This window comes from Rhinolophus hipposideros (assembly GCF_964194185.1).
Source record: "Rhinolophus hipposideros genome assembly, chromosome: 9".
In the NCBI taxonomy this organism is placed as follows: Eukaryota; Metazoa; Chordata; class Mammalia; order Chiroptera; family Rhinolophidae; genus Rhinolophus; species Rhinolophus hipposideros.
Window position 1 is genome coordinate 16,915,147 of NC_138055.1, and position 144,179 is coordinate 17,059,325.

At 40.2% G+C, this 144,179-nt stretch overlaps 1 protein-coding gene across 1 annotated transcript; it reads left to right on the forward strand.

The window, feature by feature from the left end:
* The first annotated feature begins 38,459 nt into the window (after positions 1 to 38,459).
* IGF1 (insulin like growth factor 1) lies at positions 38,460 to 108,637 on the forward strand. The gene is made up of 4 exons (XM_081059978.1): positions 38,460 to 38,656; positions 43,314 to 43,470; positions 92,398 to 92,579; positions 108,275 to 108,637. The coding sequence occupies exons 1-4, from the start codon at positions 38,594 to 38,596 to the stop codon at positions 108,332 to 108,334; spliced, it is 462 nt and encodes a 153-aa protein (XP_080916104.1). The 5' UTR covers positions 38,460 to 38,593; the 3' UTR covers positions 108,335 to 108,637.
* Positions 108,638 to 144,179: the final 35,542 nt, after the last annotated feature.

Below are 144,179 nucleotides of genomic sequence, written 5' to 3' on the forward strand. Positions count from 1 at the left end.
GGATAAAAACTGAAACCCTTAACGTGATCTACAAGGTCCTGCCTCTTCTAGTCCCTGCCCTCCTCCCAGCCTCACCTCTAATCCACCCTGCACCTGGCTCTTGGCACTGTGGGTAAAGGTAAGGAATGCAGGTAAGTGTTCTACAATGCATGACAATGCATGCACAATGGATGGCCCTCACAATATGGAATTATCCTGCATATCAATAGAGCCAAGGTTGAAAATCCCTACCTAAGCTAATCATTTTGTCCCCCTGGCTAGTGATTGGTTTATAATTCCTTCAGCATGCGACATCCACTTGGGTCACTATCACAGGTCCAGGTGTGAGTACATATGCTAAACTGGCCCAATCTGACTCTAGAGATGGACTTTTCTTTCCATGGCTGGAGGAGAGTCATGTTCTCTCTCTCTCTCTCTCTCTCTCTCTCTCTCTCTCTCTCTCTCTCTCTCTCTCTCTCTCTCTCTCCCCCCTTCCCTCTCTATTGGTTGGAAACAAGGAAGCATGTTGTCCCCCCGCTGCTGACAAACACCTTATGACCACATGAAGAAAACAGCCCAAGGACACAGCTCTCGCATCAAGGATGGTGGAGGAGAGAGTCAGAGAGAACCTGGACTTCGTGTCGTTGTTGAGCTAGTGGATCGAGCAAATCTGAAGTCCTCCTTACTGCTAAACTTCTTATTACAGAAAAGAAATAAATGTCCGAGCTGCATAAGTTCGTTGGAATCATGTTTTGTGTTACCTGAAACACTGTCAAATTGATCTGTACGGTTCCCTTCAGTCTTTTATGATTTAGTGACTCAGTGATTCTCGATGTAGCTGAGATCCTTCTAGCCCAGGATGTATTTGGTAGAAATATACATAATTTAAAGGGGTGCTGGCAGAAGAGGACAGGGAACACTACATTTTCACCAAATTAAAGAATGCTTCTTTCTCATTCACCACATGGACCACTCCACATTTTCTGTCCCTCTCAGACCTATCTCAGGTCTATTCAGGACATGATGAAAGGCAGACAATTTATTTTACTAAGACGATGACAGGTGTGTTTGCGACCCCATCAACCTTGCCTTCTGCCACTTCTGATGGCTCCAGTCCCAAACATCTGCTCCCTTCCCACTTCTGATGTGCTGGACATTCAGAACCATCTATCCACTACCATCATCATCATTGGCCATCACAGCCCCAGCTGCTGTGGTCACTTGCCATGACCATTAATAACTGTCCTTAGGACAAAGTGGTCTTCATTGCTGGCTTCTGTGTTAGGACAGCATTTGAACACCAGCAGTGATCGCTAGGACGATTCAGTGCTTGTGACAACTGGCGCTTAGCACCTGACACACCTCCTCTCATTGAATCTTCACAGCCACTCGTGATGCAGGCACTATTGTTAACCCTATTTTCCAGATGAGGTCCTGGGGCCAGAAAGGTTAAATCATTGGCCAAGTCCACACAGCTGGTAGATGAAGCCCTTTTTCCTAGGTCATAGAAAATAAAGGTAGAGCGACTAGAGTCCCTATGATTTAGTTTGCTTGAATTACAATGGTCTTTTCTAAAAACTTCAATTAAAAACAGTAGATACACAAGATAATCTAACCGAACAGTTGTGGAGAGTCATTTCAATAAAAGCAGAAGTCTCCCTTGCCTGATTGTCCCTTTCTAAATGGTCTGTCCAACTCTGCAAGGGTAACATCTACTAAATGTTTCTGGAAGACATTTTACAGAAATTCCCTTTGCATATGCAGAGAATCAGTCTTCCCTTTAAATCATCTTTTCCTACCCACCCTCCTTTCAGGGCAGCACTCTCTTCACCCAAACCATCCTTTGCCTTTTCCCTGTGTCTTTTCCACCTCCCTACCCCCCACCCCACAGTCCTCTTTGCTCCTGCCTGGAGGGCAGGAACTACCCTTGCCAACTTCAGCATAGTCATCTCAGCACAATCACAAGATGAGAGGATGAGAATTCAGTCACCAGCATCTTGTGATGAGAGAAAAAGAAAAGGAAAGATTAAAAAAAAAAAAAAGAATCCTAAAAAGCAGAAGTTTCCTGAACAGTCTTCCTGCAGCCCTATTGAGCAGCTCTCCATTCCTCACATCTGCGTTGTCACCTTAAATCCCCAGACTCTGCCTAGTTGCTGAAATGTCAGGGTGAGCCCTCAACTGGACACTTAAATAAACACATGAGGTCACTGGCAAAGAGAGACATTCCCAAGGATCTGTGCTCTCCTGGAGAGCCCCGAGTAATGACAGTCCCAAGTGTTAAGTTGGGGTTCCACCTTTTGTTCTGCTTTCACCGCAAGCTGCTTTTATTTTTGTTGTTGTTGTTGAAGTTAAAGTGCAGCTCTCTCAAAGTCTCTAGAAAATAACCCTGCAAACGGGGTTTTCCAAATGCGTTCTCTTGCAATTGCTTGCTCTGTCTGGAAGTGGCACATATTTCCCAGCCACCGCTCATCCAGGCTTACTCTCTTTCTCTCCATAGCATTTCTCAATAGCATCAGCCTAAGTATTACTGAGTAACAAACACTTACTCCTTAGAAAACCAAAGGGCAATTGGGCATGGGCAGTGGATCTCACTAGGGCCCAATGAATGCTGTTCACGTCTGAGAAAGATGTGTAGCTGTGGCTCTGAGAAATGGACTGAGAGCTCTCAGCCATACCTAGAGGGTTCCAAGACATTGGTGACTTTGAGAGGTGTCCTAGCCCATAAGGAAGAGACTTGACCAGCTGGTGCAAAACAAAAATAAATCAAACTGCTTCATGCTTATATACATGCTATAAGTCTATAATCCATCCTTTTATTTTAGACTAGGTCACTGAGGTCTTTCCTTCCAACATGCAGTATAAAATATAAGGAGGTAATCTTGTTTTAAATGCAGCACTCTCACTCTTTCAATGTCCATCACCTCCTCCGTCATCCTCCATCTGATACTCTCGGTTTGCACACTACTAGAACGCCCAGTTTACTTTGCATTTCAAATAAAAATTGAATATTTGTAGTATAAGTAGATTCTAAGCAATATTTGCAGATACTTTTCTGAAATTCAAATTTAACTGGCGATTTTGCATTTTTATTTGCTAAGTCTGACAACCCCACTCTTCTACTGCTTACTTAGGTTGGCTTCGGAAAAAGGAAAAGATGGCTACCCCCCGCCCCCGACACGTAAAATTTAGGATCACTTATTCTATCACTTCGTGGAAGAGTTATCTGCAATGAAAGCTTAGAGCATTTGTGGGTTTTTTTGACAGTCTGTTTGAAGTGATTGCCCGGTGACTACACTCTCCAAATTCCAAGGCACAGAGATGAGGGAAGAAAGATATGTGGAGTTGTTTACACTCCGCATTCAGTTAACTGAATCAGAGTAAGGACTATATTTCTTTCTCTCTTATGAAAATCTGTCCATTCTCAACACATGAAAGGTGAAGCATAGAGTTAAATACCAGCAGCCACATATTGAGATTGCAAATGGCTGCTTATCATTCTTCAGTTCATAGAAGGACCATATCTTGTATTGTCAATTTGATTAAAGGCTTCAGCTTCAAAATAAAATTCGTGTCCAAGGGGCTTTCATTTTCCCTTTGATAAACGGGCATAATTCACTTTTCTTTAATGTTATTCCAAAGAGCGTTGTGTTACAATGGGGTTTTTGTGATGCCCCAAAAACATTTTTGAAACTGTTCTTATCTTTCCAGGCTCTTGCTAACAGCCACCACAATACTCTCTTGGGCATAAGTGTGCCCGCTCTAGCGAAGGCTGAAGAAATAAGTTTATAGCCTCTGAAAGTTGGATCTCCTTGGTTGGAGGGAGAAAAGGTAGAATATAAATTCTTTTCCATAAAAGGCTTTATCAAATGACTGAAACACGACATCTTAGGTAACTAGTTCCAGATTCATTTTCAATCAGCATTTTGTGAGCACCACCTAGATACCAGGTGGTTCGCAGACCAGTGGCTCTTAACCTTGACTGCACATTAGAATCACATAGGGAGCTTTTTAGAAATACGGCTCCCCGAAGCCCACCCTCAGAGATGCAGACTCAATTGGTTTGGGGTGGAGGCTAAGTATTAGTATTTTTGAAAGCTCGCTAATGATTCTAAGGTGGGGGCGGCAGTAAGGAACACTGATATACACAATTTTGTTTACTCTTCCTAGCAATCTGGCAGGAGGGTCCTTCACATAACATGTGAAGACACTGCTCACTGTGAAGCAGTTTCCATCCCCCTCAAGCTGGGGCCTATTTCATGCTCAATTTCATACCCTGACAGCTCAGGACACCAGAGGGCTGTCAGGGATTTCTTTCTTTTTTTTTTTAAGCTGAGTATAAAAGGAGTATAAATGCTCAGAGCATCTCAAACAATTAAAGTCAACATATCAAAAATGATAGATCTATTTTAAACTTTGTATCATCAAGTATTTAATGTACACAAAGTGAAGGAACAGTATAAAGAACCCCCATTACCCATCACTGAACTTTAACAATTATATGCATTTCCTAGCCCTGTTTCCTTTCTATCCTCCAGGGCGGTTTGTTTTGTTTTTACTAGATCATATTATAGCAAATCCCAGTCATCATATCATTCACCTGTAACTATTCCAGTATGCATCTGAGGTCATTTTGTATTGTGGTAAAATAAAAATAACATCAACTTTACTATTTTAACCGTTTTAAATGTACAGTTTAGTGGCAATAAGTACGTTCACATTGTTGTGCGACCATCATCACCATTCATCTCCAAAACTTTTGTCATCTTCCCAAACTGAAACTCTGATAACTCCTCACTCCCCCTTCTCCCCAACCCTAGGAAATGCCATTCTACTTTCTGTCTCTATGAATTCTACTACTCTGGATACCTTGTATAAGTGGAATCATACAGTACTTGTTCTTTTGTGTGTCTGGCTTATTCCACATAGCATAATGTCTTCCATGTGATAGCAGGAAACACTTGAAGATTTTTTCTGTAGCAAAATCAATGCCATTGTATTAATACCATATGGTATTAATACGTTTCCTTTAATCTGACAATGTCCCCTCATCCAAAACCTAGCACTTTTTTTATCTATGCCATTCATTTGTTAAAGAAACCAGGTCATTTGTCCTATAAATGCGCACATTGGATTTGGCTGGTTGCATTCTCGCTTCCTGGGAAGCATTCGACATGCTCCTCCATCCTGTTACTTCCTGAAAGCTGGTGGTGTGTAGATCTAGAGCTTTAGCCAAACTATCATCCAATTTTTGGCAAGAAGACTTCACCACGAGTATGATGTACATGCCACTGTGCCATTCAGTGGAGGCCAGTCATGTCTGATTATCCTGATGTCGAGATTGCTCATGTGATATCACCCTGCTTCATCCGTCCAACTGCTGCATGATAGAATGTAAATACTGAAAGAAGCCACTCTCAATGTATGAGTCCCTGCCCAGCTTTTCTCATCTATTTAAAGGAAGGAACAGGACCAAAGAAGTTTAATGATTTGTTCAACATCAATTGTTTGTCAACCACCATTTATAAGTTTCCACTCCTGGGAGAACCTGAGGCTGTTTCCATGTAAAGTTTCATCGCTCCTTCCCATGCTTCCATGTGGCTCAGTTCTTAAGAATTTAGTAGGTGCTGAAAACTGCTGAGAGGAGACTGCAAGACTCAGGAGGGCAGAGATCTTATCTACTGACTCTCCATTGAACTCCCAGGACAGAGCACAGTTCCTGGCACAGAGCAGGGGACTGATAAATATTTGTTACATGAATGAATGAATGAATGAATGAATGAATGAATGAATGAATGATATGGTGACCTAATTAACTAAAAGATGCTTGAACTTTTGAGGGTACTTTTCCAAACATGTTTCTCCATCTTCTTTAGATACATATGTCTTCATCAAAAAATGCCCAATGCCCAAATAGCTCTTATTAGATCCTGTCTTGTGATTTCATCTCAATATGAATTTTACATATTTGTAAAGGGAAGTGTGATCCTTTGCCAAGTGCCTTTTCTGGGAGATCTCATAAGGAGTCGAGGACTGACTTTGATTTCTCAGAAAGACTTTGAAGTCTCTTACCTGGATTCTCTGAGAGGCCAGAGTGAAATTTCCCAAGTGCAGTTCTGATCGGGTGGTTACACCACTGAAAACTGTCAATGTCCTTCCATTGTGCTAAGAATAAAACCCAGACTCTTAGCTGGAACCCCCACATTCCTGCCCATCCTACCTGATGTCCATCTCTCCAGCCTTATCTCTTAGCATCTCTTCTCCAACACCGGCCTCCTTCCATTTCCCTGACCCCGGAACCTGTTCCCACCCAAGGTCCTTGCATCTGCGTTTTCCTCTGTCTTGTCTGCTCCTCCTCAGCTCTTCCTAAGAGCGGTTTATCTTCATCCTGCAGGCCTCTGATCAACTACCCAGGGACAACCCTGTTTAAAATGGGCCTCCTCTGGTTACTCTCTATTCCATCACCTGGGCATTTAGTTCATAACATAGCATCATATGTAATTATCTTATTTGTTTGTTTCCTACTTTATTACCGCCCTTCTCTATTAGAATAGAAGCTCCATGAAGACAGAAAATTTATTTATCGTATTCACTGCTCTGTCCTCAATAATTAGCACAGAGCCTGGTACAGAAAGTGAGCTTGATAACTGTTTATTAAGGGAATGGATTCAGGCGAACTTTTAAAAGCATGTGAATTTAGAATGTCTGGATTCTTGCATCAGCCTGCCTGCTCCCCTATCTTGGTCCTCACTCCAGGACACAGCCAAGTCTTTTGACACATGTTAGCTCAGCGTGGCCCCGGACTCTAGGAAAGGCTGAAAGAGCCGAGATTTGCTCATCTCCCATCTTGGGCCCAAGGTCTAACTCCTAAGGTTGTGGCTTATTCCTGGGTCTAAACTGCCACATTATTTCTCCGATCATACATAGACGCTTCCTTGTTCTCCTTGCTTTTCCCTCTGCCTTATTATTATCCACTCTTCTCCCACCCCAGGAGTTAGTATCCCGGTCTTATCTCAGCCCCTGTGCTGAGGTCATCCTGCTGTTGACCCGGTGGGACACTCTGGTTCTCACCCCATATCTCCCTATCCCCCTCCCCCAACCTTTGCCCAAATCAGCCAACGCCCAGAGGGTGGCCCACATTAAATGCTGTTACATCAAAAGCAAGCAAAACTTGACTTGTCCTTCCTCTATGGAAGGAGAAAAGGGTTTCCCCAACATCTTGAAAATGAAGAGGAACTGAATATCTTTCTCTCATAAGCACTAAGAATAAAAAGAAACATAGGCATTTTAGATCTGAACTATTACCTTTAACCACATGAAATCGCTGGTATGCTGTCTACTAAAAACAGAAAGTTCTTACCATTCAGTCTCACACATTTTCCAGCCTGCCTCTTCCATTCAGACATGGCACACAAAGCTATTGTCAGCTGTTTTGGACTAACTAGGACTCGAGAAAATATGGACCATACATAATTAAAAGGGGAACATTGGGACCAAACAACTCTATGGAGGAGAAAGCTTTACCAACTCCCTTGCCATTGCTTAGGATAACTGAAGCCAAGGATAAGAAGGAAATATTGGTCATTCATTCACTCTCTCAGCACAAATGCATTCAAGCCCTACCATATGTTGAGTATTACACTGTTAACCTAATAATATTCTTACACTTTATGTTTAATTCCAGCCTTATTCTTCCTTCCTAGGAAGACCTTTGTATTATAACATAAATAGTACTAGAGTCAGAAAAACCATGGTTCAGTCCCTAGGTCTGTTTTTATTTTTTTATATTTTATTTTTTTAAATTAAATTTATTGGAGTGACATTGGTTAGTAAAATTATGCAGATTTCAAGTGTACAGTTCTATGATACGTCATGTATATATTGCATTGTGTGTTCACCAAAGTCAATTTTCCTTCCATCACCATATATTTGATACCCTTTACCCTCTCCTACCACCCCGCCCCTGCTGCAATTACCCTCTGGTAACCACTAAACTGTTGTCTGTGTCTATGAGTTTTTGTTTGTTTGTCTTCATTTGTTGCTTTCAGTTTTATATTCCACATATGAGTCAAATCATATGGTTCTCAACTTTTTCTGTCTGACTTAATTCCCTTAGCATGGTAAACTACAAAGAGATACTACCTCACATCTTTTAGAATGGCTATTGTCAACAGCACAAGTAATAACAAGTGTTGGAGAGGTTGTGGAGAAAAAGAAACCCTCATATACTGCTGGTAAGAATGTAAACTGCTATAGCCACTTTGGAAAACAATATGGAGGTTTCTCAAAAAATTAGGAATAGAATTACCATGTGACCTAGCAATCCCTCTCCAGTGTATCTACACAAGAAACCTGAAAACATTTATCCGTAAAGATATATGCGCTCCAATGTTCATTGCAGCTTTGTTTACGGTGGCCAAGACATGGAAAAAACCAAAGTGTCCTTCAATAGATGATTGGATAAAGAAGATGTGGCACTAGGTACATATACACAATTGAATATTACTCAACCATAAGGAAAGATGAAATACTGCCATTAGCAACAACATGGATGGACCAAATTAACTGTATAACCATGGGCGGAAGTTTAAGACTCTTTCTCTGTTGTCAGTTTCCACATTGATAAAACGGATATATATTTTTAAAATGTCCACACTGTACTTGCAGAATGAAATAAGGTGATCCACATGACAACTACACTCAGTGTGGGCAAGTTCTCCTTCTTTTTTCATAACTGCGTTATTTATTTTCAAGTTTTTTTCTGACAGCCACGGCTTCTGCTTTAAAGAGGTTTTTTCAAGTTGGAGAAGACACTTATATTGAATGAAATAAAAGTCTGGGGTAAGGTTCATAGACACCAGGTTAAGAATCCCTGATGGATATTTAGATGCTTCAATACTCAGTGGATGACTCTGTCCCCAAATGAACACACCAACATCAAAGAGCAATATCAGAGTTTGGACTTTGTCACCACTCAAAGCCTTTGGCCAATGTGATCACTGATCATGACTAATTGCTGGCAACGCTGCAAAGAAGAGCCACTCTCGTATCCTACTGGAGGAAGTATAAACTGAGAATATCTTTTGGAAGACAATTTGACAGTCCCTATTAAAAACCCAAAAATGTATACTGTGTTTCCCCGAAAATGAGACCTAGCCAGACAATCAGTTCTAATGCGTCTTTTGAAGCAAAAATTAATATAAGACCCGGTTTCATATCATATCATATCATATCATATCATATCATATCATATCATATCATATTATATCATATCAGACCCATTTTCAGGGAAACATGGTAAGTCTATCTTTTGAGAAAGTAATTTATTAGATATTTGCTTATAAAAATTTGAGGCTGGGAACCCCTCCATATCCAATGAGATGCTTGATTAAATTAAGGATGGTTACCCATAAAATGGAATATGATTGAGTCATTACATATCTCATGATGGCATGGGAAAGCCTAATCTATTGTTAATAAAGATGATCATAAAACTGCCTGGTATAACCTTTACCTTTTTTTTAACCAAATATACCAAAGTTTAATGATGGTTATATCTGCATGGAGGCATAATTGGTTTTGTCATTTTCAGTGCATTTCTACATTTTCCAAATTTTCTGCAATCTGTATAAAGTGGTTAGAATACTTTCAAAATTAGTGTGTGTGTGTGTGTGTGTGTGTGTGTGTGTGTGTGTGTGTTGGGGAGGATGCACCTTTTTATTTCTAAGTAGTTAACTCAGAAACAGCTCTTTAAATAGTTCTCCACCATAGGGAAACAGAGCAGAGAGTAGAGACTTCTGAAAATGGGGACATTCTCATTAGTGGGGACACAGACAACCATTGTTATACTATGGTTATGAAAGACTTAAGGCTCAATCTTGTTGCTATTTCTCTGTTCTGTATTGGTGCCTATTTAAAGGGTGTTGTTGTCAGTTTTCTAGGCTACATGTGAAAAAGTGCCTTGGCCAGTCACATTCAACTTAGTGAGTAAAACAATGGAATGTCAGGGCAGGAAGGAAGCTTAGAAATAAATTGTTTTACTATTCTCTTTCTTAGATGAGGCCTCCAACCCCAGAGAAGCTCAGTGACGTGTCTTAGGCAGCAGAGCTAATCGTATCTTTATACGGCATTATATAGTTGGGATTCACAGGATGAATGGGGAAAGATTATTCTAGATTAGAAGGACCCTTCACAAAACTATCCATTTGGAACAAGATGGAGAATAAAAAACAATAACAAGACAAGACGGAAACTGTTCACCAGCATTTCTCTCAAGGATAGCACAGTTTTGTTTCAGGGAATGTTGCGATAAGCTTACTTGGACTAGAAGCCAAAGCCTTGGGGCCATGAAATAATGGGTTCCAAGGCTTCAGGAAGGGGAGCAGGACCCTCTGCACAAGAGAAGAGAATTATATTTGTTCCTTAAAAATGAGAGATGGGGAAAGATGAAAGAGATGAGAAATGTTGATCATGAAATGTTGGTGAATAGGTTGTTTTTTGTGAGGTCTGTGAAATAGCTGAGTTCTGTATTGAAGTTGGGGCAACCAGTAGGCTGACTTGTCCCAACTCATCCCAGTTTGCCCAGGACTTTCCCAGTTTTAGGAGTGATAGTCTCATGTTCCATGAACCCCTCAGTCCTATGCAAACCATGTCAGTTAATCACCTGAGGGTAACATATGCCGTTATGAATGCTGGAGACCCTCTGACAGCTGAGTTACAAAATAAAATTTTTAAAAATCTGAGAAGCTGTCAAATTTTGCAAAACATTGTCACGTTTTGCAGCAGGTTAAGTGAGCCAAATGGAAGAGAAAACATCTCTTCCCACATTCAAAGGATTTTTTCAAAAGCCAGTTCCTAAACCATAACAATGCTTTGAAGTATTTATGAATGTGAGAACCTTCATTAGAAAGGTTCTTTCTTGCCATTCTCTTGCCCTGCCAGCTGTGCAATGCACAAAACCTCTGTGAGATATGTAGAAATCAAATATACTGTAAATAAAACCAAACTTCCATATGTAAAATGGACATAGAATTGTTTCACTACTTCAAAGTACTAAGGTTTAAATGAGCTCATGTGTGTAATTACGACTTAAAAATTGGTAGTTTCTACGGCTCTGACTGGTTAGATCTATTGTTTGTATTTCTATTTCATTTTCAGAAATTCTGCAAATATGCTAATATTCAAGGCAGAAGAAGAGTGAATATAAAAACTCAACAATCATAGTGCTGGTCCAGAAGCTGCCCACAGAAGCTGCTCCTTCGCCCATGGAAGCTGCCATGTTTTCCTCTCTTAGGTTTTCTCACCTTTCCTTGCTAGCCTCTCTAATTCTCTACAGCTTCAAAATTAAGATATGGGTTGCCACTACCTGTGCTCCTTTTGCTTCAGAGGAGAACCTGTACTTGGCAGGAAGAGTCAGGCCAGTTCTTCTAACAGCCTTTCTTACAATATCTTTGTGGCCACAATGGTAAGATGGAGTCATGGGGAGGTGATGGAAAAATGCGAGTCGAACAAGAATATTATCCACTGAACTCCTAAACAGGAGTTAAGAAGACCTTGTTCTAGTGAGTAAAGAGTAATGGTACTTAACCCTGAACACACATCAAAATCACCAAGGACATTTATTAAAAAACAAAGATTAAGACTTCATCAATCTGGCTGTAAAGCAGCTATGGTCTGAATGTTTATGTCCCCTACCCCAATATATACATTGAAATTCTAACCCCTCAGGTGATGGTATAAGGAAATGGGGCTCTTGGGGGTGATTAGGGTCTCTGTTGTAACTATTAAACTCTGTGATTATAATGTGAAAGCATCTATAGTTAATACATAAGTGAACAAGTGTAGCTGTGTTACAATAAAACTTTGTCAACAAAAGCAGAAAATGGGCCAGTTTCAGCCCTTGGCTGTAGTTTGCAGAACCCCGATGTAAAGCATAAAAGGAAGAGGTAAGTTCTGTCAAACCAACTATAGCAGTGTCTTCTCCCACGTACTACACTTTTACAATATACTAAGGTACAGAGAGGTTACATAATATGCATGTGGTAGCTTATATTTTTCAAATATGGCCATACAAAATCTCCCATTACACATGCGTTTCCTACCTTTAACTCTGGGCAAAATTATAACTATGGTACAGGTGGCACTATGTGACTTTTGAGACAAGGTCATAAAAAGTGATATAGTTTCCATCTGGTTCTCTTGGGATCATTGCCTTTGTAACCTAGACATTACTATGTGAGGAAGCCAAAATCACCCTGTGGAGAAAAACTGCCAATCAGCACCAAATTGCTAGTCATATGACTAAGCCATCTTAGAAATGGACCATCCAGTGCTACATGAGCCACCCCAAATGGGAGGAGCAGAGATGAAACATTCCTGTGGATCACTACCCAGGTTGAAGATTTATGAACCAAATAAATAACCAATTTTACTCTAAGCCTTAAGTTTGGAGTGGTATGTTATGGAACAATAGATAAGGTTTGGTACTGAGAATGAGAAAAAATTGAAAATATATGGTGTTGACTTTGGGATTGGACAGTGGGCAGAAAGCTAAAGGATCTTAAAGAGAGGATTGGTGAAGACATAAAGAGCCTCAAGGAGGTAGCCGAAAGAAAAACGAGTAAAATGTTATTTTGAAACTGGAGGCTAGTGTTTCCATATTGTGTAGTAGCAGAAAATTTTGCAAGTCATTCACCTGAGATCACACAGCCAATGGGAAATATATCTAATAAATTGATGATTTAGCTAAGGGGATTTCCGAAAAGAATGTTAGAAAAGGCCTCCTTGTTTCTTCTCACTACCTATGGTAAAATGTGAGCGGAGACAGATGAGCTAAAGAACACATTATTACATACAAATGAGCCAGGGTTTGAAGGGTTTAAAACTAAAACTGTATCTCAATCCCAGGTTCTCCAATGTTGTCAAATCTATAAATTTTCCAAGGCAAAGATTATCAACTACAGGTTGTGACTATAAATCCCCCTTTGTTGAGACATCAGAAATATTTAAGGTGGTTCCTCAGCAACCCTTTCGGACAAAAGGACTTCTAACTATATGAAAAGTATATATTACAGATTCTCTCCATTAAATAATAGGGCTTTCAAGAAACTTAAGGGTGATGTCCTTCAGGAGACTCACAATGGGGCCAAAGACAAACAGCCTATCCCAAAAAAGGTTGTGGGTGTAACTTTTGTCTAATTGGTAAGCATCAATATGATTCATAGAAAACCCACAATGTTTTCAAGATAATTTTTCTGGTGGAAGCACTGCCGATTTGGGCTAAAAGGGACAGAGACGATAAAAAATTAAAAGAGACTTTTGAACTGGGATGTGGACTAGGAAAATCACTCAGCTGCAAACATGGGCTACAGTTTATGGAAGAGAAAAATAATTCAGAGGATTAAACCAAGAGTCGGAGGGTAGAACCAAGAGCTGTGATGAACCATTACCAGGGGGTAGGATGAGCCCTAATCGAGAAACTAACCATGGATTTCAAAATTATTATGGCCCCAATTAGCTGTGTGTTTATTTTTCCTCTCTTTGAAGGGAAATGTCTATGAGATTATTAAATCCCTGTCCCAGATTATATGGTGGGTGAGAGGAGAGCAGATAACTTGCCTCTTTCGTCACAGGTCTTCAGAATGGCACTAAAATGGCTGTACCCAATGCCATAACGGGATGAGACTTGGGGGTCTTGGACAGGGGTATGAGTACATTTTGCACAAAGGAGAAATAGGAATTATTATACCCAGAGGTTAGATTATTGAAGATATTTTCTAAAAATAGCCATAACAATAGTTCTAATCTCTCATTTGGTTCTTACAATGTAGCATTGACACCCCTCTATTAAAATGTGATGCTCTGTGACTTCTGAATCTAGGTTATAAAAGGTGACATAGCTTCTGCCTAGTTATCTTCTAAGGCTTATCGTTGGAATCCAGCCACCACGCTGTGAAGAAGGCCAAGTTCCCTTCTGGAGAGGTCCATGTTCAAATTGCCAGCCATGTGACCCCTCTTGGCTTTAGATCTTCCAACCTTAGAATAGCTACTCCAGCTGACACCATGTAAAGCAGATAGAAGCTGCCTCCACTGAATCCTACCCAAATTACAGGTTTGTACTATAAATAAATGGTGATTGTTGTTTAAATCATTAAGTTTTGGGTGTTTTGTCACATAGCAATAGATAAATGGAACACTTAGGAAATGGTGGAACCACATTTGAGAACAAGCACTCTACCTCCAGAGTCCATATTTGCAGTTGCTATAGAGTGCTATACTGCCCAGACTCCCCTTCAGGACTGGAAGGCATATTCATTCAAATGCTGGGAGTGTTGCCCACCAACAGCTCTCAGCTCTCAGGCCTCTACAGCAGTTGCCCTTGGCTGAAAAGAAGCTCCTTGCCCAAGGTCATGACTCCCTCCAGAGGCACCTGCATCCAACATCTGGCTGATGTAGGGCTATAAAAGTTCAGCCTCCTTACAGCAACTTGAGCCAACTGTGAAGAGTTACCCCTGCTTCAGAATTCTCTGTGGGGTCAGCTAAGGCTGTGTTGCTCGTGCTGCACCACAGCCCAACTTCTCTCTTTTCCTAATCTGCTTCTTTCACTTCCTCCACAGGTGCTAATCCTGAGAGACCTCCCCCCAAAACTTCCTGTATGCAGACAAATCTCCATTTTTAGAATCTTCTTCTTGGGGGATACAACCTGCAACACTATTCTTAACTGTTATTTAAAAAGTAAGCTAGAAAGAGATGTTTACAAAGGTGGTAAACTGGAGGCTTGCAAGCAGAGGCACTGGATGGGAATAGAGGGAAGTTAGCCTATGTAAACAACTTCCATTGAATGTTTACTGCATGGGAATATAAAAGTAGGAGACTGTCTTTATCTAGAAAAGTTTACTATCTAATAAAAGATATAGGCAAGGAAACATGAAATCGCAGTATAGTATATATACTATACTTATAGTATATATATTATACTTATAGTATAATAAGTACTATGAGAGAGAAGGATTCTAACAGGGCCGTAGAAACCCAGAGGGCCAGAAAATGTGTCTCGGAGCTTGGAAATATTGGAGAACAAGAGCAGCATACAGGGATTCACAGGCACTGATGAAAATACAAAAGGCTGGGAAATTGTAAGTGATGTAGCTAGAAAAGTTGGCATGGGCTGGCCCATGAAAGCCTTTGAATACCCTGGTTAGTGGAATATACTTTACTTTATAGGAAAATAGGGTTCCACTAGAGGGGATCCAGAAATAGGGCATCAGAGTTATATTCACGTTATAGAAAGATCACCATAGCCATGCCTTGGAAGATGGTTTTAAAAGTGGCAAGACTGGAGACAGGGAGAGCATTTAGGGATTGCTGTTGCAATGATCCACATGAGAAATCATGATCTTTTTGAAATTATTATTCAGTGGTGCCAACTAAGAGAAATGAGAGTTCTGTATCTTCCTTCACCCCGACTCTCTGCCAAAGATTAAACCATCTACTATGGGCAGTCTATGCTAAATATGACTGCCTGTACTGATTAAATTGAGCAATTAGTTGATAAATCCTCTCTTCCATGGAGACGCTGAGAAAGCAGAAGAAACAGCAATGGTTCACCAGTTTCATAAAGGCAAATTAATTCCTCTCTCCCCCAGAACTCCAGAAAAAGCATCGGTTCCTCAAAATGAAGATCTATGTTAATTAGACACTTCTGTGACATGTCACTGCCCAGCCAGATGTTGAGACATTCTGGGCACTGCTAAGGAGTGTGTGTCTGCCCCAGAGTGTCATGACCACTTGAGGGACTGTCCTCAAGGATGAATACATTTCTATTGGCCATGTAGTATCAAGAACATCTAGTCCAACTTGTGCCAAAATTTATTTTCTCTTTATGCTTGTCTTAAAATATTCATCAGCCACCACTTCTTTGGTTCACAGGAAAGCAGAGGTCTGGGAAAAATGAAACAGGGAAAGAAGCCTGGAAGAGGTCATGTTCATGATGGGCTTGCAATGGAATAATTCCAATATTAGGGCATCTCAGAGCTCCAGAAAAATTGCTGGAATCCCTTTAGATTTAATTCTCTTGGGATTAGAAGGTAGGAATGGAGGTAGGGGAAGAAGTTTCTATTTTGTTTTATTAATTATAGACATGTACACACTACTCCAATTCACCTAAAATTCTAATTTCTTAAAATAGTTTATAAATGAACATACATATTTCAAAGTACCACAGGTTACAGTAAGAGAAAACATGTTTCACTACACTTTGTCTGCCTTTTCTCCCATTGCCAATTTCCACTTTCCATGCCAGAGGAATCACATATACATACACATATATGTATATATATATTTATATGTATATATTTATATATGTAATTTTTTACACATATTGTAGCATACTATTCAAAGCTTTAAGCATCTTGCTTTTGTAAGTTAATAATGTATTTTGGAGATCTTTCTGTATCAGTGCAAATAGAATCTTATTTACTTAGCAGCCACATAGGATTCCAATGTATGGTCACGCCATAAATGATTTAACCAGTCTCCTACTGATAGACATTGAGATTGTGTTGAAAAATTTGGTACTACAAATAATTCTGCAGTAAATACTCTTGTGTGTATGTGTGTGTGTGTTTGTGCAAATGTGTGCATTTATCAAGTGCATAAATTTATAGCAGTGTAATTACTGCACAGAATGGTATGTGCATTTACAGTTTTGAAAGACTGTGCGACATTGGCCCTGGAGCTTTGCTCCTGACGTTCACTATATATATCCCTTCCTCAGTCACTCATGGCTTCCTACTGCAAGCACCTGCACCTCTTTGCCTGAGGGATTTCCCTGGCTGTAACTATGCTTTGTCCACCCACCAGGTAGGCCAGAAATGTTGGGGAGTGACCACATCCAAGAGCAGTCTTCAGTCAATGACAAACAGGAGTTGATGTAAAAATGCCCCACTTTCTTCATTCTTTAGCAGGGGACAACTCTATACAGAGTCTCATAGATCCCCAGTGGAAATGAGCCTCAGCTGTCCACAGTGGTAACCATACCCTTTTATTGGCTTCCTTCTCTCACTTCCCCACTCCCTTACCATACCTCATGGAATCACCTTCCAAATAAACTATTTGCTCTCAAATCTTTGTCTCAGGGCTGACTTTTAAGGAAACTCAATTAAAAGGTACCCTTCCTAAAAGTGGTAATAATTTGCACTTCCATCAACAATGTCTGTTTCCCATCCCTACCTCAATTCCACCTCCACCCCAATTCTCCATCAGCTTTATTGTTTATTTATCCATTTATTCATGTGTTCGTGTATTCAGTACATACTTGTTGAGCATTTTCTATGTCTTAAGCACCTTACTGGCCCCTGTAATACAACACAGAGCCCTGGAGGTCAGACAAACTATCTCCATTACCTGCTGTCCTCCTGCTTTACATTGCACCTAAATTTATTTTAATAAAGAACTCCAATATTATTCCGCAGTTGGAGCAAAAGCATTTAAAATGCATAAACTTGACTAAAGCAACAATGACTGAGAGCTACCACCAATAGACTCAGCCACAACGAGACCAATTTTCAAAACCTTCCCGGGTTTGCTAAGGGATGAGTTCGAAGAGAACAGAGATGTCAGACCTTTGAAGCAGGTCAAGGGGACCTGGGACAGAAGATATTTTTAGAGATTTCTCATGTTGATCCAGACTAGGGTCGGGTCCAGGACTAAAAGCAACTGTGTACTGAACAATTTGTCATACAGCTACAAATGTGCTGCTTTCCTGATTTATGGACATGTTTTTGTTTTTCAGGCTGCTTGTTTTCATAGTAAAGAGCTTTATTCCCAGCGTACTAATTAATGGAGGTATTATTGCTTGAAAAGAACAAGAAGCAAATTCATTCCTTTCCTGGATACATGTCACTGTCTGTGTTCTCTGCTCCTCACCCAGGGCTGCCAAGCTTTGCTGGGAAGAAGACTCTCCATTTTAGAATCGTAGCTAGGTCCTGCGTGCTTCGAACAAAATGTGTACTTGTCCATGGTCAACTTTCACGCGTTCATCTCAGCAGCTATTTCAAACTTCCCCTGTTCTCTTTAAGTGCTTCGCTCCTTTCATGTCTTCCTTGCTCGAGGCACATGAACTTTTCTATTTTAAGGGGAAAAATGTGCAATCCAAACATGGGCTTCTCCATTCATGAATCTCTCCGCATATGCTTTCATCCCCTGCTCTTGGTTGCTCGCCTCTCTCTCTACCTGAGTATTTCACCTATTTCCTCTGGTCCCCTCCAACTCATTACTCTAGGGCTGACCTCCTGCATCTTCAGCTTCTCCAGTCTCCACTACAGCCCTTTGTCTTCAGCAAATAAGCATGCCCAGATCTCCCCATCTTTAAATAAAAAGACTTTCCTTGTCACTCCCTCTAGCTGGCTCCCTCTCTCATTTCTTTGATAATTTAGCTCCTTAAAAGAATCATCTCTGTATCTCTGAGTCTATTTCTGCTTTGTTTGCTGGTTTATTCTGATCTTTAGATTCCAGAGGTAAGTGAGAGCTTACGGTATTTGTCTTTCTCCGTCTGATGTAATTCACTTAGCATAGTGTTCTCTAAGTCCATCCATATTGTTGCAAATGGTAAGATTTCATTCTTCTTTATGGCCGCGTAATACTCCATTGTATAAATGTACCACAGCTTCTTTATCCAATTGTCTGTCAATGGGCATTTCAGTTGTTTCCATAACTTGGTTATTGTGAATAGTGCTTCAATAAACATAGGTGTGCATATATTTTTTTTGAATTAGTGTTTTGAATTCCTTTGGATAGATACCCAGGAGTGGAACTGCTGGGTCATAAGGTAGTTCCATTTTCAATTTTTTTAAGGTACCTCCATATTGTGTTCCATAGTGGCTGCACCAATCTGCAATCCCACCAACAGTGCACAAGAGAGGCAGATGGGCACTGAACTTATCAGGGGGATCACTTCATAGACTGTGTAGATGCCTGACCAATGGCACTATACATCTGAAGTTGAAGTAGAATAATATTGAATGTCAACTATAATTATATATATACATAATTATATATATACACAATTTTATATATATATATACACATAATTATATATATACACATATATATATGTATATATATATATATATATATATATATATATATATATATAGTCACGGGATGTGGAATACAGCATACGGAAAATAGTCAACGGTATTGTAACAGCTGTATACAATGTTAGAGATTGGAGGGGTTATCACTTTGTGAGGGGTATAAATGTCTAACTAGTACATTGTTTTGTATACCTGAAACTAATAATAATAAAAAAGTGTGTGTGTGGGGGGGGAATTATCAATCCTCACTGCCTCCACTTCTTCTCCTCCTAACCGTTCGTAACTTCCTGCATCTTCTTTTTCCCACCACAACAGATGCTGTTTTCCTTTCCACATTTTCAAGTCCAAAAAACCTTTTTCAAATTTCACCTTATTCAAAATCTCTATAGTTATGGTTCTCAAAGGTAGTCCCTAAACCAGCAAAATAATACTAATACTATTCCTAATAATAACAATAACAATAATAATAATAAATTTTTTTAAAGTGTCACCTGGGAACTTGTTAGAACTTAAGTTCTTGGACCCCACCCATGATTTACTGAATTAGAAACTCTGGGTGGGGCCCAGCAATCTATGTTTTAGCAAGCCTTCTATGTGACTCTGATTAGACGCTGAATTTGAGTTCGATACTCCTAACCCTTCCTTTTCCTTTTTGAAATTCTTTCTTCATATGGTTTCTGTGAATTAGATATTGCTAATTCTTCTTTTATATCTTAAACTATTTCTTTTTAGTCTCCCTCTTCCTTTCATGTCTAAATATGGTTATCCCAGGTACTCTATTCTCACACTATCTGTTCTGTCCATGTGATGTCATCTATTTACAAGACTTCAGTTACAACCTGTATTAGTCATGACTCTTGGTTATAAATGGTAGAAAATGCAATTCAACTTAAGCAAAGTTGAACAAAGTTAAACAAAAGATGGAATTTATTGGCTCATGTAACATACTTGCCTTGATTCAAGATCTTAAACAATGTCATCAGAATTTGGCCTCATTCTCTTTCTCTTTCAGCTCTGTTTCCATCCAAGTTGGTTTTGTTTCCAGTCTAGGTTTCCCTACATAGCTTCTTGAAGCTACAAAAGTATATGCTCACAGTTCCAGGACATATTGAGAGCACATTTAAGATGTGCTCATCTTAAAGCAATCACTGTCACCAACAAAGAAGAACATGATGACTTTCTTAAGCCTGAGTTATATCACCAACCCTGGAGGTAGGAGTGAGGTCAACCTTTGCAAACTGACACTAATTTATTTAACATACATTGAGCACATTTTATGTGCCAAATACTGTTCTTCATTCTGGGAATGTCAACAACAGAGTCAAAGTCCCTAGGATCATGGAGCTTGTATTCCAGAAGGAGATATAGACAAGAACCAATAAAACAAACAAAATCATCAGATAAATAAAGTGTAGGAAGATAAAGGAATGGAGAACGAGGCAGCTACTGAGGGGGCATAGGAGTAACTTCCTAGAGGATATCAGGATGTTGTTAACAGAAGGACCAATGAATTCTAGGTGAGTAAAAACAATAGATACAAATCCCAGATCTCCATCTTTAACAATTATATCCAATTGCCTATTGATCCTTTTACTTAATAAGGAAATGAAAAAGTCCCAAACTGAAATTAGCAAATTCCCTACTTTAACTTTCTATTAAGTTTTCTTTGAATTATTTTTCTTTTTAAATAAATTATTTTTAAAATGAATAAGGGTGAATGTATTCTCTCCAACCCCTCATATTATCGATGAGAAATAAGAAGGGGTCGTAGAATGGAAGCCACAAAAATGGGAATGGAGAGAAGCTATAAAGGCTATTTTTGAGAAGTCTAAGGTAGAAAGCTGTTGAAGGATGTTCAGGGTGAAAAGAAAGGGTTTCCCAAAGAAGTCTCCTCCAAATCCTCCAATGAGATACTCTGGGTAAAATCTTAAATTTAGAATGACTTCATTTGTCCATTGTCTCTAGTGTCCACCTGATGGTTCATGACATGAACAAAGGTCATCCAATTGCCCAAGCCCAGTTTCACTCACCAAATCATGTCAATTCTGCTTCCTAAAAGTATTTCTGGAAAGTATTTTCTGACTTACATTCCTGACTGCTTCTCTCGTCCCTGGTCTATCATCTCTTTCCTGAATCTCTCATCCAAATCCTACCCAGTCTTCTTGCTTGTAGTCTTGTCCTCTCCCCCAATATTCTAAACATTATTTCTGGAGAGGTCTTGAATTTCCAGGCAATGCTGAAGGTTGTCTTGAGGTTTGTGGTTACAAAAATCTAGTGTGAGGCTGCTCAGCATGATTACATGTTTTCTTCAGCCACATTCAGCTGCTCTGGTACAGGCATAGAGCTGACAGAAATTCAGAGTTGAGATTTTTGCCTGACAAGTATGAAGGGAGAAGGGATGGACAAGGTTATATACACAAGGGGCTGGATTAAAGTGATGGGTCATGGATTCCAAGTTGGGTAAAAAAGGAAGAAAAGGCATGAGGGGATAATAGGCAAGGAAATATGGTAGGATCAAAGGACTAGAGATCCCATGGGAGCAAAGAATGATTAGAGGAAGAGTACTAAAAGAAATGAGCTGAACAGACAGATGATGGAATGCAGGGAGTAGGATGGTTGAAATGAAGATTTTAGAGGTAGTTATTTCTCTTTTGTCTCTGAGAACATGTTTATCTAGCATATTCTGAAATCAATGAAAAATGAATTGAATTTTATTCAAAGCACAAACACACTTCACACTTCAGCATTGGTATTTTCATGTGATAGGATTTGGTAACATAAGAGCAAAAGCTACAAATGCCTAAACAGGAATTTGAATCCTAGATCCTCGGATTGAAAGTCTGATAGTCTACAAATTGAGCTACCTGGGCTAGAGGTAATTTAACTAACAATGTCTAGAATATAAGCATGGGCGGTGGTAGCTGAGTTAGAGTGAAGGAACACGATTGGATGCAAAGAGGTCAAGGAATTCAGAGGCCAAGTTGTCAGATGGACTGTCCATATAGGTGCTGTAGTCCTCAAGAATGGTGACAAGAACAGTGATGTAAAGAAAGACAATGATCCAGATACCAAATCGTCAGCAAATGAAGGGGAATGACCAGGAAGACAATGGGTAACAGCAAGAAGATGGGAGAGAAGCTGGCATATTCTGATAGCTTGTTGTCTAAAGGAACTGGAAATGGAATAGCTTAGTGAAGAAAGAGCAAAAATCAGAACATAGTCATAAGAGATAAGGAGACCTCCAACTTTAGACCCTGGAGATGTGCATGAAATATAAGAAGAAAAAAGAAAACAGTCCCAATGGAAGGCTGGGAAGAATCACTGTCCTTGAGAGGCAGATGGGTTTCAGTTAAAGCAAAAAGGGGAAGTAAAAGAAGATGAAGAAATGGGGGATTTTGCTGATGGTATGTCCTGAGTTCCAGAGGGCACAGCAGAAGAGTTTAGGATAGGAACATAGAAAATTAAGTCAGATTGAGGGAGGTGCAAGCAAAATAGAGTCTCCACGATAAGATGTGACCTAGAATGTAAAGAGGAATCAAAAGCATGATGGGGTTAGTCCATGTGGTGTTTAGAAGGAAGTTAGTAAACAGCTCTGACTTTAGCCTCCTTTCTAAGACTAGTCTTTGAAGTTATTTTCCTTGATGGGGTGGGAAATATGGAAAGCAACATGGTCTTGCTAAAAAGCATGAGAAGCTCTGTTAGCCTTACATGGAATCCCAAAGCAATTCCTGGTAAGCTCTGGATAAACTGTGACCTTTCCAGGGTCTGTTTGCATTTTTATGGGAGGTGTTTTCCTTAAGTAGTTAAAGGAAAGGGATTTTGAGCCTCTGCATCTTGTCACCTCTGACCCACCTTTATGTATCCTCCCCACTTCACCTCAGCTAATTGTCTAGAGAGTTAATATGACAGAACAAAGATTACAGTTGCAGCTCTCCCATCATCAAATCATTAAAATCAGGTAAATACTAATATTTGATATCATGTCTTTCTAAATAACAGTTAGTAAATATGACAGAAAAATCAATGTATTTGTGGTTTGAAATTGTAGAATCTGAATTTTTTTGAGGTAGTTATTTTATTTAGATTTGGTACCCATTGTGGATTAATGATAAGGATGGTAATTTTTATCATAGGTGAGACTTCCTAAGGTCTTTGCAGTCATTTACATTATCTGGCTAATTTCTCAAGGCTTACATAAATTTGGGAATACCCAAGTCAGTTTGAGACAGGTGACCTAGACCTTGACCCAGTTTTTCAACTAAGGAGAGGCCGTCAGGAAACTCTGTATGCAGATAACACAAGATAGTTTCCAAATTGGAGAACTTTATGGGTTAGTGGTTTATACTAAATATGTGCAAACATCTTCATACTAATAACATCTGCTCCGTTAGCACTTCTTGTGTGTTCAATACGCGAGGTATTGATATTCCAATTTTATAAGTAGTTTCCCAGAGAATGAATAACTTGCCCAAGGTCACACAAGCCATCAGTGGCATTGCTGGGGTTTGAATGCTAGTCTGTCTCAACCCGGGATTGTAGATAGGAAAGCCCAGAGAGAATGAGTAACTCACCTAAGGCCATAAAATTATTTGAATATACTTCAGGGATTTAAACCCACGTCATGTCTCAGCTTCAGTGACTCTTACTTTTGGGGATAGTTATTTACTCTTTCCAACACAATACTTCCATTCTCCCACCTGGACCACCTTGGAGCTTGGCCTATCCACACCAAAATCTATTTCTAAACTTCCTTTTAAAAGTGATGTCTCACTTTTCTGAGGCACACAAATCTAAAAAAATGTTTTTCCCAGAAATGTGCCCATCAATGTGTCCAAAACGCCATCCTATTTATTATTTACCTCTTCTACAAAGTACCACATTTGTGAACATATGTAATAAAAATACACATTTCTTCCTTCTTGTTCTGAAGCCCAGTTGATATCACTGTGCCTCATTATTCTGCACATTATCCCTCATCAGATTTCCCTTTCTCCATTTCAGTGAGATATCAAATGAATAGGCATTTGGACCTGAGATGGCTTCTAAGGTCCCTTCCAATTCTAAAATTCCATGCATCTACCAATGCTGTACTTCTGATTCTTGTCTTGAAACATGGTACATTAAGCACTGGTAGCAGATATGTGCTTTTGTTGTCCCTCCCCTCTCTTACCCTCAGCAAAACTATGCCTAGTAATTCTTTTACATGTTGAATTTGTATTTCTGTAGTTTCTTCTATGATGTCAAGTAACAAGGTTTGCTCATGAAGAGGGAAGATGGTTGTGGTTTTCTATGTTTGCCACCTAAGATTCCAAGTACTCAGTAGTAAGATAAAAAGATGACGATGATTGGCTTGTCTTCGAGGCTAAGGATACGTAGCTATTTATCAAGTGGTTCATGCTCTTTATCTAGATGTCTACAGACTTGCTGTTTTAGAAACTGTCTTGGCAATTTGCTAGTTGAGCTTTGTCTATTGCAGTTTCTGATTTACCTTGACTTTTCTCAAATAGCTATTCACCTACCTCTAACACAATTTTGGTGTAGCTCTGTAAAATAGATTAAATGAGTCCCTGCTGGTAGACTAAAATTATCGTACTTATAACGCAGTTATATAAACAGCAGTACCTAATTTACCAATGATTTGTGTTCTAAATGTTTATCCACTCCAGGAAATCAGAGCTGCACAAAGAAACAGGTCTAGGGGCATTCGTCTACTTTCTAGACTGTTGGCTCTGAAGTTATACTACAATTCACAAGCCTTGTTTTTTATCCCAATTTTCTTTCTACTGTACCTATTTTTAAGAGGTGCTTTCTTTTTTTCCTAAAGAAAATCTTTTTATTCCCATCCAGTTGGAATCAGACCTTTAAAATCCTTAGCACTGATAAACTGTGATTTCCCCTAATCCCCATAACCAAAATAGTTTTAAAATGAAAAAATTAAAACAAAATAATGCTTGTGGTAAAAGGAAGGAGAGAAATGAAGTGGCAGGTCTATGGGCAGTAGAATCAAAATGGAATCAGGGCCAGCATATGTATGTGCTAATGAGAATGATGCAAGAGAGAGAGCTGAGAATATAGAAGAGAGAAGAAAAATTCTGGAATGAGGTCCTTGAATAGGCAAGAGGGGATACAAGTGGAGGTTGGCCTTTTGCATGGACTAGGAACATGGGTCTTTATGTCTACTAACAGGAAAGAAAACAAAATATGTTGTGACAAAAAAATGGGTGAGTAGGTGAGTACTGTGGAAAGAGCTTGCAGAATATCTCCTCTGACTGCTTCTATCTCTTTGCCGAAACAGGAAATAAGGTCTTCAACTAAGAATAAGGATGGTGATGTAGATGGTAGAGAACTTGGGAGAGAAGAGAAGATCTGAAATACCCATTTACAAGAGAAAGTGAATAAATAGACAAGGGAAATGGAATATGATTGCCAGGCAAGGTCAAGGGCCCATTCTCCCTTCTCTGCCAACCATAGCAATAAACATACAATAATCACATAATTTAGAAATTGATCATGTGTTCAATTTAACACTTCATAGTTATAGTTTCTCTATTTTTCTTTCGTTTTTTATATTTAGTATCTCTTAAACAAGATAGCAAGCTCCTCAAGGTCATAGATCATGCTTACCAAAGGAACTGGGCATATAGCAGAGGTTCCATGAATATTCACTACATTCAATTGGGACCATAATTTCTACCTCACTAGAATCAAAAACTAACTTGGAGTGGTAGACCTCACAAACCTGATGCCAATACAGAAAGAGAATGTGATTCAGGATAATTGATTTAGAGCAGTGTCCCAACTGCTCCCCATGGGCCAACTGCGGCCCGCAATCCATTGTTAATTGGCCCTCTGCAAATTCCAAAAATATATTTAGTTTACTTAAATAAACCAGGTGAGGCAATACGTACTTCACCTCGAGTGAGTGGCCTGGCTGTTTGTGTATTTTACCGCATATGGCCGTTGATAAAAAACGTTGAAAAAAGTTTGGACACCCCTGATTTAGAGCTTCCTGGTCTTTTTGTCTTGGAGATTTGGGCTTGGGCATCATGGTTAGGAGTTCACCAACTGAGATACAAACATCCGCACTAAAGGGTTGTCTGTTCCATGTAGACTTCAGACTATAGAGATCTTTTTGGAAGACTTAACTTTCGTTCTTTATGTCTGCAGGCATTCATGACGAAACTTTATCTGGCCCATGGCAAATATAAGAAAATCTTTATCTGTAGTATTTAGATGAGTTCACTGAGATTTATTCTTAATCTATTTGCTTGCTTGTTTTTCAAGAATATTTGGATTTTTTTCCCCTACCTCTATGCTTTTAATCTATAGAAACTGCAATTTCAAACGAGGAGAATTTGATTCAGCTTGTAGTACGAAGAGTCTTCTTTCAGCTAAGAGGTTTGAGGCAACTGGAGATTTTAGCTTTTATTATTGCTTCTTTAAACTATGATTACTGTAACAGGTAATTTTCACATGTTCAATTTTTTAAGAACTACTTCTAGATTCTCCTATTTCTAATCTTATTTCAACTCTAAATTATCTGCCATCTCTCGAGACCAGCCTGTTTTCTGCTGGCATTTAAAAAAAAAATTACTTTGGGTTCATGTTTTTTTAGTTAAAGCCCACTGTTAGTGTTCATAGCACACTTTTCCTTTGTGTTTCAAGGAGGCCTCTTTTCAAAGAGGGTCAGTGCCACAATCAATTAATCTAGGCGCTGGGTAGAAAAATATGTGTAGATGAATACGGGTTGAATTTCTAGCTCTTAGCATGTTGCCTATTATGGCCAATACCTATTTTACGAATGAATAAATAAACGTGAATAAATGTCTATATACATATTAATACATTAATTCATACAAGAGGAGAAAACATGAACAAGTTGACATGGGAATTCAAGAAGATAAGTCGTTCCTTCTAGCTGGTGCAGGGGTGGGGACACGAAAAAGAAGACAGGAGGATTGAGGAAGAACAGATGGAAAATGTGCCAAAATTTGCAGCCAAAAGCAGGGTGGTTGAGGTGGGAGTGAAGATACATAAGCAATAGCTAAAGGTACAAACAAGGCAAGCATGTCTAGAGTATAGTCAGTGGTCCAATTTGGCCAGAGGTACAGATGAAGTCGTGTTCTGTGACGTATATTTGTTTGCAAGGATCAGTTCAGGCTGGATTATAAAGGGTTTAGGAGTTGTATTGATTCCACAATAACTTCAACCAAAAAGCTGGTTGAAGCTTTATCTGCTTCACAGGATAAAGAACATTGTGAAGCAAACATCTACAGTCTGAAAGTGTAAATCCTTTTTCAAAGTCTTACTACCTTTCCAATGACAGGACTCCTTGGAGGTTACTTAGAACTAATTCCTTTAGGAGGAGATTTTGCAACGTGACCAGCGTTTAGGAATAAGAGAGCATCTTTTTTCTGATCATGCCGGGCATTGAACCTTCTGATTTTACAAAGGTCAGTTACTCAGTGATACAGTCGACCTGATCTACATTGGCATTCATTTCGCACGCCCCTCGACTGCCAGCGAAGGCTCAGTCTGACAGTAGAAATGAGGCTGAACTGGGAAATATCTCAAATGGAAAGGTCCTTTGGTTGTTCTTTCTTCTCTTTTTGTCTTTCTTTCTTCCCTTTTTTGCATGTTTGTTTTGTTTTGCACACATCCACTTACTTAACTGGAACTATGGGGTTTAGCATGATAATTCCAAACGTATCAGATTTCAAGTGTGTCTCTGCCTCAATGACTAAAATAAGACTTCCTGGGCAAGGAGAAAGGCTCCACTTGGCTCCCAGGGAATAATTGGGACATAATGAACATCTGGAATGTATACTCGGCTTCTTTACATGATTACTGATAGACCCGATCCCATTGCGTTCTTCCAGGACTATAAAAACGTGTTAACATGGTTACATCACACACTTCAGCTGGTTTGTATAAGGCATGATTTTGCCACATGATATTTATTTAAGAAAGTAAATAATAGTCCCATTCAAAGTGATGCTGTAGCTCAGGGCACCCGTGTCAGCCCAGCCCTGGCATTTCCTGCCCATTTTCTGGACTTAACCAAATTGCTTGACACTGAGCTGTGTAAACTTATTCTCCAGGCAGCATAGTTTAGTAGTTCCAGGAGAGAGAAGTTTGCTCTTGTTTGAGAGGACCCCAGCTTCAGTGTGGGTGGCTGCCCCAACTGATGCGATGTATCTTTCAGTCATGTTTCAGGCGTGGCTTTCCCTTTGCAAAGAAAATCCCTCTTGTGTAGAATAAGACAGCCTCTGGTTTAGTATGCTTGAGACATGGTTGTTGCTGAAATTTTTTCAGAGCGCTCCATGAAGATCTTGTGGAATTGTTATTTATAAACTGCAAAAATGCAAATTTATCACCACTGGTGTTAAATGCTGACATTGCTGTTGTCTGGTTATTCCTGACGGCACTTCGTGTTCTGTTCTTGGTTCTCGCACACTGAAAGATTTCATTCCCCAGGAGCTTTAGGGTTTATGTTTTGTCTGTTTTGTATTTGGGTCCTAAGAGTTGGTTGGATTTGGATCATAAGAGTTCTTTGCCCCACTGCGGCTGTCTATAAGGGGCAACACATGGCAAATTGTCTTTGGTTTGATGACACTTGCTTTATCTGCAAAATCCACAAAAATGAGTGGGTTGTAAAAGTCCAGATGTTGGAAGACATGACCTAGATAGCCTCTTGGGAAAAACAGATGCCCTCACTTAGCAGCTCCAGCCTCTCTCCAAACTTTGCAAATGCAACAATTGCCTCTGGAGGTCTATTGCTTTCCAAAGCAATGGAGTGAGTTTAACCTTGGCACCTAGCAGAGAAGCTAGCCAGTCCAGGATGTGGGATTGCTACCTTGATGGGAACCCAAGCTGGGAAGCAGCCTGCCAGTTGGATTGGCAGTGCTCTAGCCCCAGCAAGATCCAAATCTTAAGTCACCATTTTCCTTGTGAAGAATCAGGGATGTAAAGCCAGAGAGCAGTTGATTAAAGGGAACAAGTTCAGCTAGTATTCATTAGCCAGGGAAAGAGGGGAAAAAAGGGGGGCGGGTAAAAAAAGAACACAAAGAATAAGTGGGAGCAAAAGGCCAAAATACCAGTTAGCATGCAATCTGGTCAAGCTATCTTACCTTGAATTTCAGGAAAGTCAGCAAGCCTTTAGGAAGTGTCCCTAATCCATCATGAGCTCCATTTGGGAATTACCAGAAAGCAAAAGCATTAGCTTTCTGAGAAGCCACCATCTGCACTGATTCTAAGGCAGACAGAGAGCGGTTTGCTATGTTATCTATCCCACAACAACCTGTAGCTGTATCCCTGACCTTAGGAAGGATAAACACCAAAGACTGCATTTGCCCGAGCCTCTAAGACTCTAAGTAGAGCACAAATTGTCATTAAGTGGGTCATGCTTAGTCCCTGATGTTTCATCAAAACAAAGTTTATCTAAATCAGAATGGGATTCAGTACATAGATGTTTGGTAGTGTGACTTGCTTTACCGTAGTTGCTCACATCTAAAGCTCCAGTAAGACTACACCCCAGAAAACCTAACCTCAGTTCTTACTGTAATTGGAAGAGTATAAGTGGCTTCCTGTTCTGACGCAGTCTTTGTCTGCGCTTCTGGCTCGGACTCCTGTACCTCCTGCTTCTGGAGAGCAATTGTCTATTTCTGTAGGTTTGGTTGCTTATTTCGTTGTTGTTGTCGTTTTGGTTTAGTTTTTGTTGTTGTTGTTTATCAGAGGCAACACAGTATAATGAAATATCAGTAGGGATTTGTTTTCTTCTCTGTGTATTTTCAGGCAGTAGCTCAGAGTGGAAGTGGTGGGAATGAGGACCGGTAAGCATAAGCTTTCTTTGTTAGTTTCCCCTAAAATGTTCTAAACATGGCTATACCTAGACTCCATCCTAAGTGCTCATCTCTGAACTTTTCAGACTGACTATTTTGAAAATGGCTATTACAATTATTCTAAACTCATTTTAGAATTAATTATCCCTGTATTGAATACCAATGACAGTACAACATTGTACTATGGGGAATGTAGGAGGTATATATTGAAAGAGGTCATCCATCTACTAAAAATGTGTAAACCATGGAGTACTGCGTATTACAGCAACCTGAAATTGAATCCTACCTCTGTCACTTAATGGCCACGGGACATTAGGCAAATCATTTGACTTCTATCTCAATAGTCTTCATTCATTCAACAAATATTTTTGAGATTCTGGTATGTCCCAAGAACTAAACCAGGCACTTAGAAATGAAAGTGGAAGTATTTTATTGAAGTTTGTGAGAATTAGGTGAGATAATTAAAATAATATGAAATAAAGAATATAATTTGATACTCAATTTTATGCTAGTGGTGGTTATCATTATTTTTTTTAATTAAAGTTTATTGGGGTGACAATCATTAGGAAAGTTACATAGGTTTCAGGTGTATAATTCTGTAATGCATCATCTGTCACATTGTGTGTTCACCACCCAGAGTCAGTTCTCCTTCCATCACCCTATGTTTGATCCCTTTTACCCTCATTATTAATTAACAAATATTTATTGATAACCTATTAAAAACCAAGCACTACGCTGGGGCTAGGGATATATAGGGATACACTGGTGAAGAACAAGTTATGAAGAAGCCACGATGGACATTAGCAAGAGAGGTGGCTACCGTGGAAGGGAATGTTCTGGATTTAGATGTGACCGAGGGAATGTGAGGAGGTGTGAAACACATGCACATGGCCTTTGAAGACTGTGGCAGCTAGAATTGATGAGATTGTCAGGAGGAAAGACTGGTAGGAAGCCCATGCAATGATTCAGGAACTTATCAATCTAATCTAGAACAATACTGGGCAAATTGAGAGAAAGAGGCTGAAGTGTAAAGACATTATAAAGCAAAGTGGAAGGACGAGGGTTGGATTTGGTGAGTGAGTGCATGTAGATGTCACCACAGCAATCCAGGACCAAGACAATAATCACAGAGGCTCAAAAACTTGAAAAATAAAGAGGTAACCTGGGTCACTAAATACACATCCACACAAACACTCCCACATATGCTACAGTTTCCGTCAATACTAAGGATGGATAGCACCTATCAGTGTTTTTAATAACTATCTTGTGAGACTTTTCCTGACTACCAAGTAATATCTGCTGATTAAACATATAATAAGAATTAGAAACTGCGGAAAAGCATTAAGAAGAAAGTTAAAATCACTTGTCATCCTGCTACTCAAAATGTAATGGTGAACACACAATGTGGTATAGAGATGATGTAATACAGAATTGTACACCTGAAACCTATGTCACTTTACTAACAATTGTCACCCCAATAAACTTCAATTAAAAAAAAAATGTCATGGCCAGGCACAGAGCCAGTTTGGGGGCAGAAGCATGTGGGAAACCGCTCTCCCCATGTGGCCAAACGGCAGGATATCATCCTACCCCCAACACCATTTTAGGCCTGAAACTTCTCTCCATGGATCTAAACAGCATTTTTTAAAATAAGAGAATGAACACAATTCTTATCATCTAGAGAAACTAAGCACAGATATTTATATCTATGATTCTGTGCATGTGTTTGAGAGGTATGAGTGTGTGTGTGTGTGTGTGTGTGCGCGTGTGTTATATGCACATTTGTTCCCCTTAGTGGTAGTAAAAAACTGAAACTGTTTATTTTCTTGTCACCAATGGGCATCATCTTTTTAAAATATTAATGACATACCAAGGCAAGTTGGCACCGATCAGAGAACAGGAAGCACAGGAGCCAAAGGTGTAAGAAAAATGTATGGGAGGAAAACTTAGAATTGGAAAATGTAATCCGTTAACTTAAGGGTTTTTTGTTTGTTGGTCTGTTTGTTTTTTCTGCAACTAGGAAAAGACTATTATTATTGTTGCATTTTAGTGAGTGCGGATCAGTTAGTGCACCTTCTGAGAACCACTGGTGTGATGGTTAATTATATGTGTCAACTTTGCCAGGCCATAGTACCCATATATTTGGTCAAATGTTCTAGATGTTTCTGTGAAAATATTTTTTAGACAAGATTAATATTTAAATCAGTAGACTTTGAGTAAAGCAGATTACCCTCCGTAAAGTGGGTGGGCCTCATCCATCAGTTGAAGGCCTTAATAGAAAAGGCTGGCCTCCCAAAAGAAGAGGAAATCCTGCCAGCAGATGACCTTTGGACTCAAACTGTAAATCTTTCATGAGTCTCCAGCTTACCTTGCAGGTTTTGAATTTGTTAAGCCTCTATAATCCCATGAGCCAATTCCTTAAAATAAGTTGATAAATAAATAGATAGATAGGTAGATAGATAGACAGATAGACAGACATTAACCTTGTTGGTTCCTTTTCTCTGGAGAACCCTGACTAATACAACAGGATTTAAATACTTATTTTGAGCTCCAAAAGAAGATGAGGCCTTCACCAGGGTATAAAAAAGGAGGAAATTGTGTTGTAGATATACCTACATTTCTGTGATGTGTACATAGCACACCTTTACTAAGGGTCTCTGCTGATTGGAGGATGGGGTACAGTCTCCAAAGGTATATGTTTACCAGGTGGATCATTTTGAGAGCTCCCCTAGATACTGTATTCCTCTTCAACTGATTACTCAAACTTCTGTTTGTATGGATAACCCTACCACGAAGACTGAAATGTTCACAGCAGCCACTTTTAAGTAAAGAACTGAAGCTGGGGGTTGTGTGCCCAGCTCTCAAAGAGTACAATAAAGTTCCTTAATTAACCCACGTGAAGACGGGATGCTATGATGGACCAGGTTTGCGAGGAAATTCAGGGCTCACCAGAAATAAGCCCTTTTTGCCTCAACCCTTACGGCAGATTTAGTTACATACAAATCTGTGTATACATGGGAATCATGAAGGAATTAAGACTGTTTACCAGTCTTACTGATGGGAAGAGGAGAGGAATAAAGGGCTTCCACAGCGCGGGAGTCTGAGAATGTGGATACAGCCTCAGCTTCCACATTACCACAACACTGGGAACCTCCTCATTTCTACATAACTTTGTCCATGCTGTTCCCTCTGCCTGGGACAGCATTTACTGTTTTTTCCATCTTGGATATGAACTCATGCCTCAGGACTTAACTCAAATGTGATTCACTCTACCAAGCTTTTTTAACATCTCCAAACTCTATAAAAGGCTGGAACAAAGAATGAGTGTGAGCCTAAAGGGTCTCTAAATTATCAAGAAACATAATTAATACATTTATATGATGACGTTTTTTATATACAGGGTCTTTGTTCTCTGCTTTTTCATTGTGGTCACATTTCTTTTACCTAACACATGACATGCTCTACTGCACTGATCCCAAACACCAGACATTCAAACACCAAATACACAGTTTTTTGTCACAACTGTCTGCCACTTACAATATTATTTACTTTAAAAATATGTTTTTCTTAAATTCATTTTTTTGAGACTTAGGTACATATATTTTAAAATAAGCTTTAAAATATCTATTTCAAAAACAGCATCACTTGCCCTAAATAGAAGGTATTCTTAAAAACAAATACCATAAAAATGAAACAGTATTATTAAATTCTATATAAAAACCACTGTCTATATAGACTTTGGGCTTCAGTTCTGGTGTTTTTTTGTGTGGTTGGTTGGTTGGTTGGTTGGTTAGTTTGTGTGGTTGGTTGGTTGTTTTGTTGTTGTTGTTGTTGTTGTTGTTAAAAGGGGAGATTAGCAAGTGTCAGGCACTGGAGACAGGCTTTTCCTCAGTAAATTCTGGTAGAAAGAGAATTGAAAATGGGACCCTTTTTACACTTATGTGATGCTTAAATGCCATGTTTTTGACCATCAATGCTCTAGCTCACATTTTCAATACTGATGTGTTAGAAACAGTACAGGACAGGGAAACTAAATTCAATATCCATTCATGCACGCCTACATTTTTCATTAAATTAGCCACTTTTCTATCCACCGCCGCTGCCCCCACCCCCAATTTTTCTTATTTATAAAATGAGGAAGTTGGCCATTTTACTCTCAGAGAATTGATTATCTTTTTATGTGAAATATTTTACCTTTATCATCATTTATTTTCCAGACTTTCACTCAATCAACACAATGTTTTGAGCCCATACCAGGAGTTAAGCATGGGGAATATAGCCATGAAAAGGACGTCTGTGCCCTCATGAAGTCCTTTCGCTCTTTAACACTCCTCCCCTTTTAGAAAACTACAGTGAATCAAATATCTAGCTTATTTATTTCAAAAGGGATTCAAAACGCTAAAGATCAGTGCAGCTTAAACTATATTTCAATCCACAGCTTTTCAAAACGCCCCACTCCTCTCCCAACTCCACACATCAGTGGTTAATTGCGGTGGCAGTTTTCCTGAAGTCCACAAGAGGGCGCGCACATTTTTTTATTCCAAAAGAAAGCGCGTTTGTGGGCACTGCCCCTGAAGTTTGGAGTTGGTGTCTCCTTTCCTCACTTTCTATTCAAGTGGGGGCAATTGTGGTGAGCCCTCAGGTTCTCTCACTCCCCCAAGCCATCCTCGCCACATGCAGTGACTCCTTCTCTGCCATTACGAAGAATTCTTTTTCTCCCCAAACCACAGCAGTTTTGCTTCTGACTGCTTTCAGTATTTGCCCTTTTGACATTTTTTGAAGAAATAAGATCCAAGTTTGATGTTGAAAAAAAGCATTGATTTCTTCAGAGAGAGGATTTCTTCTCCCTGTTACTGTTTCCCCTAGCTGTGGGGAAAATGCTCCTCTAAGGATTTAAAGCAGCTCCTTTGAGCTAAAGAACGTCTTTCTGAGGAATAACAGAGCTCCTTCTGAGCAGATCTTTTGGAGCTGACGTTGGTCCCCTTTTCAGCAGCATGTTGTATTTTTGAGGTCCGGCCTTTTCCTCTGAGTTCTACATTCTAAATTGACAAGCTTTTGATCTCAGACATTGGAGAATACACTCCCAGACCAACCCTCCCCACAAACCATGATCCAAGACACACGTCCAATAGTTTCCCCAAGTTCTTTGCCTGGTGGGTGGCCCTAGAACCTTAGCCCTCACCCTTTATTTGGTTCCAAAGTCCTCCTACTTCCAAATATCCATTCTGAGCTTTTCTTGGGAGTCAGCAAAAACAGTAATAAAATAAATTGTAAATATGCACATGGCTATGAAATTACCTTTTGGATGAGCTCCTCTGCAGTTGGCATGGGAAAGACTGGGGACATGGCTTGAGTAGAAAGAATGGGGAAGGGGCCTTGCCCACCCTTTCTGTGAATCTCAATCAGCTGGCTCTACAAGGAAATAAACAACTGTTTTGTTGCTTTTTATTTTTTTAAGAAAGGTGTCAGAAGTCTTCTGAGGCTGTAGCTTTATGCAAATATGCTACTCAGGAAGAAGGCTTTAGGGTAGAGTTATTTATATCCCACAGGCATTACACATATGAAAGGTGAAACTGTGAATCTGAATTTCCAGGAGTGGATCTTCTCATGATGAGCAGGTCCTTGCAGTTAGCTATTTTGGTGGCACACAATTCCCACATCTAACTGTCCAATCATTCCAGCCAGGAGACTGCATAATCCTTTAATAATTTTAGAATGATCCCATATGTTTCATTCCCTTGGGATTTCATGACCTGAACTTCTGGGGATTAAATTTACGACTACCTTAGATTCTTAGTAAGAGGTGCAGTCATTTCTTTTTCTCCTAAACAGGTACAGCACTCAGTCATTAAAAGGTAATCAGGTGGCACAGTTATTGCCCTTTCTCTTTGATGTTGACTCTGAAATTAGCAAAGAAATTGGCCATTTCTCTAGGAATTATTGCCCTGCTCTGTGGATCACCCTACCCAGAAATACAGACCATTTCCCCTACATTGAAATATACAATAATCACTTCAGGAAATTGCTTTCCCTATTGGAAACGGAGAGCTCACATAGGAATGTTTCCACAGCACAGCTGATGATAATTACGATTCACTGAAATTTCAGTTTTCTTTGATTGTGACATAAAAACTGGGACATAAATTAAAACCCAATTATCCTTTAAGTGTAATTGGGGTTATAAAACCAAGAGACTGTGAGTCAGTGTGTCGTTGTCACAGGAGCACAGTGTCTGATGGAATGTTATGTATGTGTTCTGTCTCCCAAAGCAGCCTTTCACATGAAATGATTGGGGACGAGGGGATCTCTGCCCAGGGCATGTCAAGAGAGTGCACCAGACTTGGAAATTCAGCTTGGAGAAGTGCAGTGAGTGTCCAAGACATTTTGGAACAATTAAAATGTGCTAAAACGACAATAGGAAAATCCTGGTCTTCACCTGGGAAGGTGCCTGGTGATGGAGCAAGGCTCACAACAAGATTCCAGCAGGTACCTAATGCTGTGCGCTTGGAAATGGCAGTTCTGTCTACGTGGGAGATAGCTGCAGCTCTTTGGTTGTATAAGGTATATCATCATAAGAGGAGGGTGGACTTTGCTTTTCAAAAGGGCCTGATCCACAAAAGCAGCAGAAAAAGGAGATCTTTGGTAAATCAAGTCATAAGTTAAGTGCACAAAGCGGGGGTCATTAAGGAAGTCTTGGATTATTCTTTAAGTACATAAATTGCCATCCACCTGCAGCTGCCTACCTGGCCACCTCTTGCTGATGCATTATTTGTGGACTCTTCGGGTCAGATCATACCCACTGAAACTTCCCAACCTTGTACCCGAAGCCTCTCAGGAGCCATCCCTCCTCCCTGTTCTGGAGTTTCAAAAGGGTTTCACTTCCTTGTTTTTCCAGAGAATTTGTTACTCCCTTACAGTGTGCACTGTTCATATTTTTAAAAGAGCACATGCCCACCATGTGACAGTGACGTTTTTCCTCTCTGTCCCTGCCACGCAGCTAAAAGCCCCTGTGGGGCCTTGACCATGATGAAGGTAGTCAGGCACATAGTAGGCACTCACTAAACAACGCTGAATTTGAGCACCATTGAAATGACATAAATCCAAAGTTCCAACTTTTCTTTCTGGAAGGTAAGTCTTGCCTCAAGTTACTAACTACACAGAAGACTTGACCAAACCTAGTGCCCTTCTAAAACCAGCCAGGTTTTCCTTTGAGGGCACTCATCTCTGCAAACAGCTTCCTATCCACAGGACAACATCAAGATCTGGACTAGGGTTTCCAGCAGACCTGTTTTCAGTTGATGCCTCAGTATCATCGTGTCCCCTGAGAATCACGAGAGGAAAAAATGCAAAATCCAGGTTATTTCCTCCATCCCTGAGAAACTATGCCAAGAGAGAAGTCTAGGGAAAGTCTGATCTGGGCTTTTACAATCTTATTTCATAGTCTGTTTTCTTATCTACTACCTCGCAAAAGCAAAGGAAAATTGGTACAAACCGGATCCACAAAAGATCAGAAAGTGGTTCTCAACGGCAAAGACAAGTGTACATTATAAATAGCAAAACAGCTGGCTTGGACCATGTTGTCGGCCACTCATCCAGTTGAGGGATTTGAATGACATCATAACCCTTGAGAGGGTATTGCTAGCCAGCTGGTGTTATTTAGAATATACAAACATTGGAGAAAAACACACACGCACACACACATACACACACAGTTTCAAGTTATGTAGAAAAATACGAACAATGAGAAAATAGTTTGCCCCTCAAGTGCCCTTCCCCTGGAGGGGGTGGGGGGTGATAGGCAGCCTCATAGAGGAAGGAAGAAAAAGATTTTATTTTTTCAGTTGGCTTTACAGCTCAGCACAATCTTTGCCCTGTCATGGGCAAAAAGCGCGAGACGGAGTCCTAAAGGGAGCCAATTGCAATACTGCCTGCCCCTTTTCTAGGTTCTAGGAAATGAGATCATTCCCCTCGCTTGGCAACTAGGACAAGGGGTCACCCCAGCGCTGCCTTCCAATCTAGTTTACCCCAGTCATTTCAGGGTTAAAATCATAGGGTTTGCTTGGGGTGGTCTTGCCTTCATTTCTTTTTTCTTTTTTAATTTTGCAATTGCTCTAGAATATAAAAGCGCTCACCCATCCCCCACGTATCTTCCTTTAATTCTGATAAGGTGTATTAACAGATGTGTATGTCTTCGTGCCCAGGAGAAAGTTCATCAGGGAACAGACCCTCATGTTCTACCACAGCATCAGTATTTTCATGCCTGCTCACCCTGTCACTAACACACATTCTATTAAGGGGGAAAAAAAAAAAAGAAATGCTTCTGTGCTCTAGTTTTAAAATGCAAAGGTATGATGTTATTTGTCACCATGCCCAAAAAAGTCCTTACTCGATAACTTTGCCAGAAGAGGGAGAGAGAGAGAAGGCAAATGTTCCCCCAGCTGTTTCCTGTCTACAGTGTCTGTGTTTTGTAGATAAATGTGAGGATTTTCTCTAAATCCCTCTTCTGTTTGCTAAATCTCACTGTCACTGCTAAATTCAGAGCAGATAGAGCCTGCGCAATGGAATAAAGTCCTCAAAATTGAAATGTGACATTGCTCTCAACATCTCCCATCTCTCTGGATTTCTTTTTGCCTCATTATTCCTGCTAACCAATTCATTTCCAGACTTTGCACTTCAGAAGCAATGGGAAAAATCAGCAGTCTTCCAACCCAATTATTTAAGTGCTGCTTTTGTGATTTCTTGAAGGTAAATATTTCTTACTCTTTGAAGTCATTGGGGAATTTTCTTTAAATTGTGTACTGTTTGCTTCTGCCTAGGAACGTTATTCACTTTAGAATTTTCATTGTTTCGGAACTGGGAGTTATTTATAAATTGCTGAATATGCAATTCTGTGGGATCTGAAAATATAGCTCCGGGAGATGGATGCCTTTGCACAGAGAAATATGTATGAGTAGAAACTATTGCAAGGTACTTATGCTAAACCCTCTACTTCTCCAGGGCTTCAGTCGTGTCATTATAGAAGATTCCTTTAAATCCTGTCTATGGTTAAGGGCTGTAGACAGTGGATGTGAACTTTGGGATTTTTTTTTTTTTTTTGCAGGTGCAGATGTTTAATTTTAAGACCATGTTCGCGTGTATGAGTGAGTGTGTGTGTGTGTGTGTGTGTGTGTGTGTGTGTGTAACTTGTCAGGACTTTTATTACAAGGCACGCCACATACAAAGAGTTACATTTTAGCTGATATAAAAGCTTTTAAATATGATCTTGGGAGCTAAGGTCCCGGAACTCTCTGCACTTATGCCCAGAGAGTCAAAGTTAGAGTGAAGTTTAATTTGCTCTTCCGAAAAAGAACTTGACAACTCTTGCTGACCTTGCATATTTGTATAATTTAAACAAATGCATACTGTATATGGGAAGCGGAAACTTTCTAGCAACTGCTTGTCCAAGTTTTCTCATTTAAAGAGGACTTTCATGGGCAAAGTAAGGACGTGGGGTTCTGTGTTGTAAAACTCTGATTTTATACTTGGTGCTGTAAAGTCTCTTTAGGTGAATTTGGCTGCTGTTGTCTATGTACGACTTCTCATTTCCAATCATTGGCCTTAGTTCAAATTTCCATTCTCAGCAAAATTATATCCTTCAAGACTTGTGTTTTTCCAATTTGCAAGCACTTTTAAGCCGCTGTCACTGGTTCCCTGATGCAATTGCCTGAGGTCTCAATTCATAAAATGTCCCTGCCCCTTAGTACAGCATTCATTTGCTGCTTTCAAATACTCCACCAGGAGGACTTCTCTTAGTCCAGTAAGTGGCTTAGGAGTGAAGGCTCCATCCTCGTCAGGCACCTGATTCTGCTGCACTTGAGATGCCAAGACACATGCTGGCTACCTTGTTTTTAAAAGAAATGGAGTCAATATACATATAGCTTCTGCGGTCTGGCAGCTGGGGGATTTGTCTCCCGAATTAGACGATCATAAAAGGGGCTGTGGCGTGTTCTATCTGCCTTACAAGTTTGGAAAACTATCTCCAAATGAAGATAGTTTCCATGCTGTGTATGCTGAACTTTTCAGAAGTAGAGCTAGCAATACGTTGTTACTTTTTTCCTGTACTTGGAGCAGGAAGTGGTTTGAGGGAGGTGCATGGTCTTCCAAATGTAATTCAGTGAGTAAAGGTGTCCTGCCTAGAGGCAGAACTGACAAGCTGATTGTCCTCTTGAGTCCCCAGATATTTCCAAGTGTTTGAGTCAGAGGGAAGAGGGTACGGGAGAGGACTGGACCGCAGGTCACTGTTCATGGTGGCTACGATAGGCATACATACAATGGAAATTGGTGGCTTGATTGAAGGGAAACGATTGACTCAAATCCCAGCTGTGCAATTTGTTCATTGTTTGAATGGACAAAAGGCAGTTTACCCAGGCTCACAGCATACCTACCTGCCTGAGTGTCCAAATGTAACTAGATGCTTTCACAAACCCCACCCACACAGCAGCACATGTTTTTAAGTCCTCAGTTTTCTATTCACATCAGCCTCATAATACCCACCCTGACCTGCTGTAAAAGATCTGGAACAAACAAAAATGGTTACACCTACAGTGAGTATTTTCTTATGACTATTGCCCTCAAATTTTGCTGGGCATTTTCATTATAGCCCAGACATCTGGAATCAATTGATATTCCATTTATTTAAGATAAAAAGAAAAGTCTTTTAAATTTTGGATTTGTGAATGATTTTTGAGAAAGAGTGCTCCGATTTTTTTTCCTGTTTTCTCTGTTCTTGCTGGTTCTCTCTTCCTTTTTCTCTATCATATCTTTCCTTTCTCTCTCTGTTTCTTTTGTGTTTGGCAAAACAAAAGGCCAAAGAAATGATGAGCATATGAAGCTACTTGTTTCAAACTTTTAACTCCTAAACAAGTTTGTTATTGTTTTCTTTTTGGGAACATAATGTGATAAATTCTCTGTTTCTCTGTGGGTGTACTGGTGGACTGTTCCCTAAAGGAAAATGCACTACAGGCTCTATCTTGTCCTAGAAGTATAAGTGCTGATATTTATCTGACAATATAACTCAGCAAAAGAAAGAAAAGAATAAAAGAAAGGAGGAAGGGAGGGACGGAGGGAGGGAAGGAGGAAAGCAAAGAAGGAAGGAAGGAAGGAAGGAAGGCAGGAAGGATGGAAGGAAGAAAAGAAAGAAAAGAAAGAAAGATCTGTAAAAAAATAAATCTTAAGTTCTTAAATGCTAGAGATTTGTATGTATTGATGGGCTTAAATGTGTTATACTGGAAATAACTATTAAAAATATAGCTTTGACATCTAATGAAGTTCTCAATTCAGTGAGGCGTCAGTAGAGTACCTTTTCCCCTGGATTTCACAAGAACTGAAGAACGTGAAGGCATCAACAATTACAGGTGCTTGGCCTTCAGCATTACTATAAACTCAACAAGGAAGGGAGAAGTGGAGAAATAGGATTCGTAGAATAGCATGCATTCTAGAACTGGCCCATTGCCAGAATGTGGGGTATGTTCTGTAAAGGGCAATTACAATTTTGCTTTTTTGAAAAGAGCAATGAAGTCCAGTTGGGTTAGATTTATTGAGGTTTCCACTGAAAATACTGAAGAAGGAAATCCCCACCAATTATTTTATAACTAAGAAAAATGGGGATTGGGTGATAACTTGTTTCTAGCAGTCTCAGTGGTTTGGCTACATGGGGGTGGAGGGTTTCCGTAGGACTCCAGTAGAGCCCTACTGAGAAAATGGAAGAAATGTTCACTTACATTTTCACCTCATTTTCTATTTTACGTCCATTGCTTATGATGATTTGCAAATAGAAGGCACTTTTTGTGGTCAACTCTTTTACAAGCATCAACTAAATATTTACGTTGTGTTAAAGAGTCAGAGTGTTGGGATTTCTTCCTAATTGCTGAGTGGAAGTTCTGGCCACAAAAATGGAAATTTTAATTAAAATGATGAAGCAAACTTTGCCACTTTGCCACTGGTTGAGAGTTCATGGAAAGCAAGGAGGGTGGTAGAAAAAAAAATGACCGAGTCTGTTTCTCCAAAAGTGGTGGGGTTGAGTGGCCTGCCTCTTCTGGGAGGTTCAGAAAAAGGCTCTTTTTATAATGATAGCTTCCAGTGTAACTCTGTGACCCTATTCATAGGGTCCCTCATTTAAACTCCTGACAAGACTCTTCCAATGCTTCTGAAAGTAGATGCATCTAAGAAAGGTGAAGTTACTCAGGTTGGGAGCCTTTCTGGAAGAAACCACATCTTTGTGCCACACGCAGCAATATGGAAAAACTTCATGATCATCTTAGCCTTGTTTCTACTACTTAGAGTGAGGATGGAGATGGGAACCGCAGCAATTCTGCTTCTGGCAGGGCTGACACTTGGCTCTCTATCATTGGCTAAGTAAGCCAACCAGGGGTCCCTCGGTATATTTTGCTATAAAATGGATACAGTGACACATAAGCCCCTCCAAGAGATGAAGTCAGAATTCCTGTGACTTAAAAAAAAAAAAAAAAAAAGGCTTTTGTAGGTTTTGAGCTCAGTGCCCTGTTCATGGACAGCACTTTCTACATATGTGTTGATTTGATACTGAGATTGACACAAAGGGCTTTAGAATACAGAAAGAGTAGGGTCTACTTAGCATGAGCCAGTTTCATTCCTAAATCCTCAAATTTTTCCTGTTTCTTTTTTAACCCCCTTTTCTTTTTATTTCCATTTGTGGTTGTGTTAACTGCTATCCCCCAGGTAAGATACCTGTCTCCTCTTCTCTCCTCTTCTCTTCTCTATCCCTCTCATTAAGGGGGAGGAGGGGGAGAAAGAAAAGAAAAATCCTATAACTCTATGTAGTAGTTTCACAAGTCATGGTTTTTAGTCACAGTAAATTCTCTTTGATCAGTAATTAGGGAATGATATTCTGGTTAATGTTCTCGTCAATAATGAGTGCATATGCCATCTATGGGTGGTCAATCTTTACAGAATTTAAATTAATAAAACATATTTGGCATCAGATCTGGACTGAGCACAAGTTAACCTTTGATAATTCAAAAGATTGACCAGGATCCCTGAGTGGTATGGGATCCTGCTTCAATCATAGCATCTTTCATGTACATAGTAAATGTTTCAAGATATTTTATCTCATTGATTTAATAATGGGAACCCATAAAGAAGGGGTTCAGGGAGGACTTCTCCAAGATTCCATAGTAGCAAGGGAATTAAACACAGGTTGTTTGATGCCAAGACCTGCTCAGTCCACACGACCTTGTGGTCTCTCAGGCACACTGCTGTCCTTCTGTGCAGAGTAGTTCTGATTCGTGACAGTGATGAATGCAGGGGCTAAGCGTATTCGTGCCCCTTCCCCAGTCCCCTTGCAATACCAAGGAGGAAACATGACCGCCTTCCATTTCTTTGGCAGGTAAAGGTACACATCATGTCCTCCTCGCATCTCTTCTACTTGGCCTTGTGCTTGCTCACCTTCACCAGCTCTGCCACAGCTGGGCCGGAGACACTCTGCGGGGCTGAGCTGGTGGACGCTCTTCAGTTCGTGTGTGGAGACCGGGGCTTTTATTTCAGTAAGTAGCCCTCCCTCTCACTGCTCTGTGGATTTACAACTGCAGGGAGTGTGTGAATATCTGAAAGACTGCCCGTGGCTGGCAGCCATCCTTAGCCTTTGAGATTCCTCACCTTAAAGTAAGCCTAGTGTTTCACTTGGGTCTGTGGCAGGTTTTGTAGATTTAGGATGGAATTTTCCTCCTTAGCAGTTTGTCTTTTAACTACTTCCTGCCAAGCTTTCCGGCAACTATTATGCTCTACCCTGACTATTCCATTCCCTTCGGTGAAAGGATGGGACAACATGACTCTGGGGGGCCGGGGGGAGTTGAGGTTTTTGTTCTTGAGATCCTTGGGTGCAAGTATAAACATATGGAAACATGTAGGCCTGTTTGAAGTGCTAGGAAAGTTGGAGTAAAATTGTAAGGTGGACTCGGAAAAGAATTAAGGGGGCACCTTCCAGATGTCTCCATGCAACATGAAATCACCGGGAACAGACAGAAGGTGAACTTCCTTCAAAGGCCCATTTGCAAATACACCAGCTCTCTCTTCAATGCAAACAGAAATGCCATATTAATTTGATTTTCGGTTATTGTCTTCCTTTGATGTAGCCCTTTTCTGGGGCTCTCCAATGATATCTCCATCTGAAAAGGGGTTTTTGACAAGTGTGGGGTTACATATCCCACAAGGAGTTCCCAGGTGATTAGAAAATCCACAGTCAATAAAAAGCAGGCAGCCAAATCAACACTTGCAAATAATAAACAAAAACAAAAGTCAGTGCGGCCTGAGGGAACTCATCACTTAAATTTACCTCAGAGGCAACTCTCTCATTGTATATTACAGAACAGGGAAGGACAAAGCCAGATGCTCATTCTGCATAATTCTTTGGAATTTTAGAGAGTTCCAGAAAACTGACGTTCAGGTCCTCAGTGAGCATGAATCATTCTTTGAGGTTCATATCGTTCAAGTGTAGACAGCTTACCTCAGTTACCCACTAAGTTTCGAATAGCTCCTGTGACGACTCACACACTTCAAGTCTCTCTCATCTTCTTCCCAGGGAATGTGGTATGCGTGGTGTGTGTGTGTGTGTGTGTGTGTGTGTGTGTGTGTGTGTGTGTGTGAGAGAGAGAAAGAGAGAGAGAGAGAGACAGACAGACAGACAGACAGACAGACAGACAGACATTGGGGTATGTGTACAGCTGTCTGGGATGGGTAGGGGGTGGGAAGGAAGAGGCTGAAAAAGGAGATTGATGTGTACTCATCATAGATTTGGCAACAAATAGCCTTTAAACTAGTGACAGAGAACGAGATGTGCTTTCTACTATTTGAATGGGCAAATTCCCACTTTTTCCAGCCAACGCTTTAATTGAGCGAATTCATTTCTCTTTCTGGCAATAAAGCGATTCTATCCAGTTCTCAGTTGCAGTACAGATAAATGAATTCATTGGGTGCATTCTTCTCAAAGAGCAGACTTGTTTTACCTTTACGATATCCTGCGGAAGGCAAAGGTGTCACATCAACATGACTCAATGACGGGTTGTCATTATTCTTTCCTGTGCTGCTACTGTTTCGCATTAAAAAATGAATAAGTAGCTCTCACTTATTATGCCCAAGAGGATTTTTTTATTGCCTTGATAATCCATTTGTGCAATTTCCTTTGATCCACTTGACTAGCTGATTGCCAAACCCATCGTGTCTTCTGTTATGTGCCAGGTTGGATTGTCTTGTTCAATGTGATATGCTCCAGGATTTCCGTGCACAGTGCATGGAAACTGGATCCTTCCATGACTATGATGTTTGCAGTACATGGTGAAAAGTGAGAATGGAAAGAATTATTTGTTCCCCAGTAACCATATGATATGCATATATGTTCACCACAACACTTAAAATATTGGACAACTATGATGGAAACCAACTTCGAGGGACTAAAATGGTTCTTTTATGATCAAATTAAGCAAATGCTTCTAAATTGAAAAGGGGACAGTTATATATGGCAACTCTTGATGTTTAGAGTGTGACTTTGGATACGAAGGGGTTTTATAAGTTGTGTATTATTATTGTCAGTATTGTCATGGAGAGTCTATGTTTCAAAAGTTTGTCTTGTAGAATTCAGTGACTTGTGTAAATCGTTTCCCTGACATAGACCGCCATGCACAAAAGTATTCTTGTTACCTTTCTAGTCAACTGGACAATCCTTTTGTCCAGGAGAAGTGAGCCCCTTTAAATTCCTTAATTCAAAACACTGATGGGGCATCTGCTATGGATATGACATGATATAATTATGGATGAGAGACTGACTTTGTCTTCAAGGAACTGACAGTCTAGTTGCTCATTGGGAGGTTAAACACAGACACACACACACACACACACACACACACATTAAAAGTTATCAAGTGTCATAAAACAAAAATAATAATCATGGGAGAATAGATTACAGTTTTTATATAGTCTTTATGCTTTTCCTGAATATTTTGTCCCACTTTTGAAATCATCTGACCAGGATCCATCCTCTCAATGGGCTCCTTGATGCGAAGTACCATATTTATTTACCATCACATCCCAGTACCTAGCTCAATGTCTGGGTGCTACAGCAGTAGCTCGTATGTTATTGTTGAACTGACAGGATTGAATTGAATTGAATCCAGTTGAATAAAAATGAATAAAATGAAATTACTTGTTTGGGATCTTAGTCTTCAGAACCAACAAGAATAGGTTTGTCAGCTACTTTGGACAATTCTTCTTACCTCAGATTTACCCAGCTGTTTGATAAAACTGTTTTTCTTTTTCTTTTTTTTAAATGAATATAATATATATTAATAAACTTAGAGGCTGCATTCTGCTTGTCCCCAAGCTACACTGATGGTCTGTTTTGCGTCTGAGCCAATTATTCTTACAGGCATTAACTGTTGTCAACAAATTTTATTGGGATCCCCTGGTGTCCCCAGAGATCTACTGTGTGTGGAGAAGTAAGCTCTAAGCATTTAGAGTCTTTGAAATACTTATTAGAGAAAAGCAGTCTTCTCCACCGCTATTCCCTGTCAATTGACTCTTATTATTATTTTTACCCTTACTTTCAAAGTTTTTTTCTGGCTGTATCTTTTATTTAGGGCTGCTTGAAATCCACTTTGAAAGTATGGATTTTTTTTTTTTTTAATGGTGGAAGGCAATTTCTGATCTTAGTTTGAAATTCAAACATCTAAAAGAAAATTGCCTCTATATCTATCTTTTTTGTTGGGCCAGAATGTTTAACAAGGAAAGTTTTTTTGTTTGTTTGTTTGTTTTAACGTATTAGAGACAGACCGGAATAAAATTTTCTATCATGCTTATTTTGTATAAATTGACCCAGTGTTGTGAATGAGCTCATATTTCTCTATAAGCCCATGTTCCACTAGGACACAGTAGAAGCAACCCTCTAGATAATCTGTTTTGTGAACATTTTCCCAGCATAAGTGAAACATTTCCTCTATAATTAATGCAGCTTCCCTAGACATTTTATGAAATGAATTCCAATGAAGAGCTAATTACTGATTCTTCTCTCTGCATCACAGTAAGAAAACATATCAACCAGTCTTGTGTGCTCATAGTCCTATGAGAAAACATGGTGGCATAATGGAGGTAACACATTGGGAAAGAGCTAGCTATTATCTTACAAGATTGATGGAGCCCTCACAGAGAGTGGCTTCTTATAACCTTGTTTTGTGTGAAACTATAAGAGGACAAGGAATAAACATTTAGTTTATTCCTTCAAGTGAAATAGGAGAAGTTAAGCTTGCTATAGATATAATTTTTGACAGCCATTAACCATTTTAACATGTGCTTTAAGGACTTGTGGAATTTCTCTCCTTGGAGATACTTTAAAAAATTGACGGACAACCAGCCATCTTGGATGGTTTCAATTAAAAGCGACCAAAAGAAAGCAAGTTTCTGGGGTCCTTTTTAGTTTTAAGAGTCTATAAACAATCTCTTAAATAAATTGTATATGCTTTACCTCAGCAGTCTGGGAAAAAGGAAAAGTAAATCAATTAGAAAAGAAAGTTGGATACCCTTTCAGCTATTCCAGATTTATAGCTTTTATAAAACATACTTCCAATGCATAGTTATTAAGAACAGGTCTGAATAAACAAATGGCATTCTTCTTGTGTTAAAACATACTGTTGGTAGAGTTTAAGTGAAACGTTGTAATGAATTTCATTGTTATTGATTGAAACAACCTTTCTAGATCTAGATTAGTATTATTAACTCAGGCTTCTTTCATTTGAAATATAGTGCTCAGAAAACTGCTCCCAGACCTGTCATTCATTAGCTGTATGACTTTGGCAAACATTTAAACTTCCTGGGTTGAAATGTCCTTGTCTATAAAACAAGGAGATTTTGTTAAATTAAATGACCACTTCTAACTTTAACAGACTCATAGTCTAGGTTGTAATTAACAAGGATTTGGTGCTATTCAAGAGAAGAGAACTTTGAGTGGCCGAAGAACATTTCATCTTCTTTGTGTTCTTTACATAGTTTCTGTTTGTCCCCAAAGATGGGAGATTATACCTACTTTAGGAAAGAGGAGTCCATTTGTTTGCTTGTTTTGTTTTGTTTTAAGTTGAGTTTCAACCTCTCAGAGATGGAATAGAAGCTCAGTCGTGACGAAATACACACAGGTCATCTGGCCATAAGAGCACACATCGCGTGAAAACAGATTGCGATTTTCCTTTGCTAGGAAGGACCAACTGAGAGTTCTCATCCTGACATTTTCTCACTCTCTTGGACATGAGGACACATAAGGAGGTCAGTTTTTAGCTGCCTTTTATTAAGTTGGAGGACAAATAAGAATTTATAGACTTCGAAATCTTGACCAAATGTCTTTTCTCAGCCTATTGATATTCCCTTTCCAATTAAAAAAGACTTTGTACAATCTGGGGTATTCAAAGGCAGTCACTCACTTTTATTAGCATTGCTTTGAGTGGGGCTGGATTTGAGTTGTGCCACTGGCATTCCTTGGTTTGGTACCTCTTAGACCGCCGGCATGCATTTGTATGACAGCTGATCGAAGTTAGGGGTACAGTCATCGGCTGTGGAAAAGCTTTTCTCTTTGAAACTAATTGGCACATGTGGGGTTTGACCTGTGGCCCTGACCTTGTTAGTACCACTAAGCTAATAAGCCACAGATAGTCTTAAAGGAAAACAATGAATTTTTATATTGACTTAAGTACTCGCTAGTACTCTAAATATGTCCAAGAGGACCAAGGGTCCACTAAGAAAATGATGGTTTCTATGCAAAATTAGAAAGTAGTTTGCATTTTCTAACATTTTAATGCTTTTAAAATCATCTCCTCTCTGATAGAGAATTATAAGAAGCAGGAAAGTGAAGGGTTTAGGACCAAGAATATGGTCTCTATTGCCAAGAATCCAGGGTTTGAATTCCAGCTCTGCAACTTATTTGGGGGGAGGGGTGCATGGCCTTGAACAAGTTACTTAACCTCTTTGTTCCTCAATTTCTTCATCTGTAAAATGGGACCTGCCTCATAGAATTGGTGTTAGGATTACATGAGTTAATATATTAGGACATATTAACTCAGAATTCTGCCTGGCACATGGTAAGCACCATACACATGTTAGCTATTATACTTATTTATTCTCTTCTGGGATTAGTTTCAGAGTCTATTGCAAAGGTTGAGGTATCTGAACAGCCAATTTATTACACACTCATTTTCTCTCCTTAGGGGCAACTTGTAAAACCTGTTATTAGTAGTAACAGTTATATAGCAGGGCCACTAACAAGAAGAATGTCTTATGTTCAATTAGTATGTTTACTTTTTCAAAATCCAATCAGCTCTCTCACCTTGTCTTTACCCCAGCCTTGGAAGGCAAGAATTATTGCTTCATTGGACAAATGAGAAATGTGAGACACCGAGATTTTGTGATTTGCTTCAGTGCATGGATCCAGAACCAAAGTCAAGGTCTCTTGTCTCCAAGAAACATGTTCATCTGGCCATTCACACTGCTTAGCGGCCCAGAGTGTTGTAGCTTAGGGAGATGCTTCCAAAATCCCAGTCCTCTTTTGAGAAATAAGGAACAAGAACCCCTGGGTGACTCAGTTGATTTTGAACACGTCTTTGAAAGGGGGCACGAGGGAGGGATCCATGTGATTTCACCTTCTAGAAAGACTTAGGAAATACTAATAGAATTTCCTCAGGGTGCACAAGAAAAGTCTTCTTTGATGAAAAGCTGTTGCTGTTTCAAGAGTCTTTCATAGACTGAAATTTTGGACTCCCCTCAGACAGAATCCTACAGTTCACCTAGGAGTCCCAGGATACGCAGTATGATCTGGGGGAGACCCTCCTCAGGCCAACTTCACGTTTTCTTCTTACTCTGCCAGCACACCTCAAGTTTTCATTTCTTACAGCTATTAGTGCTGTTGGTTTTTTTCAATGGCCTATTGAAGAAGGGCTGTTTATTTGGACCAAGGATCTTTCTCTGGGTGCTATGGGAGAGGGCGGAAAGAAGAGGTGACCATCAGGCAACATAATCTAGATAGTGTACCAGGCAGAAAGAGATTTCCCCAGCTTGACCATGAAAGGAGTGTTGGGAGCAGCCAGGGGTTTGGATGAAAGGCTTCTACCTGTGCAGGTATCACTCAACCATTGTTTGAAGACCATTCGTATTAGAACGCCTCATATCTTCAGTGAATGGTAGGTTAGACATTTGGGATCCAAAAGAGAGTTTTGGTGTTCTTCAAATTCTCTGGGCCTCCATACACCTTGTCCAGACATTATTACATACCGTGCCAGCCTTCCTCAGGGTTGCTGGTAAGAGCCAACCCCATTTCTCTAGCAGCCTTCTTTCTGATTTCACAGCCCACACCAAAGAATCAGACTCACTAACACAGGAACAAGATCTCTCCTAAGGAGATTTCTCATGGTTCTCAACAATGGGCTACAAAGCCTTTTCTCTTTTTTACGGCCAGACGTCTTTGACAACCATGGTGGCAAAAAATCGTTTTGCACTGAGCTGCTGCCTTGGCAGAGTTCCATCCTACACCTCTCTGTGAAACACCATCAGGCTCTTACATCACAAAGCATTACTTTTGGTTGCCTGGAAAGTTCAAATCCCCAGGCCTTATTAGCTGTTAGACGAAGGGGATGACAACATAGCATTTTGTTTGTCTCTATCTATATGCGAGATCATGTTTAAAACATAGCAAAGAGCTGTTATTTGACATGCAATTCCTTAACTGCAGTAAGCTGTATGCCTATTTAATGCATTGTTTAGTCTCACATTGGCTAAAGCCACTTAAAGAAGCACTTGGCAAACTCTGGCTTTTCATTCTTGGCATAGCTGCCCCTCTTACTTTTTCACTGAACCTTAAATACCAAGAAAAACCCTTCACTTACTTTGTGTCTGGCATATTGCTTTATGCAATTGGCCAGAACTTTTGCATGTGGCCTTCTGCATTTGTCCTAAGGTAATTAATGGCTTTGCAATGTTTGATCAGCAGCAGCACGGGCACAAAGAGAGACAGTGCAACCAGCAGAGACCCACAATCTTTTAAATTAAAACCTTTTACATTAAATGTTCAGGCATTCTGCAGGGATAAGGCTTTATATTCAAAAAAGAAAAAAGAAAGAAAAAAAACCATGGTGAAAACCCTGGGAAGACACCCAAGAACCTGATTATTGATTAATTATATACCTCTCTAATATCTCCCTCTCAAAACTACCTCATTGTTCAAAAGAAGTAAAATTGCAAACTCCTACAAGTTTGGAAGCCCTTGAAAAATAATCTAGTCACACACCAAGATGAAACTCATTGAGAAGTGACATATCCAAGGTCACACTGCTAATTAGCAGCAGAGGTAGAAGGAGATGTTGTTGATTCTGTTTTCTGATTCCAAGGCAGTGTTCTTCCTTTAGCAGCAATAAACCATGCCTAGGTCAAAATTCCCTGGTAAAGTAAAATGACCAGGAGAGGCTTCCAGTCAAGTTCATCCTAATAAATATAACTCTTAGTGGCTCTCTCATTCCAATAAACTCACCTGAGACTTAACACTTTTGTTCCCTTGCTGTAGAAACTTGCACAAACTGAAACGATTCCCCTGCCTGTTTCCTATACAATGCTCAAAGCCTTCAGATGTGCTTCAGGCATTCCGAGTCCACTTAAGGTCATAATTTAGACTATTATTGTCTATTATATTATTCTGACTCTTTGGTCACTCTCTCCAATGTCAACTTGGGTAGAACTGCTTTGGAATGACTTAGCAAAGCTGTGCTCCTGGAAACTCTGAAACAGTCTGACGAGTTGTTGGATCAGCTTTTTTTCTGAAGATTTCTCTGACGGCCCCAAGCCAAAAGAAATTTACACCTGATTTTTTTGCAGACTTCCAAGCAAATACTCTGTGAATATCTTCAGACTTTTCTTCTTTCCTCTGTGGTCTTTACGAGGTCCTAGAGAGGCTGTTGGAGGGGTCTTTTTTAAACTTTGAAAATGTGTTAGTCATAGACTCGGTTCTGTGAACATTGCTGGGAAGATGGTACTACCTCTGTGCCATTTACCCTGATGAAATGGGTCTTTCATCAGAGGGAAGTGATTAAGAAAGTCTGCACTGAGCCAGCCCACATGCAGCCAAGTCCTGATGGTCTATGAAACTGGGGAAAGGAGCACCACGAGTTAGAATTCTAGATTTAAATGATTGGGGACACGGTAGATTTCAGCCCCCTCGCTTCCTCGTCATCCCTGCCTCCAGCCCCCGCCCCTTGGTAAGACCAAGTGGCATGTTTTTAAAGCCTACTTTATTCTCCTATTCCCCACTCACCTCCCGGAGCAGTGACATTGGCAAGTTTCTCAAGCTCAGCACTATTGACATTTGAGGGCAGATAAATTTTGCTGGGGGAGGGGGACTGTCCTGTGCAACGTGGAATGCTTAGCACTGTAATTGGCTTCTAACCTTTAGATGCCAGTAGTCCCCTGCTCCCAGTTGAGACAATCAAAAATGCCTCTGCATATTGCCAAATGTCCTGTTGGTGGGGCGGAGGGAAAAATCACCCCTCATTGAGAACGACTGGACTAGAGAAGTCTCCAGAGAAAAGCAACTAGCGATATGGGAAGCCATAAGTGAAAGCAACACAAACACTCATTATCAGTCACTGGTTAATCAGGATTCTGTGGGCCATTGCCCAGAGCAAGCAATGACAACAGAGATTGTTGTTTTGAAAGCTTTTCTCTGAAAATAAAAAGCTCTTTCTATAGGCTGTATAAAAGGTGTTTGCAGGCCCTTCCCTTCGCCTGACAGCTATGGAACTTGTTTATGCTGGTAACAGCAGTAAAGGGAGGCAGGAATGGTGTAAAGCAAAACTGTGCTTAGAAGTTTGATTGTGACCACCTGGAGCAAATGAAAAAGAAGCTGGTTATCTTTGTGACCTCAATGTTTGGGGCCACTCTTTTCTTGGTCATATTATAAATAAGCTCTCAATTCCTCGTAAGTGAAAAAGCCTGGTTCAGAGGTACTAGCCACCATTTTTTTCCTCCCTTCTGTGTTTTTCTGAATATCATCACAGTCATTTTATTGTAAACAGCCCCACCAGAAAGCAGAAAGGAAACATCAATGAAGTGTTACTTTGGAAATCAGAAGTTCCACATTGGGGTCTCACCTAGCTCCCCTACTTAACAGCTCTATTGCCTTGGAAAAGTCACTTAATATTCTTAGGTCTTACCTTCCTCACTAATAAAATGGGAGTAAAAATATTACACCTTAGTGTTGTTTTCAGGCTCAACTATAGAAGGGCTTTGGAAACTGAAAGGGCCATCCAAATATATCATTATTAATGGATTGAATTGAACACTTTGCCTTGCCCCTCTGATTGCCATCCACAAATTAGTTCAGTGGTTTGGCTTAAACCATTAATGACATTGACCCATTAGTTCAATGGTTCTGCAATAATTGTAATCTAGAAAAGTTAATTTGGCAGTATATCTTCTCAACCTTATTAATAAAAAAAGAAAAGCATGTTGTTATCTCCTATTCACATATCACTTTGCAGTTAGACTTCCCAAGAGTTAATTAATGGATCTTCAGAATAGAATGCTCACTCAGTGTTACTACTTATTTCCTCATTAGAAAAAGCAGAAAAAAGATGGAGCTATCACTTTACCACTCTGAGTGAGCTTGCTTAAATAGTGTGTCTCCGTGATGTGGTTAGGTAGCCACTGAGATATCACACAGGTACGCAAAAGATTTCCATTCTCTTAATTCAGCTATAGGTGATTTCTGCTTAACCTCTAAGAGCAGTGCTCAGCAGAAGGAATGCACTCACTAATCAGAAAAGTATCTTTGCACTCTCATCTAAACTGCTTCCTTATCACAGCCTGACTTAGGGAATTGAATCTTTTTGTTTGTTTGTTTAAGCATGGCTTTGATGAAATAAAATTGTGAGTTTTACCACCACATGGACCAGTGACCATGTGGTTCCATCCCAGAGGCTTCACTTCACATCCAACATTTCCCAGAGACACAACATTTGACAGAGCAAAGACACCTTTTGAACCACAAAATCAAATGCTGGTTACTGCTGTTGTGAATTTCCATCCTCTCCATTTTGACCTCTTTCAGAAAAAGAGACTACATTGTAGAAAAAAAATGTACATTTAGAAAAAACTTTTCTGTCCTGCACAACATCCACTGGTGGGCAAGTAATAGAATTTCTTGACTTAATGTTGAAAAAGTCTTTCCAAAAGCTATTTTCTTTGACAAGTCCCCAGAACATACCCCATGATTTTCCATTTGCTACTGCCACCACTGTGGGTCTGGGATTGCAGGTATAGATGAAAAATGTCTTGCTGAGGTGTCCTCTCTTGGGACGATGTCACTGTTGCCCCAGTGAAACTTCTCCAAGCTCAACAGTAAACTAATTCTAGTCAACAGAGGGTTTCAAGAGCTACTATAGGAAGCCTCACAAAGAGATTCCACCCATAGAAATTGTTATGAAAATAGAACCTCCACTCAATTCCTCTATCTTATTTCATCTGATGTACTCACACTCAAAGGAGCAGGGGTAGTCAAGGGAAGGCACACAATTGGTGTATCCCTGAAAATAAGCCCCCAGGCAGGTACAACAGCTGGAGTACCAGCCTTCAGAGAACACTGTGAGTATGGCTCTATTTCTCTTTGCCAAAGCATAACTGAAGAATTGGAGAGCTCGAAAGAATCATATAGAGCAATCTGGTCCAGTGCTCTTACTTCCCAGATGAGGAAAACCACGTCCAGAAAAAACATGATGTGCATGAGGTCACAAAGCACGCTGTGGAGAAAGCCAGGACTGCAATTCAGTCACCTCTTCCCAAGTCTAGAACTCTTTGCACAGCAGAACACTTTAAAACTTAACCTTAAAACTCATATGAATGCACCATGGGCAACCAAAGTCCATCAACTCAGCATGAATTGCTACGTCATAATCTTCGGATGTAACACATCAGAAGAGTCTGAAAACTCAAGCCCTTAACCATTCCTAAAAACATTGTTTCCAATGTCTACCACCCACTGAATAGCATCATCACGTCAGAATCTGATCAACTGAACTATAGGACTACGGACCTTCATAGAATTTAGTAGTTCGATGGATTGGAAGCTTTGAAAACAAAAGTAATGAGCTAATTTTTAAAAAAAAATAATTTTAATTTGAAGTCCTGTCAGCTGGTTGACTAGTTGATGCATTTTGTATCGTGTGTTAAGACAGCAGCTACCCCAAACAAAAGGTATTGTTCATGTATTATTTCTGTCTCCACACATTCCTGACTTGCTAGTCTTCCATGAAGGTCTTCCATGAAGAAGCTTAAATTTTCCTACGTATTTCGAGTTTTATGTTTCTTTCCATTAAAGTTTCCAGCCGTTCGTAGACATATTTAGTTTGGCAGAAGGTAGTGGTGACTCATAGGATGAAGAAATTTGAAAGCAAAGCTACTGAAAATGGATCTAATTTCTTTTTTGGGTAATTTGGGAGCAAACGATTGATAATTTGTCTAATTTTTCCTGGTTTCATCAGCTGCCATACTGCCAAATATTTGTTCCATATGGATGCTTTGTTATTCCTGAAACATGTAACACATTACAGCTGCAACTATATATAATACGGTCAAAGGGTAAGACTATTGTTGGCTCATTTTCTCATTGTTTTTGGCTGGACACCCTCAATCAATGGGTATTGAGTGAAAAAACAGGATCATATTGAAACCATTTTCAGCATGTTCTTTCCTATGGATCCAGCTATTTCACTGTGAGTTTGTCAAGCACAGCAAATGTTCTCTATTACAGGGATGATTATGTTTTCGGCATAGACGGGACTGCCAGCTAATTGCATTCATCTTATAATTCCACTCTCTCAATTTGATGTAGAGATGTTTTGGTCTCTCCAAAGATTCCTTCTTTTCAGCTGATTCTTGTCTCCCACTATAGAACAGATATTTGGGGACACATTCTGAGATCAATGACCTACTCAAACCATAGGCATCATTTCAGGATTGCCTGAAGATAGTCTGTGGGCCCTGAGTCATATGAAACATAAGACTTGTAAAAGGTATTAATGCCACAAATCTGGCTGGCATTTCTGTAGATTACTACCGTGTTTCCCCGAAAATAAAACCTAGCCAGACCATCAGCTCTAATGCGTCTTTTGGAGCAAAAATTAATATAAAACCCTGTATTGTATTATGTTATATTATATTGTACTATATTATATTATATTATTATATTATATGACCCGGTCTTATAGTAAAATAAGACTGGGTCTAATATTAATTTTTGCTACAAAAGATTCATTAGAGCTTATGGTCCGGCCAGATCTTATTTTCAGGGAAACACAGTAGTGCTTTATATGCAGTTATGGAAATCCTTACCAGAGAAGTCAGACAAGGGTTCAGTAATATCGCACAAAATCAGCACGAAGTATAAAGACACAGAAGGACTTACTTCTGACCGGTTCTAAAGTAGGCACTGATCAGTTAGAGTCTTAAAGTCGTTCAGTGGGTGATAGGCCCAATAAAAAATAGCAACAATAATAAAGAATAGAGAAGTCTATCACTTAGAAGAAACTAAATTTTACACAAGACCACGGAAAGTGTTTTGTGGCAAGAAGCAATCTCTTGTTTATAGTAGGAAAATTTGGTTTGATTAACAAATGTTCTCAGGGGCACACATCAATGCCACATAGTAAAAATACAGTTTAGTATGTATAGACAGAGCCAGAGCCTTGCTACTCAAAGCAACCTGAGAGCTTGTTAGAAATGCAGAATTAGGGGCCCTACTCTGGAATCATTAAAACAAATCTACATTTTGACCAGATACCCAGGGAATCTGTATGCACATTAAGGTTTGAGGAGCCCTGGTCCTGAGAATTTCAGGAAATAACAGGTACATGATTATGGGGGACTCCATCAGCTAAGAGAGAGAACACAAAATATCAGGACTGAACTTTCACTGAAGATTTGAAAAAGGTTTTCTGGGCCAAATATGCTCATGCTCATGATTCAACTGTATCAAGTCCCAATTCTCTCAAGTTGGTGGGGCCATTCCTCAGAGGAACTATAGAACTGCTCTAAGGATAACCCCAAGGCCTGACCTTCTGTGAACTGGAAATTGGAACTCCTAATTGCTGTGGCTGCAATTTCCAAACCCATCATAGGGGCCAGGAACTGAGATCCAGTCCTTAAGATCTTGCCAGTTTCTTTTTCAATAGTTACATTTTTTTTTTTTTAAGAACAGCCAAGCAAGAGTCCTTAAAACATTTTTTTTTCCTAATTGCATTGAGTGGACAAATGTGTGTTTTACTCCTATCAAATTGCTTCCTTTGTCGGGCTGAGCCAGGTTCTAATATTGTTTCTTATGACTCGGAGTTGATTAGTTCCGTTAGAGTTGCTATTGGGATTTAAGAGAAATGGTTTTACGCTACGAAAAGTGGATTTCTGTTGGAACCTATTGGAAGGTGAAGGGTAAACTTTCAAACAGTTTTTCAAAGAGGCTCCCCAGGTGAAAGCTTTCACTAGTCTTGTTCTGCAACTCGACACAGTCCCTAGCCTTAGCCCAATAACGAAGGTTTAGCCACCTAAAGGACATGGCTTCAGAAAGACATTATCCCATAGTGTGATAGGTAAAAATGACAGAGGGCCAGTTTGTAATTTCTATTCCTTGGATGACACTAGAAAAAAGAGAAGGCTTTGAATTGGGAGTTAGGGAATCTTGGATTTACTCAGTGCTTCACTACTAAATAATTTGATAAACTTGGTGATTAGTCCCATGGGTCTCAAAGCTTATTTCCATCAAAAAAAATGATATTAAGTTCATAAAATGCTCTGTTGTCACCCCAATAAAATTAATTTTAAAAAAAATGATATTAAGAAGAACCAAGACATTCTACTTCTGAAGTGGGATTATTGTGGTCTCTTTTCACAATTTTCCAGGGTGAAAAAATAAGTCATGTAGTTTTCACATACATTTTTGTTTAAACTTTAAGTACCTGCCACCTCCTGAGGTATTTAACTCTAAGATAAGGTTGTACTAGACTTTTCTCATAATTACATATGTAATTTTGTGTAGACTTAATCCACAGCATTTTAACATAACAATATCCCTGACTCATTGGCATTCTATCCATTAAAAGAATGTTGACAAGATAATTTCTAAAACCTTTTTCAGAACTAACATTTACTGTTATTTCAAGGATGTCTCTAAAATCTTTTAAGAAATCCAATTGGTATGGAGATTATTTTACGTTTTTTATTAACATTCTTCTTTCATTACTTTTGCTCAGTGCTTCAGTAAAATGTATGGAGGTAATAATTATAGCACTAACCAACTTAATTATAGCATCATCGGCTGGGCACCTGCTCTGTGCTAAGCAATACCCAAGGAAGGATGAAGCTTTGCCTGCCCTTCAGAGAGGTTTCCTGGAAGTGTATGAGGTCCCATGAAATATCAATCATACAACCCGAAGCTTGAGTCACGTAGGAATATTTCTCCCCTATATTGTTCCAGTCCACACCATTCACTGAGTGCCTCTGGTTAGCAAACACACTCGTGATGAAAGGAAAGAGTAAAACATAGTCCCTGCACTCATGGAGTTCATATTCCAGACCAGATGTCACAGAATGGTGCTAGACCCTACTCCCACCCCACCTGAATCTACCCCACAAATATATCTTGTTTGGTCCACTCAATATGTTTTTTCTCCCCTTAATTTCTGAATTATAAAAATCAAGAGATTTTAAATTAAAACAAAGATTAAGAGCTTCTCTTCAAAAATTGGGTGACCTAGCATTCCTGAGTGGCAGCTATTGGCTGGAGTCCTTTAGGCAGGGTATGTGCTTCTCCAGCTCACCACAGTGCCTTCCAGGCTTGCTTTATTCATCCATATACCCATCTGGCCTGAGCATAGATTGATCCCTGCTACCTCTACCCCAGGTATGCAAGATCTCTCCAGATAGTAACAATAAACTTTTCCTCTTGTATTCAATTCAGCACTCACTTGTTGCCTTTGTACTATTTCCCAGGCACTAGACAACCCATTGCTAAGTCTAGCTTCATATGAATAAGATACAAAATTTATCTTTAAGGAACTTCATAGCTCACCTCAAATATAACAAGTGTACAGCTCAGGTAGAATTTAAAAGACAATCAAGTCCTCCTAGTGAAGGAAGAACCCAAATCTGAAAAACCGAACATTCAATAATTTAGGGATCATCAAAGGCATATCTCTTCAAGAGCAAGTGGAGTTTTTGGCCAGTGACCTTGTTCAGCAGGAAAGGCCAGATTCCCAGCCAACACAATGGACAAGTTACACAATCGCTCAGAGTGTTTAGGATCATGGAGACCATCAAACCCAACTCTTCAGACAAAGCAAGTTGTAGCATTGTAGTTTGTTTTGCACCAAGATCCAGCACAGCTGTTACCAATTCACTGGAAGATTACACATGTGTCTCTCCTTCCATTCCCATCACTTCTTAGGTCTTCTCATCACTCACCCAAACTATTGCAACAGCCTCCTCAGTGATTGCTCTGTGTCCAATACGGCTTGACACCAGCCATCCCACCCATGAGATTAATCTCTCTAAAGCACAGTTCTAATCACTTTATCCTTTTCCTAAACAATCTCCAGTGACCATCCATGGCTAAATAAATTGAATCCAAATTCCCTAATTTGACAGTAAGGCACTTTATATAAGGCCTCTACCTAACTCTCCAATTGTGTTTCCTAATGTTTCTACACAGCGTAGCTCACAAGCTGGCAGTCTGTAAGTCATAGCCAATCTTCAGAAGTATTTTGTTTGGTGCATACAGTGTTTTTATAAAACTTTGAATTATCTGTCAATATTCTCTAAATGACTCTGCCCTCTAGATTGGCACATGCTTTCTGCTTTACCAAAGTCCCCACCACTCTCTATTACCCCACTTGACTCCTTTTTTTGATTTGCTTGGTCCTGATTTGCCAGGCATTTTAGTTTACAAATGTCCCCTACATATTCCAACAGCCAGCCTACATGAATTACAACCACATGTTTTATTTGCCTGGACTTTCCTTTTGTTCTTCTCCGAAATGTCACCTCCTCTATAAAATCATCTACCAGGTGTCAACTTTCTTTCCTTTGAATAGCAATCATATTATTCTTACAACACTTATCATATATTCTATATTGTGTTTTTTTTGGTGAGTGTTCATGCTTTATACCATCTGGTGGAGTATAAGCTCCTCAAAGATGAGGACTGCTTTATTAATCTCTGTAAGATCCCACATATTCCCTGTACACAGTACAGTCGGTATCTGCAGGAAATTAATTGTTATCCATTTTTCTTTGGCTGTCTAGGCCTAGATTAGTTGTGTGTACCCATAAGAAGGCCATAACTCATTTGAAATGCAGACATTGCTGAGTCGGAAGGCCCCCATGGACTTTTAGGCATTTTCAAGTAGGGAGTGAGAAATGCCGTATCTAAAGGAAACTACTGAGGGAATTTAGATAAACAAAACATGATCCTTTTTCTTGGAACCTGGCTGTGATCTTCAGATTAAGTCACTATTGCATGTCTCACAAGGAGCATCAGCAAACCCTTCAGTATGCTCAACTAATGTCAGAAGTACAGGAGTCAATCCATTCCTGGGGGTCCCGCTAAAAGAGTGAATTGAGCCAGTGCTAGGTAGAGCACCAATACTGTGGAAAAAATGAAATGGAAAGTGTTCTGCACACTGCATTCAAAATTGTCCATTTCTAAAGGCACTGAGTGACCAGAAAGGAGCTCTCGCTCCTGTTTTCCCTGGCAGAAGGGCTGTCAACAAGTTGCACGATCACAGAGTCAAAACTCAGTGGCTCCAGAAATGTATCCAACTTAACGATTCTGATCAAAATAACCAGTTGTGAAAAATAGACTAAAAAGAAGAAAGTCACTCTTCTAAAATATAATTCAATTCAGCAATGTTTTATGGACTATTGTGTACCCAGGAAAGTTCTAGAAATCAAGAGAAAGCTGAAATAAGAAAGCCAGTGGAGACAACTAATATTAACGAGCACCTATCATGTTCTCATAGTGTGACTTCAAAGGCCTGCCTGGTTAAGAATGCAACCCTTACCCATAAGTACGTAAACTGACAGCATTAAAATAAATAACATATAAAAATGGCATTCTTTTTTTCTATTCCTCTTAGACATGACAGATCTCAAAACATGTTTACTGAATTTCCAAATGAATACCAAGAATTTTTATTCTCCCCTCCCTACATACAGTCTTGTGAGGTTTTCTATTGATGTTTAAAAGTAAAGGGGAATTTGTCACCTTCATGCACCTTCTGTCTGCCTGGGTCCTTGAGTAGGTGGAGGTATAAGTGTGCTCTACTACCTGAGAGAAGATAGAAATACTTTGTGAACAGTTGCTATGACTTTGAGTTGATGAAAAGCTCTGGAAGGAATCTCTTCTTTTGTGAAGTTGCCAGGCCAATCTTTCCAACTCAAGTTCAATTTTGCATCCAAATCCTATCTGGAGTCATGAGATTCCCCTCCCACCTGACCCACTGTATCCCCCAATCCACATGGATTCCAATGCAGAGAACATGGGCTTCACTGGTACCTTTCTTTCAGGGCAAGGATTCCTCAAAACAGAGATTTTTTCCAAATTAAATAGAAAGCTGAGTTGGATTTGGTATATCTGAATGATACCGTATTCCCCAAAAATAAGACCTAGCCGGACAATCAGCTCTAATGCATCTGTTGGAGCAAAAATTAATATAAGACCCAGTATTACATTACATTACATTACATTACATTACATTACATTACATTACATTACACTGGGTCTTATATTATAGTAAAATAAAAGCAGGTCTTATATTAATTTTTGCTCCAAAAGACGCATTAGAACAGATTGTCTGGCTAGGTCTTATTTTTGGGGAAACACGGTATTTATTTTGTTACCAAAGAGACAATGTTAGGTATCAGAAGGAGCTCTGCATATGAGGTGAGGAAACCTGAATACCCTAAGGAGACTAGATTTTGTGGTTTATACGCCTTTCGGCATTTCTCTTGCTTGTAAAATGGGTATAATCAGCCCTGCCCTGCTGCCAAAGGGTTTTTTCTGAGTATCAGGTGAGATAATACCTATGGAGTCATCACAAAATTTTCAGGAAGTCAGTCAGGGCCAGCTACAGGTTTCTAGAGATAATGTGAGGCACTGCTCAAATTAAAGGAGTACTAGGGAAGGGTACATTCTGAACCTGCAAGATGGCCTTCATGCATCTTCCTGTAGAGACTGGGGAACTGCCATTCCTTTTCTGGTCATGTATCCTTCCTGTGGGCTGAAATTACAAGGCAAAAGCAGGGGTAGCTGTATTCTTGGTCAGGGCTGTCCATATTCCACTATCCATGAGTAGGGACAAGAGGTTAATTAAATACATCTCTCGGGCAACAGAAATGATCAAGGCTGTCCCTGGAACACAGTTGTTTCAAAAAGTAGGCTTTTGTTTCAGGGAAAATCTCCCACAGAGAAACATTGAACGCCAAAGAGAACTATAAATAGGGCCATCATTTATGTCAATTATAAATAGATTTGTTCCCTTTTGATTAGAAGATTAATGGTAGCTGAAAGTCTGTAGTTGAACAGAAATGAGGGAAAAACTCCTGACATAATATTGTTACATGTGAACAGATTTGATACCTTTCCTTCCCTGAGGTGTTTGCTCTGATTTTCCCTAAACGAAGACATTTGCGTTTAGAATTCAGTTTTTAGTCTTTGAAGTACTTTTGCTCATACTTCATCAGCACCTCATGATCGCGGCTTACCTTCTAGATTAGAACACATACACACACACACACTCACACACCTTCCTTTAAATGGAAAAATCTCCTATCAGTGTTAGGAATTCAAAAGGGGCAAAACTTTCTCCTCAGATGTTCCCAATGGTCACTATGCCCTATTACAAATGTTCTCCTTTTCACAAAGGAAATATTTTACCAATTAATTATGTACATGTGGATCCTTAGCAAACACATGTTAGGAGTGAGCATAATGACTGAAGGGAAAGATCAAGGAGAGGAAGGGCCACATCCTAGAGGCGGTTGCTGCTGAGCACTTGTCAGATATGCAGCCATTTTCCTTTCATTCCGGAGGGGCCATTATCTAGAGGGATTCTAACTCTTTAGGTCTGGTTAGCCAACTCTTTGTCCTCTGCTCATCTTCACAGCTCACCTCTTCCCCGGGCCAGGGAGAGAACTGTCAGCTGTCCATCCAAGCTGTCGGCTAGGTTTATGTTGGGATGAGGGTTTGTGGCTGAAGCAGCAGGGTGCCTGCATCCTGTACAAGGCATGATGATGGAATACATGTCTCCCACCTGCTAAGATGAGGGGATGGGAAATCTTACCTGAGTCTACCCTTGCTTTATGGACACTCTTGATTTCAGCTACCCCAGACTCAGCATTAAGAAGGAGGCTGTGGTAGAGGTCATTGGAAAGGAAGGATAGAGACAACGCAGAGGGACCCTTCTAGGAAAGTCTCCCCTCCCCCCACGTTAAATGCCCCATTCTGGTCTCACGGTGGGATATTTTAAAATGAACTGAGCTGTTCAACTGGAAATGCACTGCCTGACCCATGATTCGGGGGAGATTTCTGGGAAAAAATCAAACTAATCAAGGATTTGGAAAGCCTGGGTCACAACACATAAAGAAATATATTGAATACTTTTAAAGATATAAAATTCTTAGAACTGTTGGACAGGTTTCTGTGTGTGACCTCTCTCGTCCAAGTGGCATTGCTCAACAGCCCAGCTCCCCTCAGAAGGCTGACATCATGCTGTTGTGCAACTCTCAGCCATCGCAATGTCACTTTGCTACGTGCACTTGCTGTGCATTGAACTACTGAGGAGCCGAGCAGCTTTAGGTTTTGAGTCAGAAGTTCTGAGTAGGATCGTTCCTGTGAAACCTGAGCCCTTGGTTCTTTTAAAAAGTCAAAATACATTTGGATCTTGCAAATCGAGAAAGTCAGAGCCAATATTTTCCTCTTTAATCAAAACTCAGGAATGGAATGGTGGGTGGCTGGGGCCATGTCCTCCGTTCCTTCCCTTCCCTTCCCCCACACTCCCAGCCAAGATGCTCCAGTCTTGAGGGAGCTAAACGGGAGAGAAGCATGTTCAGTCCTGAACCTCTCTGCCAAGCACGGCATTAATGGTGGACTCTGACACAGTGGGATGTGGAAACATTAATCTGAGATCATCAATTTGTTCCCAGACTCATAGGTAAACAGAAAATAGGAAAGGCTTCTTCACACTCATCCAGTCAAATATTTCGGGTTCTATCCAACGGTCTGTTTCTACAGCCATTGTTGGCCTCTGACTCATTCGACCCCTTGATGGAAATCTTTCATCCATGGTGTTTTACTCCTCTGGCTCAATCTATGAAACAATTCTCAAAACTGAGGCAGTGGGCCTCTTTTTCATTCTTAAATAGACTGTCCCAGAATGTTCTTGGAAGCTTCACAAAGAGCTCTGAGTCCTGGCTCATTCACAAAGGTGGCAATGGCCTTTAAATTTGGTTACGGGAAACACTGGCACACACAGGTGACCAGCTTGATTTTGTTCCTTCTGTGTTGCTGTCATCTTTCAGGGAAATCTAGAAAAAATGGAAGGATGAATCTTCTCCTCCCCCTAGGGCATGCACTCCCCTCTAGGGAAAAGGAATGGAAAACCATGACATTCCCCAGACCTCATAACGCACTCCAGACAGTCGATAACAGCCTCGGTTAATGACAAGTTTCAAAAGGGATGCTTCCAAACATTTGCCATGACGTCTGTGAAGTGTAATAAGTTTACTCACTTTGTTGGGAAGTCATATCTGGTGTTTAAGATAGGCTTTGAATAGATAGGATTTTGATAGATGGAGAAATTTGGGACAGAGAAACCAACTTAATGGAAAAGCACATAGCAGAGAATAGGACATGTCTACACGTGCATGGGTCATCCAGCCAGGTGTTTGGAGTATATGCGAGTGAAGAGTAATGCAAGATAAGCCCAAAGAAATAGGTGAGAGTAGCACTTGTATTAAAGGATAATAATACTTAGCATTTTCTGAGTTCTTCTTATACGCATGGTACTGTTTTAAGCTCTGATGTTGTATTAACTCTTCTAATCCTCACAACAAACCTGTAAAATGGGTATTATCGTTATCCTCATTTTACAAGTGAGGTCACTGAGGCACAGAAAAGTACATAACATGCCTAAGGGTACGTAGCTTCTAAGTGCGAGAAAACCAGAATTTTAACTCAGGCAGCCGACTCCAGTCCTCATGATACTTGGTATCCTTTATAGAACGCTGCCCACAGCAAGCCTTTATTTTTCTATTTTTTTGGTTTTTTGCCTTTTTTCCCATCCTCTCTTCACTAGCCATGGAAGTACTGGGTAATCTCTAAGACCAAGCTTATATACTCATGTTCATTCCTTAGTGAGAACTCTTCCAACTCCCATCAGCAAGAATTTATCTTTGCCTACTCTAGACTCCTCTTTATTTGTACCTACAGTAATGTTTCCAATCTAGCTTATACTAGGATTAGGTATGTACTCATTTGCAAACTTCCTCAGGCCAGAATGGATACCAAATGCCCTTTTATATCCCTAGATTTTAGGATAGGATTGTGTATGTAGAAAGTGCTCGATTAACATTGCCTGCATTGTACTGAATATAAGAATGCACTGGTTGAGGCCTGAAGAAATGTCCCCTGACCCTACCACACCTCTTGAACGTAATCTTTCCTAATTTAAAACAAAAAAAGGAGAAATCTTGCGCCCCACATGGAACTTTCCCCCTCCAGAAAACCTACAAAAAACTGTTTGGAAAAGCACAGTGTGGACAATCCTGGGTCACAGACCACGAATCCCATTCCAGGTTTAGCCCTGCTTGGCTGCAAACGAATGCTAATGGTAATAGTCCTTTGAAAGGTGAAAATGTAGCCATACGTGGGTGAAGTATCATCGAGTGCCATGGGGTTTCAGGATTTCTGAAAAGGCTCCCTTTATCCTAATAAAGTTCTCAGCTTCTTGACCCCCAAATCCCAACTCCCTGTGGGAGACTCAAAAACACCCAATTTAATTGAAACCTCTTTTTCACATTGAAGTCACAAGTTTTCACAGGGTGCAACGTGTTGCTAACCCAGCAGTTTCCAGACTAGACTGCTCAGCAAGGCAGGTGCTGTTTTCTTTTCAGGGCCCATGTCCTTAAATTGCTTTGCTGCTTAAATATCTCTTAGATAATCTCTAAGAAAAATATGCTTTTAGATAATATGCTCTGGCAGATTCCAGCCCAAGATTTCCCTCTTTGTCCCAACTTTTTTCTGACCTGGAAGATTTCTTTCTCCCATAGGCAAGGTTAACCAGGAGGAAGAGAATGTCTTATCTTTTTTTAAACAGTATAATTTTAATGTTTGACATTACTTATCTAAGCTCAGAGAGTCAATAACAATAGTAAGCACAGCACTGTGCCTTCTGGAAGGATGTCAAATAAGCATAGGTAATGGCCTACAATGATCTAATTGGCAAGGCAAATATTACACAGATTGAGCTGCAAAGCTGAGTGCTAAAATGTGATCAGTGCTACGGAAGAACAGGGAACGGTGAGGCCCTTGTGCCCTGGAATCATCTGGGAAGAGACCTATCAATCAGCATATTCCCCAAGCTTTCTCTCCTTCCCAACTGTTTGTAATCTCTTTCTCTTCAATCCCCGGTCTTCTTCTTTTCATCTTCTTATTGTCCTCTAGAGTATGCATTGTTGCACAACCACTGTTAATAGCCACTGGTTTTACATTCCCTGTGGCCGGAAAGCCTCACTGTTAGGTTCAGTTTGGGCTCTTGGTCTTTCCTCTTCTGATCCCAACCAACCAAGGGAGGCAACTTAAATTATGTGACATGTTGGTTTCCATCTGGAGTCAGACTCATTGTACCTCTCTGCTTTTCTATACATGTTGGGACATGTCAGGTGGAGTCTCTTGTCCTGGGAAGACCCACCATGCCTGAGGTGTTAAGAAAGGAAACCATAAAATGTCCATGGGCCTATATTTTGGCACCTTGATCTCAAACTCTAGAAGCACTGGCTTCCTGAAAATTTATTACCCACTTTGTGTAAACAAACAAAATAGAGAAAGGTAGAAAACATGAGATAGTTCTCAAATTAGTTGTTTGAGAAATTCTCAAGTACTCTTTGGAAAGGAGAGCAAATGGTCTCTGATCCTTGAAGATGAAGTCCATAAGGAAGTCACAGATATTAATACAAGTTTATTGATTAACTCAGTTCCTATCTAGAAGTCAATTGGGCTACCTAGAAGAGTTCTGGGGATAAACAAGCTAGATTAGTTGTGGGGAACCATTGATCAAATTCCAAATATAAAGCTGCAAGTCACTTGATATGACATTAGAATATATATTTGGATACCTGCTACTTTTTCTCACTAATAGTCTTTCTGTTTTGCCAAAATCGTTTCCCTTGCTGTCTTCTAACACTATCAGACTAACCTATAACAAGACCATCTGAAGCCTCTTTCAAGACTGCACTTCTGTGATTCTGTATTCTTAGAACCCAAATCCAGCAACTAACAGAGGCATAGGAGAAATGACCCAAGACCCTTCTTCTGAAAATCTACCCAAAGTATCACTGGAGTCTTATTAGAATTGGAAAGAATGAATCAAAATTAGATGGGTAAGTATTAGGTTGGTGCAAAAGTAATTGCAGTTTTTGCAATTATGTTTAACCTTTCAAACTGCAATTATTATACTTTTTCACCAACCTAATAGAAGAATAAAATATTGACAAACAGCATGTCGATCTTGAAAAACATGAAATTTAAAATAGCAAGAGAATTTGTTTACATGCACCACGAGTCTGAAAGAAAGAAAAGCAAATGAGTCCTTTATCTCCATTTGCCAACATATAGTAATAATCATAATCTCTAAACTAGATGGTATATAGCTTTGGCTTTCAAATGGGAATAGTGGTGGTGAAAGAGATTGAGAAGTCCAGAAAAGCAGTGCTTTCTCAGGTCTAACTTCATCTGAGAGCTATCAGGAGTCTATTTGTCTCTGGGTGGAGCATTGCCTGGTGGCTGTGTCTCCACTGATGGCAGAAAGCTGCTGGGGCCATCAGAGCAAGAGAGAGTTCACGAAGAAAGTCAGAAAGGAGTGCCAAAAGGCAAATGTGGTTCTTGTCACGGCCAAAAGAGTTCACTTAGCTCTTTGTGCTACTCTCTTACTATTTGTAACGGAGAAATTTCTCTGAGAGTTGTGCAAAAATAAGGAGATTTTTAGCTTTGAGCAGTAAATGAGTGAACTGGGTAAGAAGAGCATGAAATTTAATGAAGAGAAGAAAGAGTGGTAGGGGAGTAATAACAGCCCTGGAAAAGAGTGCTTCCCCTTTAAAGAATCTGCTATGTGAAAATCCACACCTGAAAATGGGATCTACTCTGGATGGATTTTCTCAGTTCAGAAGAATCCATCACTTTACTTAAAACACTTTCTAAGTCTTCACCTTGTGACTTCACATTCGACATGGTTGAGCACTTCCTTTTGGACACTCATCTACTCCATTCGAAGAGATGAAAAGGAGAATCCTTAAGGAGGGGCTACCTTGGAGGTCTTTGTGCCTACCTATGTTTGTGCTTTACTTCTGTCAAGTTGATAGAACATGACAAGACTTAGAAACCCTAGGGAATACAGAGGGTAAGAATTTCTGTCAAGAATAAAGGTAGAATTGGAATTACAAAGTTGGAAAAAACCTTCTAACTCATATAATCTCTGTACTGAGAAAGCAATCCCTCTTCAATGTCCTGACAGATGGCCTCTGCTGAAATCTCCCCAGTGTCAGAGCCAACGGTGGTAAAACAGCTTGACTGCCTCCCCTGTTCAGCAAACAGAAAACCACAGCAATGTGGTATTAAAGCAGTTCATGAGATGGTCATCTCTCTCATGAGTGGAGGTTACTCTTCTACTCAGGGTTCCTTCACTGAACTTCCATTTTACCTTGTGCCTGCTAAGGCACTTAACCTCATTCTGCTCTGTGTTGTGGTTGTTTATAGATTATCTCATCCCTTCCTGAGTGATAAACTTCTTAAAGGCCGGGGCTTTGCCTTATCCAACCATTTTCATATACTCCTAGGACAGTGTCCTTAGGCACTTAGGACAGTGCCTTAAATAGGGCAGGTAACCAATAGTTTTGTTTGCTTTCTAAAGTGAGTTGTTTTTAAATTGAATTGCACTTAGTTCTGCAGGAAGACTATCTAGATTAGAAATTATTTTGTCATCATAGACTTAAATTTCCTTAATATTTAACCCATAGAAGGTATGGCTGACACATAGTAGATGGTGAATAAGTTTGTTGAATGAATTCATGAGTGAATAAATCAAAGAATAACTGCTCAGAGAGGGTGCTCCCCTTTTCCCCTGTGAAGCTGAGGCAGCATTGAGAGAATTTTTTATTCATCTGACCCTAACGCTACTGTTCAGTCTAGTACTGATGATTCAAAGATGTCATCATCACCATTAATCCAATACTGATGTAACCTGAACTTTTACTCTGTGTAATCACAGATCTAGATGAATTTCCTAGAAAAGAACACCCCTGAATTCAACTGTTAAGTAGACAAGATATAAATTGGGCCTCTTCCATATTGTTAAGAGCAACAGAGGCCCTAACTCGGCTTTGCCTCTTCCATCTTTGCCCTCACCTTCCATAGCAGCACCTACCAAGACCTGCCACAGAACTATAGACACCTCAAGTTTGCCTGTTTTATGCCTCTTCCTGCTCTATTCATGCACCCTAGGTGTCCTATTACCTTCTTTCCCAGAAGCTCTTTATATAAATATATCTTAAACCAATGGAACAAAACTATAATGGGGACATTTGCGGTACCAGCAACCATCCAGTGACCTTCAATGAACTTTGTTTCTTCAATAAGTGGTTATCATCAAGATATTTTGCAAGTAACAGAGTTCCAGGATTACATTGGGTTAAACAACATGGAAGTTTATTTCTCTCCCAAGATACATAGTTCAGGGCAGCTGAACTGTGTGCTGAACAGCAAAACTGTTGCACAAAATCCTCAGGAATCTAGCCTCCTTCTAGTTTCTTACTTTACCATCCTTATATTGTGGCCCTCATCTATCTGGCCCAAGATAGCTGCTGGAGCGTGTTGAAGCAATGTTCCAGTCAGCCAGGAAGATTGAAAAGAAGCAAAGCATGCATACCAGTCGTCTTTTAAGGAGGGATCCCAGAAGCTGTCATGTGACCCTTTCACTTATATTCCATTATATAGAATTTGAGCAAATGGCCATATAGCTGCAAGGGAGGCTGGGAAATGGGAAATAAAGCTGGCTGAAAATTAGTGTTCCCATTATCATGGAAAAAGGAAGAATGGGTCTTGGGCAGTAAGTAGGAATCCCCGCCCAAAGGACCATCCCAGCACTCTTTAAGTCATATGTGCTCACCTACGCACTACAAAATCAAAGGTTGATCTGGTGTCGACCAGATCCAGATGCCAGTCCTGGCTACATGACTTTATTATCTCTGAATTATGTCCATGCTATCAAAATCTGGAATAATACCTCCCCCTTAGGTTCCTAGAGGATGATGTAAAATGAGCAGTATTGCCTAGCACGGCGCTTGGCATACAATAGATGCTCAGTCAGTGTTATTATTATCATTCTGCTTGCATGTAAGTCCGGCTCTGCTCCAGGCTTTAGACCAACTTGGGCATGGAAACATTAACAATGTTCCTGGTGACCGTGTTTCTTGAGCAATTTCATACCTTATACATTAGCCAGATGTATTAGAGTAAATGAGTGGCAGCTCAAGAGGATGTCTTTATCCTTCGCTGCCCTTTCCTTTCTGCCTTTGATGGATGGTGTCAAGCAAGACAAAAGTAATTAATAAACTTCTCAGCACTGTAAGAAATGACAGTTAATATCAGCAGAGCTTAAGAAGGAGACAAAAATGATGGGTCTTGGGGGTATAGTGGGCTTTTTAGAATGCAAAGAGCATTCATTTTCACTTCATTCTATTTATCAAGCCGAGCAGGCTAATGTGGAAAGTCATTCTAGAAAAGGGTAAAGAGAAATATATCTCTTTTGGTACCTCCATTATGCCATATCAGGTAAATGGGTTGAGAGTTGTACTGGGCTTTATTTTTCATTGTTTCATACTAAACTTCTCTGAGAAGATACTCTAAAAGGCACTAAGATTAGCCCATTGGCTTCTGTCTACGCAGGAAGTTTCTACTCAAGCTGAAAATCACTATAGTTGAATGATTTAGTACTTAGGCAGGGCTGAATTTGAATCCTGGCTTGGCCATTTAACAGGTGGGTAATCTTGAGACAAATTAATAAACTTTTCTAAGGCTCAGTACTTTCAAATTTAAGATGAAAATTATAATGGTGTCCATCTCAAATGAGATAGTGTGTATGTAAACCACATGCCCCCCGGTTTTCCAATCTCCTTGTGTCACAATTTTACCCAGTATCTACATAAAATGGTTTGTGACTCCCCCATTTCACATTCCATGGGAAGTCCATACACTTCCCAGAAGCTCTGATGATTTGGAGCACCTTGCTTCTCCCAATTAGTCCACTCCACAGTCTGCTTCCCAACTATTTCCCACTCCCAGTTTGTCACTCTTAATGCCTGAAACTGCCATCTTCTATCACCTGCCCTCTCTCCTGTAGCTCTTCTAAAAGACGGATCAAAGGTAGGAAAAAGCGGGAGGCAAGAGAGTCATGAGAGCCTGGAATTTTGCAAGAGAAGTTGGAATGGGTGAGAATAGGGGGACCCAAGAGCTGCACTAAAGGAAGACTTGATACAATATGCTGCCTGCCTGGATAAAGGGGAAAAGGAGTAGAGAGGAGTTAACGATGATTGTAAGATTTTGAGTTTGGATACACAAGAGGCTGACGGTGCAGAGATGGGCAAGTCCAGAGGAGAATTTGGCTTTGGTTGACTGTAATTAATGGCAAAGACATTGACTTTGATGTTAGAGATACCAGACCATAATAGGGTGTTCAAAAGACAATTCTCATGGCTAATTCATGATGCCAGTCCAAAGCTCAGACCAGGGGCAGCCCAGGGAAATGAGTTTGGAAGTTTCCCTGTACTGGTGATAGCTGATGCATATCAACATTAAAATTTTAAGTTATTTTTTAAAATACAAAGAAAGAGAATTGCCATTTTGGAGTCTCACAAGGATGGAGCATCATGCAATGACATCACAAATGGGCTCCGCAAAACCTCATTTCTTTAGCCCAACAACTGAGTTTCTATTCATTATTATTTTTGTAACTAAAGTTTAGAATCACGAAACCAAAACATACTGTAGTTGGAATAAGTCTGAAAATGTTCCTGGTGCAAACGTCTCACTTACATATAGGGAAATTGATCTGCTATAAAGTATGAGTGAGCCATCCTTGCTCACTCACGCTGAATAACCTACTAGTACAATTTCTGCTCTTCCTTGCTCATTTTTTTACCAGCAGTTCAGCTACTGAAGATGTATTTTTAGACATTCTACCTACATTCAAAATGCTCCTTGCAACTGAAGTACAAACACAGGTAGTAAGGAGATAGTGTGGAATACGGAGCCAGAAGACCTGGATTTTAGTCCCAGGCAGAAAGAACTGGCTGTGTGACCTGGAAAGAGTCACTAATCCTTCAAGATCTCAGTTTCCTCATTTAACAGCAAGGGGATCGGTCTGAATTACTAGTGCTAAAGCGCCTTGTAGCTGACAGGCTCCTTGACTCTTGGCGGTGTCCACGACCTCCAACTGGATCCACGTCTTCCAGTCCCACACAAGATGGGGAGCAGGCCCATCCCAGCATTTGGGGAGGCCCATAAGGACAAGAGCTGGCCTCTCTCTGTGGGGGCTGGAGAAGCGAAGCAGCTGAAGCAACACTATCAGTTTCCTTCCCATTCAGAAGAGAACAATCGAGCTGCTCCCAGGGGACACCATTCGGAGTTTGACAGTGTGGGGTCTGTCTTATTGACTGGAATGGAGGATTACTGTCGAATACGGGTGCTTAGTGGTTGTGATTCTGAACACAGAATCAAAGATGGAAGGAAAGCCAAGAGGTCCTTAGGTCCAGTCCCCTGCCTCTACGTAAGCCTTCCAAGGCAGATGGTTGTCATCCTACATTTAAAGATCTCCAGGGCAGCTTCCCACAGTGCCCTGGGGTCCACATGTTTCCCCCTTACAATCAAGAAATTCTTCCCAATGTTTTAGTGGAAACACTTTCCATGTAGCGCAAGTCTGTTTACCCTGTTAGTCCTGGAGATGAGGTAGAATATTCTGTGTAATAATAACCCTTCTTATACCTGGCAGTGGTGATTAAGTCACCTCCTAGCCTTTTCTTTTTTGGGCTAAATCTTAACTCAATTTTTCCATCCAGTTAATCATTTTTTTTTTTTTTACTCCTATCTGGATCCTTTCCAGTTTCTCCAAATGAGTCTTAAAATAGGAGGATGAAATCTGAGTTCCCACTCTAATTAAAACCTCAGTAATGCCAAGTTTTGTGGAAGGATTACTCTAGGTTTTCATTTCATAATTCTCGACATTCGCCCGCCTCATATTACAATTTTGTTGTAGTATTTTCATGCTCACTCAGAGTCCACAGCTATTTTACTATATAGTACTTGTCTCTGCCAGTTGGAGCCCATTTTTGTCTATTTTAAACATCTTCCTGTTTTTAATGACCTCCCCCCTTTCTGAATTGTTAGAGGTCATTTAAAAGTCTAATCCTACCTACTAATGTTTGAAAATCTTTTCCAGCCTTAGTGCAATCTGAAAACATTCTAGTCTATTACTTCAGTTATTGAGGAAGGAATCTCAATTTACATCCATCCTAGAAGGGCCCGAGTATCACTCTTTCCTCCAATACCCATAAGCATGGTTTGAACATGAAAAGCAATGCAGACCACCCCTCACCACCATTCATTTATTCAACAAACATATTTTCTAATGATACAGGCACTGGGCCTAGGAACAAATCAGTTTCTCTGTCCATTCAGTAACACATCCACACAATGTCCACACATTGTATTCGTTAAGCACTTGCTCCCTGCAGACCTGTGGTGGGTGTTGGCGTTATAGCAATGAACAGGACATATAAGGCTTTTGCTTTCTTGGAGTCGACATTCCAAAGGGGTGGAAGAGGAGGGAGACAAAGTAGAAGTCAACCAATAAATAAACACTGTCATGTCACATCTTGATAAATGTTTTGGAAGAAACAATGGAATGATAGACCCCAGGGTGGCTATCTTAGATGGGGAAGACAGGCAAGACCTCCCCAAAGAGTGGGCTCTAAAAGACCTTATAGCTTAACAGGTTCCCTATCCTGAACCAATCCCCTTCAGCAAACCAACTTTCCTCAAGGTCACTTCTCGAGACCTAGAACTAGCTTTTGCTGGGATGTTAAAGGCTGATAATGTGCTATTCCTTAGTTCATTATTTACATTTCCAAAGGACTTTTTATCACTTCTTAATCAAAAGAAGTGATAAGCAGAAGGAATTTCAGGATACAGGTGCTTTAGTTCCTCAGGAAGTTAATAGACATTCCTGGAAAATGGAGCTCCAGCCAGCCATTAAGTGGGGGAAGAGTAGACTTCAGTGCCATCAGATAGATGTCTTTACAGCAGAACTTCTCACAACCTCACATAAGCTGGTGAACTTCCAAAACTGGGATAATGCTTGCAGCTATTTCCTAAGCTTTGTCATGGAACATCTTAAAGAACACTCTTGGGTAAATGCTGGGCTAGGGAGATACCTGGGATTTTTTGATGTCTTCTGACATTGGACTTGGCATTTAGGATATGATTGCAATCCCAGCAGCCAAAGTGAAGATCAGCCCTGGGTTCTTCTGAAAGGTATAACAGAAACAAGACTAGTTTCTCTGTGAGCCTGGACCTGTACTTCTCTAGTTTCCTCAGATCATGGAGTCTTTTGAGAATCTTTTGAGTGTCTGAATTTCCTCTTCCTAGAAAAATTCACAAACATACTTAATTACACATCAGGCAGAGGGTTTACAGGCCTCCTACCAAAACTCATCCATGGACTAGAGGATTTTTAAGGACCTGTTGCGGCTAGAGTTCTAATGAGTTTCTATTCTCAGATCATATTGACCTCTTGGTCCATGTTTTTGATTAGCCTATGACTTTCTTGGGACAAGACCAAGTGTTCTACCTCCACCCAAGCTTCCTGCAGCCTTGATAGAATGCTCAGTACACAAGGGGTACTGATAAGTGTCCCTGTGCCTGTTGCCACCTCCACAGAGGGTCCTGTGATGGTCGCTGCTTGAGAAAAGCCAGGGAGGATGGGGAGACCCTCAACACAGAAGTACCAGCCAATCCTGGGGATACCCACTGGGCTTCCCAATTAACAAATGGGGTCGTTTTCCCTCCGATCTTTTCCAGAAATAGATCTGTGAAGAAAGTGTGTGCTGAAATGACCTAGCGAGGCCACTGGAAGGAAGTGACTAGAAAGGGAATCATTAAAAACCCAACTTCTTCTTTAAAGGGAAATGGAAACAGGGACGTGGAGAAAAGTTATAATTGCCAAGCCAGCAGTGGCCCCTGCTTTCCTCCCCGAGCTCCCAATATGGATTTCCTGCCTGCGGGGCACCATTTGATTTAAAGCTATGGGAGCCTCACACAGAGTCTCATGAGAAGGGTTTGGAAAAGAAATAGAGCAGCATTTGCCCTCTTCCTGCCACTTCTGTGTGGAAGCAGTTGGACTAATTAACCCTGTTTCCTCAGCAGGATTGATCCTGACACTTGCTTGAGAAATGCTGGTGCTTATGTGTAGCCTGAGTGACAAATAACAAATTATGATTTTGCTTTTTGCAAAATTGAATGTCCTTTGGTTTACGTAACCACCTTGATTCTGTAGGGAACCATCAGTGGTGTATTTCCCTTTTGCTCTCCTTTGCCGTGAGTTTTGAATGATCCGTGAGAGGCTCATTTTGATGATGTGGTCCTGAAGGTGTGCCAAAAACCCACTCCACCTGTTCGGCTTCTGTGCATTGCCCTGGGAGGTTATAAAAGGTGACGGCACAGGAAAGGTAGATTTGGATCCTTGGGAAGTCTGTCTTCTGAACTAAGTGTTACAATTGTGCAGACTGGCTCAAATACCCACCTGACAATTTTGAAAGCCTAAAAATAAATTGAACCGGGTCCTTAGTAAAGGCAGCTTTCAATATCATAGGATGTCCCTGTGTTTCTAGCTTTCCACTTGGCCAGGGAGTTTGTTAAGGCTCTCATTTCTTTCCCTGTGACCTGGCTTGTTGTCTTCAGGTGCTAGCTGGAAGTCAAAATGACAGACAGTGCAAATAAAAAACGCAGGGAAGGGAAAAGGTCACCATGTGTTTTTCTGTTTTAGTTTACTTTCTTACTTCGGAGGGTATGATTTGTTTTCCTCCTTGCAATAAAATTGGTTCTACTACTAGACTAACTTATGGATACCTTTATTAGGCAATTATCAAAAGAGATAATTAATGAAAACTTTCTGTAGTTTTTAAAGTGTAAGAGGTCTTTCCCAGGACGCCAGTCCTCACTGGCCCTTTCTTCTTTGCCAGTGCTCTGCTACTTAATTATATATACACATGCTGGAACTCTATATCACACGGAGGCATTGGCAGCATCTGAGAAGTTGTCGGAAATGCAGATTCCCGGGCCCCACCTCAGACCTATTTACACAGAAGCTCTGAGGGTGGGGCTCAGCGATATTTTCACAAGCCCTTTAGGTGATACACATGCAGGCTCAAGTTTGAGAATCCCTGATAAGTAGCATTGTGTAACCACCCAACCCACGGTGCATTTGCATTAGTCTTGTTGGGCACTGGCTGCTTCAGGAACCCGCAAAGATTTATGAACCTGCAATTCACCCTTTCATGGGGATTAGAGTGGAGTTTTACCATTTGAAATCAAAGGAACTACCAGATTCAAAAGTCATTTAAACTCTCAGTTTTCTCATCTATGAAATGGGAATAATTCATTCTGCCTTGTGGGGCTATTGAAATGTCTGTAGGACAGAATGTGTATGAAAGTGATTTGTGCCACTGCCAGGCATTGTCTGAGTTATTTCTGGAGTTAGCTATTTGGAATGACAATGCCAACACACATGACCTGCAGCCTCATGGTGGGAGAGGTAAGGAGGAACCAAAGACTGCGTCTCCTGTATCCTCATCTGTATTCTGAACCCCACGTTCAGGCACATAATGGCCATTCACTCTTTGCTGAGGAATTGTAACTAACATTGGGTCAGTGTTTACTCATACATTCGTCCCAAGCACCCCGTGAGATGGGTCCTGTTGGCATTCCCCTTTTTAGAGAAGAACTGAGAGGTTAAGTAACTTACCCACAGCCGCCTAATTAGAAAGGGTGGAGTCAGCGTCTGAATTCAGGCACAGTGGCTCCGGAGTTTGCACTCTAACCACTTTGCCACACAGCCTCAGAATTAATTCATTAATGGTGATGGTCAGGATGGGGGTTGAAAGTGACATTACATGAGCACTTGCTCTGTGCCCCTTGCTGTTCCCAGCTCTTTACTCACCACGACCTGGTAGAGGTAAATACTATTATCATGCCCCTTTAACAAGAAAGGAAACGGAGACACAGAGACTGGCACTGATGTTGGGTGTTTTCTTTCTGGTGTAAAAAATTTCTTCCCATTAGTGGACTTTGCAATCCACTAATCAGTGAGCATTTATGAAGTGCCTGCTAAGTGCCCAGTGCTGTGCTTCTAGATATAAAAATAGGAGACACAGTTTCTACCCTTAAGATGCTTCAAATCAAGTCGGGGAATTGGACCAGTCCTCATAAAACAGGAAATAAAGACTAACAGTTAAGAAATAGTTTATGACGCACGAAGGAATCGTATTACACCTTCAGAGAGGTTAGTGGGCATGAAGTCCTCAGACATGAATTCTGGCGGGGCCGAAAGGCAAATTCTCTTGTTGGACTCAGATTTCAATTGTTCTGGGCAGTTGTCATTGAACTGTATCCCTGCTCTACAGTTTCCTTTAAGGTTGTCACAGTCATCAGAGTTATAAAGGGCATGGTGACATGTTACCCCATTTCTGTCTGTTCTGTTCACGTCAGATCCACAGTACTGAGAGCAGTGTCTAAACATAGTAGGTGTTCAATAAACATGTATGAATGCGTGACTACAAGCAGGAGAGCAATAATGCGGCAGAAGGAAGAAAGATGTTGTTGGACAAATTTGGGGTTGGATGGGGAAGCAGACTGTCAGGGATATTATTTTCTGAAAGAAGGGAGATGGATAGCAGATTGGGCAGGAGCCCAATTATCCATAGAGGACATGGGTTCAGAAAGAGCATGGGCACAGAGCATTTGTTACTCAGAACACAAATCCCCCCTCTCCATACAGCAGAGTGTGGTGCTGTCTTGGCTCCTTGAGCTCCCCTTGTCCCCACCCTAGAGAAGAAAATTCACAGGTACTTTGTGACTTTGAAAGTTGAGAACTAGCATCTCTTGTCATCCATTTCATTTTCCCCGGTTTTTCTTCTACTAAGCAAATCTTTGGATGCCAAGCCCAAGTCCCGGTTACACCCCATGTTTCCTTCAAAGGAAACTGCACTAGTAATTGAAAACAAAAATTGGTTCTTTTATTCTCATTCACGGGATGCAGGTAAGATTCCTGTTTGTGCTCCTTTTTGGCTGTTTCTTTTCTTATCCTGGAAGAAAATCTGGATATAATTCTCTGCTTTTGGTCTTTTAGTCTTCCCTTCTGGTCCTTATGCAAAATTGTGAGCTTTCATCAAAATAGGATTGTCTGATACTATCCTTTGACCCAGTAATTCCATTCCTGGGAATTTATTCTTATAAATGATCTCAAAGGGGTAGAAAGTTATGTGCACAACGACATGGCCAAATTAGTGAAAATCATGATAAAACTGGACATAATAACCTGAATGTCTCGTAATGGGAAAATGGTTAAAAAAAAATGGTGATGGAAGGAGAAGTGACTCTGGGTGGTGAACACCCAATGTGAGATATAGATGATGTATTACAGAATTGTACACTTGAAACCTATGTAACTTTATAAACCATTGTCACCCCAATAAATTTGTTTTTTTTAAAAAAGAAATGATGGCAGATCTACTCAACAAAATATTCTAGAGCTTTAAAATTACAATTGTGAAGATTATGTAGCAATATGGAACATGCTTGCAATATAACGTTAAGTGAAAGAAACACAACAGTCTATTAAATTTAGAATGTGACTGTAGCTCTGTCAAAATGATGTGTGCCTCTGGATGAGAATTAGAAAAAAAAAAACAACCCTAAAACAAAATGAAGGTAATGTGATTTGTTAGGATGCCAAGAATGTGGGTAAAATTTCTGTATTTCAATTTCTGCTGAAGTTGGTATAACTTTGTGCAATTCAAGGATATTGGAAACAAGACGGTCCGACTGCATGACAGAGCTGATTGCTCCTTCTGAAACTGGCAAGAATCATAGTGCACTGGGTGAGATGTGAGCATCTAATACCCAGCTTTGCCCTCTACTGCAGGATTGCACAGACTTCTCTCCCAAGGGAAAAGCCACGCATGGCTTCCTTCTGGCACTCTCTGGAAGGCCTAGGATAAAACTCTGTCTACTGCATGTGATCAAACCCCGGGGGGGGGGGGGGTGTTAAGTTACTAACCTTGCCAAACTTCAGTTTCCCAATATGTAAAATGGCTATAATAATAATAATGCCTACTCTGTGTAATTGCTGTGGGACATAAATAAGACATGAAAAGTAATATTTGCTATAGTAGCTTAATAGAAAGCACTCAACAAAGGGAAGCTATTGGTAGTGTATTATAGCAAAGCCCCCCCCCCCATTGTCCTAAATATCAAATAAATAAGATTAAATATCAAATGAACAGAAGAATGAAAAGCCCTCTTTCAATCTCAGGAGAAACTTGTGTTTAAACTTGTGTTTAAACTTGATGGAAAACTTGTGTTTAAACTCGATGGAAAAGTTTCCAATCCCATTTGATTCTATCCTTGGGTCTTATTATAGTTCCTTCTCTCTCTCTCTAGCTAATCAGTATCCTCTAGGTTTGAGTCTTCTCAAGTGTTCTTGCTGTGTGGAGGTGTCTGCATTGCTATGCTGAAGTCATGTTCAGGAGCTTAACTAGGCTCAGACCAGATAGCATGATCTGCTACTGTAGTAACCGTGACATTTGAAGAAATGCATCCTTTCAGATAGAAGGCTAAGAGAAAGAGACACTGTTGGTAATGCCACAGATGACTAACACAGATGAGGAAGTTGAGAAGGATGGGAAGCCAAGAGCCACGGCCAGGGAGAGGAATTTGGTTTGAAAGGAGAGTATTAAGACATCAACAGCCTGGAAGAGAAGTCCAGGGTGATATTTGGCCTGTTGAGTACCAGGAAAAAGATGTTACAAAAGAAGGCACAGATGTTCCGAAGAATGCAAGGCATTTATGACGGTTCATAGTCCGACTGCAGGAAGTGCCTAGCGAGGGCAGATATCAGTGGACCGTGGGGGCACTGGTTCAGGGAGAAGATGCGGGAAGACTATGACTTCATGAGTGACCTTTACCATAGTCGTATCTTGAACCAGAAGCAAAGGAAGAGGACTAGAAGTTGCTTGAGAAGAAAAATCAATAAATTAGCAAGTCTTAGAAGTAGATTAAAATGTTTCTGAAGCTACAGCTTCCCTTTGTCCTATCATTCTTTTCTTTAAAAGTCATCCTCAATGACTTGAACTCACAGGTCAGAAATGAGCATATGCGTAGCACTCTCCACATTGTCTTATCAGAACCCCTACTATGCAGAGTCAAAAAGCTTAGCTTATCTCATCCTAGCCCTATTATATGGAAGCTTCTACAAGACCCTGAGGGGTCACTTCTTCTCATCTCCTAAAGGTGCATACATGGAGTTTTCATACATATATTCATCTAACTGACATCATGGCGATTACGGAGACATACCCAATAAATCAATGGATTTAATGTTCTCCTTTCTCATGTGTGTGAGAGGCTTAGTGTGGGGTTATAAGGAATCAGGTACAGACTGGTCCTTGACTTACTACGGCTCTACTTAAAAATTTTTCAACTTTATGATAGTACCAAAGTGATACGCATTCAGTAGAAACTGTACTTTGAATTTTGAATTTTGATCTCTTCCTGGGGTTAGAGATGTGTGGTCCAATCCTCTCGTGATGTTGGGCAGCAACAGCAGCAAGCCCCAGTTCCCAGTCATCCATGAGATCACGAGGGTGAACAACTCATACTCTTTACTGTAGTAGTAAATGTACTTCCAACTTAAGATATTTTCAACTGAGGATGGGTTTATCAGAACATAACCCCATCGTTATGCAGAGGGGCATCTGTACATCCTGGAAGTCTGGGAAGAAAGAATGGAGGCTGCCCTGCCAAAACACTAGACATCAGAAGCGATCATTCAACTCCTGGTCTTGGGCCCTCACTTCCTGCTAGAGTTAGAACAGAGCTAATTATGATTAAATATTAGCATAAACAGTGCCTCCCTACAACCTTCCCAAACTCAGAACTGAGCCAAAGACAACAGACAGAAGGCAAGTGTTGAGGGAAATCAAATGTCTCACAGGTGGTTATCCTGGCCCTGAGTCCTTGCAAAAGGAGCCGCCCCAGTTCTGTGACACATTAGGGCCTCACATTGTTTGCTCCTAATGAGCCTAATTCTGCAACCATGGATAGGTTTTGTGATGGATTGAAAATGACTGCTGGGGCAACTGTCTCTAGTTCTCAGAAAGGAAATTCACGGAAGTGAGGGATTGGCTAGAAGACCAAGTGACCATTACCTCAGAGTGGGGTCCCAGAGCAATGTGCTCATTCACAGCATGCGTGAGTGTGTAAGAAAAAGTAAAAAGAAAGAAGAGTTTGATTCCTCCCGCCAACATCACAAGCTGAAAACATTTTTCTTTGCTGAATTTAGTAAAATAAATAAGAGAATCAGAGAACTTTCTTGATTGATAATAATATTTGCTAAGCAGCCATTAATGAGGTTTGGAGATGCAGGTATGCTATTGGTCCCAGATGAAATAAAGATGAGAATAGGCTTTAGCTGGGAGATAGGCTACAACTTAACCACACCTCTCTTTCTCCTTATTTATAGTTCACGTCTTCAATTCAGAAAAATAATAGTGTTTGTTTATTTGTTTTCCTTAGTGGGGGTGAGGGTTGGAATGGTGGCTAACAGACTTAGTGATTGCCAGAAAATTACTAAGAAACTTCTTCCGTTGACTTTGAGTTTGCTCTCATGTCAAAAGGTATGTGAAATTCTAAAATACAATTATTTGAGGAAAGCAATTAAAGTCTCTTGGTTATGTTTAAGCATCAAATACTAAGGGAAAGGGGAGAAGAATTAGAGCAGCAAAATTTCATAGAAAGGAAAGAAATAAAGGATGGTCTGATGAGTTCAGATTTTAACTGAAAGTTGCTGAAAAACTATTAATCACTCTCTAAATGAACCATTCAGCCTCAGCCTGCCTACCTGCTTGATATTTTGCTTGAGAACGCCTTGTACAGATTTTAACATTTTAGTAACCTTAACATTAGTTTGTTTTATCAAGAAAAAGGGAGCAGCATTTGAAAAACCAAGTTTATAATGGTCATCTTCTAATTTTGTCCTCTGGGTAGAAGTTGAGTGCCAATGGCGGAGCTGGTCACCTGCCTAGCAGTCCATTCACATTATTAGAGGTGAGATAACATATAGTCGTAGCTAGAATTTTCCAGAGAAACTATGCCTCTGTCCCCCTGGAAGGAACTGAATATTGCACAGAGGATTCATATACCATTGACAGACACCAAGGAAGCTGGTGAAATAAAATGCCCACCACGTTGAGTGCTGGGAATTTCAAGATTCTGGCCGACAATATTCACAGTCCTTAGGGCTTGTCCCTCCCTTGTCTTTGAAGATGCAGCTTTGTAAAGTGCTAAAAAGGCCTTCCCAGGGATTTCTGGCAGGATTGTTCTAACACTAATTCTCTATTCCAAGTGCCCATGGAAGTGAGGGCCATCCCTCATCCTTATTCTTCAAGGCCATTAGGACTTCAGTTTTCAAAATGTAATTTGATTCTTTCTACTGTTCCAATAGCTCCAGAAAACGACTCTCATCTTTCTCACTCTCCTTCTCACTCACGCCTATATCCTGTTTTGAGCTGGCTTGTGCAATCTCCATAGATAGTCTTATCCCCAGCCCTTATTCAAACCCACCTCCATACTGGACATATTCCTCCCTCAAACTCAACACTGATCCCTGCTTTCTTTAAATTCAGCCCATAAATCTTGTTTGCATCTAAAATTAAAGCTGACAAAGAGGCAACTCCTGGTTCTTTCATCAAACGTCTCTTCGCTATATATTTCCCTGTTATTATGGAGTAGCATTGATATGCCCTATATACATGATTGATTAAAAAGTGGGTAGCATAACCATCCAGATAATCCTTAGGGTCACATTGTTCAAAGGAGGGCTTGCCGTTATCTGGTACTTTGGTTGTCTGCATGAGAAAACTGAATCTCAGAGAGTTTGGATGACTTGTGAGCTCACACAAAGAATCTGGGGCTAGAATCCAATGTTGTTTTCAGTATACCATATTGCCTTCTTTTGATTCCCTCTCTGCATATGGCACTGTGCGAGGTGCCATAGAAACACTCCCCAGGACTTTTCAATGCAGAAACAACAGTGATGACAACACCAGCATGAAAGGGACATCACTCACAACCCAACTGGCACTGAAATACACACCATACATTTATTTATATCCTGTGATACCTTAACTATCTTCTCCCTCCCTCCTCCTTCTCTCCCTGTGTTCAGTCTGTCACTGACTCGGACTGTTTCTGCTCCGTGGTAGTGCCAAGGGCTGTGTCTGCTGCTGTGTCTGCTGCTTTCCAATACAGACCTGGATGCCTGTCCTCCAGGGCCTCCACCTCCCCACATTCTTCCTTCAGACACGCCAGACTGCCCTGGCAGCCGTCACCCCCTCACCTGCCATCCTGACCGTGTCACACCCACCCCTGGGAAAGTCTCCAGATGTGCCCTGAGCAAAACACAGAGGCCTGAGTGAGGAGACTGACAGGGAGCTGGGCCCCTGAGAAGGCAGGGCAGGTGCCAAGTTGCAAAGAAAAGAGAAATAGACTTTAGAGTGAAACTAAAAATAAGGAGAATGTGTTTTAATACCCCTTTGGCTGATTCATCTTTCTGTGGCACCAGAAAGAGGGGCGTTACCCTCTATTCATGAGTGCCTTCTGTTTGCTACACGGCCTCTCTTCCCACATCTGAAAGAGTAAACTCACAGTAACAGTGTGAGTATAGGAGATAATGCTCATGGCATAGCTACAATCTCCAGGTTGGAGCCGGACTCATCTTACAATTTCCGTCACAGTCTTTCTCAAAAACAAAGAAAAAAAAATGAGATAACTAAGGTCCACATACGCAATTCCTCAACATCCCTTCTTCTTATTTCTCTTTGTGGTCTCTTTTCATCTCATTCCGGTGTGGGTCCAAGATGGAGTAGTGATTAAGTGGGTTTGGTGACATTGTATACTTGGTTGCTGCTTATTCCCAAAGCGTGGTTGGCAGGAGAGGAAGCCTTAGTTCTCGGTCACTCCAGGGAGGATACTAAACTCTAATTCCTAGCCTACCATGAACTCCACATAGCGTGAGCTTTTGTCCTCAAGTTCCTCAGTGAGTATAAAGAATGCCAACATCTGCCAATAGCAGGAGACTAGAAGATATAAATGAAGAGAAAAGAAAGAGGTGAGGCATGAAGTGGAGACAAAGGAGAGAAATACATATGCTGCTTGAAAGTGACGGGAAACCACTTCTGACCACGTATTTTGCACATCCGGCGCCTTGCAGCATTGATTTGAAATAAGCGAATGGCTACTAACTGAAAACCCAATTATTTTAGACAGTGGATTATTTGGGAGAAATCAAAGGTAACAAGAGGTCAAGATGAGCCCTTGTGATATTGCTTTGTTTGACTTGATTGGAGAATCCATTCTCATAAAGTGTCTATTCTAGATTAAAACTATTTAGGACAGTCTATTCAACATAAAGTTTGGATATCCTTTCAAAGAACAGTTATTCATTTGTTTTAATGGAGAACAGTCCTCCTTTATCTAGAAAGGCCATCTTTTTCAACCAAACTTTGGAAAGGGTGCATTTTTAAGAGGAAGAGAGGAAGAGGCTATCTGCCCAGCTAGCTATATTAGCCAATTCAACTCCATAATAATACTAACTATAATATTTAGCATTTATTTAGAGTTTACTATGTACCAAATATTGTGCAGAATACTTTACCTCCATTCTCTCATAATCTTCACAATAATAGCACTGCGAGCTATTCTTATTATATTCATTTTACCTCAGAGGATCTAAGTCTTAGAAGATTTGGTGCCATGCCCAAGGTGAACAGTGAATAAACGGCAGAATCCAGGTCTGTCTGACTCCAAAACCTGTGCTTGTACCCATTCCACACATTGTCTCCTTCATTGGTATGACAGATGTCACAGTGAGAGCATACTCAAACCCTATCATACGTTCTAAGTAACTGCAGCTATGTAACTAGAAAGTGGTAGCTAACTTATGTAGCAGGCCCTACTGAAATAATTCAAACATAAAAATGACCTCTTGGTATTTGATTATCTTTTACCTCAAACTTTGATAAACCAAACCATTCCCTTTAGACAACATTTCTGTCCAGCAAAGCATTTCTCTTGCCAAAGTATAATTTTGTTGGCTACATCTATCTCCTCCAAGTCCTGGAAACAGACCTCAGCTAGTAAATTGTGCTGTCCTGGCAAGATGCTCATCCTCCAGGGCATTGTATCAGGCTAAAGTAATACATCACATTGTTTCCCACTCTGTCGGCCCATTTCTCCAAAGAGTCCTAAAACGGTAATGTTTCTTCTCTGAATTTCTAGTTCTCTTGTCCCTAGGCATTGCAATTTAGCTCCCTGGCCTTGGAGACGGACGCAGACAGAATAGCCCTATTTTCACACCTGCCCTTGGGTTGGAGCTTCCAAAAGAAATGAGGGTTTGAAGAAAGGGGCAGCCCCATAGAGCTCTGCTTCGTTCTTTTAGACCCAAGGGTACACAAACATTGACTTGATTGGGTAACGGGAAGACTTTGGTCTTTTGGGTTGTGAGGATTTAGCAGCTGTGATAGAGTTGCTGAGTGGTGGGGGTGGTGGCAGGTCAAACAGGGTCATGATTCCTAGAAAAGATGACTTCGTCCAATTGAGAAGTAGTGGGACCAGCGAACACTGGGAATTAAAAATTAACACAGGCCAAAGTGAAATCGATGCCTAGATTTGATAGGTTTTCAAGAAAAGTTTATGACATGCAGTTCATAGAAAAGAGGACACTTTCTCGGTGTTCACTTTTACAGATGCCAAAGGTCAATCTTACTCAGAAAAAAAAAGCTTTCTGCAGAAAAGCAGAAATGTACAGAGTCTATTAGCACTTTAGCTTTGATACTAATAGTAATAGTATACTAATAGTCATAGACAATAACTTTGATACTAATGGTAAGTCACTTAATTCCCAATATGTATTTGAGTATGTATGTGTACATATACTCATGTCATTCCAAGTGCATAATGACGTGGCAAGTTTACAGTAGTGAAAGATTCTTTCCATATCTTTACTATTCACATGACTACATATATATCAAAATGTTTTAATTCAAGTGTGACTTCCATAGAATTTTTAAAAGGTAAAATACTGACTTATCAAAAGTCTTTTAGTTAAGTGCAAATCCTATTAATTCAGAAAATATCGACCATTCAATGTAGTGTTACATCTTGGGTCTGGATAATAGTTTTATCACAATTTTATTTATATTAGGAATTCATGAAAGGAGTCCAGTTTCCCATATAAAGCTATAAAATGTGTAGAAAAGATTGAGAAGTAATCCTCCCTTTTCCACAAATGAAAATAGCCATTAAAATGCTAAAAAGGAGACAACTTTAAGGTTAGTCACATTTTACCCAATTTTTCTACTAGTATCCTATGCAATACTGTCAACTGAGTGAATTTTTATTAGATAAGCTGGTCAATGGAGTAATGTTACCCTAAGAAACTAACCATTCTGAGTTATTCTAAATTGTCGACATGTCTGGAGATTTTGATAAACAGTTAGTGTAAGAAATCTAACTTTCTGGCTTCTATAGACTTTAATTGTAATGTCTGATTGTGTAATCAATCTCAGTTAGTCAAAGTCAAATGCAAATTAATTTTTCATTAGTTAATAAACTCATAAATATTTACCATCAGACACGTAATTGTGAATTTTCTAGAGAGAGCCCTTGAAATCCAGTTTGAATTCTTACTTCTTTTTTCTTGCTTTCAAGATATGACCAACTTTAGAACTTCCTCCTGTTAGCAAGTTCTAGAGAATAGTTTTATTCCTCGGAACCCAAAGAGTCACAAGTGTAGGTCTTCAGAACTGGATACTTCCCTATTCAGAAAACGTCCGTATTTTTCATCATTTAAATACTGATTCTTCAAATCAATGCCTCCTCTGTCCAATGATAAAGTTGAAACACAAGTAGAGCATTCTCAATAAACAAAAGGAAGCGTCAAAGGAAATGAAAAATTGAGTACCATGTTCCAAGTGCATTTCTTGAAACCTATAAGAAACACAGCCTTATGTAGCACCAGTAAAGATAGTACCATTTTTTACCAGTGATGAACGACCAGAGCTCTCTGCTCTACTGTGTTTCTCAGAAAATAAGACCTAATTGGAAAATAAGCCCTAGCATGATTTTTCAGGAGGACCTCCCCTGAACATAAGCCCTAATGCATCTTTTGGAGCAAAACTTAATATAAGATCCGGTCAAATTTTCGGGGAAACACGGTAGAAGTGATGAGCCCAATTAAATCTCAGCATTACACCTTCTCCTTCAAAGATAGAGGGAAGCTAGTAGCTTGCAACCATGACAAAATGTGAGACTCAGCTAATTGGTGTGGTTTTGATGATGCCACAATTCTGCCCAAAACCCTTGTAACTAGCAAGTTTGCCCTGAAGATTATTGAATTACTCCAATGACCATGCATTATTTAAAGGGAAGTGCTATTATTATAGAAGCCAGCTGTTTAACCATTGGAATTCTGTCTGTTGGCCAACTTTCAAGACACAGCAGTGCTCTGTGACTACACATGATGTCTAGTCACAGAGGAGTCAAGGCCTCGTTTAGGTGGAAGCCAGCTTATCTGCGAAGCCATCTTTAGTCTGCATGCTCTGGAGAAAAATGACTGACAAAAATAAATATATAAATATATACAGTTTCAATGTCAAGACTTTGTCAGTAAAGCAAATTCTGTGAAGGTTTATACATTCCTGTTCACTCTAACAACTGAATGGACTGAGAGATACTTCATAACGCCGGTATGACAGAATTCTAGAACTGTACCTCGTTGTGGAAGGGACTATCCCAGTCACCTGTCTTTTGTTGTAGCATGGAGGAAGGAAACATGTTTTGAGCATCTTGGGGTGTTCACGTGATAAATAAAAATAAAAAAAAATTTTCCCCTTCTAAGTTAGAAAATATCTGAACCTCTTTCTCGAAGACAAGGTAAGTGACTTCCAACCATACTGAATAGTTGGCCTAGATGGGTTTTCCCTGCCTTTCTTCGATTGCTATAGAATCTTTGGAACAGAAAGGACCGCAATACTGATACACAGTGTTCAATACAGGAATATGATCCTGGGATCTCTGACAGGTGTCCATACAACCTTTACTTAACTGCTTCCAGCAATGGGAAGTTCAGTACGTTTAAAAGAAGTCTGTCCCATCTTTAAAACTTTTGAGTTCAAATTGTGAGAAAAAATTTTCTTATATTAAGCCACTATTTGTTTACCATTCACCTATCAGTTCTGATTCTGGCCACTGGATCAGAATTACGTAGTACCTAATGAGGAGGTTTTAAAGGCAGGATGAAACAATTTATTCTATTACATTTAAAAATTAGTCAGAATGAGAATAACTGCAATTTAGACGTCATTAAAAAAAATCCCTATTTTTCTCAAAATTGATACTGGAGCAAATTATTTTACTGCCTTTCTAGTACACCTCATTGTATCAGGTTTCTAATGTTATCCCACAGCATCAAATGTCATTATTTTGGTTCTGGAAAAAGAAGTAATGTGAGGCATTTGAAGATAAAAGACAAAACTTTGACCCTCAAATCTGGCCGTCTGATTGTTGAGAAATGATTTTTTTGTTGACTATCTTAATGTAGAACCAGAACACTTCAAAGGATTAATTAAATTTTAGAAAGCAATATGTAAACTCTTGTTATATTCATATATTCTCAATGAAGTATAATTACTCCATTGTAGACATTATGAATAGACGGAGAAAAACATCTTTCTAGGATTGTGGTGGCCATCGATAACTGGTAGTTGCAATTATGGCAAAATCCAAGTCTGTGTAACACTATTTCAACAACATTTAAAATATAGATAGATAGACATTAGGCAAACTTTCTTTATAAAGTATTATAGAAAAGTCCTAAATTTCTCTGTTCCCAAATCCATTGATCTATGGACTAAAAAAAGCACAGCTATTTTATACACTGAGCCATGTCAAACTCTGAGTTCATCTAAGAGAGGTGACAAACCAGATGCCTGGTGTGTGCTATTATTTTCTGTTGTGCTGATTGCTTTCACTCTCATAAGAGGACATAAACCTGTGGTGAGTTTCATGGCTGTTGGCAATCACCAAGAAAGGAATACGCAATACAGACAACATTTTCTGGCAACCCAAGATAATCAGTGTCGTCCCCCAGTAGCAGGCAAAGAGCTCCAATACCTATGGGGTCTAGAAGGAAGATTACTTTAGAAATATTTGAAATGGATATGCTAAATAAGTCCTGGAACCTCAAAGTCTATCCCTTTCCATCTTCCACCCAAAAGCATAAATTTTGAAATCCGTTGTTTCTGAGTTAGCCAAGTCTAGAACCACTCCTACCATCCCACTCCATATGGAAATGACTATTCCATAGGCAACAAACGCATCTCAATTACGTCCCATTAAGAAATGTATAGCTTCCACAAAGAGCCATCATCACTCATGGCAGACAACAGGGACAGTTACCTAGTCACATTCTCCTTTGTCCCCAAGAGATAAAGCAAAATTCTCTTCGTCCCCAAGAGATAAACCAAAGTATACAACAAACTACTCTCAACTGGCTGACCCCTTCAGCCTTTTGAAATATCCACTTAGCAAAAAGTATGCAGAAGTCCTTCGTAGATTACAAAGAACCATGTAAGCCCATATGTGTCTTTCCCTTACTTTACAGTTCCAGGAAAAGATTATAAAAACAAAAACAACAAAAACAATTCTTTACATTGCACAAGGGACCAGCTGAGTCTCTGCTTGCCCAGTGCCACCTGGCAAACAGAAGCAGAGTCTTCTGCACTAGTTACCTTCCAAGGACAAGTGAAAACACTACTGAGGCTCCAGTTGGGGCCAGTTGCCCGTCCCTCCCAAACCCGTCAATCATGAGGAGTCCATAGGGTTTGTGCTCAAGTGAAAGCAGCAGGACCGCCCCACCAGAGAGATCAAGAGAGATCACAAATGAACCCTCACTGAGTTACTACCCCCTACTGCCCAAACGATGACAAATAAACTTGCCTTATGGGGAGGAAGCCTCCCCAGGCTGCTGTGCCAAGCATCAGGAAAATATTTGGGTTCTTAGAGAATACCACAAATGGTTGGCCCTTCGAGCAGCAATGCGACCAAACTAGTTTGGTAGCAGGCCATGACCATGGGTCTGATCCCCAACCAGGGGGTTCAAAATATAGATGGGGATTTTGACTTTCAAACTTCATCCTAAAGAATGGTTTCATTATTATGCAAACATTAAACTGTCTTCTGTGTCAGGAATGGAGATTGAATATGTGTCAGATTGATTAATTGGATTGTTCTGGATCAATGGTTTGCAAATTTTCTTCCATGAAGCCTGGACATCAGTGGAGAAGACCCAGGCCTCCCACCTCCCGTGGGTGGTAAGGGACATGAGAGAAAGCCAACACCCAGCATCCCTGCCCTTGCCCTGGCCTGAGCAGTTTCACTTTTGTCTGTCTCATATACTAGTGTATAAGCAAGATTTGGTTTAACAGAAGTTCTACTACGACATAAAGCTTACAAAGAATTCAGGTAGATTTTAAGACCCATGTAAGCTTGTTTTGCCTTCTCTTTTAATACTAGAACCAGGAAAAGTATGTTAAAAATCAAAACCAAACCAAACCAAACCAAAACCTACTTACCAAGTAAAGAGATCCAATGGATTTGCAAATATCAAAAGAGATGTGACTTGTGGTGTTCCCTCTGGGCAGTCCAAATCACGTGAAAGACGGACACTTAGTTCATTCTGTCTCAGGCTAGTCGTTATTCAATAAGAAAATGGAATTGATGGTTTTGGACTCTCTGGGGTGATAGGAGAAAGAGCCCTATCACTCTGGTATTGTTATCAGTTCCACCTTCCAAGCTTTTGGATGCAATTAATACTAATACTGTTTCTTCATGGATCATATAAGATTCTGGAAAGAGGTGCTCAGAGGAAGCAAACCAATATTCATTTAGGAAATTCTCTATTGCAGTGATACTCTAAGCAATTTCCATACAGTAGCTCATGTACTCCTGAAATAATCCGTACAAGGAAGAGATTACTAACCCCACTTTACAGATGGGTAAACTGAGAACCAGGAAGCTTAAATGACTTGCCCAAAATTGTACAACAGGTCTCATGGCCTCTATGAGGCACTTGGGCTTTGCAGAGAGTACACCTGAATTTGAACCCTGGCTCTACCACTTACTGCACGAATTAATGACCTTGAGCAAGTCATTTCCAACTCTGAGTCTCAGTTTCCACATCAGTAAAGCAAGGAGACCTTTCTAGATTTAAAACTTCATTGATACTCAGTCTGATTTTACAGTGGAAGCATTTAAACCAAAGAGCAAATCTTTGAGCTGTCCTACATATAAAGACTACGCAGATTTTTTTAAAATCTTAAGAAACCAAATACATGACCTTATTTTAGTTCACACTCCTAGTAGCCTCTCAACTGAGCCAGTACCTAAGGAAAGGCTGGGACGGGGCATCGACAAGGTCCCTGAGTAAAGGTCGACGAGAACTTGAGAAGCATAAGCACAAATCAAGTGTGTCGTGAATGAGCTAGGGCTCCGGAGTGTGGTACAGACTCCAGGAGACATGCTGGAATCCTGAAGGATCTGTGGGGGCAGCAATGGTTGGAGAAGCTTCCACAAGAGGGTGACTTACAAACAGGTGGGCTGACTAGGTGTGGGGAGAGGAGAGTCTTCAGAGGCCCGGGAGAGCCGTTAAGATAGCGTATTCTACTCTAACGCCAGGCCACTCTGCATTTGATTTGTACAGACAAGCCCACGGGGTATGGCTCCAGCAGTCGAAGGGCGCCTCAGACAGGCATTGTGGACGAATGCTGCTTCCGGAGCTGTGATCTGAGAAGGCTGGAGATGTACTGTGCACCCCTAAAGCCTGCCAAGTCAGCCCGCTCCGTCCGTGCCCAGCGCCACACCGACATGCCCAAGGCTCAGAAGGTAAGGCAGCCGGCGTGGGATCTGGCCATCCCCAAGAGATCTGGGTCTTAGATGTGTGAGTGAGCCAAACAGTACTTATGCCCCCATAGTCTCCTGGCTTACAGGACACCCTAGATGTCCATCCTTTTGCTCACTCCACCTTGCAAAATCTCCCTTCCACTGGTCTGGGCGATCTGATAACCAGAAGACGGTGGAAAACAATGACTAAACATCGGCTTTGGGATCAGACAAAACTCAAGTCCTATGTCCGCCAATCACTAGCTGAGAGAACTTAGCAAAATCATGTAACCTCTGCGAGGCTTAGTTTCATCTATAAAACTGGGATGATGGTAATAGCTACCTCATTGGATCAATGTAAGAATTAAGTAAGTGAACGCACATACAATGCTTTTCATATACGAAACAACTGTTGGACAAGTGCTAACGTCTGTCATAATTGTAATTAAGAACAAAGCCTGTAACTTTTCAAGTCCTGGTATTCTGCAAAGGTGCAAAAACCAAAAACAAACAATCAAACAGAAAAGTCTCAAATGGGAACTATTTGAAATTCACATTCAGTGGCAAATGTAGTTAAAGAAAAAAAAAACGTTTAAAATAGAAATGTCTGTTTGGCTCAAATACCTACAAATTTCTAATGATCAAAATCTGCAGGTGTCTTTTTCTAAAAGCTAAACTTGAAACAAACCTTAGAGGTATGCCATCAAAAGTACATACATCATCTGATGCACATTAGTCACTTGACAAATTTTTGTTGAATGAGTGAATGAATGAGTGAACACATGAATATAAGTCATTAACTAAAATTTTAGTCGTTAAGGAGAAAGAATAAGAGCTGAAGAGAAGGTGAAGGAGGAAAAGAAATCAAGGGAGGTTGAGTAAGGGAAGCAAAAGCTCTCATTTAGGTCTCCTTGGAGACTCCGTTGGGGAAAAAACCAAAAGCAAAAAAGACCCTATGGTTTTAATGTCTGGAACCCACACTAGCGTTGTGCAGAAAGCCCAAGAGGTTCACAGTGACACCTTTGCTGCTTCCTGATCCTAACCTGCAGCTGAGGCTGGAGGAAGACCAGGGGGCTGAGCAGAGATGTGACCCAGGGAGCCACCTTGAGTGATGGAAAGGGACTGGGAACAACCTGGTGTACAGAGAACATAGCAGCCAATGGTCAGGGGGCAATCACCACAGAAGTTCCTTTTAGGCGACTGTGACTGGAAGTTGTGCTGGGGATGGTGAAGGCAGGTTAATTGCTTTTCTTCCCAGGTGACCAGTGCCTCTCAATTTCTGGTTGGGGAGAGGGTGGGGGTCAGAGATGAATCCCTGAGTTCTGGAAGGTCAGGTCTTGTGACTGAGGTCTAGACGCCTGTCCAGCCCCAGTGCTGTCTCCTGCACCCTATGGAGCCCGGGCATTCTGGGCTGACTCAAAGGCTCTGCCTTCCGGGACACTGAGGGAACTGCATGTTCACAATGCCATTATTTTTGTGATGTTTACAGTATCAGCCCCCATCTACCAACAAGAAAACGAAGTCTCAGAGGAGAAGGAAAGGTGGGCCAAAGAAACGCCCAGGAGGGGAACAGAAGGAGGGGACGGAAGCAAGTCAGCAGATGAAAGGAAAGAAGAAAGAGCAGAGAAGGGAGACTGGAGCTAGAAACTGAACAAAGAGACAAAAAAGGAAAATGGAGGAGAAAAGCAGACAGAGGCAAGGACGATGAGAGAGAAGCAGACAGCGATAAAGAAAAGTGGGAAATGCTATAGAGGAAATGAAGAACAGTAGACTCAGTGGAGCTAGCTAATGCATGTGACGGAAGGAAGAGAAGGAACCTGTTGTAGGATGTGGCTAATAAACATGGAGAAAATGGAAAAGAAAACTAATGCCCAAGAAAGTCCACAGACAGACAGTGACAAGAATGAAAAAAAGAACAAAAATTATAAAAGAGGCAAATAAGCCACAACATTTCCCTCTCCCCCAAAAGAAACAATTAAATAAAATAATTAAGATTTAAAAATTAAGGCTTTTAGATGCATTTTGAAATTATGTGTGAATCTGTTACAGGAGAATTGATCGTGTCTATATATGTCCAGAGTTAAATATTAGCCAAAAATTCTCAGCAAGACTGAATTGTGTTATAGAAGCTCCCAGATTTCCTTTCCTACAGAGTCATTAGAAGCTGCATTTCTTAGTCAAGTCCAGGTTCAGGCCAAAGGGCATCCAGTATTTGCCTAAAGGCCTGTGAGGCCTGTGAGGTAACATCTGAGAGGAGGTTACTGAACTTTGGGATTTTTTCTTTTTTTTTTTTTAACTTTGGAATCAGATATAAAAGATATATAAGTTTGCTAGGGCTGCCATAGCAAAGCACCACAGACTAGGTGGCTTAACCAATAGAAATTTATTTTCACATACTTCTGGAGGCTAGAAGTCCAAGATGTGGGCAGGGTCCGTTCTTTCTGTGAACTACAAGGGAAGGCTCTGTTCCAGGCCCCTTTTTGGCTTGTAATTGGCCTTTTCCTCACTGTGTCTTCACATCATCTTCCCTCTGTACAAAGCTCTGGGCCCAAAGTTCCTCTTCTTAAAAGGACACCAGTCACATTGGATTAGAATTCACCATGAAGACCTCATTGTAATTTAATATCTGGTTTGAAGACCTCATCTGCAAGCACAGTGACATTTTGAGACTCAGGGGTTAGGAGTGCAACATACGAATTTCAGGGTAGGAGGTACAAATCCCATGACAGAAGACTTCTGATGTCTGACTACTGCCTGCTGATTCCATTTCCTATAAAATTCTCTCTTGCTCTCTCTCATTCTCTCTCTCTCATTCTCTCTCTCTCATTATCTCTCTCTCATTATCTCTCTCTCTCTCTCTCTCTCTCTCTCTCTCTGTCTGTCTTTCACACACACACACACACACACACACACACACACACACGTAAATTTTTACATCTGAAATCCTATGAGTTTCTGTTCCATGGAAATACTAAGACTGCATTATGTTAGTGGTGCAAAAGGCCTCAGAAATCACTGGGTTCAATCACTTCTTTTTACAAATAAGGATACTGAGACCAGAAATGGGTAAGAAAGTGTGTGAGTTCTAAGCTGACCTCCTTCCGGCCAGCACACAGCACACATAATCAGCATGGACTAATAAGAATTCCACAGGGAAAACATGGGGTAGAAGTGGCCACATGAAGTCTCCCACTAATTTAATGTATTTACACCAGAAGGAAGGGTGAATGAGAGTAAGGACGCTGGATTTTCCTGTGGGTAAAGAAAAGCTAAGTAAAATCACAGAATATAGGTCTTAGAGATCATCTCCTTCACCTTCCTTAATTTAAACAGTAGGATCAGGTCTTCATAGATAATGAAGCAAAAAGTCTCAAGATTATCCAAATTATGAATCATCACAGCTTAGAGACGGCTAAGTGCTCAGCCAAACAAATGATGACATTTGGGTTAAGAAGAAGACTAAACCAAAAAGTAAAGCATTTCATCCAAGTAGCCTACTTTGAAGATGTTGTGGTATAAAGAACCCTCCTTTCTTCCTGGTCTTTCATGCCCCTGACATGTTTTCTACTTCAGGGCCATCCTTCCTCCATGGTTCACTAAAAACCCAGGATATATAATATGTGGCTATGCCCAAGAAGGAAAAGGTCCCACCAGAAGCATGGAGACACCCCAGGTGGGAACCTAGCCATTGCTGGTGTGGTTGCACAGTGGAGCCTGGCTTATCAGAGCAGACAAAAGCTAGGCTGGTGTCTGAGCCCCCCTGGCTTGCTACCTTATTCAGGAGATGCACAATTCTTCCACAAAGATACCCATGCTTTAGAACTGGCTTCAGGCACAGCCCAATATCTCCTGCGACAACCACCTGAGAGCAGCCAACAAACACAGATGGCTCTTCAAAGGACCAAGTTCAGCAGAAGAATGTACAGTTCATGACCTAAGGAAAGGTTCCTTAGAGGATTATCTCTTCCCTCTTTCATCAATGACTGAAAAAAATGTCAATTGTGACGCAAGGCTTTAGATAGCCCGTAACTATAACCAATGAGGAAGTTCACTCAAGAAGTAAGACAAAGACTTTCAAAGAAAAATAAAAGCAATAGAACTTTCTAATTAAAAAATGCTTCACTCCAAGACTATGGGCTAAAACCCACTTCTTTTAGGAATGGATTTTTATCAACTCTAAAGCAATCATTTTGAATGCCTCTATGTGATTCCTGAACAGTAGGAACTACATAAACAGGAAGAATCTGTTATTGTCTTTCCAGCTCCTCTTTCTAGTATCAATACTAAGCACCCAGTGACACACAGCACATAATGCTGGCTGCCTGGACAAATTGTTGATATAAACAGGTGAATAGTGGTAGAAAGACAGATTTAAAAATACATCGCACTTCTCAGATGACATGATTGCTCTCATCCTTGCATAGGATAGTGAGACGAGCAGAGAGTTAAAAAAGAACAGTAAAGGGGTTGGGTTATAGAAGTGTTGAGTGTTTGGAATTTCCTTCTCTAGCCGAAATTGAAATCATTCAAAGACCTGCTTCCACTGCTAAAGGTAGAAACTGCCTGCGGAGCTTTCTCCAAAAGATTTTCTCCGAAAATTTCTCTGAAAATAAGACCTAACCAGAAAATAAGCCCTAGCATGATTTTTCAGGATGACATCCCCTGAACATGAGCCCTACTGTGTCTTTTGGAACAAAAATTAATATAAGACGAGGTCTTATTTTTGAGGAAACACGGTATTTACCTATGAGTGCCCTCAATACTTTCCTTTCTTTTTTTGGTTTTAATTAAAGTTCATTGGGGTGACAATGGTTAGTAAAATTACATAGGATTCAGATGTATATTTCTATAATACATATATTTCTATAGAAATATACGGATGTATTATTTCTATAATATTATATATCACATTGCATGTTCACCACCAAAAGTCAGTTCTCCTTCCATCACCATGTATTTGATCCCATTTACCCTCATCTCAATGCTTTCTTAAGTAGGCAGAAGATTAATCATCATTTAAAATTCTACTGTTTCAATTGTTTCTCTTAGGGCAAATTGATGTTTGTGTGTAAAACTAATGGGAATTTGTAAAAACTCATGATCTTGAAATAATTATTGATATATATATTTTTTATTGGGCACCTACAATGTGCAAACCTCTGTACTAGGCATGAGGGAGAATTATAAAGATCAGAGAGGCTGTAATGGTGGGTTAAGAGCACAGACTCTAGAAAAAGACTGCCCAGGTTCAAATTACATCTCTCACACTTACTAGTGGTATAACCTTGGGCATATCATGTCATTTACCTGTGGCCCAGTTTCCTCATCTGTCAAGTGGGGATAATAATTGAATCTACCTCATACAGTTGTGATGATGTGAGATTGTGTGTGTGTGTGTACAAATATATATTATAGTGTGTAAAATGGTGCCTGGTACATAGTAAGCACTATTTAGTTAACATTATTTTCCTTAGTTCTGAAGATTAGAGCCATCTGAAAAAGAAATAGGTCTCCTCAAGTAGAAGTAGATCTTGTATCACCCAAAAGTTCAAGCCCAAGCTTGCCAACACTTCAGTGACACGGTAGTGGGTTTCAAGCAAATGATGGGAAGAGAGGACTCAGGAACCTAAGACCCCTTCCAACCTGAGAACTCCAGTTCTACAAATAATTGCAACTTAAAAGGAAGCATGGCTGTCCTACGTGAGGAAGCCTCTACTTTTATTTTTAGGTCATAGAATGAACTTACAGAAAACCACCATTTTTCTCAACCAGTTAAAATCAAACATAATACGTGTTTTCATTTCATGGTGCCTGAGGAAAATTTAATTGTAGCATGAACTCCAGCTCTTACTAGTTTTAAGTAAAATTGCCAAAATAAATAGAAATGTGGGATATTTCCGGGCTCACACAGCTTCCGGGACATTTCAGTTTCTAGGGCTGCCGATCCAGTGCCTTTCACAAGCATTTGATCTTCTTTCAAACATCTCTTGAAAACAAACAAAACCTCATACAGCTTCTAATGTGAGTGCTGTTAGGATGTAAGGGTGGAAAAGGAGGCAAAGAAATTAGCTTGCTAAGAGCCTCTCCCCTCCATCCTCTGACCACCTCCCTCCCACTAACTGCCAACAGGAAACAATGTTTTCTTAAGTAACACATTTTGCAGTTTCTCAAGTCCATTAGCATCCACAGTGGGAAACGAAGTTTATTCTCTTTACTTCCGTATAGGAAGGGGATAGGGCTATTTGCAATATTTACTAGATAACAGGGAGTTGACTTTTAGTCCAAGGGCAAAGTTGATAGTCTGAAGTTAAAATGGAAGTCTTTGGGAGCAATGAAAAGATAAATCATTTTAGATGAAGCAGAATGCTCTCTGTGAGGTTTGGAATATCCACTATAGAATTCTCCAGGTTGTATGCTCACCGGCTACTGATTCCTTTCAAAATCAGTGACAATATTTATTGACCTAAGCAAGATAAGTCCACTTTTAAAGAAGGAGCAGGTGTGGTTAGCCAAGGTTCGCCAGTGGCCACTGAACTTCAAGACCTGCAAAGTCAAAATCAGCTTCCCATCCTCAAGGGCCAAATTGAAATCTGAGCACCTTTGTCTGAGGCTCACATATTTGGGGTTCTTTTTTAGTGAGACTCTTTTAATGCCTTACTGCTGCCTCATTTTTGTCCAGCAACCAAAAGAGATGATTTAGAAACAAAGACTTACATTTAAACTCAAGAAGAAATAGAAATTGAGAACAGGGAAATTAGAGAGGTAGGACAATGGGTCCATGTATCTATGTTTGGTACCTCTAGAGAGCAGCTAAGAGAGTTCTCCCCATAGTAGGTAGGGACTCAACTAGAGCTCTGATGGATTATTGTTAGGTAAGTCACAAGAGCTAGAAAACATTTTGGAAAATTCCTATCTTTATTTTTAATGTGGTTATAGTTTTAAGACCCATTGGTCGGAAAGCTAACTCATTTGACAAAGTGGACATTTGATAGAAAAAAGAATGCTAAAAGTACATCTAATTTTAATTATAAATGCCCTTGGTGGTAATTGAAAATCTGTAATTAACCACAGCAAATAATTTGGCAGGGGTGAGGCGTGCAGGGGGATTATTTTTTCTTCTTTACTGTGTGTGTGTGTGTGTGTGTGTGTGTAGTTTTTGTGTAGTTTTTGTTTGTCACATCCACTAGGAATTTGGGGTGAATCACATTCCAAAATGATGGGTAAAATCAGTTTACAGGCTTTTCTTTCAGTGAAAGTAAATTCCTCCTTAAAAACTAATCATCATTTAGGAGAATGTGTGATTCCTTTGTCTTCTGATAAGGCCCAGGTTTTAGTCCTAAATTAAATGCTATTCATGAAATAGAGGGAACATTATTGAAGGTGCAAAAAGAAGTTGGTTTTCTTTTTACTGTATCTTCTAAGAATCCAGAGACTTGGACCACTTCCAATCTAATCTATGGAGAATGACCCTGTAGATCAGAAACTAGTAACTTTCACAGAGAACCAATTTGCAACTTGAGAAACTTTCAGGTCTGATTCTTGACCCAGTACAAACAAAGGTCAGTGTATCCAGCCAGTATCCTTTCTAGGATCCCTTGCCTCTATTTCTATTAGAGAATGAGATTATTAGCAAAAACTATCAAATGTCTTTTCTATCACTTTCCCCTTCTGTAACCATAAACCTCTAACTTTCTCTATTCACTCTGACATATACTTGTGTTCACATTGGATTGGATAAAGGAATTTACACTTATTTAAGTAGGAAGGGGTCACTGTCACTCTGGAGAAAAGGTGGCAGTCGTTTATGCTGTCCGCCTTGGCTCCTCTAACTGGCAGTGTCAGAATTTCTACTGGAAGGTGAGATGTTACGAGTAACACTTATGAAAGGCTGAGCATGATGGCAACGCTTCTCTCTGGGAAAATACCTCCAAAGTTCCCAATGAGAGATTAAGAGATTTTAGATCAAACCCAAACTGGCCAAATGGCCCAGGCTGCCAAACTGGGCTTCATATGCCAAGTTTTTACAAAATTCTGTGCAAAATATATATATGTTCACATGGGGCTTTCTGTCTGGCCAATTCTAAGAGGTCAGCTAATCAAAGACCAACCAGCCCCGTCATCTACGAAAACATGATATGCTAATGTCATAGCTGTAGATAACAATGATGGTAAGACAATAATTCCAAACGATTAGAGCAAGACCATGGGAAGTTGAAGGTTGGGTTAGGATTCCTAATCGGCTGGCAATTGTAGATTTGGGAACAGGTAATATTTATGTCATGATGTGAATGTTGTATGCTTGAATAATTCATGAAGCATTATAGGACTAGAAAATATAAAAAGTGTAAGTGGCTCAATCAATATATAGCATTATTCTTGTTTTCTAAGTATTGGTTGACTTAGGCCACTATTTGGATGCTCTGGTTTGTCTCTCGGGTAAATAATGATATTTATTTCCTTCTTCGAAAGAACACTAGGATGGTGGTAATACTTTTGGAACAATTCAACAATTCTGATTTTTTTAAAACGGTATACACCCATAAATTGTTCTTGCGCCATTTTCTGTCTTGGAAAAGCACTGGCTGGCTCCATGCATGTTTACTTTTATATGGTGAAGACTCCCATCAACCTCAAACAGATGCAAATCACTTTAACTTGTCATTGGGCTATTTTGTTCATCCTCAAAGTTCAGAACTTCCAAAATTTTTCTCAATTCAGTGAGGAGGAAAATTTAGAACACAGTATTTGAATGTTCTGCCCAGATTTGTCACACACACAAAGAATGAGTGGAAGAGGGCAACACCCTTTCCTACTAATCCTGTAAACTTGTCACTATTGTGTTGAAATGACACCCAAAGGTAAAAACTCTGGGCCTCACAGCTCCTCAGAACTTTGAAATATAAATTACTACTACATACACTACTTTAAATTTCTAACACAAGTTATACATCAGATGAAATACGGCATTTGGGCGGCTTGAGAGAAAAAAATAATCAAATCCAGTTTTTAGGTAAAAATGTGCTGAATCTTTAGCACATATCAATGAAATTGCTAGAATCTGGTGTTTCACTTTTTAAATACCACAACATTTGAACCTTTCAGCAATTCCAAAATCAACTCCCTCTCTCGGAAAGATAGTGTGCTTAAACTTTTTCTTTTTTAATTTAAAAATGTAACACAAACACAAACAGCTAACTAAACACACAGCCCATAAAATCAACAGTCTAAGCAGCTCTGAACCCTGAAGTATTTTACAACATCCTTCAACACTATTAAAGGCCAACAGAACTACCTCTTGTGAGTCAGGGAAAATGCCCCTCAGCATTTTTTTTCTTCTCTTTTTTTCCAGGCTTTTAAACCATTTTGGTAGTGATTTCTTGCATCATAGGCAGAAATCTTTGAAAAAGAGTCAGATGGTGTCCTGTGAAGAGTAAGAAAATTGCTAGGTCGAGATAATCATGCTTTAATGATGGGACAAGTACAAGTTCCCTAATTCCTGGGAATTCTTAGGGATGTACCAGTCACTAGAAAAAAAGAGCTATACATCTGGTATCCCAGCACTCAAGGGAATTCTGAGCACCCAGTAAGTAGCTACTCTTTCTCCATGCAGAGAAAGGACAGCACCCTAGCAAATGATGTGCTTTGACCATAGTAACTATAAAAAATAAATAAATAAATAAATAAGGCAATAGCAGAAGCATATGCCCTGTACTAAGGGCTATCGTGAATCATCTCATTTAATCTTCACCATTAAGCTTGTAGGGTAATTATCCCCATTGTACAGATTAGAAAACTTGGGCTGAGTAAGGCTAAACGTCTTGCCAAGGTCTTGCTCTAACAAGCGGCCAGACTAGAATCCAAACTCAAGATGGACTTCAGTGTGTTAACCATGCACTGTGCTCTCTCACGTCTGCATCTCTTCATTGAGATTTACTGTACCCAACCTGCCAATTATGAGTTCCAGGACAGGAAGTGGCTCTGCGCTATTTGTCCTTGTATAGAACCCAGCAGGAAGTAGGTAGCTCTGCAAGGTGTGCTGTTAACCTGAAGTCGATTTCACCAATTGTTAAATCAATTTAACAAGCATTTCCTGGTTTGTTACTTTGCTTGAAGCTCCATGCATCAGGGGAAGACACAGAGGTGAAGGAACTGTGCTACCTGCCCTCAAAGAGCTTACCTTTTAGTGGGGAAAAAAAACACTACATAATTTCCTCTACAGTGAATCAATGCTTTAACAAAAGTGGATCCAGAGTGGATTCCTGACAGCACAGAAGCCAGAATAGACTGACATTGGTTAACAGTCAAGTTCCCAAAATGGATGGAAACCAAGGGCTCTTCAAGTAGCAGGCTGTCTTGCATACAGCTATAAATCTCTCTCTATGCCAGAGATATGTCTAGGTTAGGGAGGTCACATGCAGTCACAGCAGTATTATGAGGTGGGTGTTCTTACTCCACAATTTCCTTTCACAGGAGAGGAAACTGAGGAGAGAACGGCATAGCAATTGTCAGAGGTCACACAATTCTTGTGTGGGGAGCTAGGATCAAAACAGATTACCAGGTTAAAAGAGCAAGGATTTTATTAGGAGAAGTATCTGTGTAAAAGGAAATAAAGAGACTCGGGGAAGCGTAGGCAAGTGAGTCTGAGTGAAGGAGAAAAGGGAGAAGGTTGAGTGGAAGTATCCTGGACTGCAGCACAGTCTAGGGAAAATTCAGCAAAGCCACTGAGGGGTCTTTTGCCAAAGCCGGCCAATAAAGGAGCCGTGTGTTTCCCAGGAATGGGTCTGCTTTGGTATCCACACGATACTCCGTCTTAGGGCTTGGAGGAAGGGTCCACCCTGGGCCAACCCACTATGGCCACAGGAGAGAGTCATATTAGGAAGAACGGCCATAACCGTATAGGAGATAGGAGGAGGTAGTTTCCAGGGAAAACAAAGGAGGAGTCTGGGCAGGCCAACACTGTGTCTAGTCTCCATATCGTTCACTCTTTGGTAAAGAGGCAGCCAGTCCACCAGAACTACAGGTCTCTCAAAATGTAGACTTTGACCTTTGGTTTGAAAAGTCACATCCCAAAATGCTGAGTAAATCACAGGACACTCATTCTGCTTGACTCTAAGATAGGAAAGGCTAACCTAACTCTCCTGAACTTGAATTTGTGATTCCCCAAAGTAAAGTGATAATCCAAGTTGATACTGAGACATCTAAATTGTCCTCCACAACTTCATGTGTCTCGAGGCCAAGCCAGCAAGATAGCCAGAACACTTCCTTTCTAACAGTAAAGAACTGACGTCTGGGTCATCTCTTCAATCATCCCCTCCCCACTCCCCTCCCCACTCCCCCATTTTACCCTTTTTCGGGGAGAAGGTCAATGCTAAAGTAGGGCCTTATGCTGTACGATAAACTGCTAATAGTCCTTGCTGGACAGTATTTGCCCAGCATTTTGTTATTGGGTGCCAGGATTTTCTTAGACTTTATGTCATACAATACTTAACTTGTTTGGAGTGGGTGGAGATGGAAACAGAGTACATTGGAAATATCACTGCTTCCTCCCGGAAATTTAAAGAGCCTATTATCATCCTTCTTTTAGATTCTGTCTCTCAGGCAAAATCTCATAAAGACAGGCAGGGAGAAAAGAAGGGTTTATAATATCCACGGGGCTAGCTTTTGCTAACTGAAGACTGTGCTATTATCCTTTATCAATAACCATACAAATGGGGGTCAACTCACACTCGTGGTAAAGGAGGGCACATACCTCCCTGGTTTAGAGTCTTGCCTTACCCTCTAAACCAGCATCTACCACTGTCTGGGATCATGGGCAGCTCATGACATTTTCAAGTATGATTATTGGAGCAAGATTTGGACTTTGAGGCATCAGATCTTGTTTTAGCTCTTGGGGAGGCAGTATGGCAGAGCAGCTAACCGGTGAGCCCCAGAATCAGAAGGAACTGGTACAAATCCCAACCACAGTCGCATGTTTACTGCAAAGAAATCAGGCAAGTTGTTTAGCTTTGCTAAGCTTCATATTGCTTAAAGGTAAAATGGACAAGATACTTGTACCCATCTCCAAAAGAGCTACCAGAAATAAATAAGAAAAATATGTTCAATTAACATATAATATAGTGTCCAGCACATTATAAATGTCCAAAGGATAGAATTGTTATTATTTTACTAAAATCATAAATTATTTTATTATCAGTTCTAGGTCCATCAGTTTGTTCCTATGTGCCCTCAAGCAGCTTAGTAAATCTTAACAAGCCTCAAACTATAAATGAGACTGATGCAAATAACATCATCTCAGGAGGTGGTTGTGAGGATTTGGGGAGAAGACTGTGTGAACTGAGGTGTCTGCAAATGTTCATCAAAATTATTATTATCACCACTGTTATTAGCTCTCAGTGACCTTCTTGATAAAAAAAGTTGTGGGTAGCTTTCCTTTGGAATACTAGGAGCTAGGAGGAGAGCCAAGAGATAATAGGAAGATGAAAATGACCTATTCAGGGCCTGTTCTGGCGTCATATATATCTGTGTATGATACACAATGTGTAATAATGTATACTGAAAATTTAGCCTTTCTCAAACTTACTCTCTGAGGAGTTGGTTAACCCCTTCTTCAGAGAAATATCTCCTCCATCAACCCTGATGAGCTAGAGATTATTTAAAAAATAATCTTACCTTCGCTGGTGTCAATAGAAAACAGTATTTACTCACTACTGTTTTCCTTTCAAAAATCTGTCTAGTTGCATACTAGAAACAGCTTCAGCTGGTTTGTTTGTCTTGGACAAGCCGTTGAAGTGAAAAGTTTTTGCTTGGCTGAATGTGGGACAGTTTCATAACCCTTCAAGAAGTGCACTGAACGTGAGTGCCAGCTCTGATGGCTGCTTCTGACACGCCTCCACTTGCTGCTCATTGTCCAGGGTGGCCAGCGTAATTAAATTAAGACAATGAGCAAAGCAACAGATGCAACTGAGACCAAATCCCTGAGTGCTTTTGTTTTGTCACTGTCATTGTCTACAACAAAGAAGTCACATGTGAATGCCTGGGAAGAGAGCCAAATGCAAACCAGACAACATCCCAGCTGGTTTTGAATGGCCTCCACAGAACGCGTGTGTGCATGGGAACCATGCTACTTGGAGCAGCGTCGGCTTTCCTCAAATGAGTTTCTGCCCGTGGCTTTGCTGAGATGCTGAGACAGACCTAGAAGAAATAGGCCGGACCTCTATGTTCAGACTTTATACTTTACACCTCAGCTTTGAGACAAAAGAAAAAGAATCTCCCTGTTGGGGAAAAGGATAAGACCTATATGGTTGGCAAATCTAACCTCCGTTCTTTTTGCTACAGCCCTCATGAAATGGAAGAGTGAAGCATAGACGATACCTGAATTTCTTTTTCTGGAACCTGGAATTAATTTGGCTTGAGAGGAAGACTAGAGATTAAACACCTTATACGGCTTTCTTTTAATATGTTACCGTCTCATTCTTGAGTATTTTCCTAGTTTGGGTATTTTCCATAGTCTTAAAAATCTTTGTTCCTAAGTTGGTGTGCCTCTTAAACAAACAAACAAAAAAAAAGGTAAAACTCAAATTATCTTATTTTTAGTCCTGTTAATTAATTTGGTCAGTAGTTTGGTAGAGACGTGGTGTCCTTAATAACAGCTATTTTGGAGTGTTGATGAGCCTCATACCTAATCAGCAGGGTCTACTGAGAATTGAACAGAAATATTTCAAGGAGTTTGAAATGATCCTACTCTGTGGCCCCATATATCTTTCTTCCATTTTTCTGGAGAGCTCTTTTTAAAAAGCAGAATAAGATGAAAGATTAAGAACACAAATTTACTGATAGCTTAACAGCAGATGCTTTATACAGCAACAAATGCATGTTAAATGGACTTGATAAAAGGTATATGATATTTGGGGAGAAGTGCCCGGATTTTCAATAGATGGCTTTCAAGCTATCCTATCCAAATGTCCAATTTCTTTCCATAAGCTTTTTATCAGTGGTCACTGACCTAGATATTTTAATAAACATGTTTGCACAATGATACCAGTTTCCTTCTATTGTCACTGCAGGATATTGACCATCAACTTATAATTGCTATTAATAACTGGCTTTTATAAAGGACTTGGTGATTAACTTGGTGATTAACTCAAATCCAGGTAGAGCTGAAAAGTGCATATGTGTAAGATAATTACCAAATCACTATGGGCCTTAGTCAATAAATATTATTTCCAGGGACTTGTAAGTAACTGATTCTGCCCCAGCTTCTCACTCTCTCCTGGTCTCAGGTCCTAATGATCTTCAAGGTCCCTTACAATGATCTTTAAGCTCCTAATAATGAGTGGGTGAGTGGTCATTACCGTAGCCAGAACAAAGAATTTGGAGATTCCATCCACAATGGTGAGAACTCTTGTTTTCGGTCTTGGTGCAAACATGGTCTGGGAAAAAGGGCGACTGTGGATCCTTCAACTTCATTCAGTACCAGTAATTATCCATTACATTCTCCTATAAGAGCCTCCTGACTAGAGGTGAAACCAAGAGAAGATGCACCTTATGTTTATGCATCTGAAGGCCACTTCCTCCTGGATTTTATTTCATATCATCTTATTTGTCTAAATAAAGTTTGTTATTTAAATATATTCAAGGATAAAATAACTACAAGCAAAGTATAGTAACTTGGTTCTGCACATTACCAGAGACTCCATTATACTCATTCATTCATTCAATTCATTCTACAGCTACTTATTGAGCACCTGCAAAATCCTGGGCACTGTTCTAAACACAGCCTATAACAGTGAACAGAATGTCCCTACCATCACAGGGCTTCTATTCTAAGCAAAACTCAATATTCCTTGGATGAAAGCATTGCTTGTTAACGAGCAAATGGTAGCAGCAAAGCAGAACCCAGGATTTATGGTCCACGAATGGTTACTTTCCAACAAAAATGAAAAACTGATAATACGGAGAGTAATACGATAATAATAATAAAAAAAATAATAATACTTATATAGTGCTTACTATGTGCCATACCTATTATAAATGCTTTTATGAACTACTTCTTTAATCAATCCTCAATCTTCCAAGGCAAAAACTATTATAATCCTAGTGGATGGATGAAATTGAAACTCAAGAGATTGTCACTTACACCAGTTCATATTGTTAGAAAATGGAAGAGCTAGGATTTGAGCCCAGCTCGGTATGTCTGTGATTTTACAGATTCTAAATCAACTAGAAAATTTCCCAGTCTTCTACTTCTAAAACTCTCCCTTTCTCCAAAGGAGAAAAAGAAAAAAAAGAAAAAAGAAATATCCTAGTTTTACAAAAATTAAAATGGAACAAAATGCAATAAAACAACAGAGAATGATGTCAGAAATGTGATTTTTTTTTTCTCACTAAGAAAAGATGCTATAAGCCAGAAGGCTGGAATTTCAGGATCTCCATTCTATCAATGAATCTGTGATAGCAGCAGATAAATAGCAACACATTTATATGTGATTATAAAGCAATCTGTGGTCCCCATGCCACCAGGGGCACGTAGAAGTAGCTTGAGTGAGCTTTGCCTAAATTAAAAACGAAAGGCCCAACTCTCTATTAGATTGACTAGTGAGGCATAAGATAGGAAAGGTTGAGACTCAATGTTAGAAACAGATGGGTACGGTACATAAAACTTCACCATGTTGATGTCACTTTTTCTCCCTTATTTTTAGGAAGTACATTTGAAGAACACAAGTAGAGGGAGTGCAGGAAATAAGAACTACAGAATGTAGGAAGACCTTCCCGAAGAGTGAAGAATGACATGCCACTGGCAGGATCCTTTGCTCTGCACGAGTTACCTGTTAAACACCAGAAGACCTACCAAAAATTAAGTTTGATAACATTTCAAAAGATGGGCATTCTTCCCAATGAAATACACAAGTAAACATTTCAACATTGTCTTTAGGAGTGATTGTTAAAAGCTTTGCACCTTGCAAAAATGATCCTGGAGTTGGTAGATTGCTGTTGATCCTTTATCAATAATGTTCTATAGAGAAAATATATATATATCTATATATATATATATATATCTTAGTCCCTGCCTCTCAGAGCCACAAATGCATGGGTGTTGTCCAGATCCAGTTGCACTAAATTTGTCTCTGAATCTTGGCTGCTGGAGCCATTCATTCAGCAGCCTTGTCTAAGTGGTTTATTTTTTTTTATTATTTGCACTTCTTTCTACACAACACAGGTTGTTTGTTTTACAGTGTCTGATAATCTTGTTTGTCTGTCTCCACCCGCCCCCCCCACCCCCATCACCTTTACATTTGCTGAATTTGGCCTCCTCAGTAACAGCAGCAAGCAGTCAAGTAGCAAACCCACAAGTTTCCATCTGTGTGGCGTTTGTACCAAATATAAGTTGAATGCATTTATTGTAGACACAAAGCTTTATTTTTCCACATCTTGCTAAAAAAAAAAAAAAAAAATGCAAATAGTTGCAACTTTGAGGCCAAACATTTTTAGGTGTATGTTTTAAGCATAGAAAGTCTCAAACTCTCAACAGTTCCTTCAAATGATGAGTTAGTGTGCAACCTGATTGGTAACTTCTCCCTTTTAATTTTTTTTCCATATAGAGCACTACGTAAATTTCACATATCAAAAATACAGGATATATCAAACAGTATGTAAAACTCTGTTTTTTAGAACAATGGTGCTATTTTGTAGTTTGTTATAGGAAAGAGTCTGGCCAAAACGATAAAAGGTGAAAGCAAAACAAAAGAGGAAGCCTGGAGCCAAAGATGACGGAGGGGAAGGGGACTAAAAATCCATCCATTTGGGAAAGAAGGCCAAGTTCCCCCGAGTATGCCTTCCAAGAGAAACTTAAGATACAAAGTCCACCGAAGCAAATTTGATTGACGAGTCCAGAGAGGAGTGGAAAAAGCATAAGGCTAGGAATTTCACAGTCCTGGTTTCTTTTTCTCACTGAAGAAATAAACATCTGCCAACTTGGGCACAGACTCACCACTTTGTGACCTTGGGCAAGTCACTTCACCTCTCTGTGCCTCAGTTTCCTCATCTGCAAAATGGGGCAATATGCCATCTACCTACCTCACAGGGGTGGTATGAGGATTAAAAAGATAAAGCTTCAGATTTTTATCCTTGGTTGCTATGAGGATGCAAGGTCAGAGCCCTTGAGTTGCTGGAATGCAAGCAATTCTATAAACAACCCATTCATAGAAGACTAACAAAATTGATTAGCCAAATATCCCTGACATGCCAATTATTGTAAATGAAGCTATCTAAGTATCCAGCTAACTAATTGTTAAAAGCTCACAGCTTGATCTCTTTTAAGACACTTTTCAAAATAAGTTAGAAGCATTTGATTTACATTTTGAATTCTGCCATTTGGATTTATGAATGCAAAGTGAGAGAGAGAAAGGAAAAGAAAAAGAGAAAAGCAAAAGGATTTCTACTAATACAAGAATGATTACTCAATTTGTTAGAATTTGTTAGCACTTATTGATAACGCCCCCCTTCCCCGCCCACACACAGGCAGTTACTAGTAATCTAAAAATATTTCTTTTAATATTATAAATGATACTGTTCATTTTGAAAAACACTTATTCCTTCTCTTTATGGAATCTAAAAAAATATGGCCGAAGGTTTCCGAAATTGAAATGATATCTAATAAAAAGTCGCAAAGTTACTTTCATAAATTTTGCTCTTATCCTTGGCTGTATATATATATGTATATACGTACATATATATATATATACATATATATATTTTTTTTAATTTTTTGTTAAAATATGCTTGATGAAAGTTGCTAGTTGAGAGGCAAAAATTTCCTTCACAGCTAGAAATTTTCCCTCAGTCTGCTTAGAAGAGTGGCCCTTAGCCCTCTGTGGGTGTGACTTATCCATTCAACTGAAAATTGGTATCAAGAAAATCCAATGGTGAGGACAGGCCCATGCTGGCCTAGGAAATGTTTCTTGTCTATGCACCAAGATTTTCTTATTAGAACAATGAACCATCCACCATTCAGATCTTTTTATCTGCCTTAGAACTTTTTCGTGAAAAGCAACCAGACTTGATTATTTCATTCATATTGTATCCCTTTTAGTCATGGAAAGTGTATATGGAAAACAAAAATAACATCTTTAGTTTTCATCCCATTGGTTCATCTCAAGGCTCAGAGGCCAGGAAAAAAAAAAAAAAAGAAAAGACTTTCTGAATCTCGGAACATATGCTAACAAAAGGGCTATTTAGTGGGTGCCCCTGCTCAGCCAGAAAGTATTTTTACCCTCAGCCCACAGTGTTACTTGAGTGGAGTACCTCTGGCATGCTGAGCAATGTTCTGGTCATTGTGGACAGATATAAAAGAAACAATAAGTCATTTTTGCCCTTCACCTGTTTTCCAGATGTAAGGGTTCTGTGGAGTGAGGTCCTGGACCCCTTTCCAAAATGGCACTTCTGATTTTTATTTCTCGTTCCTAGTGTGTACCTTTTTAAAATTACTGACTCTCAGCTACACTTCTCATGCAATCTTCTGCAGACCGATGGGTTTCCAGACCTAGTAGAATATGGTAACTCTAAGAGTGTGACATATTTGATTGACTCAATAATTCTACTCACAGCCTTTAAAAATGCCCCAGTGAGGAAAGCTTAAATACGCGAAGACATATTATCTTTCTTAACATTTTCCTTCACATAATACTCTCCAACTATATCATAAATCAACTAATTAAAAATCAATTAATTATACTAACCCAGTGTTTTATTTTCAAATAAATTAAAACTAGAAGGTAATTTGATGTAAACTCCAAAAGTCAGTTAATCCCCATATACTATAGCAGCACGACCCAGGATTAATAGAAGCAAGCACCGAAAATTTCACAATTCAATACCTTATAAGCTTTGCTTTAGAATTTTACAACAAGGCAATTTCAAGATAATGAATAAGCCTTAAATATTGGTAAGAATGAGCTTCCAACTTATAGGCTTATTTCCAATTTAATTGACAATACTGAATTACCGAGGTCAAATTTCTGTTCCCACTTTCCCAAATAGTGTAATAGTACTATATAAACATTTTAAGATGGGGAAGCTCCACTGAAAAAGCTAATGTATCTTGCCATCACAATCCACTCTTCTAGACAGAGCTAAAGAAATACTCTCCCAACATGCACCTTACACATACACACACACACACACACTCATCCTTAGAATCCAATGGAATACTGAAACAAAACAAAACAAAAAAAAATCACTTCCCTGAAAAATCTTATTTTTAAAAAAAAGAGCCTGGCTTCCCTGAGAAACTTTCCTCTTCTGGGAATGTCAATATGTAGATCAAACCATCTCATGTACTATGGCTCCAGGGTTTCTGTTACAAGTTTATGCACTTGGGAGAATGCTTAAATAGAAGATGTAGCACATTTTGCATTCCCATTTATTGTTTGGCCAGCTATGCCAATGTGGTGCTATTGTTTCTTTAAGAAAGTACTTGACTAAAAAAAAAGGAAAAAAAGAAAAAAAAAAGAAAGCATAGACATATTTTTTTAAAGTATAAAAACAACAATTCTATAGGTAGATGGCTTAATAAAGTAGCATTAGGTCGAGTCACCACCCCCTTTCAACTTTTTATCACTCACATGTAGCAGACTGTTCACCAAATTGTGAATTTGGGGGTGCAGGGGCAGAAGATGGAAATGTTTTTAAAAGCAGAAGACTCCATTATTTTGTTGGCTCTCAAACTCATTAAAATTAGCAATTTGTTACCCCGTTTAAACACCTTGATCAAGAGCATGGAATATGAATAGAGGGGGAAAAGACCTTATAGGCAAATGGCAGAAGTAAAATGAGTAAGTTACTCACTGATTTTTTTTTTTTTTTTTGAGTGTGTGTGTGCTGTCTGCTCTAAAACAGATATTCAGCAAGTGGAAAAAATAAAAACAAAGACAAAAAAATGCATAGACTCACCTGCTAAAAATAGCTTCTGCCACATCCCCCTTGAGTAAATCTTTGGCATTTACCAGTTTATGAAAGATAGTCTCCCTTCATTTAAACATCTCAAAGAACAATAGCTCCCATGAAAAGCAATTACTGATCTCATTGGGAAGTGTTGGAAAGTATTTCCTTATGAGATGGGGGTTATCTACTGATAAGGAAAGAGAAGAATTTATGAGAAATCATTGAAAGACATGGCTAATAATCTGTGAAGATTTTTTTGTTTTTGTTTTTTACTTTATACAGTCTTTATGAATATCTTAATGTTCAAAAACGACTTGGTTCTTTCTTCTTTTTTTATATTGGAATGAGGGATGATAAGTTAAACCCACATAGACTCTTTAAAACTATAGGCTAGATAGACATGTATGTTTGACTTATTGAAACTATAATCAGACTATTTAAAATGTTTTTGCTATTTTTAATCTTAAAAGATTGTACTAATTTATTAGAAACAGATCATGTTTGGCTCTCTACACAAGAAAGAGCGTTCCCACTCAAATCACCTGAGCTTTCCCATCAATGTTTTCAAAAGATAAATCTGACTTATGTATCATTATGGCATCATTTATTTTAAAAAATTGAAAAAGGAGAATTGTGATTCTTTATGCCCCTCTCCTGCAATGATCATAAAGTCCAGAATCTGAGGGGGGTGGGGGGGCAAAAACAAGAAGAAAATTTTGTTGGTTCTTTGTTTTGGGTTTGTTTGTTTGTTTTCAATGCTAGTGTTTATTCCTATAGTACATATTTGCTTATCACTATTTTAATATCCTAAAAGACTCTCCTGTTAGGTATTAGAAACTGATACATAGTTATCTTTTGTGTGTGATTTCTATTTAAAAAAGAAAAAAGGAGATGAGAAACCTGTCTGAAGCTTTAAGTGCGTATGGTACAAGATAAAGATATCAATTTAAATAACCAATTCCTTTCTGGAAAATACCTTTTTTAGGAAACCTCTCATACATAAGACAGAGGCCCAGGAAATTTTTGAAACTGCCTTTATTCCTACCAGTCCTTATTCATTTAGTATCTGCCTCAAAATTTTATAAAGGGCCGACCAAGCTGAAGCCCTAAAATTAAAGGGACCTTTTTAAAAACATATATTTCACCATGTCCTTCTTAACTTATGATTACACATTGATCTTAAACATGGTCCCTCTTTTCCCCATTCTTCAACTGTCATCGATAAGGTCTTTCAAGAAAAAAAATTTTTCTTAATTTAAAAAAGGAGAACACAAAAGTCCAAATGTTACTGCCCAGTTGAATTGAAAGTTAAGATGGAGCTAGTTTCTCCTACTTAACCCCTGCAGAATCACCTTCAAAATGTCCTTTCCTAATCCTTAGCATCTGCCCTTTTTTTAATTGCCCAGGCCACCTGTATCCTAAAAGTAAACCTTACTCACTTTCTTTTGCTCCAAATGCACTGGCATAAAAATAGGGGAAATGAAAACAGGATACAAATTCCTTCCAGGCCACCCAGTGGCCCCACTCATCCACTCATGGCAAAGCCACTTCTGTTAATCCCTTAATCTGATTTTGGTTGGATATTTACCTTGTACCTGCTGCTAAACACACTGCAGGAGGGACTCTGAAACCTCAAGCTTTCGATGCACATCTCTTATCTGTGTCTGTGTTACATTAAAATGTCTATTCAAAATATCAAAAACTTTTACACATTATGCAGCTTGTATTCAGTTTACATAAGGGGTCCAAATACCATGTCAGATCTCTTCTTGCTAAGAGAGTTAATCAAGTATGAGAAATGGGGTTACGTCATGTGTTTTACTTCATACATTTTTATCACACTTATAGGCCAAGTGTGATAAATAAACTTACAGACACTGAATTAATTTTCCCTGCTACTTTGAAACCAGAAAATAACGATTGGTCATGCATTATCTCTGTCTTAGTTCAACAGCATATTTTTTATTAAATTAACTCTGATTGTATTTGAAATTATTATTCATTTATGGCAGAGGAATATCAATCTTAATGACTTCTAAAAATGTAACTAACTGAATCATTATCTTACATTTACTGTTTAATAAGCATATTTTGAAAATGTATGGCTAGAGCGTCATAATAAAATGATATATCTTTCTTTAGTAATTACATTAAAATTAATCATGTTTGATTAATTAGCTCTTTTTGGACAATGTTGGTGTAATGTGTCATTCCTTAAGTATTCTATTGTTATATAGCATTTTTATTAAGTCATTGCAACAAATAAACATAAAAAGTTACCCAAAAAAAATAAAGCTAATCAATCATACACCAGAATGGAGATATCTTATAAAATTTATAGATTATATTTAAAAATAAATATGTTTCAAAGAACTTGCACAAACTATGTAAGAGATGTATGAATTGTACAACACATTCATTAACAATAAAGCATAGTTAAATAACTGACCCCACTCACATAACCCAACAGTGAGTTATGATCCATGACCAAAGCATTTGGGAAAAGATTTTCTGTCACATAGAGTACATGATATACAAATCACTTTTCACACACTCATATCGAGAGATTTTATAACAATGTGATCTCTCAATAAGTCTTTCTGATTATTTACTGAATACCTAACTCAGTGAATATTAAACTCAGGGCAGCATTTGTAGAAGACAAGGTGGAAAGAGGAGTCACTTCCCTCTTGTTGAAAAGCATCTCATTTCATTTTCTTTTTCTTAAACCCTCCATGGAAAGTTAGTTACATGTAAAAAGGCTCACGAGCTTTGTGCTTGATTTTCAGGAACGAACAATAATACTGAAGTTTCCTTATTATTTTCCTACGTGCCACTCGCCATCACTCCCAGCTGCACTCCCTCCAAGTTTCCCTGGCTCTCCCTCGGACTCACATTCCCAGCGTCTCCTGGTCCCATGTATACTCAGAAGCTTGCCTCCTGTGGCTCTGAGCTTTCTGCCTGCACTGCTTCTCCACACACCGGACCCTGAACCATGTATTTCCCCCTTCCCTTTTGGGCCACACTAGGCTAATCTGGATACAGCCTTTCACTCACTCAAGGTTCTGTGGATGATGAAGCTGGGAAGCATCATGGGAAGATGCAAATGGCCTCCATATCAAGCAACACTGTTACCAAACTCCGCTGAGGAATCTCTGGCTGCTCATTTGCCTCCTGTCCTCCTAACCACATCCCTTCTTCTCTTCTGCAGACTCTCCCAGGAATCACTTCCTACCCAAACTTTCCTGTCTTCCTTAGGAAGAATGTTAGAGAAAATTCTAGCATGTTCTTGTACAGAGCAATCTTTCTCTATCACAGCTTCTCCAGGGGTGGGAGTGGGGTGGAGGAAGGTGGGAGAAGCCTCCCCCCACAACTTTTATTACTGAACATGCCCAGGAGGTGTTGTTTCCTAAACAAAAAAAGCAATTCTGTCCCTGAGAAGAATTCTCTCTTCCTTCAAGGTCATCTAGGTCAAATTACAGCCTCTTTTTAAAAAGGACATGTTTTCCTTCCTCTGAGACTTCTATGAGTGATAATTACCACCACAGCCCAACAAAGGTCATGCATATTTGCTGAGTATTTCCCGTGGTCAGTCACTGCATCAAGAGGTTTACCTAAATTATCTCATTAGTCCTTATAAAACTCCCATTATGAACCCTATTTTACAGATGGTAAGGCTCAAAGACATTATTTAACCTATTGAAGGTCACAAACAAGCAAGGTGGCCTTGAATCTGGGTTGTTGGGATATCAAAACCTGTGTTTCTAGTACTTCACAAATCATGGCCCAATCCAGACACAAGAACAGTTTCATCTACTGATTGATATATTCAAATTTGGGTTCACAGGCAGAAATACAGCTAGCTAACTGCACCTTTGAATGATAAACTATTTTTGAATAGGACATTAGTAAGATAAATCAGCATTTCTGCTCAATAACCAGCGTAGCTAACTGGGCTTTCAAGCTTACCCATTCCCATCCCCCGCCCCGTTCACACTACAGTGTCATTTCTCGATTAGTCCTGCACATCACGTACATAACATCCAATGGTAAGCCGATCTCAGCATACCTTACAGTCCAGAAATAAACCATTTCCATGTAAGTAAAACTCAGAATATGATTATTAAAAATTTTGACCAAAGCTCTGGCAACCATATACCTATTGTTCTCTTAAAAGCTTATCAAAGTCAGTGTGATCTCAAGGGAGATGGTTGAATCAGGGCTTCCACAGACAAAAATGGAGACTCAAAGAGTGAGTTTCATATGAGTGAGGCCCATATTCCTATGTCCCAGCCCTTCAAAAATCCTTGGTCATTAGGGATTCCCAGTGGATACAATGCTGGCCTTAAATGGCATTTGGAGACTCACAATGATTGGGGAGGGTGGTATTGGCATTTTTTGGGCAGGGGTTAGAGCTTCAGCTATTTCATGTTGATAACAAACATATTTATAATCACCTAAGTTTAGAATATAACTCCAATTTACTTATACACTCGAAGTATTTTTGCATGATTTTAGTATAAGCTAGATTTTTCAGGAATGGAATTGCCATGCAAATCAAGGGCAAGGTGGTACTTGATGTCATCTGGAACTTCACCAACAGTTGTCCACTGTTTTAGAAAAAACATCATTGATGGCAAGGCTAATTGCACTATTTGAATGTCTCCAGTCTCCACCTATATCAGTCGGCTGGCAGCTGTCACTTCCGTGATTCTCCACATAGGTGTAAACACCTGACCCCTTCATTATGTTTTCTAATCGAGCTGTGCCTTGAGCATTTCTGTCTTATAATGCACGTTATTTCACTAGAAATGGTTTTCATCTTAGTTCTCCTTTATATAACAGTACAGGCAACATGTTGATTTTTGTTAAAATTGTGTATGTCAGTATTCACTATGAATTTCACTCTGGGACATTAAGGGTATATCATAAAACAGCTGTTATACAGAGGAGCTTTGGATCTGATGGGGCAGAACCACTGGGCTATCCCCACCAGTCATGATCCTGCCTGAGTCATAATGACAGGTGGATGGCAGAGCCTTTTGCCTTCTTCTCAGTGTAATGTCTTAAAGTGTGAAGTTAAGCTGAAAGCTGGTGTCTTCCCCGCCTTGTTTATGAATAGAGATTAAACTTCTTTCGGATCCAATAAAGAATAATGGTTATGGTTAACACAACATCTGGTTTCTAAATGTTCTTTCCTTCACTCTGTGATGGGATGAGATGATTTTGAAAAGAATAAAGCAATCACTAAAAACAAAAACAGATGTAAATTGGATTGGAGACAATTGCAGCAGTACATCAGAAGTAAAATTTGACCTTGGATTTCAAGTGAGGTAGGAATTGTGGCCTAGAAGGGAGGTTTCTCTTTTTAATGGTTACCACCAGGAAAGTAAAAGATTGAGTAACTGTCATATTATTTCCTAACTCTACTTTGTTTCTTTAACTCAGTGGCTCCTGCTTAGCTCCCAACCTCCTCCAGAGGGAACAGTGGGGGTCTCTCTCCAAATGGAAATTGGGGGTGGGGGTGTCATAATCTCTTCATGGCTACTTCTCTGTATAAGCTCTGTGGCTAAATCCATCATTCCACCTCACAAAGAAGGAACTCTCATTTCCAACTCCAAATCTCTAAAACAGAGAGAGAGCCAGAGAGGAAAAGGGGAAAGGAGGCGAAAAGGAGGGAGGGAGAGGGAGATGGAAAGAGAGACTTAGAGAGAGAGAGAGAGAGAGAGAGAGAGAGAGAGAGAGAGAGAGAGAGAGAGAGAGACTGTTCCTCTAGAGAGGGAAGGAGACAACAGTAACAGAATGATAATCAGGACTGTGCTTTCCCACCTTATTTGGCCCAGAGTTTCTAACGCAGCCACTCTTAGAGAACCTAAAATACTTAAAGATAGGGTTACCCAAAGATTAAGTTTCTCTACTTATTTCTTCTGCCTCGCACTGCTTTAAAGGTCATTTAGACATGGAAACATTCCCATCCCCCCGCCCTCAGCAAAATAAATTCTCTTAGACTGTTAATATTGAAAAGTCTCCTCTGGTATCTCGAGATTTCACTGCCATAGTAAAAGGCACAGTGAGATAATTTCTTACATATTTATGCTACAATGCACTGGTTGTGTACCTGTTTGCTCTCATCCATTTCCCAACATTCCTTTCATTGCTCTGTTTGACAAGGACCTACATTTCCCAGCCCCTGTGTTCTCTGGTTCCTGGGTACGTTTGGCTAATAGGAGGCACTAACAAAAGATGAAGATAAGAGGAAGGAAGAAGCCAGGGTATTTCGGCCCTTTCTCTCTCTGCTTCAAGCAGCATCTTCAGCAATAATTGCAGTTCCTTCCTCCACAGTCCCTGCCCCCCCCCCCCCACCAGCAGCACCCTGTCCCCGCAGCAGACCTAGATCCATCCAGGTGGTTTCTGTCAGATGGGAACACCATTTCCTCTCTGTGGGGCTCTAGGAAGGTAGTGACGTTCTGATGTTGTCAATTTCTGGGTTGACCTCCCTTCTCTTAGTTGGCTACTCATCCCTGCCATCTCCTGTATTAAATGCTCTCTGTTTAAAATAACCTAGAATGATTTCTGTTCCCCTCACTGGACCCTAACTAATACCTACACGCATAAGATAATGGTAAGAAGCATGAGCACTGAAATCAGGTGAATGTGGGTTTGTGTTGTGGCTCTGACACAGCTGGGTGCTCTGCACAAATTAACACAACTTCTGTGGAGCTCAGTTTCCTCTTTTGTAGAATGGTAATAATAATAATATCCACCTCATATTGGTATTTGAGGATTAAACATTATCATGCAACCATTCCTAAACTTTTAGTTTTCTCCAAGAGTGAAACTTCCAAAACTAAAAGTAGAAATTGCAAGAAATTGACATAAAGTGGCAAAATCTTTATTTGGCTAAAATAAAAACATTTTTAAAAAAATCAATCATCACTATTATATCATTACAAGGGAATTCATTTAATAACATGAATATATCTCAGAAGAAAGGGCAGTTTCTTAAATTTAATAAATTTAATAGAACTCATCACATTGGCTTGATTTATTCTTTCATCTTTTTAGTTTATGACTAGATGAAAACACTGGTAGGGTCCAGCCCTGGGCCGCACATCAGCTCTTGTTTGGGTGGTTCCTGACATTTGTATAATTACTTTTATTATCACTACTTCAATTGTTATTATTAGGAAAGAGATTATTAATTAAGGTTCTGAGATATCCAGGGTAGGATTTTCTCCATTGGCTTTGTCACATCCTGTTCTAAGTACACACTGATTTGTGGCCTCAACTTTTCTGACACTAACCAAGTGACCACCTTTTCCCCTAACCAAGTGACCACCTTTTCCCCTAATTTGACTCTCGCTTAGCAAAAACAGGTGAAAAGTGCTGTTTGAATCTAAAAATCCTTGAACCACAAAGGCAGATGTAAAATTTCAAGTCTAACATGTTTTTGCTGTGTCACTATGATCCTTTCTCTGTCTTCACTCCAGCCTAGCCACGCCAACAGAGCACCAAATTTTCCATATAATCATTTTCAACTGCTTATATGACATTTTCAGGCTGGAAATATCATATAATACCAAAATGCCAAAATAACTACTCTTGTCAATATAATAAATTCAAAGAAACAATACAAATACAATACTTTTTTTTGTTATTATGCACAACCTACACACCACTAATTTTTCAACCAGTTTCCTGGATTCATCAGCATATAACTTTAGTTATTGTTCCTTTTATATTTAGTCATATTTGTTCCACCCCATATTCTTGTAAGTCATCACTGCTATGCCTAATAATCTATTAAATGATATTTGATGGTCCTTGGCCATTTACATTTTCCATAATGTCAAATATTAGAAATATTCCTGATGTGGCAAATCTAGTCCCTGAAAAAAAAAAAGTGAACCTATTTTCAAGTCCTTTTTAAGCTGTGAAGATTTATTTTGAATCTACCAATATGTTCGTAATATTATTCCAAATCCCCTTTGGGGCTCCTCCCGCAGGACCCAGGAGTGTATCAGTCAACTGGAAAAGCAATTTGAGAACCTCTAGGATTGATTTTTGAAAATGCAGTGTCCACAGAAACAGACTTCATATGCTATCCCAGCAAATGCTGGCAGCTCCATACTTGTGTGAAAGATGCCTTCTGTGGGTTTGTCCGAGGGCTGTTCTGTGGACACTGTACTCTTTTAAACACAGCATAGTCTATGCTGTATCCTTGTGTGACCATTTTGCAGGAATTCTGTGTGTAGACTTGTATTTCCCAGTAAGAGTATGCAGCAAGCTACAGCAACCTAATAAGGAAAACTCTGTCAGTGCAAGCCTTGCTGAGAGAGTCTTTGGGGCACATTCATGCTCTCCAGGGTTTATTTGTACATTGTTAGTAAGCCAATTCTCAAAGTCAAACTGATAAAACTCCAACACATACAACTAGACACTTGCACTGAAGAACCAGACACTCCTGGATCATTACATTGCTTGTTACCTGAGAAGTAAATAACTGTGGGAAAATAAGGGTTGGTGTCCATGAACATGACAGTTCCATCTGCATTTGGTCAGGATATCGTCTCTGAAAATGTGATCTCTGCCCCACGCACTGAGGGAGGAACGTAGACAAAGCTTCTTGAAGAAGCAACCCAGATAAACCCACTTGGAGCCCATTCTTCCAATAGTTTTAAATGGATTGCCACAACCACTTACACTTTCTCACTGGGTCCCCTTGGGACCAAAACTACATAGTTTAGAGACAAGTAGACAGGATGAATGGTGAAGTCTGTGAACCATGGAACCCAAGTTTTCTCTCCATGAAACTAACTGGCCCTTCTGGGGATCAAACCCATGACCTTGGGCTCATTAGCACTCCACTCCAACCATGCCCAAAACAAATACAGGTTTGAAGCCAGAGGAGCTTCAAACCACACATAAGAATGTAATCAACAGAGCCACAGGAAAACACAAAAAGTAAACACTTTCTATATAGGCAAAAAGAACAGTAGATTTGGACAGAGGCTACATTCTCTGAATCCCTTAGTCATCTGAAGGCTTACTGGAAATTTCCACTTGGATATCTTCCATCACTTTGACTTCAACCCATTTTCCTCTCTCAGCCCCCACCCCTGAAAGGAATTTACCAGTTGGAACTTTCAGTCTGTGGCACCATCACTCAGTCAACCAAGTTCAGAAGCTTGGAGATGTCCTTAGCAACACCTTTGACCATCCAATGCATATTTATTCCAAAATAAAATCCACTGAGGCCTTTATCCATTCACATCCCACCTCCTGCCTGTCTACAAAAGCATCACTATCTTTCAAACCTCATCACCTTCTGGACAGTTACAATAACTGCCTATCAGCGTTCCCTTCTCCAACCCATTTTAGTCTTAAAACTTTTAGTCTTAATATTTTGCTTAGCACACCTTCTCGGAAACTTCCATAGCTACTCGGTAGCTATTGGTCCAACCTGCTATGTTACATTTTCCCAATATCTATTATAACTAAACTATTCATAGGCATTCCTGCCTTTGCATAAACTCTTTCTTTCCAACTAGCTACCACTTAAGACATAGCCCATGTTCCAATTCTCTTTCCAGGTTCCTACAAACCCTGTGGATCTTTCTCTCTTCTGAACTCTGGATGCTGCATAATCAATACCACTCATTAGGAATCTAATTCTCTACTAATCTATCATTAGTTTATCTTTACTCTATGTAACACTTGCCTATCAATCATATTGTAAAGTCGCTGAAGACCAGGATTTGGCTTTTATCCCACAGGTATTGAGTCCTAATGTGTGAGAGATACTATTCTGGGAATGTAGTCAAGAAAAAAATAGACTTGCATTATAGGAAGAGGGAGATGGACAATAAAGAAATATGTGAACAAGGTACTTGCAAATAGTAGAGAAAATAAGAGGGCCGTATGAGAAAGCATTAACTGAATCACTAGTATTATTAATTCACCTCTTTTCTGGGGCCAAACAGTCTAATGGGATAATCAAACCTTTACAAAATGAATTATTACCCCATTCTGTCTTGGTTTCCCTTCTCCTCTAGCATTCTTTTCCTCACAAATTCCATCCTATCGTCCAGTTTCCCCCTCCGTACAGATGATGCCACACTGATCTCTCTCTCTTTTGAAATTCAGTCATTATAATCCATGGCCTGCCAATCACCTCCAACTAGAATTGTACTGTCCAATGCAGCAGCCATTGAACACTTCAAATATGGCTTGTCCGATTTGTGCTGCGGTGTAGGTGCAAAATATATACTAGATTTCAAAGACTTAGCATGAAAAAAAAGATGATATTTAATACTTCATATTGACTACATGTTGGAATGATAATATTTTAATGTTAAGTAAAATGTATCATTAAACAATTTCATCTGTTTCTTTTTACTTTTTAAAATGTGATTACTAGAAAAATTTTAAATTGCACATGGCTTACACTTATGGCTCTCGTTATATTTCTATTGGACAGTGCTGATTTAGAAGACCTACCAACCATTCAATATACATTGAACACTTACTGCATACCAGTCATCATCCTACCATTTCCCCAAAAATAAGACCTAACCGGAAAATAAGCCCTAGAGTGATTTTTCAAGAGGATATCCCCTAAACATAAGTCTTAATGTATCTTTTGGAGCAAACCTTAATATAAGACCTGGTCTTATTTTCGGGGAAACACGGTATGTGATGCCTAACTTCTATTACAGACCGTACTTTAACTTGGTGAATTTAAACTGAATGTATGCTTTCTCCTCCCTAGGCTACTCTATATTTTGGCTTTACGACATCTCTCAATGACTCTGTTGACAAATTTCCAGAATTAGGAAGTCAGACATCTTTATCGTTTCTTACGGTTCATCTTTTTTGCCACATCTTGTGTAGTTTTCTCTGTAGTGTTGTCTATTTCCTCCCTCCCTTCTATTCTCTCACCACTGTCCTTAGCATCTCTCAAAGGACAATTTAATAAGATCGCTGCCTCCATCTCTCCCCATTCCAGTCTAGCCTATATGTTTTTCTAAGCCACCACACTGATACAGAATCAAATAATGGTACAATCGAAGGGACATTGGATATTCTTTCTAAAGAACCCTTTCAAACTAATGAAATGAATAGGTAAGATTTACAGAGGGAATACTGCTTGGTTACCACAGACTATTCAGAATGTCACCTGTATAATCACATTGAATCATTCCAACAACCTTATAAGAGAGATATTATTAGTACACCCTTTTTGCAGATGGTCATCCCATGGTTTAGGGAAATTAAGTGGCATGATCCACTGGTGGTGAGCCCAGGTCTATCTGACCCCAGAGGCCTTACTCTTAATTTCCATGCTATATTATCTAAATCCTGTGCTGTCCCTCAAAACTTGCTATTCTCTCCAGATCGGTAAATGGTACCACTATCACTCAAAGTCTCAGGTAAAAATCTGAGTCATTCTTGATGTCTTCCTTTCTCTCACATTCCAAATTGAATCCATCATCAAACTCCATCAACTCTCTATTACAAACGTATCCCAAGTCCAACTTCCCACTATCTTCATACATCCGTTTTCATCATAAGCCCTGTCACTGTTCACCTAGAATTCTAATTTGGTTTCTTACTGCTGTAGTGAGTTGAATTGTGTCCCTCAAAAAGATATATTCAATTCCTAACCCTCCAGTACCCAGGAATGTGACGTGACTGGGAAATAGGGCCTTTGCAGATATGATTAGTTAAGGATCTACAATGAAATGATCCTGGATCTAGAATGGACCCTAAATCCAATGACTCGTGTCTTTCTAAGAGAATGGAGAAGGAGATTTGGACACAGACCAAATGAGAGAAGGCCATGTGAAAACAGAGGCAGAGACTGGAGATACGCTGCCACAAACCAAAGAACTCCAAGAGCCACCTGAGTTGGAGAAGGCAAAGAAAGAGTCTTCCCTGGAGCCATCAGAGGGCGCAGGGCCCTACCAGCACCTTGATTTTTGACTCTGGCCTTTAGAACTGTGAGAGAATAAAATTTCTGTTGTTTTAAGCCACCTGATTTGTGGTAATTTGCTGTGACAGCCCTAATATACTAATAAACTGCTCTTTTGTCTTTCATCATCTATTCTTCTTTTTGATCAGAGTTGACATACAGTATTAGGTCAGTTTCAGGTGTACAATGTAGTGATTAGACACTTACATATCTTACAAAGTGATCCCCCTAATAAGTCTGGTACCCACCTGACACCATACATAGTTATTACAATATTATGGACTGTATTCCTTATGGTGTACTTTACATTCCCATGACTGCTTTTATAGCTGGCAATTTGTACATCTTAACCCATCCTGCCAACTTCCCTCCCATCTGGCAACCATCAATTTGTTCTCTGTATCGCCATAGTCTGTTCTTAACATGGCAACCAGAGTTGTCCATTTGACTACCGATCAGAGCAAAGCCCACCCTCCTCACAATCCTTCCTCCTGTGATTTGTCATTGTCCTTGGAATAATACCCAAAGTCCTGCCCATGGCCTTCTCGGCCAGATGTGAATTTGTCTCTAGCTACTCTCAGATCTTCCTCTCTTAGTTCTGCTCATTCTGCTCCTATCTGTCTGGCCTTTCACTGTTCCGCAAAGACAAAATATACCCTACTTCATAACCACGTACTGCCTGTTTTTCGTCCAGCAGGCTCTTCCCCTGGCTATTTCCATGGATTTCCTCACTTTGTACAGGTTTCTACTGAAAAGGCAGGGAGGCCAACTCTGGTCTTGCTAAACACCTGCCGTCGCTTACACTTACCCTGCCCCATAGCACCTCCCACTGGCTCTGTGTTACACGTGTGCTTATGTAGTGGTTGGTCACTTGGCCTCACCTATGCACCCCTAGCACCTACAACAGTCTCTGATACATAATAGGTCCTCAATAGAGAGTCCCAGAATGTATGAATAAACGAATGAACACTTGAGTCGGGGCCTGAGGAAAATTTGATAGGATTGTGTGATGGGCCAAGGATTACAAATCAGGGTAATAAAAATATCAACAATAGCAGCAGCAAACATTTCTGGAGGGATTTCTATGTGCCAGGCATTGCATGAAGGGCTTTAAATATCTTATTGCAATTAATCCTCAACATGACTCTATTAGGTGTAAACAATAACATAAGTGGAGCCACTTTAAAATGGGGTTGGAGCCGCCATGCCAGAGGAACTGCGTTGCCTGTCTTATGCCTCAAACCTTTGGAATGTTGAAACAGGGCATAATAACCTTTGGACCGGGCCTAAAGCAACATTGTGTCCCAAAGAACTGTTTGCTAAGATAACAGGAAATTAGATATTATGACTACTGGACTGGTGACTACCGGATTAAAAATTAAAAACATTGTTTAGAATTAGCGTCACTATATTAGCATATCTGCACCTACAGAAACACCTTTCTTCTATTGATGTACTTTTTCCCCTTCTCTTTCTCATAAATACTCCTTGCCTTTGCCTCCTAAATGGAAACACTATTTGGGCTTCAGCCTGAATCAGTGCTTCCCACATAGCCATTCTTTTTTATCTCAAATAAATGCTTGTTGCTTCTCACTTTGGCTTTTTATTTTCAGGTTAACATAGGTCATCATAATTACCTATTGAATAAACTGAGCTTTAAAAGGTTAGGTAGGTTTAATATACGTAATAGAAAAAAGTATGCAGAATCTATACGTAATTCCTATAAATCATTATAAAAATACAAATAACCCAGTAGAAAAGTGGGCAAAGATATGCACAGAGAACTTGTGGATGTGAACATACAAAATGACTGATAGTCATACGAAAAAAGTGCTCACTGCCATTAATAATCAGAAAAAAAAATAAAAATGAAGCCACAATGAATGTCTATTTGAGTTTGAAGATTACAAGTATACAATGATGCCAGTATGACCATTTGTCTCTGCGGCTATAGGTTGGCTGTACTGGAGAGAAAGGTCAAGTTCGTTGTTAAATACAATACTAAGTTTTACTTCCTTTCAACCTTCAGTAAACGCCTTCAAGTCAAGCAAAAAGTATGCATTCTATCTGGTATTTATATTTTTGAGATCAAAGAATTATTTGGGGAATACTGTTGGTGTTGCTCCGTTAAAACTGCTCTGGAAGATTCTCTATCATGTAAATGAGCAATACTCCTTCTGTTTTTATAAATGAACTGAAAAACAATATGTACAAGTGGGTTATCTTTTACTCGTCTCTCTCCATTCCTGTAGCCACCTGTAGCCAGCCAGGCCCCCACCCCCATTCTGCTTTCTAGGCCCTTCTTCAATGTGTCGTCTTGTTCCATAACCACTGCTATTACTCTAGGCCTGCACATCAGTGACCAAAGCTGGCTGCACATAAGAATTCTGAGAGCACTACCTAGACTGGTTCAGAACTTTTGGAAATTGAGACTCTAAAACCTCCATTTTTAACGAGTTCCTCAAATAATACTTTTTTTAGTCAACATCTGTTCACATTTCAAATGCACTCTACTATAGGCAAGGTGTACTTTAGTCTTTCCTGACATTGCAAAGAAACACACCCCTGCCCCAACCTGACAGAGAAACAAAACGAATCTGAGGAACTGAAATAGGATTTCCATTTCCGAACCAATAAATTATCCTCAGAGATGACTGCTTGAGTTGAAAGTGCAGAAGGCCATTTTGTGTGTTAGAATTACTGTTTGTAGAATGAATAAATGAATGGATAACAGTTGAGCCCATGGAGGGGGTGAGGAGATGCTGCATTCAGTAGTAGTCTATATAAGACTACTCTTCAGCACAACCCATCCTGTGCTGAAGAGCTGCCAAGGGGAAGAAACACCCACGACCAAAGCCAAGTTTTATAAGAGGAACACTTAAAGAGGAATATGGAAGCTTGGGAGGAGCCACGTATAAAATAAAACGTCATTTATTCTTTCCTAATCACAACTCAGTTTAATGAGGAGATTTGGCAGGGAGGGGCCCCTGGTTGGACTACAGATATTCTATTAACCAAAGAAGCCAGTGGAGATTATGTAGCCAAATAAATTGCACTGGCCTTCCCTAATTTACCAGCTGTTTCCTATCTGTTTAATGGAAATAGAAAAATTAAACCTTCTAAACTCAATATGAAAGTAATTCCCTCAAACTCTCGAGAGCATGATCAGGTTCTTACAAGAGAAACTCTTTAGTGGTGACTTAATAATATACCTCCAGAATACAAATTCAAGGCCCAAATATGGAATGTTCATCAGCCTTTCTAATGGCATTCGCAGAGTTATTTTTATGCTTAATCAAATGAGTCTCAGACAGCTTTTGAATATGGAAAGGATGATATACAAATGTTTGTGCCAATTTCTGGTTATGCAGTTTGCTTAAAAATTCACTTGGACCAGTTGAAATTGTGACACAAGGGTTTTCTTAGTGAGAACACAGCAAAATATGTGGGCATCTCATCTGAGCTGGGGAAGGTGTCACTTCGCTTTGCATCTTGGGGTTGTAAAAGGTCAGCTAGGTGACAAAGTGACAAATTTTCAATACACTGTTTAACAAGGTTTTATAGATGACGTGTTCAAGTAGGCAATTTCCATTACCATTTCCTGGATGGGGAATACATTGAAATCTTCTATTAAGAAAATAATGAATAACTCAAAACATAAAAATTAAAGCATGTTCGGTTCATTTGCTTTCGCCTTAAAAATACAAATTTGTAATACAATATAATTTAGCACTAAAAGAGACATAAGAAAGCATCAAACCCAAAACTGGTTTGTTTCACCAGTCAAGAGAAGCTGTCGGATTCTTTTCACAATTGAGCACCTAAGATTTGATTGAATTTGCGGTAGCCCTGCCAACATACCACAACTGAGAACCCATTTCAATTTTCCTTATATGTACAGAAATAAGACCAGGGCTCCCCAAATAATATCCCATGAATAGACAGTGGTCATTTCCCCTCAAAGTTCTTGTCTTTGGATTTTTCCCACAGTGTGCTGGTTTCTAGGAAATACCTGGTGTAAAAACAAAAAGGGGAAGGAAGACCCCAGCAAAATCTTACCAAAACTACTAATTCATGTGAAGAAGAAAAAAAAAAAATCATTTTTTCCTTGGCTAAAGTAATTTGGTTTGGCTTTCCACATGACCCAAATTCACCAGATAATTACCACTTCTCTGTTTCTCTTCGTGCCGTTTTGGTCTGGCCTTTGAATCCTCAGTGGACCCACAGTCCAAGGGATTAACTGAAAATTTCCCCTGACGTTATTAAAGCCATATACCATGAATTTTAGGGCCTGCTGCAGGACCCCAGTTTGCCAGCACTGGGAGATTGGCCTGGGCCCCCAGAGCAGATAAAGGAGTTGTTGGAAGAGACTGGTTGGGGTTGCAAAGTCCATGAAGGCCGGGATACGTCCATCTCCTAGCACCTTGCAATAGTGCCTGGCAGGCATATGCAAGGGGCTCAATAAATATTTCTTGAAAGCATATACAAATGAATGAAGAGAAAATCAAATGAACAACCCCAGAAAGTTGAGACAGTGAACATTTCACTTCTTTCTTGGTTACGGTAAAAAACTGTCAGAGTTTGTCACCTCTGTACCCACCCCCGCCCCCGCCCCCACCCCCCTGCTCTGTGTCTGAACAAGGACAGCAAGAACAACTATAACAATTATTGAATTCTACTACATACCAGGCATGGTTCTAAGTCCTTCATGTATATTAATTCAGTTAATCACTGCACACCTATGTGGCAGATGTTGTGATGCCATCTGGCAGAGGTGGAAGCCAAGGACTTCATAAACATCCTCAAAGTTTCCCAGCTAATAAGGGGAGAGAACCAAGATCTAAGGCTGACAGCCGGGCTCCAGAGCCCACACACTCAATCACTATGCTCTATGAACTCCTCAAATTAAAATTAAATCAAAGGAATGAAGATGATTGGTGCACCAGCCGCGTGAATGCTGCAGGTTTCCTCTTCCCGTCTCCATTCAGCTTCTGGGGACTGTGTCTATGTTTCAGGGCATGTATGAGTGCCCTTGGTCATTCAAAAAAAGAATTATCCAAATAGGTCGCTCATATGGAGCTTAGCAAAAACTCGGGAAATCATGAGGTATCCCTTCTGCTGACAATCTAGGAATGACATGCAGGGAGCTGTTTACAGAAGGTCCTCAAAGGAAAAAGCTGAGAGAAACAGCTAACACAGCTCTCCCCTAGGTGGCAATGCACAGACTTCAGGGTACACTGTCCCTCTAAGCTCACCAGCTCCCCTCCTCGTGGTTCCCTCAGGTCAAGCCCATTCATCCCAGCCCTCAGCTGGCCACTTCTCCTCTTTCTCTTCTAATCAGGTGAACACCACTTGCTAGCCCAGATTGGGGGCACAGTAACCTGGTTTTTTCCCTATTCCCTTTGTCACCTAATTTCATGTCATAGGTTCTACAGCCTGCTTTTTTAAGGACCTTCCCTTTGAATTCTCAAGGGCTCTTTCTTCTCTCAACAAAACCTGGCTCTTCCACATCAGGAGCTTTGCATTTGAATCCGTGCTTCTGGGTTCTGCAAGAACCTATTTTATTAGTTTCTTCCTTTTTGCTTACTGATCTAACAATCTTAACCCTCTTCAAAGCAACACAAATGCTTTGAACAGGGAAGAAATGTTGAAACATAAAGAGAAATCAGTATTTCAAAAACAAAAATAAAAACAGAAACCTTCCTTTCATGCCAGTCAACTACAGGCCACCCCATTTAAGGAGTCACGGAAGTTTAATAACTCGCCTCATTGAAGTGTTGCGTTTCATTTCGTTGTGTTTTGTCTCCCAAACCTGCAGAAGCCATTCTTGGACTCGGCCCCTTTCCTCCAGAGTGCAAAAGAGCCCTCGGCCGTAGCTGTTGTCCTAAGTCTGTTATTAACTTACTACAAAACTTGGGTGGGCTACCACCCCTCACTGCGTGATTGGTCCCAGTTGCACAATGTATGGAACAATCATTTCAGTCACCGTTTATGAGTAATTCCTGTGGGCCAGACCTCTCTGGGAAAGTGTACATTCATTGTGTCTAGATTCGCAGGAATCCTGAGAGCAATGAAGGTATTTGTCCCCATTTTGCAGAAAAGCAGCTGAGGCTTATCATTCAGGAATAGTGATAAGTCCTATGCAAATCCAGGTTTTCTGGACTCTGAAACCCTTTTCACTTTACTACTACAGTGTTTAGATTAGGGGTGTGTGTGTGTGTGTGTGTGTGTTACTACAGAGTTGCTAGTCTACTGTGTTTCCCGGAAAATAAGACCTAGCTGGACCATCAGCTCTAATGCGTCTTTTAAAAGCAAAAATTAATATAAGACCTGGTCTTATTTGAATATAATATAGGACTGGGTCTTATATAATAAATATAATAATATAATATAATATAATATAATATAATATAATATAATATAATATAATATAATATAATACAATATAATATAACATAATATAATACCAGGTCTTATATTAATTTTTGCTCCAAAAGACACATTAGAGCTGATGGTCCAGCTAGGTCTTATTTTCGGGAAAACACGGTATCATAGGGGAAACACTAATGGGCAAACACAAAGTGTGAAACACATCTATGCCCAATCCTGCAAAGAGAACACCCACTAGTCAGTCATCCCAGTCAAGGGACAGAGCCAAGAGGATATCCTGGTCCAAGAAGACACAGGCAGCAAATGTGAGCAAACAAGCAAATTCCCTTGGGTTGACCAATCTTGGTTGATTTCGTTGTTGGGACAATTTCTCAGCCTGCTAAGGGTAGACCCAAGTTGCAAAACCTTTAAAAAGGGCAAGGCAGAGACCACAAGCATTCTGGCAAAATTCAGGTTTACAGTGGCCTCTCATGCAGATTTATTTCTGCTGAAATGATAAGGATCCAAAGCAGGCTCTCTGGGCAGGAAACTCCAGGGCCTAGGGAGGGAGGCTAATCGGGAAATGAACAATGAACCATATGCAGACTCTTGGATCCCTGACACAGCAGAACACTCTCTTCGCTCTGGATGGCAAAGTTGTTTTCCCACTGTGCGCGTGGGAGAGGGATGACGCATTCTGTGACAGTAACTGCGAACAGGTGGGGGGAAAACAAGGGTCACTTCCAAGAGGTCTGTTAAAACTTTCCCTTTTCAAAGTCTGAGGAAATAATAATGTTGCTGCCCAAGTGAAAGTCTATCTGTTGCTATGCGTTCAGTGTACACCTTGCTTATCCACTCAAAAGTCTCAATTAAAATCACAGCTGTTATTTGTGCCTTGGGTTCAGATATTCTCCCGCGGCCATGGCAAAGGAACAAAGGAAAATAACCTCGTTGGTTGTTACACCTGCAACTGGGATGAATGGTGGTGGATGTCAGCTGCGTTCATATTGTATCTGGAATAATAATAATGCCTTTCCTTGGCAGAGAGCTTTACAGTTTATGAAGTCCTTTTATTTGGTGCATTTCACGCATTCGTTAAAATTAAATATGGTGCCTCCCTTACAGAAAATAATGGAAAAAGACACTTTTTTAAAAATCAGCTTCTGCAGCATGTAGATAACCAAATGTTTCTGAGCATCTAAATATAGTTATCACAGGGTCCTAGAACCCTAAGATTTCCCACTGAAGAAATGTCTTCTCCATCGTAATAATAGTAAGAGAGAGAGAGAGAGAGAGAGAGAGAGAGAAAGAGAGAGAGAGAGAGAGAGAGAGAGAGAGAGAGAGAGAGAGAGAGAGAGAGAAGATATTTCCTGTTTTTAAATTGGGTTGTCTATTTTTTGCTTATTGATTTATAGGAATCCCTGACACATTCTTGATGTGAGTTCTTTGTCAGACACATGATTGTGACTTTCTTCTAATTGCTTATGAGTCTATGATTCATATACTATTTGTTGAATTATTACTAGGAAAATTGCTAGTGATTCTTAAGCCCAACCTCTTCACTCACAAATGAGGAAAATTGGCCCAGACCGAAGTTCATATAATTACTTCGTAGTAAAATTAAGATTAGAACCCAAGTCTTCTAACTTTTTCTCCTGGACTTAACTAATATTCTGCACCGGTGAATTCTTGGGCTGCGGTAGTCAGGCAATGTGATATAGTCAGACAATTCACATATAGCGATTAAAAATAAAAACAACCTACTGACATATGAAACAACATGGATAAATCTCAGACTTAATGTTGAGTGAAACAGTCAGACACAATTCCATTCATATAAAGTTCATAATTAGGCAAACCCAACCCATGGTGGTAAAAATTAGATCTCTAATCCTTGGGAGAGGACAGTGACTGGAAGAGAGCATGAGGGAGCTTTCTCCAGGTGTTGAAATGTTCCATATCTTGGAAGATAGTTGCATGGATGGAGTCACATGTAAACATTCATCAAGCTGTACATTTAAGATGCATGTATTTTACTGTATATAAGTTATACATCAGTAGAAAGCCAAGACAAAAATCAAAGCAGAGACTTAACTATTTCTCATTTACTTGATGGATATTGAGCAAAAGAGAATGATTCTGGCCCTGAAATTATTTTTAATCTGAATTATTCTTTTTGGCTGACTTTCACTATTACACAAACCACAGAGTTGCCAAATCTCTACTTCTTTGAATAGTCTGGCTCTGCCTTGAACAAGCTGTGGGTTGGGCTAACTGACCTTCAAAGTCACTCATCGGTCCAAATTTCTGGGATTTTTTAAAAAAACAGATGCCAAAATATATGTAATCTCTGAGTGGGAAGAAACACCAGAGGTTGTGTGGTCCTTGTCTGTTTTTCTGTAGGAGGAAAGAGTGAGCGTGGGGGATGGAAATGACTTGTCTAAGGTTGCCCCGATAGTAACTCAGTGCCACTCCGCAGACTTCATCTCAACTCATTCCAACAAATAACCCTTGAGTTATGATGCCAGGCACTGAGTCAGACATTATGTTGGGTTCCCAGGTTCTAGAAAGCCACAGCCAAACACACCATTTCATTGCTTTGTGAGTGAAGCAATGAGCCTATTCCCTATATCCTAGTGTGACAGCACCAGAAGATAAGGTTAGAAGACTTAAAAAGGAAGCAAGTGCAAAGTACCGAAGTGATAGAAGCAGTTAATGTCCTTTCCTGCATTCAAACACAGAACAATCAAAGTCTTTCCTTGTCACAGCGTCGTGGTTCTGGGACTTTGAATCATGATAATGGCAAGCTGTAATTCTAGAATCTACTACATGAAAATTCTGGTCATATGGCATAAGACAATGTGACCTGAAATTCCCTGTTTGTAAATTTCTACTTCCTTTCTGGTGAAACTTGTCTTTTTAAGCAAAACACTTTTCTTCTTCAGTTGACTTAGCAAACATGAGGAACTCATTGTTGCAGCCTTCTTACAAAGTGCTTGTAGGCACCAAGCATGATGAATGTAAAATTTACAACTCAAAAGCATGCAAAACATAAGAATTTACCACAGGGCCAAGAGTTTAGACACAGGCTCAAAGAGAAGTTCAGAAGACATGGGACTGTCTTTATTCTACCACTCACTAGCTATGTGATCTTCCCCTCTGTGGGCAGTCACTTCTCTCTGAGCCTCTATTTCTTCACTAACAAAGGGGTTGGACCAAAAAAATTCCCACATTTTTCTCAGTTCAAAGATTTAGCAAAGGCTGTGACTCAGGCTCATTCAAAACCTCTGAGTCTGGTGGGATTTGCTGATTGTTCCTGGGAGCATTATGGATCATGAGAATGCAGAGGGTTAAAAAGAACAGGAGAAAGAATGCAGAAGACAAAAGAGGAAAAGGGGAGAAAAATCTCGAAGACTATAAGAGAGAGAGAGACTACAGTGAGGTCTGCATGACCAGCTGGTAGGTAGGACCTTCAAGTGGCTCTTGCACTGCACTTCAGACCTCCTTTAGTTTCCCTTCATACCAGTTCCCATAAAATACCTAATTCTATGTTGATCGAGTTGGCCCCCTAAAGTCCTAGGATGAGGCCTGGGGTGGTGACTGCAGTTTTTCTGTACTTTCTCCCTCACCTGCTACCTCTCCCTCTTTTTTTGCCATTGTGGACCATCCCAAAACTTCTCCTCTGTGCTCCAAAGGCACTATAATCCCCACGACACATTTCCTTCTATTCCTGAATCTCCGGGACCTGGTTGAACTTTATATTTCTAACCTCTGAACCTAATGGAGACTATGTGAATGCATAACCCCCACCATCCATCTCCCTGCAATCCTGCCTCCTTGAAGCTTGGCATGGCTCAGAATTCATCTGGCATACGGATGGCAATTTCTTTTCAACAGAGGGAATAGGATAGGTGCCCAACGAAACTCTGAAGAAAGTAGCAGGAATACTCAGTGCCCAGTTACCAGGAAAGAACAGTTATCCTGAGGGCACAGCTTCATGCAGACAAGCTCCCAGGAGAGCATCCCTTCCCCGAACACAGAAGTTGTACAAACCAGATTGGCTCTTGTTTCCTAATACCACCATTTAATGAAACCTAAACAGAAATGTAGCTTGTAGGAGCCACTTTCCCATTTTCATCACCTATAACATCAAAACCCAATTCCCCAGCCTGGCATGGCAATCTTTTATGAGCTTCTCACAACTCCATCACAATGTACAACAGTTCTCCATGTGCCTGTTTCACCTTCCTGAATTTGATGCTCTAGTTCTGTGGTTCTCAAGTTGAGTGCAGTGGTTCTCCACATGAGAATCACCAGGGGGAGCTTTAAAAATCCAGCTGCCCAGGTCACATCCCAGACCCATTAAATGAGAATCTCTGAGGGTGAGATGCAGGCATTGGTATTTTGTAAAGCCCCACTGGTGATTACAGTGTACCAAGGTAGAGAACCACTGCTTTAATTGGTTTAAAAATCATCCCCGGTGCTCGTTAAGAATAAAAATTGCTGAGGCCCCACCTCTAAGATTCTAAGTCAGTAAGTAGGAGGTAGGGGACTTGAAATGTGCATATTTAGTAGGCTCCCTGGGGAATTTCGGTGAAGATATCCTGAGGACACTTGGAAAAAACATCACTCTTGGCCCACCAGGGTAATCAGTCCAAGTTGCCTGAGCACTCACTCTCCTTGGCTTTGAACCGGCTTAGCTCTCTGCCTGGAATGCCCTCCACCTTCCCCCCACCCCCCCTCAAAGAACTTTCAGTCACCTTCCAAATGTAAACTCTTCTCTGTAACTTTTCCTGACCCTTCCCAGGAGGAATTAATCACTCCCCCATCTGAGTTTCCATACCACTTTGTACATGCTTCTGCTAAAGCATTTATCACACCATATTATGGCTGTTTCTTTAAGTGTTTGTCACACCCTTTAAACTATGAGTATTTTCCTATTTTCATCTCGCCAGCACCTAGCACAGTGCCTGGGACATAACTCAAGTCGGGAGATGTTTATTGAATTAAATGAAGTTGTTTGTGGAGTCGGTCATCATATTCGATATCCATCTATCCGTGTGTGGCAAGACTACAGACAGCAGGATAGGGCACAGGAAAGATCCGAATGCCAAGAAGGAGGGTTGGCCCTAACAAGGTGGGGTGGGAGAACTGCCAGCCTCAGCACCAGGGCTAGGGCAAGACTCCTCCAACACAGAAGGCACACAGAACAGATTCAGATTTATTTCCTAATACCAGCAGGGACACGGGAAATACATAGGATGATGGTAACTCAAAGTTAGAAGTAGCTAGGAAGCAGAAGTCCAGGCTCATGAGTATGGTTGATAATCATATGAAAACTGGGGCACTTGTTATTTAATTAAAATAACACAGATTCCGAGCCAATGCCCAGACATACAATCAAAATCTCCATGAGACATGCTAAGAATCTCACAAGTTACCAAGAGGCACAGGTGGTCCTTCAGATCAATCGGGTTTCTGAAACACCTGGCTAAGCAACTTCAGGAAGTGCTGAGAAAGGGTAGCAAAAGGTTTTAATGTAATGGAAAAACAGCAGCCCACCTCCCACACCTAATGACCTCCTCTGATGACCCTGAGTCCATACCTGAGGGGGAGTGAGGGAAGCCTGAAGTTTGGGGAACAGTGACCAAGGGTCATCCCTGGGCCCCAGGGGGCAAGGTTTAACTGTCAGAGAACCGAAACAGTGAGCTGCACCAGCAGAGAGGCAGCTCTTCCTCTCTATCCCATCCTATCTCCATGAAGCCAGGAGCTGGGCAAGGCTGAGTACAAGGTCAGTGACATTGCAGAGAGAGGAACCTGAGAAAGGCAGTAGAAATGAAGCAGTACTGACAGAGTGGGTGGAAAAACAAATCAGAACACAAGGAAAGCTCAGCCCTGTCTCTCCCAAACTACAAAAAACATAAAGCTGTGATTCAGGCTGTTTCAAACTCTGGGAAATGAAAACGTGGGAGTGTTATTACAGGAGTTAGCCAGTCTCAGGGCACCGTCTTCCAGACTACCCCCACTTCTGACACTAACGGCAAGTTCGGAGATTCCCAAAACCACCACAGGTTTTGCCATTCACTAGAAAGATTCACAGAACTCCTTGAAAACTTTTATATACATGGTGATGATTTATTACTGGAAGGGATTAGAACCAACAAAAGGAAAATTCATATAGGGTAAGATATAGGGTTCCAAATGCAAAGCTTTTGTCCTCAGGGCACATTACCTTCTCAGCGTCAATGTGTGACAATACAAACAGACTATTGCCAACTTGGGAAACTCAGCTTTCATGTCCACATTTTTCACTGGGGCTTCATTACATAGGCATGATCGATTGATTGACTGATTGCCCACATGTTGAACTCAGTCTCTAGTGGTACTTTCCCTTCCTCAGAGGTCGGGCTGGAAGAGGCCCGAGGGTGACAAGGCGCTTGGTCTTTGCCAGACTTAAAACGGAGTGAATGCTTGCAGAATCAAAACTGGATTTGCTATGGAGCTGTCGGACCCTCACCCACCTTGCTTAGTCATGGGATCAATTCAAGAACATACTAGAACTAGTATAGCTTTACTGAAAGTTTACAATAGAGGTGAAGATATTCAAATATATACACACAATGACTCACCTAAATTTCAGTAAAAACCCTCAATTAGGAATCAATAAAAAATGATCAATTCTTTTTTTTGTTGAAAAGAGTACATATTGTGTGCCCAACCCTAGCCCAGATGTTAAGCCACTATTTGGGGGAATACTGTAAAAACATGAGCTATAATCAAGAATCCCTGAAGTTACAAGCTACTTAAAGAAGATAATTCAGACAAATGAAATAGGCAGAGGTTTTCCAACAGAACACAGTGGGGCCCAGCAAAGTCTCCAGCACTGCTGACCACTGACAGGAGTGATCTGTTGGTCGTGGGAATGGGTGAACTCATAACTACATGAAGGCAGAAAGGGGTTCGAAACTCTGCTGAAATGGAATGTCTAACAGTATATAATGAAGGGTTCAACTGTGAGGTAGAAACTCTTTATATGAAATGAGCTCAGAGAGAAAATCAATGAGGCCTGGAAGAACAGTAGGAGTTTCTGGAAGCAGCAGGTTGGCGTAGACAGAACAAATGATAAAAGAAGACTACCTCAACTGCCCCGACGGACGAACTGTCAGGAGTCAGCTGGATACGATGTCTATTTCACTAGAGCCAGCTGTCTGCATAGCAGTGTGTGTGCTCTCATCATGAAAATACCAAGCAAAAGCTTCACAATAGCTTCTAAAACTGATATGAAAAGCAAACGACGCATTAATCAGGATGCTAGGGAATCACAAAGGTATAAGGCCCGTTCTCAACACCTTTATGAAGCAGCGATCAAAATATCAAAATATACCAGACACCTGGAGAAAATGTTTTTTAAAAAAAAAAACACAAAACAGCTGTCAGTAGTTTGATGGAAAAGGAAATGGGGGTATTCAGAAAGGAGGTTGGGGAGTAGTTACTGAAGAGCAGGGACCAACATTAACAGCATTCTCAAAGAGAATAAGCCATTGGCACAATTCTGAATGGCAAGAGAACATCAACGATCCCAAAAGGACCCTGAGAAATTTCAAAAACTCTCCAAAACAACTTCTCCCTTGTGGCTTATTGAGCTACCTCAACTTTGACAGGTCTAAACATCTCATCCGCTGTCCAAGCTTTTCCATGATCTGTTAATAATCGTATTTCTGTCATTAATTAATAAAATCACTTGTGCAACAAATATTTGAGCTCCTCCAGTGTTCTAGGCTCTGTGGTACAATAACAAACAACAAAATGTCTCCATCCTCATGGAGATTATATTCCGTTGGAGAGGGACAGATAATAAACTCATAGATGTCCAATACCTAATACACAATATAGTTATTAGTTCTATGATAGGAATTAAACCATGGTTCAGGAGGGGAAGAGAGAATGGGTAGCACTATTTACATAGGATGGACAGGAAGAGTTTCACTGATACGGGGCATTTGAGCAGAGCTCCGAAGAAAGTAAGGGATTCAGCCATGTGGCTATCTAGGGGTAAAGAATTCCAAGTTGGGGGGACATCCTTGAAGCTAGAATGAACCTTACAGATAGGCTTCAACATGGTGGGTCATGGAGTGAGTGGAATGAAATGAAGTGAGAGAGGTAGGCAGCAGGCAAATCACATAGGCTTTTATAAACCAGCATACACTGTGGATTTTATTCTGGTTGCAGAAGCAAACCTTTGGAGGGTTTCCTTTATTTTCTTCCAAATGCAGGTATTTCCTACTCTTTTCACGTCTTCTTTCAAACCATGACTTCCCTGGTAAGGAGACCTTAGTGAATATTTATTATTTATACCCTCCCCTATTCATCCTATGTTCCCATTACTTTGTCTTCAGATGGCCAAGTTTCCTACTGTGAAGTGACCCAAAACTTTATTTCTGATCGAGGGAAGACAAGTTAATCCAAATCCAAGTAGTGTCTACTTTGATAAGGACATATTGCTTCTCCCTCCACGAGGGATGGAGTCAAATGTAATGAATCTGCTACCATGTAAATGACAGGTCTTCTTGGAGTGGTATTAGTCGGGAAGGTCAGAGTTGGTCACTAGAACTGGTAAATTGGTAATCTGGGGAAGTCCACATAATGACCAGAGCCTGAAACTGATATGATTGGGTAAGAGTTAGAACTGTGGCAGGGGCCACTCCACAGGAACTGGGAACACAGTTCCCTCCTCTTGGTTGACCAAGAGGAGCTAAAATAGTACAAACAAACAAAAGCAGCCAGTGCTGGAAGCTTCATTTAAAGCAAAAAGGAGGAGAAATACTCTGGTTAATTCTGCCCTCCAGTCTTCTAACAGTACCTCACACTGGCCAAATCTACTTGAAAACCAGTTGGCAAAGGAACCTGGGAAATGAAGTTCCCTGCAATACAGATGGCATGAGCTCTTCAAGGAGTCCACCAGAAGGTACAGGAGTCCACACAATGCAAACTATTGAGCTCAACCCTGTAAATCAGAGCAGTCTTCAGCACCAATGCTGCAGGCCTGGGGAGGTCTTGGCCAGGCTAGTCCCTCTCAGGTCTTATGGCTAGAAAATGAGTCATCACTAGAAGATGAGTCACACTTGTATGATACCTAGTGATTATTTTATAACTTGTGCCTAAAACAATAATGCATTGCTGATGCCACCATGAGGTGACCACACTGATTTCTGGGTTGACCTGGTTAAGGGTCAGGGAAGCACCTAAGTACATCCCATTAACAGGATTTGTGGATTCCTGAGAAGCCACACTCAGCAAATGTCTCTGTTTGATATCATCTCTAGTCTTCGCTGAGATTTATTTCCTTTAAGTTGACCTCGTAAAATATAACTCACGAAAATGGATGTGTTCTGGTGCCTATTTTTACCAATTCTCATACCCAGTCCTCTGCTGGACTCATGGAGGGGTGACTTAACCCTTCAGGCAGCCAGAGTTCCAAGAAGATGTCTACAGTGAGGGGGGTAAAAGCAACAGTGGACAATCCATTGTTCATGCCCATTTGGCTATTTAGGATAAAGCTTTTTCTCTTTGGTGCAGCCTTTGAGACCCTCACACAAAGATGGCTTGCTTTTTTCTGGGGCAAGAACCCCCAAGATTACTGGGGCAAAGAAGATGTACCGGCATTCTGAGAGAAGAAGGAAAACATTTATTAGAGGACTTCTGTATGCCAGATCAAGCCTTTTCAAATATACTATGTCATCGGTTCATAGAACTCCTCTGTGCAGTAGTGGCAGAACTCCATTAACAAGAAAACTGAAGCTCTGATAAGTAAGGCACTTTCCTAAGGACACATAACTAAAGAATGTAGAACCAGAGTTTGAGGTAACAGCACCCAAGGCCATCCTCCCAGAAAACATTTGAGAAGACCCTCTCAGGAGAGGCAAGTCAAGAGATTGTTGGTGTCTAGGTACCAAAACCAGGGGGATCAAAGTCCCTTAAAACTAAATCAGATTTGATTCAATTGGGATTTATAAAGATTGCAAGGGGAAAATATGTGGGGTTTCATGACACTGAATTGACAGCGGATTCTGGAGCCTTGTCTGGCAGTGATTGTTTTCCAAATTCTTTTTATAACTGCTTTGGATGTTCAGTGACCCCCGAATGTAGACTAAACAATGGTAATGTTACAGTAAATTACACGATGCCATCACGTGAAAGTAACCTACTTTGTGTGATAGATTTACCACTCAGAGTTCCCCATTACTCACCAAATTTGAGGGTTGGAGGAAAGAAAAGAGAAATTGCCCCATTTGCATCTGCTTTCCAGTACAGGACACCTCTCATGCCCCTTCTCTCCACCCCCACTCACATCTGACTCAGTGTCTGGAGTTGACTCCCTCACAGAGTATCCATTGGACACCAACTCCAAACAAGGCACTTGACCATCTGTGAGGGAACTTCAGGGTCTCAGTCGAAGAAGCTCAGTTCAAGTTCAATGCTTCCCACTCCATGCACTCACTTATTCGATAAGACTGCTTTTAAAGTTAAGCCCTTCCTGGCATGGCCTGTCACTTTAGGCCCCATTGTTAGTGTGCTGTCCTTCCTGCCAGGCCTTTACTGGCTCTCTCCTGTCTTGGAGATTCAGGTTCTCTCTCCTTTCAGACAGTGTATCCCATTTCCACCTTCCAGCCTCAAGTTAAGCTATTGACTCATGAGAAGGGTTAGGGGAGGGATAAAGGGAGGTGGGGAGGAGGGGCAGGCCCAGCTCTTTGGTTCCCAAGAGAAGCTGGGTTCTTTCCTGTTATCTATCTTCTCCCTTCAGCCTGTAACCTAGGTCCCTTTAGAGGATGTCCTTTTTCCTGTCTCTGTACTAAACAAACTGGGATTCTCTGTGGCTTTTGGTCCTGAGGGATTTTTCTGCAGCCCTGCCCTTTTTCTGTATCCTCTCTGATCTTGTCCCTCTTCCTGCCTCAGTTTTTCTCCCCTCCCCCTTCCCAGGCTCACTTTTCCTGCCCTTTACTCTTTCCAGCTCCCTGATCACTCAGGCTATTGTCCCAGGAACTCAACCATGCTCCCCTTTATCATCTTTTCTACAAATAACCTTGGCATTACCTGCTTACATCTGACACAGGTCCTAGCCTTTTCCTCCATCCTAGACTATGCCATTTTCCTTGCACAGTCCTGTTCACAGCTTCATAATCCATATCGGCATTTCAAAGCAATAGTCATTGATCCCAACCACACTAATAAAATACTTAAGACTGCACTTTCATATTTTAACAAAACATGGTGTTTTTTTTGGCCAATGATGACAATTTTTTCAGGAGACAATACATTCTTTCCTAGAGAGAACACGGCAAATGTGCACAGCAAATCAGGAATACTCCTGCAATTATGTGCACATGAAATGTTTTGGTCTAATGTTAAAGTCAGTATGTGTCTAACAACAAGCTTTTCTCTTCTCCACTCTTCAGTGTCTCTAGAAGATCTTAAAACACTTACAATCAAAACCCTCCATTATCTCTTGGGGAAATTTCCCCGACATATTTTTGGTCTTATTTACTATAAATGCAGGCAAGTCTATTAAAAGGAAAATTTATGTTGTCCAGTGTCAAAAGCCAAAAAGAAAACTATGTTTCAGCATGAGAAAGAAGCAAGCAACTACAAAGTCAAATAGAATTCTGAAACAACTTCAAGGAATGATGGAGTAGGACAAGCAGAAGTAAGTTGAAGCAAAATAAATTGATTTTTTGTACATGGATTTCTGGCTAAGCCTGAGAAACTCTGGTAGTATCAGTTCTCACATGCACCACAAAATTCAAATCACAACCCAAGCTGCTCTCAGGAAAGTTAGAAACCAGAAAGCAAGGTATTTCATAGGAGTATAGAGTTTTAGAGATAGAAGGGACTTTAAAGACCAGTTATCCAGACAACTAGACTATAAAAAGATAGGCTCCATAAAGTAGTCTCAAATGGCACTGGATAATAGAATGATAGCTAACATTTATTTTTTAATTACTATTATAGAAAAAAAAAACTCTTAATGTGTGATCTATCCTCTTAACAAATGTTTAAAAGTACAATATATTGTTGCTGACTATAGATACAATTATGTACAGCTGATCTCCAGCACTTATCCATCTTGCTTGACTAAAATGTTACGCCCTTGATTAGTATAGTAATTCCCCATTTCCGCCTCCCCCCAAGACCTTACAAAGTGATATCCGCCACACTAAGTATTTTCTATACCTCATTTTCTTTCACCACACAATAGCCCTTTAAGGCAGGTACTACTATTATCCTCATTTTCCAAGTGAGCACATTGAGACTGATTGAATAACTCATGCAAGGATTTACAGATGGAAAGCAGTAGGGCTGGTTGTCAATGAAAGCAGCTTGACTACACAGACCTCTTAACCTAGCTATCAAATCATCACAAGGATCTGGTCAATTCAAACTTCTGGTTAAACCACTCAGATGGTAAAAGCAGATACCTTTAGAAGGAAATGATCCATCAGATCCAGGATGACAGAGTAGAGCAACACTGTGCCTGCTTCCTTTCATGAACACAATAATATTACAATTAAATTATAGAAAAATCAACCTGGAGAACCATCTGATCTGGCAACAGAAGTTTAATAACTAAGGCTATAAAGAAGAAGCCATGTTGAAACTGGTAGGAGGGCAGAGATGGGAAACAGGCTGGTCCCAAATCTCCGAGTGGTGGTTGAGAATCAGGAGGGATATCTGGATGGGGAGGTTCCCCCTGGAGGAGTGAGGGACCACAGCTCTACACCAGGTTTCTGAGCCCGGAGTACTGGTGCCGGAAAGAGGAGCCCCCAGAACATGGGGCTGTCATAAACAGTGGGGATTCTGACCACCATTCGGATGGGACGGAAGGCTGTGGGAAACCCAGATGTCCTCTTAAATGGCCCATGCGCAAATTAGCTCAGTCGCAAGCACTTACCCTGAGCTCCAGCGGAGAGACAGTTACTCGAGGGGCTTTGCAGGCATACAGGGGGCAGACTGCGGTGTGTGGCTTTGAGGTAAGCTTTGGAGGACAGTCAGCGTTTTCCCTGCGTGGAGTCCTTCTCCTGTGCAGCTGGCAGGTGGGCGCCATCTTTCCTGTGTTGAGCCCTCCCCCACAAAGCCAAATCTGAATCTGATTGGCCTGGTGAGCTCCCCTGGAACCCCGCCCCACCCAAATCCCCCAATGCCCAAGGCACTTTCTCGTGAGCAGCCAGCCCTGCCCACATTCTATTCTTTCTTGAAAAACTATCGGAATCCAACCGTGGGCCTCAGGCAGGCAGCAACTGGCCTTGGTGTGCTCTGAGACTTTTGTT

Excerpts from the sequence above, each read along its gene's own strand:
- IGF1 (XM_081059978.1), top strand. The coding sequence starts at position 38,594 with ATGGGAAAAATCAGCAGTCTTCCAACCCAATTATTTAAGTGCTGCTTT. Across the intron at positions 38,657-43,313 it reads GCTTTTGTGATTTCTTGAAG|GTAAAGGTACACATCATGTC; the intron begins GTAAATATTTCT and ends TTTCTTTGGCAG. Across the intron at positions 43,471-92,397 it reads AGACCGGGGCTTTTATTTCA|ACAAGCCCACGGGGTATGGC; the intron begins GTAAGTAGCCCT and ends TGATTTGTACAG.